The 144,179-nt window shown below is 48.4% G+C and overlaps 1 protein-coding gene across 1 annotated transcript; it reads left to right on the top strand.

The window, feature by feature from the left end:
* Window positions 1-48,597: 48,597 nt before the first annotated feature.
* LOC136784014 (uncharacterized) lies at window positions 48,598-122,356 on the top strand. The gene is made up of 4 exons (XM_066744468.1): window positions 48,598-53,705; window positions 121,733-121,791; window positions 121,833-121,956; window positions 122,305-122,356. Exons 1-4 carry the CDS (start codon window positions 48,598-48,600, stop codon window positions 122,354-122,356), a joined length of 5,343 nt encoding a protein of 1,780 aa, XP_066600565.1.
* The last annotated feature ends 21,823 nt before the right edge of the window (window positions 122,357-144,179 follow it).

Below are 144,179 nucleotides of genomic sequence, written 5' to 3'. Positions count from 1 at the left end.
CTCCCTGACCCCGTGTGAGTTACCCTCGTCCCATATAAGTACTCCCCGACTCCAAGTGTTGTACCCTCGTCCCATATAAGTACTCCCTGAGTCCGAGTGAGTTACCCTCGTCCCATATAAGTACTCCCCGCCTCCAAGTGTGTTACCCTCGTCCCATATAAGTACTCCCTGACCCCGTGTGAGTTACCCTCTTCCCATATAAGTACTCCCTGACCCCAAGTCAGTTACCCTCGTCCCATATAAGTAGTCCCTGACCCCAAGTCAGTTACCCTCGTCCCATATAAGTACTCACTGATCCCCAAGTGAGATACAATAGTCCCATATAAGTACTCCCTGACCCTCAAGTGAGTTACCCTTGTCCCATATAAGTACTCCCTGACCCCGCGTGAATTACCCTAGTCCCAAATAAGTACTCCCTAACCCTAAGTGAGTTACCCTCGTCCCATATAAGTACTCACTGATCCCCAAGTGAGTTACCCTAGTCCCATATAAGTACTCCCTGACACCAAGTGTGTTACCCTCGTCCCATATAAATACTCCCTGAGTCCGAGTGAGTTACCCAAGTCCCATATAAGTACTCACTGATCCCCAAGTGAGTTACCCTCGTCCCATATAAGTACTCCCTGACCCCCAAGTGAGTTACCCTAGTCCCATATAAGTACTCCCTGACACCAAGTGTGTTACCCTCGTCCCATATATGTACTCCCTGACCCCGTGTGAGTTACCCTCGTCCCATATAAGTACACACTGATCCCCAAGTGAGTTACCCTCGTCTCATATAAGTACTGCCTTTCCCCAAGTGAGTTACCCTCGTCCCATATAAGTACTTCCTGACCCCGCGTGAATTACCCTAGTCCCAAATAAGTACTCCCTAACCCTAAGTGAGTTACCCTCGTCCCATATAAGTACTCACTGATACCAAGTGAGTTACCCTCGTCCCATATAAGTACTCACTGATCCCCAAGTGAGTTACCCTCGTCCCATATAAGTACTGCCTGTCCCCAAGTGAGTTACCCTCGTCCCATATAAGTACCCCCTGACCCCAAGTGTGTTACCCTCGTCCCATATAAATACTCCCTGAGTCCGAGTGAGTTACCCAAGTCCCATATAAGTACTCACTGATCCCCAAGTGAGTTACCCTCGTCCCATATAAGTACTCCCTGACCCCCAAGTGAGTTACCCTAGTCCCATATAAGTACTCCCTGACACCAAGTGTGTTACCCTCGTCCCATATATGTACTCCCTGACCCCGTGTGAGTTACCCTCGTCCCATATAAGTACACACTGATCCCCAACTGAGTTACCCTCGTCTCATATAAGTACTGCCTTTCCCCAAGTGAGTTACCCTCGTCCCATATAAGTACTTCCTGACCCCGCGTGAATTACCCTAGTCCCAAATAAGTACTCCCTAACCCTAAGTGAGTTACCCTCGTCCCATATAAGTACTCACTGATACCAAGTGAGTTACCCTCGTCCCATATAAGTACTCACTGATCCCCAAGTGAGTTACCCTCGTCCCATATAAGTACTGCCTGTCCCCAAGTGAGTTACCCTCGTCCCATATAAGTACCCCCTGACCCCAAGTGAGTTACCCTCGTCCCATAAAAGTACTCCCTGACCCCAAGTCAGTTACCCTCGTCCCATATAAGTAGTCCCTGACCCCAAGTCAGTTACCCTCGTCCCATATAAGTACTCACTGATCCCCAAGTGAGTTACACTAGTCCCATATATGTACTCCCTGACCCTCAAGTGAGTTACCCTTGTCCCATATAAGTACTCCCTGACCCCGCGTGAATTACCCTAGTCCTAAAAGAGTACTCCCTGACCCCGCGTGAATTACCCTAGTCCTAAAAGAGTACTCCCTAACCCTAAGTGAGTTACCCTAGTCCCATATAAGTACTCCCTGACACCAAGTGTGTTACCCTCGTCCCATATAAGTACTCCCTGAGTCCGAGTGAGTTACCCAAGTCCCATATAAGTACTCCCTGACCCCAAGTGAGTTACCCTCGTCCCATATAAGTACACACTGATCCCCAAGTGAGTTACCTTCGTCTCATATAAGTACTGCCTTTCCCCAAGTGAGTTACCCTCGTCCCATATAAGTACTTCATGACCCCCAAGTGAGTTACCCTTGTCCCATATAAGTACTCCCTGACCCCGTGTGAGTTACCCTCTTCCCATATAAGTACTCCCTGACCCCAAGTCAGTTACCCTCGTCCCATATAAGTAGTCCCTGACCCCAAGTCAGTTACCCTCGTCCCATATAAGTACTCACTGATCCCCAAGTGAGTTACACTAGTCCCATATAAGTACTCCCTGACCCTCAAGTGAGTTACCCTTGTCCCATATAAGTACTCCCTGACCCCGCGTGAATTACCCTAGTCCCAAATAAGTACTCCCTAACCCTAAGTGAGTTACCCTCGTCCCATATAAGTACTCACTGATCCCCAAGTGAGTTACCCTAGTCCCATATAAGTACTCCCTGACACCAAGTGTGTTACCCTCGTCCCATATAAATACTCCCTGAATCCGAGTGAGTTACCCAAGTCCCATATAAGTACTCACTGATCCCCAAGTGAGTTACCCTCGTCCCATATAAGTACTCCCTGACCCCCAAGTGAGTTACCCTAGTCCCATATAAGTACTCCCTGACACCAAGTGTGTTACCCTCGTCCCATATATGTACTCCCTGACCCCGTGTGAGTTACCCTCGTCCCATATAAGTACACACTGATCCCCAAGTGAGTTACCCTCGTCTCATATAAGTACTGCCTTTCCCCAAGTGAGTTACCCTCGTCCCATATAAGTACTTCCTGACCCCGCGTGAATTACCCTAGTCCCAAATAAGTACTCCCTAACCCTAAGTGAGTTACCCTCGTCCCATATAAGTACTCACTGATACCAAGTAAGTTACCCTCGTCCCATATAAGTACTCACTGATCCCCAAGTGAGTTACCCTCGTCCCATATAAGTACTGCCTGTCCCCAAGTGAGTTACCCTCGTCCCATATAAGTACCCCCTGACCCCAAGTGAGTTACCCTCGTCCCATAAAAGTACTCCCTGACCCCAAGTCAGTTACCCTCGTCCCATATAAGTAGTCCCTGACCCCAAGTCAGTTACCCTCGTCCCATATAAGTACTCACTGATCCCCAAGTGAGTTACACTAGTCCCATATAAGTACTCCCTGACCCCGCGTGAATTACCCTAGTCCCAAATAAGTACTCCCTAACCCTAAGTGAGTTACCCTCGTCCCATATAAGTACTCATTGATCCCCAAGTGAGTTACCCTAGTCCCATATAAGTACTCCCTGACACCAAGTGTGTTACCCTCGTCCCATATAAATACTCCCTGAGTCCGAGTGAGTTACCCAAGTCCCATATAAGTACTCACTGATCCCCAAGTGAGTTACCCTCGTCCCATATAAGTACTCCCTGACCCCCAAGTGAGTTACCCTAGTCCCATATAAGTACTCCCTGACACCAAGTGTGTTACCCTCGTCCCATATATGTACTCCCTGACCCCGTGTGAGTTACCCTCGTCCCATATAAGTACACACTGATCCCCAAGTGAGTTACCCTCGTCTCATATAAGTACTGCCTTTCCCCAAGTGAGTTACCCTCGTCCCATATAAGTACTTCCTGACCCCGCGTGAATTACCCTAGTCCCAAATAAGTACTCCCTAACCCTAAGTGAGTTACCCTCGTCCCATATAAGTACTCACTGATACCAAGTGAGTTACCCTCGTCCCATATAAGTACTCACTGATCCCCAAGTGAGTTACCCTCGTCCCATATAAGTACTGCCTGTCCCCAAGTGAGTTACCCTCGTCCCATATAAGTACCCCCTGACCCCAAGTGAGTTACCCTCGTCCCATATCAGTAGTCCCTGACCCCAAGTCAGTTACCCTCGTCCCATATAAGTACACACTGATCCCCAAGTGAGTTACCCTCGTCTCATATAAGTACTGCCTTTCCCCAAGTGAGTTACCCTCGTCCCATATAAGTACTTCCTGACCCCGCGTGAATTACCCTAGTCCCAAATAAGTACTCCCTAACCCTAAGTGAGTTACCCTCGTCCCATATAAGTACTCACTGATACCAAGTGAGTTACCCTCGTCCCATATAAGTACTCACTGATCCCCAAGTGAGTTACCCTCGTCCCATATAAGTACTGCCTGTCCCCAAGTGAGTTACCCTCGTCCCATATAAGTACCCCCTGACCCCAAGTGAGTTACCCTCGTCCCATAAAAGTACTCCCTGACCCCAAGTCAGTTACCCTCGTCCCATATAAGTACTCACTGATCCCCAAGTGAGTTACCCTCGTCCCATATAAGTACCCCCTGACCCCAAGTGAGTTACCCTCGTCCCATATAAGTACTCCCTGACCCAGTGTGAGTTACCCTCGTCTCATATAAGTACTCCCTGACCCCAAGTGAGTTACCCTCGTCCCATATAAGTACTTACTGATCCCCAAGTGAGTTACCCTCGTCCCATATAAGTACTCCCTGACCCCGTGTGAGTTACCCTCGTCCCATATAAGTACTCCCTGATCCCAAGTGAGTTACCCTCGTCCCATATAAGTACTCACTGATCCCCAAGTGAGTTACCCTTGTCCTATATAAGTACTCCCTGACCCTCAAGCGAGTTACCCTTGTCCCATATAAGTACTCCCTGACCCCGCGTGAATTACCCTAGTCCCAAATAAGTACTCCCTAACCCTAAGTGAGTTACCCTCGTCCCATATAAGTACTCACTGATCCCCAAGTGAGTTACCCTAGTACCATATAAGTACTCCCTGACACCAAGTGTGTAACCCTCGTCCCATATAAGTACTCCCTGAGTCCGAGTGATTTACCCAAGTCCCATATAAGTACTCCCTGACCCCAAGTCAGTTACCCTCGTCCCATATAAGTACTCCCTGACCCAGTGTGAGTTACCCTCGTCTCATATAAGTACTCCCTGACCCCAAGTGAGTTACCCTCGTCCCATATAAGTACTTACTGATCCCCAAGTGAGTTACCCTCGTCCCATATAAGTACTCCCTGACCCCGTGTGAGTTACCCTCTTCCCATATAAATACTCCCTGACACCAAGTGTGTAACCCTCGTCCTATATAAGTACTCCCTGACCCTCAAGTGAGTTACCCTTGTCCCATATAAGTACTCCCTGACCCCGCGTGAATTACCCTAGTCCCAAATAAGTACTCCCTAACCCTAAGTGAGTTACCCTCGTCCCATATAAGTACTCACTGATCCCCAAGTGAGTTACCCTAGTACCATATAAGTACTCCCTGACACCAAGTGTGTAACCCTCGTCCCATATAAGTACTCCCTGAGTCCGAGTGAGTTACCCAAGTCCCATATAAGTACTCACTGATCCCCAAGTGAGTTACCCTCATCCCATATAAGTACTCCCTGACCCCAAGTGTGTTACCCTCGTCCCATATAAGTACACACTGATCCCCAAGTGAGTTACCCTCGTCTCATATAAGTACTGCCTTTCCCCAAGTGAGTTACCCTCGTCCCATATAAGTACTTCCTGACCCCCAAGTGAGTTACCCTTGTCCCATATAAGTACTCCCTGACACCGCATGAATTACCTTAGACCCAAATATGTATTCCCTGACCCTAAGTGAGTTACCCTCGTCCCATATAAGTACTCATTGATCCCCAAGTGAGTTACCCTCGTCCCATATAAGTACTCCCTGACCCAGTGTGAGTTACCCTCGTCCCATATAAGTACTCCCTGACCCCAAGTGAGTTACCCTCGTCCCATATAAATACTCACTGATCCCCAAGTGAGTTACCTTCGTCCCATATAAGTACTCCCTGACCCCGTGTGAGTTACCCTCGTCCCATATAAGTACTCCCCGACTCCAAGTGTTGTACCCTCGTCCAATATAAGTACTCCCTGAGTCCGAGTGAGTTACTCTCGTCCCATATAAGTACTCCCCGCCTCCAAGTGTGTTACCCTCGTCCCATATAAGTACTCCCTGACCCCGTGTGAGTTACCCTCTTCCCATATAAGTACTCCCTGACCCCAAGTCAGTTACCCTCGTCCCATATAAGTAGTCCCTGACCCCAAGTCAGTTACCCTCGTCCCATATAAGTACTCACTGATCCCCAAGTGAGTTACACTAGTCCCATATAAGTACTCCCTGACCCTCAAGTGAGTTACCCTTGTCCCATATAAGTACTCCCTGACCCCGCGTGAATTACCCTAGTCCCAAATAAGTACTCCCTAACCCTAAGTGAGTTACCCTCGTCCCATATAAGTACTCACTGGTCCCCAAGTGAGTTACCCTAGTCCCATATAAGTACTCCCTGACACCAAGTGTGTTACCCTCGTCCCATATAAATACTCCCTGAGTCCGAGTGAGTTACCCAAGTCCCATATAAGTACTCACTGATCCCCAAGTGAGTTACCCTCGTCCCATATAAGTACTCCCTGACTCCCAAGTGAGTTACCCTAGTCCCATATAAGTACTTCCTGACCCCGCGTGAATTACCCTAGTCCCAAATAAGTACTCCCTAACCCTAAGTGAGTTACCCTCGTCCCATATAAGTACTCACTGATACCAAGTGAGTTACCCTCGTCCCATATAAGTACTCACTGATCCCCAAGTGAGTTACCCTCGTCCCATATAAGTACTGCCTGTCCCCAAGTGAGTTACCCTCGTCCCATATAAGTACCCCCTGACCCCAAGTGAGTTACCCTCGTCCCATAAAAGTACTCCCTGACCCCAAGTCAGTTACCCTCGTCCCATATAAGTAGTCCCTGACCCCAAGTCAGTTACCCTCGTCCCATATAAGTACTCACTGATCCCCAAGTGAGTTACACTAGTCCCATATATGTACTCCCTGACCCTCAAGTGAGTTACCCTTGTCCCATATAAGTACTCCCTGACCACGCGTGAATTACCCTAGTCCCAAATAAGTACTCCCTAACCCTAAGTGAGTTACCCTCGTCCCATATAAGTACACACTGATCCCCAAGTGAGTTACCCTCGTCTCATATAAGTACTGCCTTTCCCCAAGTGAGTTACCCTCGTCCCATATAAGTACTTCCTGACCCCCAAGTGAGTTACCCTTGTCCCATATAAGTACTCCCTGACACCGCATGAATTACCTTAGACCCAAATATGTATTCCCTGACCCTAAGTGAGTTACCCTCGTCCCATATAAGTGCTCACTGATCCCCAAGTGAGTTACCCTCGTCCCATATAAGTACTCCCTGACCCAGTGTGAGTTACCCTCGTCCCATATAAGTACTCCCTGACCCCAAGTGAGTTACCCTCGTCCCATATAATTACTCACTGATCCCCAAGTGAGTTACCTTCGTCCCATATAAGTACTCCCTGACCCCGTGTGAGTTACCCTCGTCCCATATAAGTACTCCCCGACTCCAAGTGTTGTACCCTCGTCCCATATAAGTACTCCCTGAGTCCGAGTGAGTTACCCTCGTCCCATATAAGTACTCCCCGCCTCCAAGTGTGTTACCCTCGTCCCATATAAGTACTCCCTGACCCCGTGTGAGTTACCCTCTTCCCATATAAGTACTCCCTGACCCCAAGTCAGTTACCCTCGTCCCATATAAGTAGTCCCTGACCCCAAGTCAGTTACCCTCGTCCCATATAAGTACTCACTGATCCCCAAGTGAGATACACTAGTCCCATATAAGTACTCCCTGACCCTCAAGTGAGTTACCCTTGTCCCATATAAGTACTCCCTGACCCCGCGTGAATTACCCTAGTCCCAAATAAGTACTCCCTAACCCTAAGTGAGTTACCCTCGTCCCATATAAGTACTCACTGATCCCCAAGTGAGTTACCCTAGTCCCATATAAGTACTCCCTGACACCAAGTGTGTTACCCTCGTCCCATATAAATACTCCCTGAGTCCGAGTGAGTTACCCAAGTCCCATATAAGTACTCACTGATCCCCAAGTGAGTTACCCTCGTCCCATATAAGTACTCCCTGACCCCCAAGTGAGTTACCCTAGTCCCATATAAGTACTCCCTGACACCAAGTGTGTTACCCTCGTCCCATATATGTACTCCCTGACCCCGTGTGAGTTACCCTCGTCCCATATAAGTACACACTGATCCCCAAGTGAGTTACCCTCGTCTCATATAAGTACTGCCTTTCCCCAAGTGAGTTACCCTCGTCCCATATAAGTACTTCCTGACCCCGCGTGAATTACCCTAGTCCCAAATAAGTACTCCCTAACCCTAAGTGAGTTACCCTCGTCCCATATAAGTACTCACTGATACCAAGTGAGTTACCCTCGTCCCATATAAGTACTCACTGATCCCCAAGTGAGTTACCCTCGTCCCATATAAGTACTGCCTGTCCCCAAGTGAGTTACCCTCGTCCCATATAAGTACCCCCTGACCCCAAGTGAGTTACCCTCGTCCCATATAAGTACTCACTGATCCCCAAGTGAGTTACCCTAGTCCCATATAAGTACTCCCTGACACCAAGTGTGTTAACCTCGTCCCATATAAATACTCCCTGAGTCCGAGTGAGTTACCCAAGTCCCATATAAGTACTCACTGATCCCCAAGTGAGTTACCCTCGTCCCATATAAGTACTCCCTGACCCCCAAGTGAGTTACCCTAGTCCCATATAAGTACTCCCTGACACCAAGTGTGTTACCCTCGTCCCATATATGTACTCCCTGACCCCGTGTGAGTTACCCTCGTCCCATATAAGTACACACTGATCCCCAAGTGAGTTACCCTCGTCTCATATAAGTACTGCCTTTCCCCAAGTGAGTTACCCTCGTCCCATATAAGTACTTCCTGACCCCGCGTGAATTACCCTAGTCCAAAATAAGTACTCCCTAACCCTAAGTGAGTTACCCTCGTCCCATATAAGTACTCACTGATACCAAGTGAGTTACCCTCGTCCCATATAAGTACTCACTGATCCCCAAGTGAGTTACCCTCGTCCCATATAAGTACTGCCTGTCCCCAAGTGAGTTACCCTCGTCCCATATAAGTACCCCCTGACCCCAAGTGAGTTACCCTCGTCCCATAAAAGTACTCCCTGACCCCAAGTCAGTTACCCTCGTCCCATATAAGTAGTCCCTGACCCCAAGTCAGTTACCCTCGTCCCATATAAGTACTCACTGATCCCCAAGTGAGTTACACTAGTCCCATATATGTACTCCCTGACCCTCAAGTGAGTTACCCTTGTCCCATATAAGTACTCCCTGACCCCGCGTGAATTACCCTAGTCCTAAAAGAGTACTCCCTAACCCTAAGTGAGTTACCCTAGTCCCATATAAGTACTCCCTGACACCAAGTGTGTTACCCTCGTCCCATATAAGTACTCCCTGAGTCCGAGTGAGTTACCCAAGTCCCATATAAGTACTCACTGATCCCCAAGTGAGTTACCCTCATCCCATATAAGTACTCCCTGACCCCAAGTGAGTTACCCTCGTCCCATATAAGTACACACTGATCCCTAAGTGAGTTACCCTCGTCTCATATAAGTACTGCCTTTCCCCAAGTGAGTTACCCTCGTCCCATATAAGTACTTCCTGACCCCCAAGTGAGTTACCCTTGTCCCATATAAGTACTCCCTGACACCGCATGAATTACCTTAGACCCAAATATGTATTCCCTGACCCTAAGTGAGTTACCCTCGTCCCATATAAGTGCTCACTGATCCCCAAGTGAGTTACCCTCGTCCCATATAAGTACTCCCTGACCCAGTGTGAGTTACCCTCGTCCCATATAAGTACTCCCTGACCCCAAGTGAGTTACCCTCGTCCCATATAAGTACTCACTGATCCCCAAGTGAGTTACCTTCGTCCCATATAAGTACTCCCTGACCCCGTGTGAGTTACCCTCGTCCCATATAAGTACTCCCCGACTCCAAGTGTTGTACCCTCGTCCCATATAAGTACTCCCTGAGTCCGAGTGAGTTACCCTCGTCCCATATAAGTACTCCCCGCCTCCAAGTGTGTTACCCTCGTCCCATATAAGTACTCCCTGACCCCGTGTGAGTTACCCTCTTCCCATATAAGTACTCCCTGACCCCAAGTCAGTTACCCTCGTCCCATATAAGTAGTCCCTGACCCCAAGTCAGTTACCCTCGTCCCATATAAGTACTCACTGATCCCCAAGTGAGATACAATAGTCCCATATAAGTACTCCCTGACCCTCAAGTGAGTTACCCTTGTCCCATATAAGTACTCCCTGACCCCGCGTGAATTACCCTAGTCCCAAATAAGTACTCCCTAACCCTAAGTGAGTTACCCTCGTCCCATATAAGTACTCACTGATCCCCAAGTGAGTTACCCTAGTCCCATATAAGTACTCCCTGACACCAAGTGTGTTACCCTCGTCCCATATAAATACTCCCTGAGTCCGAGTGAGTTACCCAAGTCCCATATAAGTACTCACTGATCCCCAAGTGAGTTACCCTCGTCCCATATAAGTACTCCCTGACCCCCAAGTGAGTTACCCTAGTCCCATATAAGTACTCCCTGACACCAAGTGTGTTACCCTCGTCCCATATATGTACTCCCTGACCCCGTGTGAGTTACCCTCGTCCCATATAAGTACACACTGATCCCCAAGTGAGTTACCCTCGTCTCATATAAGTACTGCCTTTCCCCAAGTGAGTTACCCTCGTCCCATATAAGTACTTCCTGACCCCGCGTGAATTACCCTAGTCCCAAATAAGTACTCCCTAACCCTAAGTGAGTTACCCTCGTCCCATATAAGTACTCACTGATACCAAGTGAGTTACCCTCGTCCCATATAAGTACTCACTGATCCCCAAGTGAGTTACCCTCGTCCCATATAAGTACTGCCTGTCCCCAAGTGAGTTACCCTCGTCCCATATAAGTACCCCCTGACCCCAAGTGTGTTACCCTCGTCCCATATAAATACTCCCTGAGTCCGAGTGAGTTACCCAAGTCCCATATAAGTACTCACTGATCCCCAAGTGAGTTACCCTCGTCCCATATAAGTACTCCCTGACCCCCAAGTGAGTTACCCTAGTCCCATATAAGTACTCCCTGACACCAAGTGTGTTACCCTCGTCCCATATATGTACTCCCTGACCCCGTGTGAGTTACCCTCGTCCCATATAAGTACACACTGATCCCCAACTGAGTTACCCTCGTCTCATATAAGTACTGCCTTTCCCCAAGTGAGTTACCCTCGTCCCATATAAGTACTTCCTGACCCCGCGTGAATTACCCTAGTCCCAAATAAGTACTCCCTAACCCTAAGTGAGTTACCCTCGTCCCATATAAGTACTCACTGATACCAAGTGAGTTACCCTCGTCCCATATAAGTACTCACTGATCCCCAAGTGAGTTACCCTCGTCCCATATAAGTACTGCCTGTCCCCAAGTGAGTTACCCTCGTCCCATATAAGTACCCCCTGACCCCAAGTGAGTTACCCTCGTCCCATAAAAGTACTCCCTGACCCCAAGTCAGTTACCCTCGTCCCATATAAGTAGTCCCTGACCCCAAGTCAGTTACCCTCGTCCCATATAAGTACTCACTGATCCCCAAGTGAGTTACACTAGTCCCATATATGTACTCCCTGACCCTCAAGTGAGTTACCCTTGTCCCATATAAGTACTCCCTGACCCCGCGTGAATTACCCTAGTCCTAAAAGAGTACTCCCTGACCCCGCGTGAATTACCCTAGTCCTAAAAGAGTACTCCCTAACCCTAAGTGAGTTACCCTAGTCCCATATAAGTACTCCCTGACACCAAGTGTGTTACCCTCGTCCCATATAAGTACTCCCTGAGTCCGAGTGAGTTACCCAAGTCCCATATAAGTACTCCCTGACCCCAAGTGAGTTACCCTCGTCCCATATAAGTACACACTGATCCCCAAGTGAGTTACCTTCGTCTCATATAAGTACTGCCTTTCCCCAAGTGAGTTACCCTCGTCCCATATAAGTACTTCATGACCCCCAAGTGAGTTACCCTTGTCCCATATAAGTACTCCCTGACCCCGTGTGAGTTACCCTCTTCCCATATAAGTACTCCCTGACCCCAAGTCAGTTACCCTCGTCCCATATAAGTAGTCCCTGACCCCAAGTCAGTTACCCTCGTCCCATATAAGTACTCACTGATCCCCAAGTGAGTTACACTAGTCCCATATAAGTACTCCCTGACCCTCAAGTGAGTTACCCTTGTCCCATATAAGTACTCCCTGACCCCGCGTGAATTACCCTAGTCCCAAATAAGTACTCCCTAACCCTAAGTGAGTTACCCTCGTCCCATATAAGTACTCACTGATCCCCAAGTGAGTTACCCTAGTCCCATATAAGTACTCCCTGACACCAAGTGTGTTACCCTCGTCCCATATAAATACTCCCTGAATCCGAGTGAGTTACCCAAGTCCCATATAAGTACTCACTGATCCCCAAGTGAGTTACCCTCGTCCCATATAAGTACTCCCTGACCCCCAAGTGAGTTACCCTAGTCCCATATAAGTACTCCCTGACACCAAGTGTGTTACCCTCGTCCCATATAAGTACCCCCTGACCCCAAGTGAGTTACCCTCGTCCCATAAAAGTACTCCCTGACCCCAAGTCAGTTACCCTCGTCCCATATAAGTACCCCCTGACCCCAAGTGAGTTACCCTCGTCTCATATAAGTACTGCCTTTCCCCAAGTGAGTTACCCTCGTCCCATATAAGTACTTCCTGACCCCGCGTGAATTACCCTAGTCCCAAATAAGTACTCCCTAACCCTAAGTGAGTTACCCTCGTCCCATATAAGTACTCACTGATACCAAGTAAGTTACCCTCGTCCCATATAAGTACTCACTGATCCCCAAGTGAGTTACCCTCGTCCCATATAAGTACTGCCTGTCCCCAAGTGAGTTACCCTCGTCCCATATAAGTACCCCCTGACCCCAAGTGAGTTACCCTCGTCCCATAAAAGTACTCCCTGACCCCAAGTCAGTTACCCTCGTCCCATATAAGTAGTCCCTGACCCCAAGTCAGTTACCCTCGTCCCATATAAGTACTCACTGATCCCCAAGTGAGTTACACTAGTCCCATATAAGTACTCCCTGACCCCGCGTGAATTACCCTAGTCCCAAATAAGTACTCCCTAACCCTAAGTGAGTTACCCTCGTCCCATATAAGTACTCATTGATCCCCAAGTGAGTTACCCTAGTCCCATATAAGTACTCCCTGACACCAAGTGTGTTACCCTCGTCCCATATAAATACTCCCTGAGTCCGAGTGAGTTACCCAAGTCCCATATAAGTACTCACTGATCCCCAAGTGAGTTACCCTCGTCCCATATAAGTACTCCCTGACCCCCAAGTGAGTTACCCTAGTCCCATATAAGTACTCCCTGACACCAAGTGTGTTACCCTCGTCCCATATATGTACTCCCTGACCCCGTGTGAGTTACCCTCGTCCCATATAAGTACACACTGATCCCCAAGTGAGTTACCCTCGTCTCATATAAGTACTGCCTTTCCCCAAGTGAGTTACCCTCGTCCCATATAAGTACTTCCTGACCCCGCGTGAATTACCCTAGTCCCAAATAAGTACTCCCTAACCCTAAGTGAGTTACCCTCGTCCCATATAAGTACTCACTGATACCAAGTGAGTTACCCTCGTCCCATATAAGTACTCACTGATCCCCAAGTGAGTTACCCTCGTCCCATATAAGTACTGCCTGTCCCCAAGTGAGTTACCCTCGTCCCATATAAGTACCCCCTGACCCCAAGTGAGTTACCCTCGTCCCATATCAGTAGTCCCTGACCCCAAGTCAGTTACCCTCGTCCCATATAAGTACACACTGATCCCCAAGTGAGTTACCCTCGTCTCATATAAGTACTGCCTTTCCCCAAGTGAGTTACCCTCGTCCCATATAAGTACTTCCTGACCCCGCGTGAATTACCCTAGTCCCAAATAAGTACTCCCTAACCCTAAGTGAGTTACCCTCGTCCCATATAAGTACTCACTGATACCAAGTGAGTTACCCTCGTCCCATATAAGTACTCACTGATCCCCAAGTGAGTTACCCTCGTCCCATATAAGTACTGCCTGTCCCCAAGTGAGTTACCCTCGTCCCATATAAGTACCCCCTGACCCCAAGTGAGTTACCCTCGTCCCATAAAAGTACTCCCTGACCCCAAGTCAGTTACCCTCGTCCCATATAAGTAGTCCCTGACCCCAAGTCAGTTACCCTCGTCCCATATAAGTACTCACTGATCCCCAAGTGAGTTACACTAGTCCCATATATGTACTCCCTGACCCTCAAGTGAGTTACCCTTGTCCCATATAAGTACTCCCTGACCCCACGTGAATTACCCTAGTCCCAAATAAGTACTCCCTAACCCCAAGTGAGTTACCCTAGTCCCATATAAGTACTCCCTGACACCAAGTGTGTTACCCTCGTCCCATATATGTACTCCCTGACCCCGTGTGAGTTACCCTCGTCCCATATAAGTACACACTGATCCCCAAGTGAGTTACCCTCGTCTCATATAAGTACTGCCTTTCCCCAAGTGAGTTACCCTCGTCCCATATAAGTACTTCCTGACCCCGCGTGAATTACCCTAGTCCCAAATAAGTACTCCCTAACCCTAAGTGAGTTACCCTCGTCCCATATAAGTACTCACTGATACCAAGTAAGTTACCCTCGTCCCATATAAGTACTCACTGATCCCCAAGTGAGTTACCCTCGTCCCATATAAGTACTGCCTGTCCCCAAGTGAGTTACCCTCGTCCCATATAAGTACCCCCTGACCCCAAGTGAGTTACCCTCGTCCCATAAAAGTACTCCCTGACCCCAAGTCAGTTACCCTCGTCCCATATAAGTAGTCCCTGACCCCAAGTCAGTTACCCTCGTCCCATATAAGTACTCACTGATCCCCAAGTGAGTTACACTAGTCCCATATATGTACTCCCTGACCCTCAAGTGAGTTACCCTTGTCCCATATAAGTACTCCCTGACCCCACGTGAATTACCCTAGTCCCAAATAAGTACTCCCTAACCCTAAGTGAGTTACCCTAGTCCCATATAAGTACTCCCTGACACCAAGTGTGTTACCCTCGTCCCATATAAGTACTCCCTGAGTCCGAGTGAGTTACCCAAGTCCCATATAAGTACTCACTGATCCCCAAGTGAGTTACCCTCGTCCCATATAAGTACTGCCTGTCCCCAAGTGAGTTACCCTCGTCCCATATAAGTACCCCCTGACCCCAAGTGAGTTACCCTCGTCCCATAAAAGTACTCCCTGTCCCCAAGTCAGTTACCCTCGTCCCATATAAGTAGTCCCTGACCCCAAGTCAGTTACCCTCGTCCCATATAAGTACTCACTGATCCCCAAGTGAGTTACACTAGTCCCATATATGTACTCCCTGACCCTCAAGTGAGTTACCCTTGTCCCATATAAGTACTCCCTGACCCCGCGTGAATTACCCTAGTCCCAAAAGAGTACTCCCTAACCCTAAGTGAGTTACCCTAGTCCCATATAAGTACTCCCTGACACCAAGTGTGTTACCCTCGTCCCATATAAGTACTCCCTGAGTCCGAGTGAGTTACCCAAGTCCCATATAAGTACTCACTGATCCCCAAGTGAGTTACCCTCGTCCCATATAAGTACTCCCTGACCCCAAGTGAGTTACCCTCGTCCCATATAAGTACACACTGATCCCCAAGTGAGTTACCTTCGTCTCATATAAGTACTGCCTTTCCCCAAGTGAGTTACCCTCGTCCCATATAAGTACTTCATGACCCCCAAGTGAGTTACCCTTGTCCCATATAAGTACTCCCTGACCCCGTGTGAGTTACCCTCTTCCCATATAAGTACTCCCTGACCCCAAGTCAGTTACCCTCGTCCCATATAAGTAGTCCCTGACCCCAAGTCAGTTACCCTCGTCCCATATAAGTACTCACTGATCCCCAAGTGAGTTACACTAGTCCCATATAAGTACTCCCTGACCCCGCGTGAATTACCCTAGTCCCAAATAAGTACTCCCTAACCCTAAGTGAGTTACCCTCGTCCCATATAAGTACTCATTGATCCCCAAGTGAGTTACCCTAGTCCCATATAAGTACTCCCTGACACCAAGTGTGTTACCCTCGTCCCATATAAATACTCCCTGAGTCCGAGTGAGTTACCCAAGTCCCATATAAGTACTCACTGATCCCCAAGTGAGTTACCCTCGTCCCATATAAGTACTCCCTGACCCCCAAGTGAGTTACCCTAGTCCCATATAAGTACTCCCTGACACCAAGTGTGTTACCCTCGTCCCATATATGTACTCCCTGACCCCGTGTGAGTTACCCTCGTCCCATATAAGTACACACTGATCCCCAAGTGAGTTACCCTCGTCTCATATAAGTACTGCCTTTCCCCAAGTGAGTTACCCTCGTCCCATATAAGTACTTCCTGACCCCGCGTGAATTACCCTCGTCCCATATAAGTACTCACTGATCCCCAAGTGAGTTACACTAGTCCCATATATGTACTCCCTGACCCTCAAGTGAGTTACCCTTGTCCCATATAAGTACTCCCTGACCCCACGTGAATTACCCTAGTCCCAAATAAGTACTCCCTAACCCTAAGTGAGTTACCCTAGTCCCATATAAGTACTCCCTGACACCAAGTGTGTTACCCTCGTCCCATATAAGTACTCCCTGAGTCCGAGTGAGTTACCCAAGTCCCATATAAGTACTCACTGATCCCCAAGTGAGTTACCCTCGTCCCATATAAGTACTGCCTGTCCCCAAGTGAGTTACCCTCGTCCCATATAAGTACCCCCTGACCCCAAGTGAGTTACCCTCGTCCCATAAAAGTACTCCCTGTCCCCAAGTCAGTTACCCTCGTCCCATATAAGTAGTCCCTGACCCCAAGTCAGTTACCCTCGTCCCATATAAGTACTCACTGATCCCCAAGTGAGTTACACTAGTCCCATATATGTACTCCCTGACCCTCAAGTGAGTTACCCTTGTCCCATATAAGTACTCCCTGACCCCGCGTGAATTACCCTAGTCCCAAAAGAGTACTCCCTAACCCTAAGTGAGTTACCCTAGTCCCATATAAGTACTCCCTGACACCAAGTGTGTTACCCTCGTCCCATATAAGTACTCCCTGAGTCCGAGTGAGTTACCCAAGTCCCATATAAGTACTCACTGATCCCCAAGTGAGTTACCCTCGTCCCATATAAGTACTCCCTGACCCCAAGTGAGTTACCCTCGTCCCATATAAGTACACACTGATCCCCAAGTGAGTTACCTTCGTCTCATATAAGTACTGCCTTTCCCCAAGTGAGTTACCCTCGTCCCATATAAGTACTTCATGACCCCCAAGTGAGTTACCCTTGTCCCATATAAGTACTCCCTGACCCCGTGTGAGTTACCCTCTTCCCATATAAGTACTCCCTGACCCCAAGTCAGTTACCCTCGTCCCATATAAGTAGTCCCTGACCCCAAGTCAGTTACCCTCGTCCCATATAAGTACTCACTGATCCCCAAGTGAGTTACACTAGTCCCATATAAGTACACCCTGACCCCGCGTGAATTACCCTAGTCCCAAATAAGTACTCCCTAACCCTAAGTGAGTTACCCTCGTCCCATATAAGTACTCATTGATCCCCAAGTGAGTTACCCTAGTCCCATATAAGTACTCCCTGACACCAAGTGTGTTACCCTCGTCCCATATAAATACTCCCTGAGTCCGAGTGAGTTACCCAAGTCCCATATAAGTACTCACTGATCCCCAAGTGAGTTACCCTCGTCCCATATAAGTACTCCCTGACCCCCAAGTGAGTTACCCTAGTCCCATATAAGTACTCCCTGACACCAAGTGTGTTACCCTCGTCCCATATATGTACTCCCTGACCCCGTGTGAGTTACCCTCGTCCCATATAAGTACACACTGATCCCCAAGTGAGTTACCCTCGTCTCATATAAGTACTGCCTTTCCCCAAGTGAGTTACCCTCGTCCCATATAAGTACTTCCTGACCCCGCGTGAATTACCCTAGTCCCAAATAAGTACTCCCTAACCCTAAGTGAGTTACCCTCGTCCCATATAAGTACTCACTGATACCAAGTAAGTTACCCTCGTCCCATATAAGTACTCACTGATCCCCAAGTGAGTTACCCTCGTCCCATATAAGTACTGCCTGTCCCCAAGTGAGTTACCCTCGTCCCATATAAGTACCCCCTGACCCCAAGTGAGTTACCCTCGTCCCATAAAAGTACTCCCTGACCCCAAGTCAGTTACCCTCGTCCCATATAAGTAGTCCCTGACCCCAAGTCAGTTACCCTCGTCCCATATAAGTACTCACTGATCCCCAAGTGAGTTACACTAGTCCCATATATGTACTCCCTGACCCTCAAGTGAGTTACCCTTGTCCCATATAAGTACTCCCTGACCCCACGTGAATTACCCTAGTCCCAAATAAGTACTCCCTAACCCTAAGTGAGTTACCCTAGTCCCATATAAGTACTCCCTGACACCAAGTGTGTTACCCTCGTCCCATATAAGTACTCCCTGAGTCCGAGTGAGTTACCCAAGTCCCATATAAGTACTCACTGATCCCCAAGTGAGTTACCCTCGTCCCATATAAGTACTGCCTGTCCCCAAGTGAGTTACCCTCGTCCCATATAAGTACCCCCTGACCCCAAGTGAGTTACCCTCGTCCCATAAAAGTACTCCCTGTCCCCAAGTCAGTTACCCTCGTCCCATATAAGTAGTCCCTGACCCCAAGTCAGTTACCCTCGTCCCATATAAGTACTCACTGATCCCCAAGTGAGTTACACTAGTCCCATATATGTACTCCCTGACCCTCAAGTGAGTTACCCTTGTCCCATATAAGTACTCCCTGACCCCGCGTGAATTACCCTAGTCCCAAAAGAGTACTCCCTAACCCTAAGTGAGTTACCCTAGTCCCATATAAGTACTCCCTGACACCAAGTGTGTTACCCTCGTCCCATATAAGTACTCCCTGAGTCCGAGTGAGTTACCCAAGTCCCATATAAGTACTCACTGATCCCCAAGTGAGTTACCCTCGTCCCATATAAGTACTCCCTGACCCCAAGTGAGTTACCCTCGTCCCATATAAGTACACACTGATCCCCAAGTGAGTTACCTTCGTCTCATATAAGTACTGCCTTTCCCCAAGTGAGTTACCCTCGTCCCATATAAGTACTTCATGACCCCCAAGTGAGTTACCCTTGTCCCATATAAGTACTCCCTGACCCCGTGTGAGTTACCCTCTTCCCATATAAGTACTCCCTGACCCCAAGTCAGTTACCCTCGTCCCATATAAGTAGTCCCTGACCCCAAGTCAGTTACCCTCGTCCCATATAAGTACTCACTGATCCCCAAGTGAGTTACACTAGTCCCATATAAGTACTCCCTGACCCCGCGTGAATTACCCTAGTCCCAAATAAGTACTCCCTAACCCTAAGTGAGTTACCCTCGTCCCATATAAGTACTCATTGATCCCCAAGTGAGTTACCCTAGTCCCATATAAGTACTCCCTGACACCAAGTGTGTTACCCTCGTCCCATATAAATACTCCCTGAGTCCGAGTGAGTTACCCAAGTCCCATATAAGTACTCACTGATCCCCAAGTGAGTTACCCTCGTCCCATATAAGTACTCCCTGACCCCCAAGTGAGTTACCCTAGTCCCATATAAGTACTCCCTGACACCAAGTGTGTTACCCTCGTCCCATATATGTACTCCCTGACCCCGTGTGAGTTACCCTCGTCCCATATAAGTACACACTGATCCCCAAGTGAGTTACCCTCGTCTCATATAAGTACTGCCTTTCCCCAAGTGAGTTACCCTCGTCCCATATAAGTACTTCCTGACCCCGCGTGAATTACCCTCGTCCCATATAAGTACTCACTGATCCCCAAGTGAGTTACACTAGTCCCATATATGTACTCCCTGACCCTCAAGTGAGTTACCCTTGTCCCATATAAGTACTCCCTGACCCCACGTGAATTACCCTAGTCCCAAATAAGTACTCCCTAACCCTAAGTGAGTTACCCTAGTCCCATATAAGTACTCCCTGACACCAAGTGTGTTACCCTCGTCCCATATAAGTACTCCCTGAGTCCGAGTGAGTTACCCAAGTCCCATATAAGTACTCACTGATCCCCAAGTGAGTTACCCTCGTCCCATATAAGTACTGCCTGTCCCCAAGTGAGTTACCCTCGTCCCATATAAGTACCCCCTGACCCCAAGTGAGTTACCCTCGTCCCATAAAAGTACTCCCTGTCCCCAAGTCAGTTACCCTCGTCCCATATAAGTAGTCCCTGACCCCAAGTCAGTTACCCTCGTCCCATATAAGTACTCACTGATCCCCAAGTGAGTTACACTAGTCCCATATATGTACTCCCTGACCCTCAAGTGAGTTACCCTTGTCCCATATAAGTACTCCCTGACCCCGCGTGAATTACCCTAGTCCCAAAAGAGTACTCCCTAACCCTAAGTGAGTTACCCTAGTCCCATATAAGTACTCCCTGACACCAAGTGTGTTACCCTCGTCCCATATAAGTACTCCCTGAGTCCGAGTGAGTTACCCAAGTCCCATATAAGTACTCACTGATCCCCAAGTGAGTTACCCTCGTCCCATATAAGTACTCCCTGACCCCAAGTGAGTTACCCTCGTCCCATATAAGTACACACTGATCCCCAAGTGAGTTACCTTCGTCTCATATAAGTACTGCCTTTCCCCAAGTGAGTTACCCTCGTCCCATATAAGTACTTCATGACCCCCAAGTGAGTTACCCTTGTCCCATATAAGTACTCCCTGACCCCGTGTGAGTTACCCTCTTCCCATATAAGTACTCCCTGACCCCAAGTCAGTTACCCTCGTCCCATATAAGTAGTCCCTGACCCCAAGTCAGTTACCCTCGTCCCATATAAGTACTCACTGATCCCCAAGTGAGTTACACTAGTCCCATATAAGTACACCCTGACCCCGCGTGAATTACCCTAGTCCCAAATAAGTACTCCCTAACCCTAAGTGAGTTACCCTCGTCCCATATAAGTACTCATTGATCCCCAAGTGAGTTACCCTAGTCCCATATAAGTACTCCCTGACACCAAGTGTGTTACCCTCGTCCCATATAAATACTCCCTGAGTCCGAGTGAGTTACCCAAGTCCCATATAAGTACTCACTGATCCCCAAGTGAGTTACCCTCGTCCCATATAAGTACTCCCTGACCCCCAAGTGAGTTACCCTAGTCCCATATAAGTACTCCCTGACACCAAGTGTGTTACCCTCGTCCCATATAAGTACTTCCTGACCCCGCGTGAATTACCCTAGTCCCAAATAAGTACTCCCTAACCCTAAGTGAGTTACCCTCGTCCCATATAAGTACTCACTGATACCAAGTGAGTTACCCTCGTCCCATATAAGTACTCACTGATCCCCAAGTGAGTTACCCTCGTCCCATATAAGTACTGCCTGTCCCCAAGTGAGTTACCCTCGTCCCATATAAGTACCCCCTGACCCCAAGTGAGTTACCCTCGTCCCATAAAAGTACTCCCTGACCCCAAGTCAGTTACCCTCGTCCCATATCAGTAGTCCCTGACCCCAAGTCAGTTACCCTCGTCCCATATAAGTACACACTGATCCCCAAGAGAGTTACCCTCGTCTCATATAAGTACTGCCTTTCCCCAAGTGAGTTACCCTCGTCCCAAATAAGTACTCCCTAACCCTAAGTGAGTTACCCTCGTCCCATATAAGTACTCACTGATACCAAGTGAGTTACCCTCGTCCCATATAAGTACTCACTGATACCAAGTGAGTTACCCTCGTCCCATATAAGTACTCACTGATCCCCAAGTGAGTTACCCTCGTCCCATATAAGTACTGCCTGTCCCCAAGTGAGTTACCCTCGTCCCATATAAGTACCCCCTGACCCCAAGTGAGTTACCCTCGTCCCATAAAAGTACTCCCTGACCCCAAGTCAGTTACCCTCGTCCCATATAAGTAGTCCCTGACCCCAAGTCAGTTACCCTCGTCCCATATAAGTACTCACTGATCCCCAAGTGAGTTACACTAGTCCCATATATGTACTCCCTGACCCTCAAGTGAGTTACCCTTGTCCCATATAAGTACTCCCTGACCCCGCGTGAATTACCCTAGTCCCAAATAAGTACTCCCTAACCCTAAGTGAGTTACCCTAGTCCCATATAAGTACTCCCTGACACCAAGTGTGTTACCCTCGTCCCATATAAGTACTCCCTGAGTCCGAGTGAGTTACCCAAGTCCCATATAAGTACTCACTGATCCCCAAGTGAGTTACCCTCGTCCCATATAAGTACTGCCTGTCCCCAAGTGAGTTACCCTCGTCCCATATAAGTACCCCCTGACCCCAAGTGAGTTACCCTCGTCCCATAAAAGTACTCCCTGACCCCAAGTCAGTTACCCTCGTCCCATATAAGTAGTCCCTGACCCCAAGTCAGTTACCCTCGTCCCATATAAGTACTCACTGATCCCCAAGTGAGTTACACTAGTCCCATATAAGTACTCCCTGACCCTCAAGTGAGTTACCCTTGTCCCATATAAGTACTCCCTGACCCCGCGTGAATTACCCTAGTCCCAAATAAGTACTCCCTAACCCCAAGTCAGTTACCCTCGTCCCATATAAGTACTCACTGATCCCCAAGTGAGTTACACTAGTCCCATATAAGTACTGCCTTTCCCCAAGTGAGTTACCCTCGTCCCATATAAGTACTTCCTGACCCCGCGTGAATTACCCTAGTCCCAAATAAGTACTCCCTAACCCTAAGTGAGTTACCCTCGTCCCATATAAGTACTCACTGATACCAAGTGAGTTACCCTCGTCCCATATAAGTACTCACTGATCCCCAAGTGAGTTACCCTCGTCCCATATAAGTACTGCCTGTCCCCAAGTGAGTTACCCTCGTCCCATATAAGTACCCCCTGACCCCAAGTGAGTTACCCTCGTCCCATAAAAGTACTCCCTGCCCCCAAGTCAGTTACCCTCGTCCCATATAAGTAGTCCCTGACCCCAAGTCAGTTACCCTCGTCCCATATAAGTACTCACTGATCCCCAAGTGAGTTACACTAGTCCCATATATGTACTCCCTGACCCTCAAGTGAGTTACCCTTGTCCCATATAAGTACTCCCTGACCCCGCGTGAATTACCCTAGTCCCAAATAAGTACTCCCTAACCCTAAGTGAGTTACCCTAGTCCCATATAAGTACTCCCTGACACCAAGTGTGTTACCCTCGTCCCATATAAGTACTCCCTGAGTCCGAGTGAGTTACCCAAGTCCCATATAAGTACTCACTGATCCCCAAGTGAGTTACCCTCGTCCCATATAAGTACTCCCTGACCCCAAGTGAGTTACCCTCGTCCCATATAAGTACACACTGATCCCCAAGTGAGTTACCTTCGTCTCATATAAGTACTGCCTTTCCCCAAATGAGTTACCCTCGTCCCATATAAGTACTTCATGACCCCCAAGTGAGTTACCCTTGTCCCATATAAGTACTCACTGACACCGCGTGAATTACCCTAGACCCAAATAAGTATTCGCTGACCCTAAGTGAGATTCCCTCGTCCCATATAAGTACTCCCTGAATCCGAGTGAGTTACCCAAATCTCATATAAGTACACACTGATCCCCAAGTGAGTTACCCTCGTCCCATATCAGTACTCCCTGATCCCAAGTGAGTTACCCTCGTCCCATATAAGTACCAACTGATCCCCAAGTGAGTTACCCTCGTCCTATATAAGTACCCCCTGACCCCAAGTGAGTTACCCTCGTCCCATAAAAGTACACCCCGACCCCATGTGAGTTACCCTTGTCCCATATAAGTACTCCCTGGCCCCGCGTGAATTACCCTAGTCCCAAATAAGTTCTCCCTAACCCTAAGTGAGTTACCCTCGTCCCATATAAGTACTCACTTATCCCCAAGTGAGTTACCCTAGTCCCATATAAGTACTCCCTGACACCAAGTGTGTTACCCTCGTCCCATATAAGTACTCCCTGAGTCCGAGTGAGTTACCCAAGTCCCATATAAGTACTCACTGATCCCCAAGTGAGTTACCCTCGTCCCATATAAGTACTCCCTGACCCCAAGTGAGTTACCCTCGTCCCATATAAGTACACACTGATCCCCAAGTGAGTTACCCTCGTCCCATATCAGTACTCCCTGATCCCAAGTGAGTTACCCTCGTCCCATATAAGTACTAACTGATCCCCAAGTGAGTTACCCTCGTCCCATATAAGTACACCCCGACCCCAAGTGAGTTACCCTTGTCCCATATAAGTACTCCCTGACCCCGCGTGAATTACCCTAGTCCCAAATAAGTACTCCCTAACCCTAAGTGAGTTACCCTCGTCCCATATAAGTACTCAATGATCCCCAAGTGAGTTACCCTAGTCCCATATAAGTACTCCCTGACACCAACTGTGTTACCCTCGTCCCATATAAGTACTCCCTGAGTCCGAGTGAGTTACCCAAGTCCCATATAAGTACTCACTGACCCCCAAGTGAGTTACCCTTGTCCCATATAAGTACTCCCTGACACCGCGTGAATTACCCTAGACCCAAATAAGTATTCCCTGACCCTAAGTGAGTTTCCCCCGTCCCATATAAGTACTCCCTGAATCCGAGTGAGTTACCCAAGTCCCATATAAGTACACACTGATCCCCAAGTGAGTTACCCTCGTCCCATATCAGTACTCCCTGATCCCAAGTGAGTTACCCTCGTCCCATATAAGTACTAACTGATCCCCAAGTGAGTTACCCTCGTCCCATATAAGTACTCCCCGACCCCAAGTGAGTTACCCTCGTCCCATATAAGTACTCACTGACCCCCAAGTGAGTTATCCTCGTCCCATTAGATTCCTCCCTAACCCCAAGTGAGTTACTCTCGTCCCATATAAGTACTCCCTGACCCCGTGTGAGTTACCCTCGTCCCATATAAGTACTCACTGATCCACAAGTGAGTTACCCTCGTCCCATATAAGTACTCACTGATCCCCAAGTGAGTTACCCTCGCCCCATATAAGTACTCCCTCACCCCCAAGTGAGTAACCCTTGGCCCAAATAAGTACTCCCTGACCCCGCGTGAATTACCCTAGTCCCAAATAAGTACTCCCTAACCCTAAGTGAGTTACCCTCGTCCCATATAAGTACTCACTGATACCAAGTGAGTTACCCTCGTCCCATATAAGTACTCACTGATCCCCAAGTGAGTTACCCTCGTCCCATATAAGTACTGCCTGTCCCCAAGTGAGTTACCCTCGTCCCATATAAGTACCCCCTGACCCCAAGTGAGTTACCCTCGTCCCATAAAAGTACACCCCGACCCCAAGTGAGTTACCCTCGTCCTATATAAGTACTCCCCGACCCCAAGTGAGTTACCCTCGTCCCATATAAATACTCTCTGACCCCAAGTAAGTTACCCTCGTCCCATATAAGTGCTCACTGATGCCCAAGTGAGTTACCATCGTCCCATATAAGTACTCCCTGAACCCGCGTGAATTACCCTAGTCCCAAATAAGTACTCTCTGACCCCAAGTAAGTTACCCTCGTCCCATATAAGTGCTCACTGATGCCCAAGTGAGTTACCATCGTCCCATATAAGTACTCCCTGAACCCGCGTGAATTACCCTAGTCCCAAATAAGTACTCCCTGACCCCAAGTGAGTTACCCTCGTCCCAAATAAGTACTCACTGATCCCCAAGTGAGTTACCTTCGTCCCATATAAATACTCCCTGACCCCCAAGTGAGGTACCCTCGTTCCATATAAGTACTCCCTGACCCCAAGTGAGTTACCCTCGTCCCATATAAGTACTCACTGACCCCCAAGTGAGTTACCCTCGTCCCATATAAGTACTCCCTGACCCCAATTGAGTTACACTCGTCCCATATAAGTACTCCCTGACCCCGTGTGAGAAACCCTCGTCCCAAATAAGTATTCACTGATCCCCAAGTGAGTTACCTTCGTCCCATATAAATACTCCCTGACCTCCAAGTGAGGTACCCTCGTTCCATATAAGTACTCCCTGACCCCGTGTGAGTTACCCTCGTCCCATATAAGTACTCACTGATCAACAAGTGAGTTACCCTCTTCCTTATAAGTACTCCCTGACCAAAAGTGAGTTACCCTAGTCCAATATAAATACTCCCTGACCCCAAGTGAGTTACCCTCGTCCCTTATAAGTACTCCCTGACCCCAAGTGAGTTACCCTCGTCCCTTATAAGTACTCCCTGACCCCCAAGTGAGTTACCCTCGTCCCATATAAGTACTCCCTGACCCCCATGTGAGTTACCCTCGTCCAATATAAATACTCCCTGACTCCAAGTGAGTTACCCTCGTCCTATATAAGTACCCCCTGACCCCAAGTGAGTTACCCTCGTCCCATAAAAGTACACCCCGACCCCAAGTGAGTTACCCTTGTCCCATATAAGTACTCACTGACCCCCAAGTGAGTTACCCTTGTCCCATATAAGTACTCCCTGACACCGCGTGAATTACCCTAGACCCAAATAAGTATTCCCTGACCCTAAGTGAGTTTCCCCCGTCCCATATAAGTACTCCCTGAATCCGAGTGAGTTACCCAAGTCCCATATAAGTACACACTGATCCCCAAGTGAGTTACCCTCGTCCCATATCAGTACTCCCTGATCCCAAGTGAGTTACCCTCGTCCCATATAAGTACTAACTGATCCCCAAGTGAGTTACCCTCGTCCCATATAAGTACTCCCCGACCCCAAGTGAGTTACCCTCGTCCCATATAAGTACTCACTGACCCCCAAGTGAGTTATCCTCGTCCCATTAGATTCCTCCCTAACCCCAAGTGAGTTACTCTCGTCCCATATAAGTACTCCCTGACCCCGTGTGAGTTACCCTCGTCCCATATAAGTACTCACTGATCCCCAAGTGAGTTACCCTCGCCCCATATAAGTACTCCCTCACCCCCAAGTGAGTAACCCTTGGCCCAAATAAGTACTCCCTGACCCCGCGTGAATTACCCTAGTCCCAAATAAGTACTCCCTAACCCTAAGTGAGTTACCCTCGTCCCATATAAGTACTCACTGATACCAAGTGAGTTACCCTCGTCCCATATAAGTACTCACTGATCCCCAAGTGAGTTACCCTCGTCCCATATAAGTACTACCTGTCCCCAAGTGAGTTACCCTCGTCCCATATAAGTACCCCCTGACCCCAAGTGAGTTACCCTCGTCCCATAAAAGTACACCCCGAACCCAAGTGAGTTACCCTCGTCCTATATAAGTACTCCCCGACCCCAAGTGAGTTACCCTCGTCCCATATAAATACTCTCTGACCCCAAGTAAGTTACCCTCGTCCCATATAAGTGCTCACTGATGCCCAAGTGAGTTACCATCGTCCCATATAAGTACTCCCTGAACCCGCGTGAATTACCCTAGTCCCAAATAAGTACTCTCTGACCCCAAGTAAGTTACCCTCGTCCCATATAAGTGCTCACTGATGCCCAAGTGAGTTACCATCGTCCCATATAAGTACTCCCTGAACCCGCGTGAATTACCCTAGTCCCAAATAAGTACTCCCTGACCCCAAGTGAGTTACCCTCGTCCCAAATAAGTACTCACTGATCCCCAAGTGAGTTACCTTCGTCCCATATAAATACTCCCTGACCCCCAAGTGAGGTACCCTCGTTCCATATAAGTACTCCCTGACCCCAAGTGAGTTACCCTCGTCCCATATAAGTACTCACTGATCCCCAAGTGAGTTACACTAGTCCCATATAAGTACTGCCTTTCCCCAAGTGAGTTACCCTCGTCCCATATAAGTACTTCCTGACCCCGCGTGAATTACCCTAGTCCCAAATAAGTACTCCCTAACCCTAAGTGAGTTACCCTCGTCCCATATAAGTACTCACTGATACCAAGTGAGTTACCCTCGTCCCATATAAGTACTGCCTGTCCCCAAGTGAGTTACCCTCGTCCCATATAAGTACCCCCTGACCCCAAGTGAGTTACCCTCGTCCCATAAAAGTACTCCCTGCCCCCAAGTCAGTTACCCTCGTCCCATATAAGTAGTCCCTGACCCCAAGTCAGTTACCCTCGTCCCATATAAGTACTCACTGATCCCCAAGTGAGTTACACTAGTCCCATATATGTACTCCCTGACCCTCAAGTGAGTTACCCTTGTCCCATATAAGTACTCCCTGACCCCGCGTGAATTACCCTAGTCCCAAATAAGTACTCCCTAACCCTAAGTGAGTTACCCTAGTCCCATATAAGTACTCCCTGACACCAAGTGTGTTACCCTCGTCCCATATAAGTACTCCCTGAGTCCGAGTGAGTTACCCAAGTCCCATATAAGTACTCACTGATCCCCAAGTGAGTTACCCTCGTCCCATATAAGTACTCCCTGACCCCAAGTGAGTTACCCTCGTCCCATATAAGTACACACTGATCCCCAAGTGAGTTACCTTCGTCTCATATAAGTACTGCCTTTCCCCAAATGAGTTACCCTCGTCCCATATAAGTACTTCATGACCCCCAAGTGAGTTACCCTTGTCCCATATAAGTACTCACTGACACCGCGTGAATTACCCTAGACCCAAATAAGTATTCGCTGACCCTAAGTGAGATTCCCTCGTCCCATATAAGTACTCCCTGAATCCGAGTGAGTTACCCAAATCTCATATAAGTACACACTGATCCCCAAGTGAGTTACCCTCGTCCCATATCAGTACTCCCTGATCCCAAGTGAGTTACCCTCGTCCCATATAAGTACCAACTGATCCCCAAGTGAGTTACCCTCGTCCTATATAAGTACCCCCTGACCCCAAGTGAGTTACCCTCGTCCCATAAAAGTACACCCCGACCCCATGTGAGTTACCCTTGTCCCATATAAGTACTCCCTGGCCCCGCGTGAATTACCCTTGTCCCAAATAAGTTCTCCCTAACCCTAAGTGAGTTACCCTCGTCCCATATAAGTACTCACTTATCCCCAAGTGAGTTACCCTAGTCCCATATAAGTACTCCCTGACACCAAGTGTGTTACCCTCGTCCCATATAAGTACTCCCTGAGTCCGAGTGAGTTACCCAAGTCCCATATAAGTACTCACTGATCCCCAAGTGAGTTACCCTCGTCCCATATAAGTACTCCCTGACCCCAAGTGAGTTACCCTCGTCCCATATAAGTACACACTGATCCCCAAGTGAGTTACCCTCGTCTCATATAAGTACTGCCTTTCCACAAGTGAGTTACCCTCGTCCCATATAAGTACTTCATGACCCACAAGTGAGTTACCCTTGTCCCATATAAGTACTCCCTGACACCGCGTGAATTACCCTAGACCCAAATAAGTATTCCCTGACCCTAAGTGAGATTCCCTCGTCCCATATAAGTACTCCCTGAATCCGAGTGAGTTACCCAAGTCCCATATAAGTACACACTGATCCCCAAGTGAGTTACCCTCGTCCCATATCAGTACTCCCTGATCCCAAGTGAGTTACCCTCGTCCCATATAAGTACTAACTGATCCCCAAGTGAGTTACCCTCGTCCCATATAAGTACACCCCGACCCCAAGTGAGTTACCCTTGTCCCATATAAGTACTCCCTGACCCCGCGTGAATTACCCTAGTCCCAAATAAGTACTCCCTAACCCTAAGTGAGTTACCCTCGTCCCATATAAGTACTCAATGATCCCCAAGTGAGTTACCCTAGTCCCATATAAGTACTCCCTGACACCAACTGTGTTACCCTCGTCCCATATAAGTACTCCCTGAGTCCGAGTGAGTTACCCAAGTCCCATATAAGTACTCACTGACCCCCAAGTGAGTTACCCTTGTCCCATATAAGTACTCCCTGACACCGCGTGAATTACCCTAGACCCAAATAAGTATTCCCTGACCCTAAGTGAGTTTCCCCCGTCCCATATAAGTACTCCCTGAATCCGAGTGAGTTACCCAAGTCCCATATAAGTACACACTGATCCCCAAGTGAGTTACCCTCGTCCCATATCAGTACTCCCTGATCCCAAGTGAGTTACCCTCGTCCCATATAAGTACTAACTGATCCCCAAGTGAGTTACCCTCGTCCCATATAAGTACTCCCCGACCCCAAGTGAGTTACCCTCGTCCCATATAAGTACTCACTGACCCCCAAGTGAGTTATCCTCGTCCCATTAGATTCCTCCCTAACCCCAAGTGAGTTACTCTCGTCCCATATAAGTACTCCCTGACCCCGTGTGAGTTACCCTCGTCCCATATAAGTACTCACTGATCCACAAGTGAGTTACCCTCGTCCCATATAAGTACTCACTGATCCCCAAGTGAGTTACCCTCGCCCCATATAAGTACTCCCTCACCCCCAAGTGAGTAACCCTTGGCCCAAATAAGTACTCCCTGACCCCGCGTGAATTACCCTAGTCCCAAATAAGTACTCCCTAACCCTAAGTGAGTTACCCTCGTCCCATATAAGTACTCACTGATACCAAGTGAGTTACCCTCGTCCCATATAAGTACTCACTGATCCCCAAGTGAGTTACCCTCGTCCCATATAAGTACTGCCTGTCCCCAAGTGAGTTACCCTCGTCCCATATAAGTACCCCCTGACCCCAAGTGAGTTACCCTCGTCCCATAAAAGTACACCCCGACCCCAAGTGAGTTACCCTCGTCCTATATAAGTACTCCCCGACCCCAAGTGAGTTACCCTCGTCCCATATAAATACTCTCTGACCCCAAGTAAGTTACCCTCGTCCCATATAAGTGCTCACTGATGCCCAAGTGAGTTACCATCGTCCCATATAAGTACTCCCTGAACCCGCGTGAATTACCCTAGTCCCAAATAAGTACTCTCTGACCCCAAGTAAGTTACCCTCGTCCCATATAAGTGCTCACTGATGCCCAAGTGAGTTACCATCGTCCCATATAAGTACTCCCTGAACCCGCGTGAATTACCCTAGTCCCAAATAAGTACTCCCTGACCCCAAGTGAGTTACCCTCGTCCCAAATAAGTACTCACTGATCCCCAAGTGAGTTACCTTCGTCCCATATAAATACTCCCTGACCCCCAAGTGAGGTACCCTCGTTCCATATAAGTACTCCCTGACCCCAAGTGAGTTACCCTCGTCCCATATAAGTACTCACTGACCCCCAAGTGAGTTACCCTCGTCCCATATAAGTACTCCCTGACCCCAATTGAGTTACACTCGTCCCATATAAGTACTCCCTGACCCCGTGTGAGAAACCCTCGTCCCAAATAAGTATTCACTGATCCCCAAGTGAGTTACCTTCGTCCCATATAAATACTCCCTGACCTCCAAGTGAGGTACCCTCGTTCCATATAAGTACTCCCTGACCCCGTGTGAGTTACCCTCGTCCCATATAAGTACTCACTGATCAACAAGTGAGTTACCCTCTTCCTTATAAGTACTCCCTGACCAAAAGTGAGTTACCCTAGTCCAATATAAATACTCCCTGACCCCAAGTGAGTTACCCTCGTCCCTTATAAGTACTCCCTGACCCCAAGTGAGTTACCCTCGTCCCTTATAAGTACTCCCTGACCCCCAAGTGAGTTACCCTCGTCCCATATAAGTACTCCCTGACCCCCATGTGAGTTACCCTCGTCCAATATAAATACTCCCTGACTCCAAGTGAGTTACCCTCGTCCTATATAAGTACCCCCTGACCCCAAGTGAGTTACCCTCGTCCCATAAAAGTACACCCCGACCCCAAGTGAGTTACCCTTGTCCCATATAAGTACTCACTGACCCCCAAGTGAGTTACCCTTGTCCCATATAAGTACTCCCTGACACCGCGTGAATTACCCTAGACCCAAATAAGTATTCCCTGACCCTAAGTGAGTTTCCCCCGTCCCATATAAGTACTCCCTGAATCCGAGTGAGTTACCCAAGTCCCATATAAGTACACACTGATCCCCAAGTGAGTTACCCTCGTCCCATATCAGTACTCCCTGATCCCAAGTGAGTTACCCTCGTCCCATATAAGTACTAACTGATCCCCAAGTGAGTTACCCTCGTCCCATATAAGTACTCCCCGACCCCAAGTGAGTTACCCTCGTCCCATATAAGTACTCACTGACCCCCAAGTGAGTTATCCTCGTCCCATTAGATTCCTCCCTAACCCCAAGTGAGTTACTCTCGTCCCATATAAGTACTCCCTGACCCCGTGTGAGTTACCCTCGTCCCATATAAGTACTCACTGATCCCCAAGTGAGTTACCCTCGCCCCATATAAGTACTCCCTCACCCCCAAGTGAGTAACCCTTGGCCCAAATAAGTACTCCCTGACCCCGCGTGAATTACCCTAGTCCCAAATAAGTACTCCCTAACCCTAAGTGAGTTACCCTCGTCCCATATAAGTACTCACTGATACCAAGTGAGTTACCCTCGTCCCATATAAGTACTCACTGATCCCCAAGTGAGTTACCCTCGTCCCATATAAGTACTACCTGTCCCCAAGTGAGTTACCCTCGTCCCATATAAGTACCCCCTGACCCCAAGTGAGTTACCCTCGTCCCATAAAAGTACACCCCGAACCCAAGTGAGTTACCCTCGTCCTATATAAGTACTCCCCGACCCCAAGTGAGTTACCCTCGTCCCATATAAATACTCTCTGACCCCAAGTAAGTTACCCTCGTCCCATATAAGTGCTCACTGATGCCCAAATGAGTTACCATCGTCCCATATAAGTACTCCCTGAACCCGCGTGAATTACCCTAGTCCCAAATAAGTACTCTCTGACCCCAAGTAAGTTACCCTCGTCCCATATAAGTGCTCACTGATGCCCAAGTGAGTTACCATCGTCCCATATAAGTACTCCCTGAACCCGCGTGAATTACCCTAGTCCCAAATAAGTACTCCCTGACCCCAAGTGAGTTACCCTCGTCCCATATAAGTACTCACTGATCCCCAAGTGAGTTACCCTCGTCCCATATAAGTACTACCTGTCCCCAAGTGAGTTACCCTCGTCCCATATAAGTACCCCCTGACCCCAAGTGAGTTACCCTCGTCCCATAAAAGTACACCCCGAACCCAAGTGAGTTACCCTCGTCCCATAAAAGTACACCCCGAACCCAAGTGAGTTACCCTCGTCCTATATAAGTACTCCCCGACCCCAAGTGAGTTACCTTCGTCCCATATAAATACTCCCTGACCCCCAAGTGAGGTACCCTCGTTCCATATAAGTACTCCCTGACCCCAAGTGAGTTACCCTCGTCCCATATAAGTACTCACTGACCCCCAAGTGAGTTACCCTCGCCCCATATAAGTACTCCCTGACCCCAATTGAGTTACACTCGTCCCATATAAGTACTCCCTGACCCTAAGTGAGTATCCCCCGTCCCATATAAGTACTCCCTGAATCCGAGTGAGTTACCCAAGTCCCATATAAGTACACACTGATCCCCAAGTGAGTTACCCTCGTCCCATATCAGTACTCCCTGATCCCAAGTGAGTTACCCTCGTCCCATATAAGTACTAACTGATCCCCAAGTGAGTTACCCTCGTCCCATATAAGTACTCCCCGACCCCAAGTGAGTTACCCTCGTCCCATATAAGTACTCACTGACCCCCAAGTGAGTTATCCTCGTCCCATTAGATTCCTCCCTAACCCCAAGTGAGTTACTCTCGTCCCATATAAGTACTCCCTGACCCCGTGTGAGTTACCCTCGTCCCATATAAGTACTCACTGATCCCCAAGTGAGTTACCCTCGCCCCATATAAGTACTCCCTCACCCCCAAGTGAGTAACCCTTGGCCCAAATAAGTACTCCCTGACCCCGCGTGAATTACCCTAGTCCCAAATAAGTACTCCCTAACCCTAAGTGAGTTACCCTCGTCCCATATAAGTACTCACTGATACCAAGTGAGTTACCCTCGTCCCATATAAGTACTCACTGATCCCCAAGTGAGTTACCCTCGTCCCATATAAGTACTCACTGATCAACAAGTGAGTTACCCTCTTCCTTATAAGTACTCCCTGACCAAAAGTGAGTTACCCTAGTCCAATATAAATACTCCCTGACCCCAAGTGAGTTACCCTCGTCCCTTATAAGTACTCCCTGACCCCAAGTGAGTTACCCTAGTCCAATATAAATACTCCCTGACCCCAAGTGAGTTACCCTCGTCCCTTATAAGTACTCCCTGACCCCAAGTGAGTTACCCTCGTCCCTTATAAGTACTCCCTGACCCCCAAGTGAGTTACCCTCGTCCCATATAAGTACTCACTGATCAACAAGTGAGTTACCCTCTTCCTTATAAGTACTCCCTGACCAAAAGTGAGTTACCCTAGTCCAATATAAATACTCCCTGACTCCAAGTGAGTTACCCTCGTCCTATATAAGTACCCCCTGACCCCAAGTGAGTTACCCTCGTCCCATAAAAGTACACCCCGACCCCAAGTGAGTTACCCTTGTCCCATATAAGTACTCACTGACCCCCAAGTGAGTTACCCTTGTCCCATATAAGTACTCCCTGACACCGCGTGAATTACCCTAGACCCAAATAAGTATTCCCTGACCCTAAGTGAGTTTCCCCCGTCCCATATAAGTACTCCCTGAATCCGAGTGAGTTACCCAAGTCCCATATAAGTACACACTGATCCCCAAGTGAGTTACCCTCGTCCCATATCAGTACTCCCTGATCCCAAGTGAGTTACCCTCGTCCCATATAAGTACTAACTGATCCCCAAGTGAGTTACCCTCGTCCCATATAAGTACTCCCCGACCCCAAGTGAGTTACCCTCGTCCCATATAAGTACTCACTGACCCCCAAGTGAGTTATCCTCGTCCCATTAGATTCCTCCCTAACCCCAAGTGAGTTACTCTCGTCCCATATAAGTACTCCCTGACCCCGTGTGAGTTACCCTCGTCCCATATAAGTACTCACTGATCCCCAAGTGAGTTACCCTCGCCCCATATAAGTACTCCCTCACCCCCAAGTGAGTAACCCTTGGCCCAAATAAGTACTCCCTGACCCCGCGTGAATTACCCTAGTCCCAAATAAGTACTCCCTAACCCTAAGTGAGTTACCCTCGTCCCATATAAGTACTCACTGATACCAAGTGAGTTACCCTCGTCCCATATAAGTACTCACTGATCCCCAAGTGAGTTACCCTCGTCCCATATAAGTACTACCTGTCCCCAAGTGAGTTACCCTCGTCCCATATAAGTACCCCCTGACCCCAAGTGAGTTACCCTCGTCCCATAAAAGTACACCCCGACCCCAAGTGAGTTACCCTCGTCCTATATAAGTACTCCCCGACCCCAAGTGAGTTACCCTCGTCCCATATAAATACTCTCTGACCCCAAGTAAGTTACCCTCGTCCCATATAAGTGCTCACTGATGCCCAAGTGAGTTACCATCGTCCCATATAAGTACTCCCTGAACCCGCGTGAATTACCCTAGTCCCAAATAAGTACTCTCTGACCCCAAGTAAGTTACCCTCGTCCCATATAAGTGCTCACTGATGCCCAAGTGAGTTACCATCGTCCCATATAAGTACTCCCTGAACCCGCGTGAATTACCCTAGTCCTAAATAAGTACTCCCTGACCCCAAGTGAGTTACCCTCGTCCCAAATAAGTACTCACTGATCCCCAAGTGAGTTACCTTCGTCCCATATAAATACTCCCTGACCCCCAAGTGAGGTACCCTCGTTCCATATAAGTACTCCCTGACCCCAAGTGAGTTACCCTCGTCCCATATAAGTACTCACTGACCCCCAAGTGAGTTACCCTCGTCCCATATAAGTACTCCCTGACCCCAATTGAGTTACACTCGTCCCATATAAGTACTCCCTGACCCCGTGTGAGTTACCCTCGTCCCTTATAAGTACTCCCTGACCCCCAAGTGAGTTACCCTCGTCCCATATAACTACTCCCTGACCCCCATGTGAGGTACCCTCGTTCCATATAAGTACTCCCTGACCCCGTGTGAGTTACCCTCGTCCCATATAAGTACTCACTGATCAACAAGTGAGTTACCCTCTTCCTTATAAGTACTCCCTGACCAAAAGTGAGTTACCCTAGTCCAATATAAATACTCCCTGACCCCTAGTGAGTTACCCTCGTCCCTTATAAGTACTCCCTGACCCCAAGTGAGTTACCCTCGTCCCTTATAAGTACTCCCTGACCCCCAAGTGAGTTACCCTCGTCCCATATAACTACTCCCTGACCCCCATGTGAGTTACCCTCGTCCAATATAAATACTCCCTGACTCCAAGTGAGTTACCCTCGTCCTATATAAGTACCCCCTGACCCCAAGTGAGTTACCCTCGTCCCATAAAAGTACACCCCGACCCCAAGTGAGTTACCCTTGTCCCATATAAGTACTCCCTGACCCCGCGTGAATTACCCTAGTCCCAAATAAGTTCTCCCTAACCCTAAGTGAGTTACCCTCGTCCCATATAAGTACTCACTGATCCCCAAGTGAGTTACCCTAGTCCCATATAAGTACTCACTGACCCCCAAGTGAGTTACCCTCGTCCCATATAAGTACTACCTGACCCCCAAGTGAGATATCCTTGTCCCATTAGAGTCCTCCCTAACCCCAAGTGAGTTACTCTCGTCCCATATAAGTACTCCCTGACCCCGTGTCAGTTACCCTCGTCCCATATAAGTACTCACTGATCCACAAGTGAGTTACCCTCTTCCTTATAAGTACTCCCTGACCCAAAGTGAGTTACCCTCGTCCCTTATAAGTACTCCCTGACCCCAAGTGAGTTACCCTCGTCCCATATAAGTACTCACTGATCCCCAAGTGAGTTACCCTCGCCCCATATAAGTACTCCCTGACCCCCAAGTGAGTTACCCTTGGCCCAAATAAGTACTCCCTGACCCCGCGTGAATTACCCTAGTCCCAAATAAGTATTCCCTAACCCTAAGTGAGTTACCCTAGTCCGAAATAAGTACTCCCTGACCCTAATTGAGATACCCTCGTCCCATATAAGTACTCACTGATCCCCAAGTGAGTTACACTAGTCCCATATAAGTACTCCCTGACACCAAGTGAGTTACCTCGTCCCATATAAGTACTCCCTGACCCCAAGTCAGATACCCTCTTCCCATATAAGTACTCCCTGATCCCGTGTGAGTTACCCTTGTCCCATATAAGGACTCCCTGACCCCAAGTGTGTTACCCTCGTCCCATATAAGTACTCACTGATCCCCAAGTGAGTTACCCTCGTCCTATATAAGTACTCCCTGACCCCGTGTGAGTTACCCTCGTCCCATATAAGTACTCCCCGACTCTAAGTGTGTTACCCTCGTCCCATATAAGTACTCCCTGAGTCCGAGTGAGTTACCCTCGTCCCATATAAGTACACACTGATCCCCAAGTGAGTTACCCTCGTCCCATATCAGTACTCCCTGACCCCAAGTGAGTTACCCTCGTCCCATATCAGTACTCCCTGACACCAAGTGAGTTACCCTCTTCCCATATAAGTACACACTGCTCCCCAAGTGAGTTACCCTCGTCCCATATTAGTACTCCCTGACACCAAGTGAGTTACCTCGTCCCATATAAGTACTCCCTGACCCCAAGTCAGTTACCCTCTTCCCATATAAGTACTCCCTGACCCCGTGTGAGTTACCCTTGTCCCATATAAGGACTCCCTGACCCCAAGTGTGTTACCCTCGTCCCATATAAATACTCCCTGAATCCGAGTGAGTTACCCAAGTCCCATATAAGTACCCATTGATCCCCAAGTGAGTTACCCTCGTCCCATATCAGTACTCCCTGATCCCAAGTGAGTTACCCTCGTCCCATATAAGTACTCACTGATCACCAAGTGAGTTACCCTCGTCCTATATAAGTACTCCCTGACCCTCAAGCGAGTTACCCTTGTCCCATATAAGTACTCCCTGACCCCGCGTGAATTACCCTAGTCCCAAATAAGTACTCCCTAACCCTAAGTGAGTTACCCTCGTCCCATATAAGTACTCACTGATCCCCAAGTGAGTTACCCTAGTACCATATAAGTACTCCCTGACACCAAGTGTGTAACCCTCGTCCCATATAAGTACTCCCTGAGTCCGAGTGATTTACCCAAGTCCCATATAAGTACTCCCTGACCCAGTGTGAGTTACCCTCGTCTCATATAAGTACTCCCTGATCCCCAATTGAGTTACCCTCGTCCTATATAAGTACTCCCTTACCCTCAAGTGAGTTACCCTTGTCCCATATAAGTACTCCCTGACCCCGCGTGAATTACCCTAGTCCCAAATAAGTACTCCCTAACCCTAAGTGAGTTACCCTCGTCCCATATAAGTACTCACTGATCCCCAAGTGAGTTACCCTAGTCCCATATAAGTACTCACTGACCCCCAAGTGAGTTACCCTCGTCCCATATAAGTACTCCCTGACCCCCAAGTGAGATATCCTTGTCCCATTAGAGTCCTCCCTAACCCCAAGTGAGTTACTCTCGTCCCATATAAGTACTCCCTGACCCCGTGTGAGTTACCCTCGTCCCATATAAGTACTCACTGATCCACAAGTGAGTTACCCTCTTCCTTATAAGTACTCCCTGACCCAAAGTGAGTTACCCTCGTCCCTTATAAGTACTCCCTGACCCCAAGTGAGTTACCCTCGTCCCATATAAGTACTCACTGATCCCCAAGTGAGTTACCCTCGCCCCATATAAGTACTCCCTGACCCCCAAGTGAGTTACCCTTGGCCCAAATAAGTACTCCCTGACCCCGCGTGAATTACCCTAGTCCCAAATAAGTATTCCCTAACCCTAAGTGAGTTACCCTAGTCCGAAATAAGTACTCCCTGACCCTAATTGAGATACCCTCGTCCCATATAAGTACTCACTGATCCCCAAGTGAGTTACACTAGTCCCATATAAGTACTCCCTGACACCAAGTGAGTTACCTCGTCCCATATAAGTACTCCCTGACCCCAAGTCAGATACCCTCTTCCCATATAAGTACTCCCTGATCCCGTGTGAGTTACCCTTGTCCCATATAAGGACTCCCTGACCCCAAGTGTGTTACCCTCGTCCCATATAAGTACTCACTGATCCCCAAGTGAGTTACCCTCGTCCTATATAAGTACTCCCTGACCCCGTGTGAGTTACCCTCGTCCCATATAAGTACTCCCCGACTCTAAGTGTGTTACCCTCGTCCCATATAAGTACTCCCTGAGTCCGAGTGAGTTACCCTCGTCCCATATAAGTACACACTGATCCCCAAGTGAGTTACCCTCGTCCCATATCAGTACTCCCTGACCCCAAGTGAGTTACCCTCGTCCCATATCAGTACTCCCTGACACCAAGTGAGTTACCCTCTTCCCATATAAGTACACACTGCTCCCCAAGTGAGTTATCCTCGTCCCATATTAGTACTCCCTGACACCAAGTGAGTTACCTCGTCCCATATAAGTACTCCCTGACCCCAAGTCAGTTACCCTCTTCCCATATAAGTACTCCCTGACCCCGTGTGAGTTACCCTTGTCCCATATAAGGACTCCCTGACCCCAAGTGTGTTACCCTCGTCCCATATAAATACTCCCTGAGTCCGAGTGAGTTACCCAAGTCCCATATAAGTACTCACTGATCCCCAAGTGAGTTACCCTCGTCCCATATAAGTACTCCCTGACCCCAAGTCAGTTACCCTCGTCCCATATAAGTACTCCCTGACCCCAAGTCAGTTACCCTCGTCCCATATAAGTACTCCCTGACCCAGTGTGAGTTACCCTCGTCTCATATAAGTACTCCCTGACCCCAAGTGAGTTACCCTCGTCCCATATAAGTACTTACTGATCCCCAAGTGAGTTACCCTCGTCCCATATAAGTACTCCCTGACCCCGTGTGAGTTACCCTCTTCCCATATAAATACTCCCTGGCCCCAAGTGAGTTACCCTCGTCCCATATAAGTACTCCCCGACTCCAAGTGTGTTACCCTCGTCCCATATAAGTACTCCCTGAATCCGAGTGAGTTACCCAAGTCCCATATAAGTACCCACTGATCCCCAAGTGAGTTACCCTCGTCCCATATCAGTACTCCCTGATCCCAAGTGAGTTACCCTCGTCCCATATAAGTACTCACTGATCACCAAGTGAGTTACCCTCGTCCTATATAAGTACTCCCTGACCCTCAAGCGAGTTACCCTTGTCCCATATAAGTACTCCCTGACCCCGCGTGAATTACCCTAGTCCCAAATAAGTACTCCCTAACCCTAAGTGAGTTACCCTCGTCCCATATAAGTACTCACTGATCCCCAAGTGAGTTACCCTAGTACCATATAAGTACTCCCTGACACCAAGTGTGTAACCCTCGTCCCATATAAGTACTCCCTGAGTCCGAGTGATTTACCCAAGTCCCATATAAGTACTCCCTGACCCCAAGTCAGTTACCCTCGTCCCATATAAGTACTCCCTGACCCAGTGTGAGTTACCCTCGTCTCATATAAGTACTCCCTGATCCCCAATTGAGTTACCCTCGTCCTATATAAGTACTCCCTTACCCTCAAGTGAGTTACCCTTGTCCCATATAAGTACTCCCTGACCCCGCGTGAATTACCCTAGTCCCAAATAAGTACTCCCTAACCCTAAGTGAGTTACCCTCGTCCCATATAAGTACTCACTGATCCCCAAGTGAGTTACCCTCATCCCATATAAGTACTCCCTGACCCCAAGTGTGTTACCATCGTCCCATATAAGTACACACTGATCCCCAAGTGAGTTACCCTCGTCTCATATAAGTACTGCCTTTCCCCAAGTGAGTTACCCTCGTCCCATATAAGTACTTCCTGACCCCTAAGTGAGTTACTCTTGTCCCATATAAGTACTCCCTGACACCGCATGAATTACCTTAGACCCAAATATGTATTCCCTGACCCTAAGTGAGTTACCCTCGTCCCATATAAGTACTCATTGATCCCCAAGTGAGTTACCCTCGTCCCATATAAGTACTCCCTGACCCAGTGTGAGTTACCCTCGTCCCATATAAGTACTCCCTGACCCCAAGTGAGTTACCCTCGTCCCATATAAGTACTCACTGATCCCCAAGTGAGTTACCTTCGTCCCATATAAGTACTCCCTGACCCCGTGTGAGTTACCCTCGTCCCATATAAGTACTCCCCGACTCCAAGTGTTGTACCCTCGTCCCATATAAGTACTCCCTGAGTCCGAGTGAGTTACTCTCGTCCCATATAAGTACTCCCCGCCTCCAAGTGTGTTACCCTCGTCCCATATAAGTACTCCCTGACCCCGTGTGAGTTACCCTCTTCCCATATAAGTACTCCCTGACCCCAAGTCAGTTACCCTCGTCCCATATAAGTACTCACTGATCCCCAAGTGAGTTACACTAGTCCCATATAAGTACTCCCTGACCCCGTGTGAGTTACCCTCGTCCCATATAAGTACTCCCTGACCCCAAGTCAGTTACCCTCGTCCCATATAAGTACTCCCTGACCCCAAGTCAGTTACCCTCGTCCCATATAAGTACTCCCTGACCCAGTGTGAGTTACCCTCGTCTCATATAAGTACTCCCTGACCCCAAGTGAGTTACCCTCGTCCCATATAAGTACTTACTGATCCCCAAGTGAGTTACCCTCGTCCTATATAAGTACTCCCTGACCCCGTGTGAGTTACCCTCTTCCCATATAAATACTCCCTGGCCCCAAGTGAGTTACCCTCGTCCCATATAAGTACTCCCCGACTCCAAGTGTGTTACCCTCGTCCCATATAAGTACTCCCTGATTCCGAGTGAGTTACCCAAGTCCCATATAAGTACCCACTGATCCCCAAGTGAGTTACCCTCGTCCCATATCAGTACTCCCTGATCCCAAGTGAGTTACCCTCGTCCCATATAAGTACTCACTGATCCCCAAGTGAGTTACCCTCGTCCTATATAAGTACTCCCTGACCCTCAAGCGAATTACCCTTGTCCCATATAAGTACTCCCTGACCCCGCGTGAATTACCCTAGTCCCAAATAAGTACTCCCTAACCCTAAGTGAGTTACCCTCGTCCCATATAAGTACTCACTGATCCCCAAGTGAGTTACCCTAGTACCATATAAGTACTCCCTGACACCAAGTGTGTAACCCTCGTCCCATATAAGTACTCCCTGAGTCCGAGTGATTTACCCAAGTCCCATATAAGTACTCCCTGACCCCAAGTCAGTTACCCTCGTCCCATATAAATACTCCCTGACCCAGTGTGAGTTACCCTCGTCTCATATAAGTACTCCCTGACCCCAAGTGAGTTACCCTCGTCCCATATAAGTACTTACTGATCCCCAAGTGAGTTACCCTCGTCCCATATAAGTACTCCCTGACCCCGTGTGAGTTACCCTCTTCCCATATAAATACTCCCTGGCCCCAAGTGTGTTACCCTCGTCCCATATAAGTACTCCCCGTCTCCAAGTGTGTTACCCTCGTCCCATATAAGTACTCCCTGAATCCGAGTGAGTTACCCAAGTTCCATATAAGTACACACTGATCCCCAAGTGAGTTACCCTCGTCCCATATCAGTACTCCCTGATCCCAAGTGAGTTACCCTCGTCCCATATAAGTACTCACTGATCCCCAATTGAGTTACCCTCGTCCTATATAAGTACTCCCTGACCCTCAAGTGAGTTACCCTTGTCCCATATAAGTACTCCCTGACCCCGCGTGAATTACCCTAGTCCCAAATAAGTACTCCCTAACCCTAAGTGAGTTACCCTCGTCCCATATAAGTACTCACTGATCCCCAAGTGAGTTACCCTCATCCCATATAAGTACTCCCTGACCCCAAGTGTGTTACCCTCGTCCCATATAAGTACACACTGATCCCCAAGTGAGTTACCCTCGTCTCATATAAGTACTGCCTTTCCCCAAGTGAGTTACCCTCGTCCCATATAAGTACTTCCTGACCCCCAAGTGAGTTACCCTTGTCCCATATAAGTACTCCCTGACACCGCATGAATTACCTTAGACCCAAATATGTATTCCCTGACCCTAAGTGAGTTACCCTCGTCCCATACAAGTGCTCACTGATCCCCAAGTGAGTTACCCTCGTCCCATATAAGTACTCCCTGACCCAGTGTGAGTTACCCTCGTCCCATATAAGTACTCCCTGACCCCAAGTGAGTTACCCTCGTCCCATATAAGTACTCACTGATCCCCAAGTGAGTTACCTTCGTCCCATATAAGTACTCCCTGACCCCGTGTGAGTTACCCTCGTCCCATATAAGTACTCCCCGCCTCCAAGTGTGTTACCCTCGTCCCATATAAGTACTCCCTGACCCCGTGTGAGTTACCCTCTTCCCATATAAGTACTCCCTGACCCCAAGTCAGTTACCCTCGTCCCATATAAGTAGTCCCTGACCCCAAGTCAGTTACCCTCGTCCCATATAAGTACTCACTGATACCCAAGTGAGTTACACTAGTCCCATATAAGTACTCCCTGACCCTCAAGTGAGTTACCCTTGTCCCATATAAGTACTCCCTGACCCCGCGTGAATTACCCTAGTCCCAAATAAGTACTCCCTAACCCTAAGTGAGTTACCCTCGTCCCATATAAGTACTCACTGATCCCCAAGTGAGTTACCCTAGTCCCATATAAGTACTCCCTGACACCAAGTGTGTTACCCTCGTCCCATATAAATACTCCCTGAGTCCGAGTGAGTTACCCAAGTCCCATATAAGTACTCACTGATCCCCAAGTGAGTTACCCTCGTCCCATATAAGTACTCCCTGACCCCCAAGTGAGTTACCCTAGTCCCATATAAGTACTCCCTGACACCAAGTGTGTTACCCTCGTCCCATATATGTACTCCCTGACCCCGTGTGAGTTACCCTCGTCCCATATAAGTACACACTGATCCCCAAGTGAGTTACCCTCGTCTCATATAAGTACTGCCTTTCCCCAAGTGAGTTACCCTCGTCCCATATAAGTACTTCCTGACCCCGCGTGAATTACCCTAGTCCCAAATAAGTACTCCCTAACCCTAAGTGAGTTACCCTCGTCCCATATAAGTACTCACTGATACCAAGTGAGTTACCCTCGTCCCATATAAGTACTCACTGATCCCCAAGTGAGTTACCCTCGTCCCATATAAGTACTGCCTGTCCCCAAGTGAGTTACCCTCGTCCCATATAAGTACCCCCTGACCCCAAGTGAGTTACCCTCGTCCCATAAAAGTACTCCCTGACCCCAAGTCAGTTACCCTCGTCCCATATAAGTAGTCCCTGACCCCAAGTCAGTTACCCTCGTCCCATATAAGTACTCACTGATCCCCAAGTGAGTTACACTAGTCCCATATATGTACTCCCTGACCCTCAAGTGAGTTACCCTTGTCCCATATAAGTACTCCCTGACCCCGCGTGAATTACCCTAGTCCCAAATAAGTACTCCCTAACCCTAAGTGAGTTACCCTCGTCCCATATAAGTACTCACTGATCCCCAAGTGAGTTACCCTAGTACCATATAAGTACTCCCTGACACCAAGTGTGTAACCCTCGTCCCATATAAGTACTCCCTGAGTCCGAGTGAGTTACCCAAGTCCCATATAAGTACTCACTGATCCCCAAATGAGTTACCCTCATCCCATATAAGTACTCCCTGACCCCAAGTGTGTTACCCTCGTCCCATATAAGTACACACTGATCCCCAAGTGAGTTACCCTCGTCTCATGTAAGTACTGCCTTTCCCCAAGTGAGTTACCCTCGTCCCATATAAGTACTTCCTGACCCCCAAGTGAGTTACCCTTGTCCCATATAAGTACTCCCTGACACCGCATGAATTACCTTAGACCCAAATATGTATTCCCTGACCCTAAGTGAGTTACCCTCGTCCCATATAAGTGCTCACTGATCCCCAAGTGAGTTACCCTCGTCCCATATAAGTACTCCCTGACCCAGTGTGAGTTACCCTCGTCCCATATAAGTACTCCCTGACCCCAAGTGAGTTACCCTCGTCCCATATAAGTACTCACTGATCCCCAAGTGAGTTACCTTCGTCCCATATAAGTACTCCCTGACCCCGTGTGAGTTACCCTCGTCCCATATAAGTACTCCCCGACTCCAAGTGTTGTACCCTCGTCCCATATAAGTACTCCCTGAGTCCGAGTGAGTTACCCTCGTCCCATATAAGTACTCCCCGCCTCCAAGTGTGTTACCCTCGTCCCATATAAGTACTCCCTGACCCCGTGTGAGTTACCCTCTTCCCATATAAGTACTACCTGACCCCAAGTCAGTTACCCTCGTCCCATATAAGTAGTCCCTGACCCCAAGTCAGTTACCCTCGTCCCATATAAGTACTCACTGATCCCCAAGTGAGTTACACTAGTCCCATATAAGTACTCCCTGACCCTCAAGTGAGTTACCCTTGTCCCATATAAGTACTCCCTGACCCCGCGTGAATTACCCTAGTCCCAAATAAGTACTCCCTAACCCTAAGTGAGTTACCCTCGTCCCATATAAGTACTCACTGATCCCCAAGTGAGTTACCCTAGTCCCATATAAGTACTCCCTGACACCAAGTGTGTTACCCTCGTCCCATATAAATACTCCCTGAGTCCGAGTGAGTTACCCAAGTCCCATATAAGTACTCACTGATCCCCAAGTGAGTTACCCTCGTCCCATATAAGTACTCCCTGACCCCCAAGTGAGTTACCCTAGTCCCATATAAGTACTCCCTGACACCAAGTGTGTTACCCTCGTCCCATATATGTACTCCCTGACCCCGTGTGAGTTACCCTCGTCCCATATAAGTACACACTGATCCCCAAGTGAGTTACCCTCGTCTCATATAAGTACTGCCTTTCCCCAAGTGAGTTACCCTCGTCCCATATAAGTACATCCTGACCCCGCGTGAATTACCCTAGTCCCAAATAAGTACTCCCTAACCCTAAGTGAGTTACCCTCGTCCCATATAAGTACTCACTGATACCAAGTGAGTTACCCTCGTCCCATATAAGTACTCACTGATCCCCAAGTGAGTTACCCTCGTCCCATATAAGTACTGCCTGTCCCCAAGTGAGTTACCCTCGTCCCATATAAGTACCCCCTGACCCCAAGTGAGTTACCCTCGTCCCATAAAAGTACTCCCTGACCCCAAGTCAGTTACCCTCGTCCCATATAAGTAGTCCCTGACCCCAAGTCAGTTACCCTCGTCCCATATAAGTACTCACTGATCCCCAAGTGAGTTACACTAGTCCCATATATGTACTCCCTGACCCTCAAGTGAGTTACCCTTGTCCCATATAAGTACTCCCTGACCCCGCGTGAATTACCCTAGTCCCAAATAAGTACTCCCTAACCCTAAGTGAGTTACCCTAGTCCCATATAAGTACTCCCTGACACCAAGTGTGTTACCCTCGTCCCATATAAGTACTCCCTGAGTCCGAGTGAGTTACCCAAGTCCCATATAAGTACTCACTGATCCCCAAGTGAGTTACCCTCGTCCCATATAAGTACTCCCTGACCCCAAGTGAGTTACCCTCGTCCCATATAAGTACACACTGATCCCCAAGTGAGTTACCCTCGTCCCATATAAGTACTTCATGACCCACAAGTGAGTTACCCTTGTCCCATATAAATACTCCCTGACACCGCGTGAATTACCCTAGACCCAAATAAGTATTCCCTGACCCTAAGTGAGATTCCCTCGTCCCATATAAGTACTCCCTGAATCCGAGTGAGTTACCCAAGTCCCATATAAGTACACACTGATCCCCAAGTGAGTTACCCTCGTCCCATATCAGTACTCCCTGATCCCAAGTGAGTTACCCTCGTCCCATATAAGTACTAACTGATCCCCAAGTGAGTTACCCTCGTCCCATATAAGTACACCCCGACCCCAAGTGAGTTACCCTTGTCCCATATAAGTACTCCCTGACCCCGCGTGAATTACCCTAGTCCCAAATAAGTACTCCCTAACCCTAAGTGAGTTACCCTCGTCCCATATAAGTACTCAATGATCCCCAAGTGAGTTACCCTAGTCCCATATAAGTACTCCCTGACACCAACTGTGTTACCCTCGTCCCATATAAGTACTGCCTGTCCCCAAGTGAGTTACCCTCGTCCCATATAAGTACCCCCTGACCCCAAGTGAGTTACCCTCGTCCCATAAAAGTACACCCCGACCCCAAGTGAGTTACCCTCGTCCCATATAAGTACTCCCCGACCCCAAGTGAGTTACCCTCGTCCCATATAAATACTCTCTGACCCCAAGTAAGTTACCCTCGTCCGATATAAGTGCTCACTGATGCCCAAGTGAGTTACCATCGTCCCATATAAGTACTCCCTGTACCCGCGTGAATTACCCTAGTCCCAAATAAGTACTCCCTGACCCCAAGTGAGTTACCCTCGTCCCAAATAAGTACTCACTGATCCCCAAGTGAGTTACCTTCGTCCCATATAAATACTCCCTGACCCCCAAGTGAGGTACCCTCGTTCCATATAAGTACTCCCTGACCCCAAGTGAGTTACCCTCGTCCTATATAAGTACTCACTGACCCCCAAGTGAGTTACTCTCGTCCCATATAAGTACTCCCTGACCCCAAGTGAGTTACACTCGTCCCATATAAGTACTCCCTGACCCCGTGTGAGTTACCCTCGTCCCATATAAGTACTCACTGATCGACAAGTGAGTTACCCTCTTCCTTATAAGTACTCCCTGACCAAAAGTGAGTTAACCTAGTCCAATATAAATACTCCCTGACCCCAAGTGAGTTACCCTCGTCCCTTATAAGTACTCCCTGACCCCAAGTGAGTTACCCTCGTCCCTTATAAGTACTCCCTGACCCCCAAGTGAGTTACCCTCGTCCCATATAAGTACTCCCTGACCCCCATGTGAGTTACCCTCGTCCAATATAAATACTCCCTGACCCCAAGTGAGTTACTCTCGTCCTATATAAGTACCCCCTGACCCCAAGTGAGTTACCCTCGTCCCATAAAAGTACACCCCGACCCCAAGTGAGTTACCCTTGTCCCATATAAGTACTCCCTGACCCCGCGTGAATTACCCTAGTCCCAAATAAGTTCTCCCTAACCTTAAGTGAGTTACCCTCGTCCCATATAAGTACTCACTGATCCCCAAGTGAGTTACCCTAGTCCCATATAAGTACTCACTGACCCCCAAGTGAGTTACCCTCGTCCCATATAAGTACTCCCTGACCCCCAAGTGAGATATCCTTGTCCCATTAGAGTCCTCCCTAACCTCAAGTGAGTTACTCTCGTCCCATATAAGTACTCCCTGACCCCGTGTGTTGCATGATAATCAAACGGTTGATAGCCAGAACACAGCACTATCATTTTGAATTGTATTGAGTTTACTAATCTGCGCAAACTTGTAAGGGGTCACATGCCCCCACCACATCAATACAAAGCTTGATGAGTGTAAGTCGTAGGTCGCTAGTCGAGTTCAGTTGAATAAAGCAAGTACAAGAAGAATCACAAAATTCTCTTAAGTGAAACCCAGCCCAAAGTCAAACACATTGGTCCTTCGAGCCGGATTGGGTTTCGTGTGGTCATTCAAAATCACGATTTGCAACAACTACTTCATAACCAGGGGCTCCACTGGCAAGCACAGGATTGGGAGAAAAGACCAAGCAGCGCAAACAATACCCAAACAAGATAAGTGGGCATCCTAATATAATCCTCTCCTTTCCTTATTACAAATGGAGCAATTTAACAAAAGACGTGGCACACTCAAGGCCAAAATAACAGTATTTAAGAATTTCATCGAAGGTATAATGGCGGCCCATCAGGACGTCAGTCAAAGGTTAAGTGAGGTAATCCGCGAAGAAATAGAATTAAGATTAGCCAGGGCTAAGGAAACATTAGACCAATTTGATCTTCTTCAGGAAGAAATAGACTCGGCCACCGGTGACCCCGCGATAGCGATACGGTCTCGCGAGGGATTCAAAGGTTATTATTTTCAAATAACGGGCCAAGCAAGGGCATTGCTAGCGAGAGGATTGCCACCTAGGCAAGACACAAATATCAGCAACAATGTTCCCTATACAATGAATATAGACGCGGCTTCTGGCACATCTTTGACAAGGACGCCTGGCATTAAGTTACCTACGATAGAATTGCCGAAATTCAATGGCGACCTTTCGGACTGGCTCGGTTTTAGAGATACGTATAAGTCACTAATACACGAAAATAAGTCCATCAGCGACATCCAAAAATTCCATTATTTACGGGCATCTTTGGGTCCTAACGCGGGTGAAGCAATAAAATCTCTCGAGCTTTCTGAACTAAATTACCATTGCGCCTGGAACACCTTGTGCAGCCGTTATAACTGCAAAGGCTTGTTAATACACAACCACATAAAGGCCATACTTTCGTCCAAGGCCATGAAAAGAGAATCCTCCGAAGAAATAAGACACGTATTAGACATATTAATGAAGCACTTACAAGCACTAAAATCACTAGGGGAAGCAATAGAACATTGGGACGCAATTCTAATCTATATTATGTCGGCAAAATTAGATACAACTACTGCTCGCAGTTGGGAACAAGAAAAGTCTCGCTTAGATAGTCCCAAACTCGTGAATTTTACGGAATTTTTAACAAATCGCGCGGAATTCTTACGCACATTAGAATTCTCAAACCGAATCGAACCATCAAACAGCGTGGAGAGACGCCAACACAAAACCAAAGCACTGTTGGCGACCGAAAGGCCCAAATCTTGCATACTTTGCAAACAGGCTCATTTTATCCAAAACTGTCCCTCTTTCCTGGAGCTCAACTCGCAATCGCGCGCGACGAAAATAAGGGAGCTTAGCGCCTGTTTGAATTGCTTAAGAAAGGGCCACGTAATGGCTGATTGCAAGGGAGGTATGTGCAAAAGATGTGGGCAGAAGCACAACACATTAATTCATTTTGATCATTCAAGTAATTCACCCTCAATCGCGTTATGTTCGAGTAACATGATCACACAAAATATTCTCGCTACTGCGATAGTCTCGGTACAGGGGCCTTCCGGTCGCACCAGTGTTGCTCGGCTGGTATTAGATTCGTGCTCGCAATCAAATTTTATTTCGGAACAATTGTGTAGAAGGCTTGAATTGAAACAAGTTCCTATAAACATTGCCGTTGAGACTTTGAACGGTGGATCTAACCTTATTATCAAAAACAAATGTAACCTTCGGCTGTCCGCTCGTCACAGCGCGTTCAAAACAGAGTTAACGTGCTTGATATGCCCAAAGATATTGGAACGCGTTCCCCACCATCCCATAAATTTAGATGACGTCAAAATACCCGCGCATTTGAAATTAGCAGATGCCTCTTTCAGCGTCCCTGCGCGAGTCGATATCTTGTTGGGCGCGGAGTGGTTCTGGAGAATACTTTGTGTCGGGCAAATATCACTCAACCAACAAGGTCTTGTGCTCCAAAAAACTAAATTAGGATGGATTGTAGGTGGCCCAAATTCGATAGCCCCCACAAGCTCGGTAAATTGTAACATGGTAAGCACCTCGCTTGAGGATAAGCTCGAAGCCTTTTGGTCCATAGAAAGTCCCTCCGTTCAAAGAGTGCTCTCCTTTGAGGAAAGGGAGTGCGAACGAATATTCGCTAGTACATTTACTCGTAACGAAGAGGGCAGATTCGTAGTCACAATTCCTCTGAAGATTGACCCCAGCAAATTGGGCGATTCGCGCGAATCAGCAGAACGTCGGCTCCTAAGCCTAGAAAGAAAATTTAACAGACAACCACGGTTAAAGGAAGCTTACATAAAATTCTTGAAGGAGTACGAAGAGCTTGGGCATATGTCACCGATAAGCGATGCCCGCCAGCAACCAAAATACTATATGCCACATCATTGTGTCTTTAAGTCCAATAAAATTCGTGTAGTTTTTGATGCATCCGCGGTCACCGAAACCGGCATTTCGTTGAATGATATTCAGATGATCGGGCCCACTATTCAAGATAGTCTTTTCGGTATTCTCGTCAGGTTCAGGAGGCACACGTACATTCTTTCCGCCGATGTAGAAAAAATGTACAGACAGGTACTAGTGACTCCCGAGCAGCGACTTCTGCAATGTATCCTATGGCGACCTAACCTGAACGAGCCCATCCGAACATATTGCTTGAATACTGTAACTTACGGCACAGCCTCAGCCTCTTTCCTGTCCGTAAGAGCATTATTCCAGCTAGGATATGACTGCGAAAGTGAGCTACCGATTATCTATAGGATCATTCGCAACGATTTCTATGTGGACGACCTCCTAACGGGAGCTGACACGATTGAGAGGGCGACTTTCATAGCTTCAAACATATCGCGTGTTCTGGCTGGGGGCTGCTTTCGCTTGCGAAAATGGATGACTAATGAGCCGTCCATCGTTGAATGTGCTGATGATCTCCGAGGCATAGAGAAAACGAAATTCTCATCCGCGGACAACTCTACTAAGACATTAGGCCTCAAGTGGAACTCCGGATCGGATACTTTGAGCTTCTCTGTAAATTCCCTAAACTCAAGAAACATTACCAAAAGACATATTCTGTCTGACGCCGCTCAAATTTTTGACCCGTTAGGGCTCTTAGGCCCTGTAACAATAGTGGCGAAGATATTCATACAAAAATTGTGGCAAGAAAGATTATCGTGGGATGAATCGCTCCCAAGCGATCTACATACTGAATGGGTTAATTATAAGGAGCAATTAAGATACTTAAACTCACTCGATATACCACGCCACGCGATTTGCAGAGGGCACACACGTTTTGAATTGCATGGATTTGCCGACGCTTCCAAGCATGCATACGGTGCTTGCATTTACGCTCGTTCCATCAATTCAGAAGGCATGGTCTGCGTTAACTTATTATGTTCCAAATCAAGGGTAGCACCAATAAAAACACAATCGATTCCGCGTCTTGAGTTATGTGCTGCGCTTTTGTTATCTGAATTGATGGCCACGGTCAAAGTCGCACTAGATACTGAGATTAACAACTTGGTTTACTGGTCAGATTCAATGATTGTATTAGCATGGATTAAACTACTGCCAAATACATTACCCGTTTTTGTGGCTAACAGAATAGCCCGGATACAAGAACTTACAGATGAGCAAAGTTGGCGTCATGTTCCGAGTGAGTGTAATTCCGCGGATGCGCTATCTCGTGGCATTCTCCCGCAAAATATTTTCAAATTGTCCATATGGTGGACAGGACCGTCCTTTTTGCGAGAAACCGAGCCAAACTGGCCTAAGAATATAACAGGGCCGGGAGTCACAGAGGAAGTTAGCCTCATGACTAAGTGCGTTCCGAATGAGAAGGTGTCAAATCCCATTGTGGACCATTTAATTAATCGTTTCTCCAGCTTAAAGAAAATTTGCAGAATACTCGCGTACGTCTATCGCTTTATAGCAAATTCCAAAAAATCCAAAGCACCCATTGTTACCGGGTTCATTTCTAGTGCTGAACTCGAATCGTCATTAATGTTTTTGGTCAAATGTGTGCAGAATGAATGTTTTGGAGTTGAAATTAAACTCTTAAGGGAGAACCAGTTAGACAAAGGAAGGTTGCTAAGGCTGTCGCCATTTATTGACAACAAGGGTATGTTACGTGTAGGAGGTAGGATCGCAAATTCGAATTATTGTAATGCTAAAAAATTTCCATACCTTCTAGCAAGCAAACATGAATTAACTAGACGTATAATGCGTGAGGAACATGTGAGGTTACTGCACGCGGGCCCTCAGTTGTTATTAGCCAACATTAGACAGAAATTTTGGCCGCTTGGTGGAAGGGGGCTTGCCCGTCGTGTGGTTAACGAGTGTACTAGGTGTTTTCGGGTAAAACCCAAGGCTTCTCAGTTTAAAATGGGAAATCTGCCCGCTTCTCGATTAAAACCGAGCCATCCTTTTGATTCGGTTGGGGTTGACTACGCGGGTCCATTTTTAATAAAAAACAAGAAGGGGAGAGGTTGCAAATTGGAGAAATGTTATGTAGCTCTTTTCATATGCTTTTCTACAAAGGCGGTGCACATCGAACTTGTCTCAGATTTGTCAAAAGATGCGTTTATCGCTGCCTTAAGACGCTTTGTTAGTCGGCGTGGAAAACCGACAAATCTTTACTCCGATAATGGTACTTCATTTGTCGGCGCGTACAACGAATTGGTCAATTTAGGTCATTTCTTAAGGGAAAAGGGTGAGTCACTTGGTGAGTCTGCTTCTTCCCTTGAAATTAATTGGAAATTCATACCAGCATATTCTCCGCACATGGGTGGTTTGTGGGAAGCGGGAATAAAATCGGTGAAACATCACCTAAAAAGAGTCGTGTTAAATGCTCACCTAACCTTTGAAGAATTGTACACTCTTTTGACCCAGATAGAGGCTTTGCTCAATTCCCGACCATTGTCACCATTATCTTCCGATCCCACTGACTACACCCCTCTCACTCCAGCCCACTTCTTAATTGGAAGGCCGTATACCACAGTAGCGGATCCTTCATTGGCGCATTTATCAGATTCTCGGTTGTCAAATTGGCAACGCATCCAGTCATTGCAACAACATTACTGGAAAAGATGGAGTAAGGAGTATGTCTCGGAGCTGCAGATAAGGACTAAATGGACGAAGCCATTCCCAAATTTGGAGATTGGGTCTCTTGTATTGCTAAAGGAGGACAACTTGCCACCCGCAAAATGGAAATTAGGCAGGGTGGTGCAAACGCATCCTGGATCCGATGACACCACGCGAGTGGCCACAATCAAGACTGCTACTGGAATACTTACTAGATCCATAGCCAAATTATGTCCTTTACCCAAGGACGATGTTGACCGTAGCTCAAAGTAAATGCTACTTTCTTTATCTTATGTCATTACGTGGGGGACTGTCCTGCGGTGCCAATCGTATATGTATACTATTGTTAACAATCATATGTAATATTCATGGTGAGCATTCTCCCCATGGCGGGGGGGGATGTTGCATGATAATCAAACGGTTGATAGCCAGAACACAGCACTATCATTTTGAATTGTATTGAGTTTACTAATCTGCGCAAACTTGTAAGGGGTCACATGCCCCCACCACATCAATACAAAGCTTGATGAGTGTAAGTCGTAGGTCGCTAGTCGAGTTCAGTTGAATAAAGCAAGTACAAGAAGAATCACAAAATTCTCTTAAGTGAAACCCAGCCCAAAGTCAAACACACCGTGTGAGTTACCCTCGTCCCATATAAGTACTCACTGATCCACAAGTGAGTTACCCTCTTCCTTATAAGTACTCCCTGACCCAAAGTGAGTTACCCTAGTCCCATATAAGTACTCCCTGACCCCCAAGTGAGTTACCCTCGTCCAATATAAATACTCCCTGACCCCAAGTGAGTTACCCTCGTCCCTTATAAGTACTCCCTGACCCCAAGTGAGTTACCCTCGTCCCTTATAAGTAATCCCTGACCCCAAGTGAGTTACCCTCGTCCCATATAAGTACTCACTGATCCCCAAGTGAGTAACCCTCGCCCCATATAAGTACTCCCTGACCCCCAAGTGAGTTACCCTTGGCCCAAATAAGTACTCCCTGACCCCGCGTGAATTACCCTAGTCCCAAATAAGTACTCCCTAACCCTAAGTGAGTTACCCTAGTCCGAAATAAGTACTCCCTGACCCTAATTGAGATACCCTCGTCCCATATAAGTACTCACTGATCCCAAGTGAGTTACACTAGTCCCATATAAGTACTCCCTGACACCAAGTGAGTTACCTCGTCCCATATAAGTACTCCCTGACCCCAAGTCAGTTACCCTCTTCCCATATAAGTACTCCCTGACCCCGTGTCAGTTACCCTTGTCCCATATAAGGACTCCCTGACCCCAAGTGAGTTACCCTCGTCCCATATAAGTACTCACTGATCCCCAAGTGAGTTACCCTCGTCCTATATAAGTACTCCCTGACCCCGTGTGAGTTACCCTCGTCCCACATAACTACTCCCCGACTCTAAGTGTGTTACCCTCGTCCCATATAAGTACTCCCTGAGTCCGAGTGAGTTACCCTCGTCCCATATAAGTACACACTGATCCCCAAGTGAGTTACCCTCGTCCCATATCAGTACTCCCTGACCCCAAGTGAGTTACCCTCGTCCCATATCAGTACTCCCTGACCCCAAGTGAGTTACCCTCGTCCCATATAAGTACTCACTGATCCCCAAGTGAGTTACCCTCTTCCCATATAAGTACTCCCTGACGCTCAAGTGAGTTACCCTTGTCCCATATAAGTACTCTCTGACCCCGCGTGAATTACCCTAGTCCCAAATAAGTACTCCCTAACCCTAAGTGAGTTACCCTCGTCCCATATAAGTACTCACTGATCCCCAAGTGAGTTACCCTAGTCCCATATAAGTACTCCCTGTCACCAAGTGTGTTACCCTCGTCCCATATAAATACTCCCTGAGTCCGAGTGAGTTACCCAAGTCCCATATAAGTACTCACTGATCCCCAAGTGAGTTACCCTCGTCCCATATAAGTACTCCCTGACCCCAAGTGAGTTATCCTCGTCCCATATAAGTACACACTGATCCCCAAGTGAGTTACCCTCGTCTCATATAAGTACTGCCTTTCCCCAAGTGAGTTACCCTCGTCCCATATAAGTACTTCCTGACCCCCAAGTGAGTTACCCTTGTCCCATATAAGTACTCCCTGACCCCGTGTGAGTTACCCTCGTCCCATATAAGTACTCCCTGACCCCAAGTCAGTTACCCTCGTCCCATATAAGTACTCCCTGACCCCAAGTCAGTTACCCTCGTCCCATATAAGTACTCCCTGACCCAGTGTGAGTTACCCTCGTCTCATATAAGTACTCCCTGACCCCAAGTGAGTTACCCTCGTCCCATATAAGTACTTACTGATCCCCAAGTGAGTTACCCTCGTCCCATATAAGTACTCCCTGACCCCGTGTGAGTTACCCTCTTCCCATATAAATACTCCCTGGCCCCAAGTGAGTTACCCTCGTCCCATATAAGTACTCCCCGACTCCAAGTGTGTTACCCTCGTCCCATATAAGTACTCCCTGAATCCGAGTGAGTTACCCAAGTCCCATATAAGTACCCACTGATCCCCAAGTGAGTTACCCTCGTCCCATATCAGTACTCCCTGATCCCAAGTGAGTTACCCTCGTCCCATATAAGTACTCACTGATCCCCAAGTGAGTTACCCTCGTCCTATATAAGTACTCCCTGACCCTCAAGCGAGTTACCCTTGTCCCATATAAGTACTCCCTGACCCCGCGTGAATTACCCTAGTCCCAAATAAGTACTCCCTAACCCTAAGTGAGTTACCCTCGTCCCAAATAAGTACTCACTGATCCCCAAGTGAGTTACCCTAGTACCATATAAGTACTCCCTGACACCAAGTGTGTAACCCTCGTCCCATATAAGTACTCCCTGAGTCCGAGTGATTTACCCAAGTCCCATATAAGTACTCCCTGACCCCAAGTCAGTTACCCTCGTCCCATATAAGTACTCCCTGACCCAGTGTGAGTTACCCTCGTCTCATATAAGTACTCCCTGACCCCAAGTGAGTTACCCTCGTCCCATATAAGTACTTACTGATCCCCAAGTGAGTTACCCTCGTCCCATATAAGTACTCCCTGACCCCGTGTGAGTTACCCTCTTCCCATATAAATACTCCCTGGCCCCAAGTGTGTTACCCTCGTCCCATATAAGTACTCTCCGTCTCCAAGTGTGTTACCCTCGTCCCATATAAGTACTCCCTGAATCCGAGTGAGTTACCCAAGTCCCATATAAGTACACACTGATCCCCAAGTGAGTTACCCTCGTCCCATATCAGTACTCCCTGATCCCAAGTGAGTTACCCTCGTCCCATATAAGTACTCACTGATCCCCAATTGAGTTACCCTCGTCCTATATAAGTACTCCCTGACCCTCAAGTGAGTTACCCTTGTCCCATATAAGTACTCCCTGACCCCGCGTGAATTACCCTAGTCCCAAATAAGTACTCCCTAACCCTAAGTGAGTTACCCTCGTCCCATATAAGTACTCACTGATCCCCAAGTGAGTTACCCTAGTACCATATAAGTACTCCCTGACACCAAGTGTGTAACCCTCGTCCCATATAAGTACTCCCTGAGTCCGAGTGAGTTACCCAAGTCCCATATAAGTACTCACTGATCCCCAAGTGAGTTACCCTCATCCCATATAAGTACTCCCTGACCCCAAGTGTGTTACCCTCGTCCCATATAAGTACACACTGATCCCCAAGTGAGTTACCCTCGTCTCATATAAGTACTGCCTTTCCCCAAGTGAGTTACCCTCGTCCCAAATAAGTACTTCCTGACCCCCAAGTGAGTTACCCTTGTCCCATATAAGTACTCCCTGACACCGCATGAATTACCTTAGACCCAAATATGTATTCCCTGACCCTAAGTGAGTTACCCTCGTCCCATATAAGTACTCACTGATCCCCAAGTGAGTTACCCTCGTCCCATATAAGTACTCCCTGACCCAGTGTGAGTTACCCTCGTCCCATATAAGTACTCCCTGACCCCAAGTGAGTTACCCTCGTCCCATATAAGTACTCACTGATCCCCAAGTGAGTTACCTTCGTCCCATATAAGTACTCCCTGACCCCGTGTGAGTTACCCTCGTCCCATATAAGTACTCCCTGAGTCCGAGTGAGTTACCCTCGTCCCATATAAGTACTCCCCGCCTCCAAGTGTGTTACCCTCGTCCCATATAAGTACTCCCTGACCCCAAGTCAGTTACCCTCGTCCCATATAAGTAGTCCCTGACCCCAAGTCAGTTACCCTCGTCCCATATAAGTACTCACTGATCCCCAAGTGAGTTACACTAGTCCCATATAAGTACTCCCTGACCCTCAAGTGAGTTACCCTTGTCCCATATAAGTACTCCCTGACCCCGCGTGAATTACCCTAGTCCCAAATAAGTACTCCCTAACCCTAAGTGAGTTACCCTTGTCCCATATAAGTACTCACTGATCCCCAAGTGAGTTACCCTAGTCCCATATAAGTACTCCCTGACACCAAGTGTGTTACCCTCGTCCCATATAAATACTCCCTGAGTCCGAGTGAGTTACCCAAGTCCCATATAAGTACTCACTGATCCCCAAGTGAGTTACCCTCGTCCCATATAAGTACTCCCTGACCCCCAAGTGAGTTACCCTAGTCCCATATAAGTACTCCCTGACACCGCGTGAATTACCCTTGTCCGAAATAAGTACTCCCTGACCCCAAGTGAATTACCCTCGTCCCATATAAGTACTCACTGATCCCCATATGAGTTACCCTCATCCCATATAAGTACTCCCCGACCCCAAGTGAGTTACCCTCGTCCCATATAAGTACTCTCTGACCCCAAGTAAGTTACCCTCGTCCCATATAAGTACTCACTGATCCCCATGTGAGTTACCCTCGTCCCATATAAGTACTCCCTGACCCCGTGTGAGTTACCCTCGTCCATTATAAGTACTCCCTGACCCCCAAGTAAGTTACCCTCGTCCCATATAAGTACTCACTGATCCCCAATTGAGTTACCCTCGTCCTATATAAGTACTCCCTGACCCTCAAGTGAGTTACCCTTGTCCCATATAAGTACTCCCTGACCCCGCGTGAATTACCCTAGTCCCAAATAAGTACTCCCTAACCCTAAGTGAGTTACCCTCGTCCCATATAAGTACTCACTGTTCCCCAAGTGAGTTACCCTCGTCCCATATCAGTACTCCCTGACCCCAAGTGAGTTACCCTCGTCCCATATCAGTACTCCCTGACCCCAAGTGAGTTACCCTCGTCCCATATAAGTACTCACTGATCCCCAAGTGAGTTACCCTCTTCCCATATAAGTACTCCCTGACGCTCAAGTGAGTTACCCTTGTCCCATATAAGTACTCTCTGACCCCGCGTGAATTACCCTAGTCCCAAATAAGTACTCCCTAACCCTAAGTGAGTTACCCTCGTCCCATATAAGTACTCACTGATCCCCAAGTGAGTTACCCTAGTCCCATATAAGTACTCCCTGTCACCAAGTGTGTTACCCTCGTCCCATATAAATACTCCCTGAGTCCGAGTGAGTTACCCAAGTCCCATATAAGTACTCACTGATCCCCAAGTGAGTTACCCTCGTCCCATATAAGTACTCCCTGACCCCAAGTGAGTTATCCTCGTCCCATATAAGTACACACTGATCCCCAAGTGAGTTACCCTCGTCTCATATAAGTACTGCCTTTCCCCAAGTGAGTTACCCTCGTCCCATATAAGTACTTCCTGACCCCCAAGTGAGTTACCCTTGTCCCATATAAGTACTCCCTGACCCCGTGTGAGTTACCCTCGTCCCATATAAGTACTCCCTGACCCCAAGTCAGTTACCCTCGTCCCATATAAGTACTCCCTGCCCCAAGTCAGTTACCCTCGTCCCATATAAGTACTCCCTGACCCAGTGTGAGTTACCCTCGTCTCATATAAGTACTCCCTGACCCCAAGTGAGTTACCCTCGTCCCATATAAGTACTTACTGATCCCCAAGTGAGTTACCCTCGTCCCATATAAGTACTCCCTGACCCCGTGTGAGTTACCCTCTTCCCATATAAATACTCCCTGGCCCCAAGTGAGTTACCCTCGTCCCATATATGTACTCCCCGACTCCAAGTGTGTTACCCTCGTCCCATATAAGTACTCCCTGAATCCGAGTGAGTTACCCAAGTCCCATATAAGTACACACTGATCCCCAAGTGAGTTACCCTCGTCCCATATCAGTACTCCCTGATCCCAAGTGAGTTACCCTCGTCCCATATAAGTACTCACTGATCCCCAATTGAGTTACCCTCGTCCTATATAAGTACTCCCTGACCCTCAAGTGAGTTACCCTTGTCCCATATAAGTACTCCCTGACCCCGCGTGAATTACCCTAGTCCCAAATAAGTACTCCCTAACCCTAAGTGAGTTACCCTCGTCCCATATAAGTACTCACTGATCCCCAAGTGAGTTACCCTAGTACCATATAAGTACTCCCTGACACCAAGTGTGTAACCCTCGTCCCATATAAGTACTCCCTGAGTCCGAGTGAGTTACCCAAGTCCCATATAAGTACTCACTGATCCCCAAGTGAGTTACCCTCATCCCATATAAGTACTCCCTGACCCCAAGTGTGTTACCCTCGTCCCATATAAGTACACACTGATCCCCAAGTGAGTTACCCTCGTCTCATATAAGTACTGCCTTTCCCCAAGTGAGTTACCCTCGTCCCAAATAAGTACTTCCTGACCCCCAAGTGAGTTACCCTTGTCCCATATAAGTACTCCCTGACACCGCATGAATTACCTTAGACCCAAATATGTATTCCCTGACCCTAAGTGAGTTACCCTCGTCCCATATAAGTACTCACTGATCCCCAAGTGAGTTACCCTCGTCCCATATAAGTACTCCCTGACCCAGTGTGAGTTACCCTCGTCCCATATAAGTACTCCCTGACCCCAAGTGAGTTACCCTCGTCCCATATAAGTACTCACTGATCCCCAAGTGAGTTACCTTCGTCCCATATAAGTACTCCCTGACCCCGTGTGAGTTACCCTCGTCCCATATAAGTACTCCCTGAGTCCGAGTGAGTTACCCTCGTCCCATATAAGTACTCCCCGCCTCCAAGTGTGTTACCCTCGTCCCATATAAGTACTCCCTGACCCCAAGTCAGTTACCCTCGTCCCATATAAGTAGTCCCTGACCCCAAGTCAGTTACCCTCGTCCCATATAAGTACTCACTGATCCCCAAGTGAGTTACACTAGTCCCATATAAGTACTCCCTGACCCTCAAGTGAGTTACCCTTGTCCCATATAAGTACTCCCTGACCCCGCGTGAATTACCCTAGTCCCAAATAAGTACTCCCTAACCCTAAGTGAGTTACCCTTGTCCCATATAAGTACTCACTGATCCCCAAGTGAGTTACCCTAGTCCCATATAAGTACTCCCTGACACCAAGTGTGTTACCCTCGTCCCATATAAATACTCCCTGAGTCCGAGTGAGTTACCCAAGTCCCATATAAGTACTCACTGATCCCCAAGTGAGTTACCCTCGTCCCATATAAGTACTCCCTGACCCCCAAGTGAGTTACCCTAGTCCCATATAAGTACTCCCTGACACCGCGTGAATTACCCTTGTCCGAAATAAGTACTCCCTGACCCCAAGTGAATTACCCTCGTCCCATATAAGTACTCACTGATCCCCATATGAGTTACCCTCATCCCATATAAGTACTCCCCGACCCCAAGTGAGTTACCCTCGTCCCATATAAGTACTCTCTGACCCCAAGTAAGTTACCCTCGTCCCATATAAGTACTCACTGATCCCCATGTGAGTTACCCTCGTCCCATATAAGTACTCCCTGACCCCGTGTGAGTTACCCTCGTCCATTATAAGTACTCCCTGACCCCCAAGTAAGTTACCCTCGTCCCATATAAGTACTCACTGATCCCCAATTGAGTTACCCTCGTCCTATATAAGTACTCCCTGACCCTCAAGTGAGTTACCCTTGTCCCATATAAGTACTCCCTGACCCCGCGTGAATTACCCTAGTCCCAAATAAGTACTCCCTAACCCTAAGTGAGTTACCCTCGTCCCATATAAGTACTCACTGTTCCCCAAGTGAGTTACCCTCGTCCCATATCAGTACTCCCTGACCCCAAGTGAGTTACCCTCGTCCCATATCAGTACTCCCTGACCCCAAGTGAGTTACCCTCGTCCCATATAAGTACTCACTGATCCCCAAGTGAGTTACCCTCTTCCCATATAAGTACTCCCTGACGCTCAAGTGAGTTACCCTTGTCCCATATAAGTACTCTCTGACCCCGCGTGAATTACCCTAGTCCCAAATAAGTACTCCCTAACCCTAAGTGAGTTACCCTCGTCCCATATAAGTACTCACTGATCCCCAAGTGAGTTACCCTAGTCCCATATAAGTACTCCCTGTCACCAAGTGTGTTACCCTCGTCCCATATAAATACTCCCTGAGTCCGAGTGAGTTACCCAAGTCCCATATAAGTACTCACTGATCCCCAAGTGAGTTACCCTCGTCCCATATAAGTACTCCCTGACCCCAAGTGAGTTATCCTCGTCCCATATAAGTACACACTGATCCCCAAGTGAGTTACCCTCGTCTCATATAAGTACTGCCTTTCCCCAAGTGAGTTACCCTCGTCCCATATAAGTACTTCCTGACCCCCAAGTGAGTTACCCTTGTCCCATATAAGTACTCCCTGACCCCGTGTGAGTTACCCTCGTCCCATATAAGTACTCCCTGACCCCAAGTCAGTTACCCTCGTCCCATATAAGTACTCCCTGCCCCAAGTCAGTTACCCTCGTCCCATATAAGTACTCCCTGACCCAGTGTGAGTTACCCTCGTCTCATATAAGTACTCCCTGACCCCAAGTGAGTTACCCTCGTCCCATATAAGTACTTACTGATCCCCAAGTGAGTTACCCTCGTCCCATATAAGTACTCCCTGACCCCGTGTGAGTTACCCTCTTCCCATATAAATACTCCCTGGCCCCAAGTGAGTTACCCTCGTCCCATATAAGTACTCCCCGACTCCAAGTGTGTTACCCTCGTCCCATATAAGTACTCCCTGAATCCGAGTGAGTTACCCTCGTCCCATATAAGTACCCACTGATCCCCAAGTGAGTTACCCTCGTCCCATATAAGTACTCACTGATCCCCAAGTGAGTTACCCTAGTCCCATATAAGTACTCCCTGTCACCAAGTGTGTTACCCTCGTCCCATATAAATACTCCCTGAGTCCGAGTGAGTTACCCAAGTCCCATATAAGTACTCACTGATCCCCAAGTGAGTTACCCTCGTCCCATATAAGTACTCCCTGACCCCAAGTGAGTTATCCTCGTCCCATATAAGTACACACTGATCCCCAAGTGAGTTACCCTCGTCTCATATAAGTACTGCCTTTCCCCAAGTGATTTACCCTTGTCCCATATAAATACTTCCTGACCCCCAAGTGAGTTACCCTTGTCCCATATAAGTACTCCCTGACCCCGTGTGAGTTACCCTCGTCCCATATAAGTACTCCCTGACCCCAAGTCAGTTACCCTCGTCCCATATAAGTACTCCCTGACCCCAAGTCAGTTACCCTCGTCCCATAGAAGTACTCCCTGACCCAGTGTGAGTTACCCTCGTCTCATATAAGTACTCCCTGACCCCAAGTGAGTTACCCTCGTCCCATATAAGTACTTACTGATCCCCAAGTGAGTTACCCTCGTCCCATATAAGTACTCCCTGACCCCGTGTGAGTTACCCTCTTCCCATATAAATACTCCCTGGCCCCAAGTGAGTTACCCTCGTCCCATATAAGTACTCCCCGACTCCAAGTGTGTTACCCTCGTCCCATATAAGTACTCCCTGAATCCGAGTGAGTTACCCAAGTCCCATATAAGTACCCACTGATCCCCAAGTGAGTTACCCTCGTCCCATATCAGTACTCCCTGATCCCAAGTGAGTTACCCTTGTCCCATATAAGTACTCACTGATCCCCAAGTGAGTTACCCTCGTCCTATATAAGTACTCCCTGACCCTCAAGCGAGTTACCCTTGTCCCATATAAGTACTCCCTGACCCCGCGTGAATTACCCTAGTCCCAAATAAGTACTCCCTAACCCTAAGTGAGTTACCCTCGTCCCATATAAGTACTCACTGATCCCCAAGTGAGTTACCCTAGTACCATATAAGTACTCCCTGACACCAAGTGTGTAACCCTCGTCCCATATAAGTACTCCTTGAGTCAGAGTGATTTACCCAAGTCCCATATAAGTACTCCCTGACCCCAAGTCAGTTACCCTCGTCCCATATAAGTACTCCCTGACCCAGTGTGAGTTACCCTCGTCTCATATAAGTACTCCCTGACCCCAAGTGAGTTACCCTCGTCCCATATAAGTACTTACTGATCCCCAAGTGAGTTACCCTCGTCCCATATAAGTACTCCCTGACCCCGTGTGAGTTACCATCTTCCCATATAAATACTCCCTGGCCCTAAGTGTGTTACCCTCGTCCCATATAAGTACTCCCTGACACCAAGTGTGTAACCCTCGTCCCATATAAGTACTCCCTGAGTCCGAGTGATTTACCCAAGTCCCATATAAGTACTCCCTGACCCCAAGTCAGTTACCCTCGTCCCATATAAGTACTCCCTGACCCAGTGTGAGTTACCCTCGTCTCATATAAGTACTCCCTGACCCCAAGTGAGTTACCCTCGTCCCATATAAGTACTTACTGATCCCCAAGTGAGTTACCCTCGTCCCATATAAGTACTCCCTGACCCCGTGTGAGTTACCATCTTCCCATATAAATACTCCCTGGCCCTAAGTGTGTTACCCTCGTCCCATATAAGTACTCCCTGACACCAAGTGTGTAACCCTCGTCCCATATAAGTACTCCCTGAGTCCGAGTGATTTACCCAAGTCCCATATAAGTACTCCCTGACCCCAAGTCAGTTACCCTCGTCCCATATAAGTACTCCCTGACCCAGTGTGAGTTACCCTCGTCTCATATAAGTACTCCCTGACCCCAAGTGAGTTACCCTCGTCCCATATAAGTACTTACTGATCCCCAAGTGAGTTACCCTCGTCCCATATAAGTACTCCCTGACCCCGTGTGAGTTACCCTCGTCCCATATAAGTACTCACTGATCCCCAAGTGAGTTACCCTAGTACCATATAAGTACTCCCTGACACCAAGTGTGTAACCCTCGTCCCATATAAGTACTCCCTGAGTCCGAGTGAATTACCCTAGTCCCAAATAAGTACTCCCTAACCCTAAGTGAGTTACCCTCGTCCCATATAAGTACTCACTGATCCCCAAGTGAGTTACCCTAGTACCATATAAGTACTCCCTGACACCAAGTGTGTAACCTCGTCCCATATAAGTACTCCCTGAGTCCGAGTGAGTTACCCAAGTCCCATATAAGTACTCACTGATCCCCAAGTGAGTTACCCTCATCCCATATAAGTACTCCCTGACCCCAAGTGTGTTACCCTCGTCCCATATAAGTACACACTGATCCCCAAGTGAGTTACCCTCGTCTCATATAAGTACTGCCTTTCCCCAAGTGAGTTACCCTCGTCCCAAATAAGTACTCCCTGACCCCAAGTGAGTTACCCTCGTCCTATATAAGTACTCACTGATCCCCAAGTGAGTTACCTTCGTCCCATATAAGTACTCCCTGACCCCGTGTGAGTTACCCTCGTCCCATATAAGTACTCCCTGAGTCCGAGTGAGTTACCCTCGTCCCATATAAGTACTCCCCGCCTCCAAGTGTGTTACCCTCGTCCCATATAAGTACTCCCTGACCCCAAGTCAGTTACCCTCGTCCCATATAAGTAGTCCCTGACCCCAAGTCAGTTACCCTCGTCCCATATAAGTACTCACTGATCCCCAAGTGAGTTACACTAGTCCCATATAAGTACTCCCTGACCCTCAAGTGAGTTACCCTTGTCCCATATAAGTACTCCCTGACCCCGCGTGAATTACCCTAGTCCCAAATAAGTACTCCCTAACCCTAAGTGAGTTACCCTCGTCCCATATAAGTACTCACTGATCCCCAAGTGAGTTACCCTAGTCCCATATAAGTACTCCCTGACACCAAGTGTGTTACCCTCGTCCCATATAAATACTCCCTGAGTCCGAGTGAGTTACCCAAGTCCCATATAAGTACTCACTGATCCCCAAGTGAGTTACCCTCGTCCCATATAAGTACTCCCTGACCCCCAAGTGAGTTACCCTAGTCCCATATAAGTACTCCCTGACACCAAGTGTGTTACCCTCGTCCCATATAAGTACTCCCTGACCCCGTGTGAGTTACCCTCGTCCCATATAAGTACTCACTGATCCCCATATGAGTTACCCTCATCCCATATAAGTACTCCCCGACCCCAAGTGAGTTACCCTCGTCCCATATAAGTACTCTCTGACCCCAAGTAAGTTACCCTCGTCCCATATAAGTACTCACTGATCCCCATGTGAGTTACCCTCGTCTCATATAAGTACTGCCTTTTCCCAAGTGAGTTACCCTCGTCCCATATAAGTACTTCCTGACCCCCAAGTGAGTTATCCTTGTCCCATATAAGTACTGTCTGACACCGCGTGAATTACCCTTGTCCGAAATAAGTACTCCCTGACCCCAAGTGAATTACCCTCGTCCCATATAAGTACTCACTGATCCCCATATGAGTTACCCTCATCCCATATAAGTACTCCCCGACCCCAAGTGAGTTACCCTCGTCCCATATAAGTACTCTCTGACCCCAAGTAAGTTACCCTCGTCCCATATAAGTACTCACTGATCCCCATGTGAGTTACCCTCGTCCCATATAAGTACTACCTGACCCCGTGTGAGTTACCCTCGTCCATTATAAGTACTCCCTGACCCCCAAGTAAGTTACCCTCGTCCCATATAAGTACTCACTGATCCCCAATTGAGTTACCCTCGTCCTATATAAGTACTCCCTGACCCTCAAGTGAGTTACCCTTGTCCCATATAAGTACTCCCTGACCCCGCGTGAATTACCCTAGTCCCAAATAAGTACTCCCTAACCCTAAGTGAGTTACCCTCGTCCCATATAAGTACTCACTGTTCCCCAAGTGAGTTACCCTCGTCCCATATCAGTACTCCCTGACCCCAAGTGAGTTACCCTCGTCCCATATCAGTACTCCCTGACCCCAAGTGAGTTACCCTCGTCCCATATAAGTACTCACTGATCCCCAAGTGAGTTACTCTCTTCCCATATAAGTACTCCCTGACGCTCAAGTGAGTTACCCTTGTCCCATATAAGTACTCTCTGACCCCGCTTGAATTACCCTAGTCCCAAATAAGTACTCCCTAACCCTAAGTGAGTTACCCTCGTCCCATATAAGTACTCACTGATCCCCAAGTGAGTTACCCTAGTCCCATATAAGTACTCCCTGTCACCAAGTGTGTTACCCTCGTCCCATATAAATACTCCCTGAGTCCGAGTGAGTTACCCAAGTCCCATATAAGTACTCACTGATCCCCAAGTGAGTTACCCTCGTCCCATATAAGTACTCCCTGACCCCAAGTGAGTTATCCTCGTCCCATATAAGTACACACTGATCCCCAAGTGAGTTACCCTCGTCTCATATAAGTACTGCCTTTCCCCAAGTGAGTTACCCTCGTCCCATATAAGTACTTCCTGACCCCCAAGTGAGTTACCCTTGTCCCATATAAGTACTCCCTGACCCCGTGTGAGTTACCCTCGTCCCATATAAGTACTCCCTGGCCCCAAGTCAGTTACCCTCGTCCCATATAAGTACTCCCTGACCCCAAGTCAGTTACCCTCGTCCCATATAAGTACTCCCTGACCCAGTGTGAGTTACCCTCGTCTCATATAAGTACTCCCTGACCCCAAGTGAGTTACCCTCGTCCCATATAAGTACTTACTGATCCCCAAGTGAGTTACCCTCGTCCCATATAAGTACTCCCTGACCCCGTGTGAGTTACCATCTTCCCATATAAATACTCCCTGGCCCTAAGTGTGTTACCCTCGTCCCATATAAGTACTCCCCGTCTCCAAGTGTGTTACCCTCGTCCCATATAAGTACTCCCTGAATCCGAGTGAGTTACCCAAGTCCCATATAAGTACACACTGATCCCCAAGTGAGTTACCCTCGTCCCATATCAGTACTCCCTGATCCCAAGTGAGTTACCCTCGTCCCATATAAGTACTCACTGATCCCCAATTGAGTTACCCTCGTCCTATATAAGTACTCCCTGACCCTCAAGTGAGTTACCCTTGTCCCATATAAGTACTCCCTGACCCCGCGTGAATTACCCTAGTCCCAAATAAGTACTCCCTAACCCTAAGTGAGTTACCCTCGTCCCATATAAGTACTCACTGTTCCCCAAGTGAGTTACCCTCGTCCCATATCAGTACTCCCTGACCCCAAGTGAGTTACCCTCGTCCCATATCAGTACTCCCTGACCCCAAGTGAGTTACCCTCGTCCCATATAAGTACTCACTGATCCCCAAGTGAGTTACCCTCTTCCCATATAAGTACTCCCTGACGCTCAAGTGAGTTACCCTTGTCCCATATAAGTACTCTCTGACCCCGCGTGAATTACCCTAGTCCCAAATAAGTACTCCCTAACCCTAAGTGAGTTACCCTCGTCCCATATAAGTACTCACTGATCCCCAAGTGAGTTACCCTAGTCCCATATAAGTACTCCCTGTCACCAAGTGTGTTACCCTCGTCCCATATAAATACTCCCTGAGTCCGAGTGAGTTACCCAAGTCCCATATAAGTACTCACTGATCCCCAAGTGAGTTACCCTCGTCCCATATAAGTACTCCCTGACCCCAAGTGAGTTATCCTCGTCCCATATAAGTACACACTGATCCCCAAGTGAGTTACCCTCGTCTCATATAAGTACTGCCTTTCCCCAAGTGATTTACCCTCGTCCCATATAAATACTTCCTGACCCCCAAGTGAGTTACCCTTGTCCCATATAAGTACTCCCTGACCCCGTGTGAGTTACCCTCGTCCCATATAAGTACTCCCTGACCCCAAGTCAGTTACCCTCGTCCCATATAAGTACTCCCTGACCCCAAGTCAGTTACCCTCGTCCCATAGAAGTACTCCCTGACCCAGTGTGAGTTACCCTCGTCTCATATAAGTACTCCCTGACCCCAAGTGAGTTACCCTCTTCCCATATAAGTACTCCCTGACGCTCAAGTGAGTTACCCTTGTCCCATATAAGTACTCTCTGACCCCGCGTGAATTACCCTAGTCCCAAATAAGTACTCCCTAACCCTAAGTGAGTTACCCTCGTCCCATATAAGTACTCACTGATCCCCAAGTGAGTTACCCTAGTCCCATATAAGTACTCCCTGTCACCAAGTGTGTTACCCTCGTCCCATATAAATACTCCCTGAGTCCGAGTGAGTTACCCAAGTCCCATATAAGTACTCACTGATCCCCAAGTGAGTTACCCTCGTCCCATATAAGTACTCCCTGACCCCAAGTGAGTTATCCTCGTCCCATATAAGTACACACTGATCCCCAAGTGAGTTACCCTCGTCTCATATAAGTACTGCCTTTCCCCAAGTGATTTACCCTCGTCCCATATAAATACTTCCTGACCCCCAAGTGAGTTACCCTTGTCCCATATAAGTACTCCCTGACCCCGTGTGAGTTACCCTCCTCCCATATAAGTACTCCCTGACCCCAAGTCAGTTACCCTCGTCCCATATAAGTACTCCCTGACCCCAAGTCAGTTACCCTCGTCCCATAGAAGTACTCCCTGACCCAGTGTGAGTTACCCTCGTCTCATATAAGTACTCCCTGACCCCAAGTGAGTTACCCTCGTCCCATATAAGTACTTACTGATCCCCAAGTGAGTTACCCTCGTCCCATATAAGTACTCCCTGACCCCGTGTGAGTTACCCTCTTCCCATATAAATACTCCCTGGCCCCAAGTGAGTTACCCTCGTCCCATATAAGTACTCCCCGACTCCAAGTGTGTTACCCTCGTCCCATATAAGTACTCCCTGAATCCGAGTGAGTTACCCAAGTCCCATATAAGTACCCACTGATCCCCAAGTGAGTTACCCTCGTCCCATATCAGTACTCCCTGATCCCAAGTGAGTTACCCTCGTCCCATATAAGTACTCACTGATCCCCAAGTGAGTTACCCTCGTCCTATATAAGTACTCCCTGACCCTCAAGCGAGTTACCCTTGTCCCATATAAGTACTCCCTGACCCCGCGTGAATTACCCTAGTCCCAAATAAGTACTCCCTAACCCTAAGTGAGTTACCCTCGTCCCAAATAAGTACTCACTGATCCCCAAGTGAGTTACCCTAGTACCATATAAGTACTCCCTGACACCAAGTGTGTAACCCTCGTCCCATATAAGTACTCCCTGAGTCCGAGTGATTTACCCAAGTCCCATATAAGTACTCCCTGACCCCAAGTCAGTTACCCTCGTCCCATATAAGTACTCCCTGACCCAGTGTGAGTTACCCTCGTCTCATATAAGTACTCCCTGACCCCAAGTGAGTTACCCTCGTCCCATATAAGTACTTACTGATCCCCAAGTGAGTTACCCTCGTCCCATATAAGTACTCCCTCACCCCGTGTGAGTTACCCTCTTCCCATATAAATACTCCCTGGCCCCAAGTGTGTTACCCTCGTCCCATATAAGTACTCCCCGTCTCCAAGTGTGTTACCCTCGTCCCATATAAGTACTCCCTGAATCCGAGTGAGTTACCCAAGTCCCATATAAGTACACACTGATCCCCAAGTGAGTTACCCTCGTCCCATATAAGTACTCCCTGACCCCGTGTGAGTTACCCTCTTCCCATATAAATACTCCCTGGCCCCAAGTGTGTTACCCTCGTCCCATATAAGTACTCCCCGTCTCCAAGTGTGTTACCCTCGTCCTATATAAGTACTCCCTGACCCTCAAGTGAGTTACCCTTGTCCCATATAAGTACTCCCTGACCCCGCGTGAATTACCCTAGTCCCAAATAAGTACTCCCTAACCCTAAGTGAGTTACCCTCGTCCCATATAAGTACTCACTGATCCCCAAGTGAGTTACCCTAGTACCATATAAGTACTCCCTGACACCAAGTGTGTAACCCTCGTCCCATATAAGTACTCCCTGAGTCCGAGTGAGTTACCCAAGTCCCATATAAGTACTCACTGATCCCCAAGTGAGTTACCCTCATCCCATATAAGTACTCCCTGACCCCAAGTGTGTTACTCTCGTCCCATATAAGTACACACTGATCCCCAAGTGAGTTACCCTCGTCTCATATAAGTACTGCCTTTCCCCAAGTGAGTTACCCTCGTCCCAAATAAGTACTTCCTGACCCCCAAGTGAGTTACCCTTGTCCCATATAAGTACTCCCTGACCCAGTGTGAGTTACCCTGGTCCCATATAAGTACTTCCTGACCCCCAAGTGAGTTACCCTCAACCCATATAAGTATTCACTGGTCCCCAAGTGAGTTACCCTCGTCCCATATAAGTACTCCCTGACCCCGAGTGAATTACCCTAGTCCTAAATAAGTACTCCCTGACCCTAAGTGAGATACCCTCGTCCCATATAAGTACTCACTGATCCCCAAGTGAGTTACACTATTCCCATATAAGTATTCCCTGACACCAAGTGAGTTACCTCGTCCCATATAAGTACTCCCTGACCCCAAGTCAGTTACCCTCGTTCCATATAAGTACTCCCTGACCCCGTGTGAGTTACCCTCGTCCCATATAAGTACTCCCTGACCCCAAGTCAGTTACCCTCGTCCCATATAAGTACTCCCTGACCCCAAGTCAGTTACCCTCGTCCCATATCAGTACTCCCTGACCCAGTGTCAGTTACCCTCGTCCCATATAAGTACTCCCTGACCCCAAGTGATTTACCCTCGTCCCATATAAGTACTCACTGATCCCCAAGTGAGTTACCCTCGTCGCATATAAATACTCCCTGACCCCAAGTGAGTTACCCTCGTCCCATATAAGTACTCACTGATCCCCAAGTGAGTTACCCTCGTCCCATATAAGTACTGCCTGTCCCCAAGTGAGTTACCCTCGTCCCATATAAGTGCTCCCTGACCCCCAAGTGAGTTACCCTCGTCCCATATAAGTATTCACTGGTCCCCAAGTGAGTTACCCTCGTCCCATATAAGTACTCCCTGTCCCCGTGTGAATTACCCAAGTCCGAAATAAGTACTCCCTGACCCTAATTGAGATACCCTCGTCCCATATAAGTACTCACTGATCCCCAAGTGAGTTACACTAGTCCCATATAAGTACTCCCTGACACCAAGTGAGTTACCTCGTCCCATATAAGTACTCCCTGACCCCGCGTGAATTACCCTAGTCCCAAATAAGTACTCCCTAACCCTAAGTGAGTTACCCTCGTCCCATATAAGTACTCACTGATCCCCAAGTGAGTTACCCTAGTCCCATATAAGTACTCCCTGACACCAAGTGTGTTACCCTCGTCCCAAATAAATACTCCCTGAGTCCGAGTGAGTTACCCAAGTCCCATATAAGTACTCACTGATCCCCAAGTGAGTTACCCTCGTCCCATATAAGTACTCCCTGACCCCCAAGTGAGTTACCCTAGTCCCATATAAGTACTCCCTGACACCAAGTGTGTTACCCTCGTCCCATATAAGTACTCCCTGACCCCGTGTGAGTTACCCTCGTCCCATATAAGTACTCACTGATCCCCATATGAGTTACCCTCATCCCATATAAGTACTCCCCGACCCCAAGTGAGTTACCCTCGTCCCATATAAGTACTCCCTGACCCCAAGTGAGTTACCCTCGTCCCATATAAGTACTCACTGATCCCCAAGTGAGTTACCTTCGTCCCATATAAGTACTCCCTGACCCCCTGTGAGTTACCCTCGTCCCATATAAGTACTCCCCGCCTCCAAGTGTTGTACCCTCGTCCCATATAAGTACTCCCTGAGTCCGAGTGAGTTACCCTCGTCCCATATAAGTACTCCCCGCCTCCAAGTGTGTTACCCTCGTCCCATATAAGTACTCCCTGACCCCGTGTGAGTTACCCTCTTCCCATATAAGTACTCTCTGACCCCAAGTCAGTTACCCTCGTCCCATATAAGTAGTCCCTGACCCCAAGTCAGTTACCCTCGTCCCATATAAGTACTCACTGATCCCCAAGTGAGTTAAACTAGTCCCATATAAGTACTCCCTGACCCTCAAGTGAGTTACCCTTGTCCCATATAAGTACTCCCTGACCCCGCGTGAATTACCCTAGTCCCAAATAAGTACTCCCTAACCCTAAGTGAGTTACCCTCGTCCCATATAAGTACTCACTGATCCCCAAGTGAGTTACCCTAGTCCCATATAAGTACTCCCTGACACCAAGTGTGTTACCCTCGTCCCATATAAATACTCCCTGAGTCCGAGTGAGTTACCCAAGTCCCATATAAGTACTCACTGATCCCCAAGTGAGTTACCCTAGTCCCATATAAGTACTCCCTGACACCAAGTGTGTTACCCTCGTCCCATATAAATACTCCCTGAGTCCGAGTGAGTTACCCAAGTCCCATATAAGTACTCCCTGACCCCGTGTGAGTTACCCTCGTCCCATATAAGTACACACTGATCCCCAAGTGAGTTACCCTCGTCTCATATATGTACTGCATTTCCCCAAGTGAGTTACCCTCGTCCCATATAAGTACTTCCTGACCCCCAAGTGAGTTATCCTTGTCCCATATAAGTACTGTCTGACACCGCGTGAATTACCCTTGTCCCAAATAAGTACTCCCTGACCCCAAGTGAATTACCCTCGTCCCATATAAGTACTCACTGATCCCCATATGAGTTACCCTCATCCCATATAAGTACTCCCCGACCCCAAGTGAGTTACCCTCGTCCCATATAAGTACTCTCTGACCCCAAGTGAGTTACCCTCGTCCCATATAAGTACTCACTGATCCCCATGTGAGTTACCCTCGTCCCATATAAGTACTCCCTGACCCCGTGTGAGTTACCCTCGTCCATTATAAGTACTCCCTGACCCCCAAGTGAGTTACCCTCAACCCATATAAGTATTCACTGGTCCCCAAGTGAGTTACCCTCGTCCCATATAAGTACTCCCTGACCCCGTGTGAATTACCCTAGTCCTAAATAAGTACTCCCTGACCCTAAGTGAGATACCCTCGTCCCATATAAGTACTCACTGATCCCCAAGTGAGTTACACTAGTCCCATATAAGTACTCACTGATCCCCAAGTGAGTTACACTAGTCCCATATAAGTACTCCCTGACACCAAGTGAGTTACCTCGTCCCATATAAGTACTCCCTGACCCCAAGTCAGTTACCCTCTTCCCATATAAGTACTCCCTGACCCCGTGTGAGTTACCCTCGTCCCATATAAGTACTCCCTGACCCCTAGTCAGTTACCCTCGTCCCATATAAGTACTCCCTGACCCCAAGTCAGTTACCCTCGTCCCATATCAGTACTCCCTGACCCAGTGTCAGTTACCCTCGTCCCATATAAGTACTCCCTGACCCCAAGTGATTTACCCTCGTCCCATATAAGTACTCACTGATCCCCAAGTGAGTTACCCTCGTCCCATATAAATACTCCCTGACCCCAAGTGAGTTACCCTCGTCCCATATAAGTACTCACTGATCCCCAAGTGAGTTACCCTCGTCCCATATAAGTACTGCCTGTCCCCAAGTGAGTTACCCTCGTCCCATATAAGTGCTCCCTGACCCCCAAGTGAGTTACCCTCGTCCCATATAAGTACACACTGATCCCCAAGTGAGTTACCCTCGTCTCATATATGTACTGCCTTTCCCCAAGTGAGTTACCCTCGTCCCATATAAGTACTTCCTGACCCCCAAGTGAGTTATCCTTGTCCCATATAAGTACTGTCTGACACCGCGTGAATTACCCTTGTCCCAAATAAGTACTCCCTGACCCCAAGTGAATTACCCTCGTCCCATATAAGTACTCACTGATCCCCATATGAGTTACCCTCATCCCATATAAGTACTCCCCGACCCCAAGTGAGTTACCCTCGTCCCATATAAGTACTCTCTGACCCCAAGTGAGTTACCCTCGTCCCATATAAGTACTCACTGATCCCCATGTGAGTTACCCTCGTCCCATATAAGTACTCCCTGACCCCGTGTGAGTTACCCTCGTCCATTATAAGTACTCCCTGACCCCCAAGTGAGTTACCCTCAACCCATATAAGTATTCACTGGTCCCCAAGTGAGTTACCCTCGTCCCATATAAGTACTCCCTGACCCCGTGTGAATTACCCTAGTCCTAAATAAGTACTCCCTGACCCTAAGTGAGATACCCTCGTCCCATATAAGTACTCACTGATCCCCAAGTGAGTTACACTAGTCCCATATAAGTACTCACTGATCCCCAAGTGAGTTACACTAGTCCCATATAAGTACTCCCTGACACCAAGTGAGTTACCTCGTCCCATATAAGTACTCCCTGACCCCAAGTCAGTTACCCTCTTCCCATATAAGTACTCCCTGACCCCGTGTGAGTTACCCTCGTCCCATATAAGTACTCCCTGACCCCTAGTCAGTTACCCTCGTCCCATATAAGTACTCCCTGACCCCAAGTCAGTTACCCTCGTCCCATATCAGTACTCCCTGACCCAGTGTCAGTTACCCTCGTCCCATATAAGTACTCCCTGACCCCAAGTGATTTACCCTCGTCCCATATAAGTACTTCCTGACCCCCAAGTGAGTTACCCTTGTCCCATATAAGTACTCCCTGACCCCGTGTGAGTTACCCTCGTCCCATATAAGTACTCCCTGGCCCCAAGTCAGTTACCCTCGTCCCATATTAGTACTCCCTGACCCCAAGTCAGTTACCCTCGTCCCATATAAGTACTCCCTGACCCAGTGTGAGTTACCCTCGTCTCATATAAGTACTCCCTGACCCCAAGTGAGTTACCCTCGTCCCATATAAGTACTTACTGATCCCCAAGTGAGTTACCCTCGTCCCATATAAGTACTCCCTGACCCCGTGTGAGTTACCATCTTCCCATATAAATACTCCCTGGCCCTAAGTGTGTTACCCTCGTCCCATATAAGTACTCCCCGTCTCCAAGTGTGTTACCCTCGTCCCATATAAGTACTCCCTGAATCCGAGTGAGTTACCCAAGTCCCATATAAGTACACACTGATCCCCAAGTGAGTTACCCTCGTCCCATATCAGTACTCCCTGATCCCAAGTGAGTTACCCTCGTCCCATATAAGTACTCACTGATCCCCAATTGAGTTACCCTCGTCCTATATAAGTACTCCCTGACCCTCAAGTGAGTTACCCTTGTCCCATATAAGTACTCCCTGACCCCGCGTGAATTACCCTAGTCCCAAATAAGTACTCCCTAACCCTAAGTGAGTTACCCTCGTCCCATATAAGTACTCACTGTTCCCCAAGTGAGTTACCCTCGTCCCATATCAGTACTCCCTGACCCCAAGTGAGTTACCCTCGTCCCATATCAGTACTCCCTGACCCCAAGTGAGTTACCCTCGTCCCATATAAGTACTCACTGATCCCCAAGTGAGTTACCCTCTTCCCATATAAGTACTCCCTGACGCTCAAGTGAGTTACCCTTGTCCCATATAAGTACTCTCTGACCCCGCGTGAATTACCCTAGTCCCAAATAAGTACTCCCTAACCCTAAGTGAGTTACCCTCGTCCCATATAAGTACTCACTGATCCCCAAGTGAGTTACCCTAGTCCCATATGAGTACTCCCTGTCACCAAGTGTGTTACCCTCGTCCCATATAAATACTCCCTGAGTCCGAGTGAGTTACCCAAGTCCCATATAAGTACTCACTGATCCCCAAGTGAGTTACCCTCGTCCCATATAAGTACTCCCTGACCCCAAGTGAGTTATCCTCGTCCCATATAAGTACACACTGATCCCCAAGTGAGTTACCCTCGTCTCATATAAGTACTGCCTTTCCCCAAGTGATTTACCCTCGTCCCATATAAATACTTCCTGACCCCCAAGTGAGTTACCCTTGTCCCATATAAGTACTCCCTGACCCCGTGTGAGTTACCCTCGTCCCATATAAGTACTCCCTGACCCCAAGTCAGTTACCCTCGTCCCATATAAGTACTCCCTGACCCCAAGTCAGTTACCCTCGTCCCATAGAAGTACTCCCTGACCCAGTGTGAGTTACCCTCGTCTCATATAAGTACTCCCTGACCCCAAGTGAGTTACCCTCTTCCCATATAAGTACTCCCTGACGCTCAAGTGAGTTACCCTTGTCCCATATAAGTACTCTCTGACCCCGCGTGAATTACCCTAGTCCCAAATAAGTACTCCCTAACCCTAAGTGAGTTACCCTCGTCCCATATAAGTACTCACTGATCCCCAAGTGAGTTACCCTAGTCCCATATAAGTACTCCCTGTCACCAAGTGTGTTACCCTCGTCCCATATAAATACTCCCTGAGTCCGAGTGAGTTACCCAAGTCCCATATAAGTACTCACTGATCCCCAAGTGAGTTACCCTCGTCCCATATAAGTACTCCCTGACCCCAAGTGAGTTATCCTCGTCCCATATAAGTACACACTGATCCCCAAGTGAGTTACCCTCGTCTCATATAAGTACTGCCTTTCCCCAAGTGATTTACCCTCGTCCCATATAAATACTTCCTGACCCCCAAGTGAGTTACCCTTGTCCCATATAAGTACTCCCTGACCCCGTGTGAGTTACCCTCCTCCCATATAAGTACTCCCTGACCCCAAGTCAGTTACCCTCGTCCCATATAAGTACTCCCTGACCCCAAGTCAGTTACCCTCGTCCCATAGAAGTACTCCCTGACCCAGTGTGAGTTACCCTCGTCTCATATAAGTACTCCCTGACCCCAAGTGAGTTACCCTCGTCCCATATAAGTACTTACTGATCCCCAAGTGAGTTACCCTCGTCCCATATAAGTACTCCCTGACCCCGTGTGAGTTACCCTCTTCCCATATAAATACTCCCTGGCCCCAAGTGAGTTACCCTCGTCCCATATAAGTACTCCCCGACTCCAAGTGTGTTACCCTCGTCCCATATAAGTACTCCCTGAATCCGAGTGAGTTACCCAAGTCCCATATAAGTACCCACTGATCCCCAAGTGAGTTACCCTCGTCCCATATCAGTACTCCCTGATCCCAAGTGAGTTACCCTCGTCCCATATAAGTACTCACTGATCCCCAAGTGAGTTACCCTCGTCCTATATAAGTACTCCCTGACCCTCAAGCGAGTTACCCTTGTCCCATATAAGTACTCCCTGACCCCGCGTGAATTACCCTAGTCCCAAATAAGTACTCCCTAACCCTAAGTGAGTTACCCTCGTCCCAAATAAGTACTCACTGATCCCCAAGTGAGTTACCCTAGTACCATATAAGTACTCCCTGACACCAAGTGTGTAACCCTCGTCCCATATAAGTACTCCCTGAGTCCGAGTGATTTACCCAAGTCCCATATAAGTACTCCCTGACCCCAAGTCAGTTACCCTCGTCCCATATAAGTACTCCCTGACCCAGTGTGAGTTACCCTCGTCTCATATAAGTACTCCCTGACCCCAAGTGAGTTACCCTCGTCCCATATAAGTACTTACTGATCCCCAAGTGAGTTACCCTCGTCCCATATAAGTACTCCCTGACCCCGTGTGAGTTACCCTCTTCCCATATAAATACTCCCTGGCCCCAAGTGTGTTACCCTCGTCCCATATAAGTACTCCCCGTCTCCAAGTGTGTTACCCTCGTCCCATATAAGTACTCCCTGAATCCGAGTGAGTTACCCAAGTCCCATATAAGTACACACTGATCCCCAAGTGAGTTACCCTCGTCCCATATAAGTACTCCCTGACCCCGTGTGAGTTACCCTCTTCCCATATAAATACTCCCTGGCCCCAAGTGTGTTACCCTCGTCCCATATAAGTACTCCCCGTCTCCAAGTGTGTTACCCTCGTCCTATATAAGTACTCCCTGACCCTCAAGTGAGTTACCCTTGTCCCATATAAGTACTCCCTGACCCCGCGTGAATTACCCTAGTCCCAAATAAGTACTCCCTAACCCTAAGTGAGTTACCCTCGTCCCATATAAGTACTCACTGATCCCCAAGTGAGTTACCCTAGTACCATATAAGTACTCCCTGACACCAAGTGTGTAACCCTCGTCCCATATAAGTACTTCCTGAGTCCGAGTGAGTTACCCAAGTCCCATATAAGTACTCACTGATCCCCAAGTGAGTTACCCTCATCCCATATAAGTACTCCCTGACCCCAAGTGTGTTACTCTCGTCCCATATAAGTACACACTGATCCCCAAGTGAGTTACCCTCGTCTCATATAAGTACTGCCTTTCCCCAAGTGAGTTACCCTCGTCCCAAATAAGTACTTCCTGACCCCCAAGTGAGTTACCCTTGTCCCATATAAGTACTCCCTGACACCGCATGAATTACCTTAGACCCAAATATGTATTCCCTGACCCTAAGTGATTTACCCTCGTCCCATATAAGTACTCACTGATCCCCAAGTGAGTTACCCTCGTCCCATATAAGTACTCCCTGACCCAGTGTGAGTTACCCTGGTCCCATATAAGTACTTCCTGACCCCCAAGTGAGTTACCCTCAACCCATATAAGTATTCACTGGTCCCCAAGTGAGTTACCCTCGTCCCATATAAGTACTCCCTGACCCCGAGTGAATTACCCTAGTCCTAAATAAGTACTCCCTGACCCTAAGTGAGATACCCTCGTCCCATATAAGTACTCACTGATCCCCAAGTGAGTTACACTATTCCCATATAAGTATTCCCTGACACCAAGTGAGTTACCTCGTCCCATATAAGTACTCCCTGACCCCAAGTCAGTTACCCTCGTTCCATATAAGTACTCCCTGACACCGTGTGAGTTACCCTCGTCCCATATAAGTACTCCCTGACCCCAAGTCAGTTACCCTCGTCCCATATAAGTACTCCCTGACCCCAAGTCAGTTACCCTCGTCCCATATCAGTACTCCCTGACCCAGTGTCAGTTACCCTCGTCCCATATAAGTACTCCCTGACCCCAAGTGATTTACCCTCGTCCCATATAAGTACTCACTGATCCCCAAGTGAGTTACCCTCGTCGCATATAAATACTCCCTGACCCCAAGTGAGTTACCCTCGTCCCATATAAGTACTCACTGATCCCCAATTGAGTTACCCTCGTCCTATATAAGTACTCCCTGACCCTCAAGTGAGTTACCCTTGTCCCATATAAGTACTCCCTGACCCCGCGTGAATTACCCTAGTCCCAAATAAGTACTCCCTAACCCTAAGTGAGTTACCCTCGTCCCATATAAGTACTCACTGTTCCCCAAGTGAGTTACCCTCGTCCCATATCAGTACTCCCTGACCCCAAGTGAGTTACCCTCGTCCCATATCAGTACTCCCTGACCCCAAGTGAGTTACCCTCGTCCCATATAAGTACTCACTGATCCCCAAGTGAGTTACACTATTCCCATATAAGTATTCCCTGACACCAAGTGAGTTACCTCGTCCCATATAAGTACTCCCTGACCCCAAGTCAGTTACCCTCGTTCCATATAAGTACTCCCTGACCCCGTGTGAGTTACCCTCGTCCCATATAAGTACTCCCTGACCCCAAGTCAGTTACCCTCGTCCCATATAAGTACTCCCTGACCCCAAGTCAGTTACCCTCGTCCCATATCAGTACTCCCTGACCCAGTGTCAGTTACCCTCGTCCCATATAAGTACTCACTGATCCCCATGTGAGTTACCCTCGTCCCATATAAGTACTACCTGACCCCGTGTGAGTTACCCTCGTCCATTATAAGTACTCCCTGACCCCCAAGTAAGTTACCCTCGTCCCATATAAGTACTCACTGATCCCCAATTGAGTTACCCTCGTCCTATATAAGTACTCCCTGACCCTCAAGTGAGTTACCCTTGTCCCATATAAGTACTCCCTGACCCCGCGTGAATTACCCTAGTCCCAAATAAGTACTCCCTAACCCTAAGTGAGTTACCCTCGTCCCATATAAGTACTCACTGTTCCCCAAGTGAGTTACCCTCGTCCCATATCAGTACTCCCTGACCCCAAGTGAGTTACCCTCGTCCCATATCAGTACTCCCTGACCCCAAGTGAGTTACCCTCGTCCCATATAAGTACTCACTGATCCCCAAGTGAGTTACCCTCTTCCCATATAAGTACTCCCTGACGCTCAAGTGAGTTACCCTTGTCCCATATAAGTACTCTCTGACCCCGCTTGAATTACCCTAGTCCCAAATAAGTACTCCCTAACCCTAAGTGAGTTACCCTCGTCCCATATAAGTACTCACTGATCCCCAAGTGAGTTACCCTAGTCCCATATAAGTACTCCCTGTCACCAAGTGTGTTACCCTCGTCCCATATAAATACTCCCTGAGTCCGAGTGAGTTACCCAAGTCCCATATAAGTACTCACTGATCCCCAAGTGAGTTACCCTCGTCCCATATAAGTACTCCCTGACCCCAAGTGAGTTATCCTCGTCCCATATAAGTACACACTGATCCCCAAGTGAGTTACCCTCGTCTCATATAAGTACTGCCTTTCCCCAAGTGAGTTACCCTCGTCCCATATAAGTACTTCCTGACCCCCAAGTGAGTTACCCTTGTCCCATATAAGTACTCCCTGACCCCGTGTGAGTTACCCTCGTCCCATATAAGTACTCCCTGGCCCCAAGTCAGTTACCCTCGTCCCATATAAGTACTCCCTGACCCCAAGTCAGTTACCCTCGTCCCATATAAGTACTCCCTGACCCAGTGTGAGTTACCCTCGTCTCATATAAGTACTCCCTGACCCCAAGTGAGTTACCCTCGTCCCATATAAGTACTTACTGATCCCCAAGTGAGTTACCCTCGTCCCATATAAGTACTCCCTGACCCCGTGTGAGTTACCATCTTCCCATATAAATACTCCCTGGCCCTAAGTGTGTTACCCTCGTCCCATATAAGTACTCCCCGTCTCCAAGTGTGTTACCCTCGTCCCATATAAGTACTCCCTGAATCCGAGTGAGTTACCCAAGTCCCATATAAGTACACACTGATCCCCAAGTGAGTTACCCTCGTCCCATATCAGTACTCCCTGATCCCAAGTGAGTTACCCTCGTCCCATATAAGTACTCACTGATCCCCAATTGAGTTACCCTCGTCCTATATAAGTACTCCCTGACCCTCAAGTGAGTTACCCTTGTCCCATATAAGTACTCCCTGACCCCGCGTGAATTACCCTAGTCCCAAATAAGTACTCCCTAACCCTAAGTGAGTTACCCTCGTCCCATATAAGTACTCACTGTTCCCCAAGTGAGTTACCCTCGTCCCATATCAGTACTCCCTGACCCCAAGTGAGTTACCCTCGTCCCATATCAGTACTCCCTGACCCCAAGTGAGTTACCCTCGTCCCATATAAGTACTCACTGATCCCCAAGTGAGTTACCCTCTTCCCATATAAGTACTCCCTGACGCTCAAGTGAGTTACCCTTGTCCCATATAAGTACTCTCTGACCCCGCGTGAATTACCCTAGTCCCAAATAAGTACTCCCTAACCCTAAGTGAGTTACCCTCGTCCCATATAAGTACTCACTGATCCCCAAGTGAGTTACCCTAGTCCCATATAAGTACTCCCTGTCACCAAGTGTGTTACCCTCGTCCCATATAAATACTCCCTGAGTCCGAGTGAGTTACCCAAGTCCCATATAAGTACTCACTGATCCCCAAGTGAGTTACCCTCGTCCCATATAAGTACTCCCTGACCCCAAGTGAGTTATCCTCGTCCCATATAAGTACACACTGATCCCCAAGTGAGTTACCCTCGTCTCATATAAGTACTGCCTTTCCCCAAGTGATTTACCCTCGTCCCATATAAATACTTCCTGACCCCCAAGTGAGTTACCCTTGTCCCATATAAGTACTCCCTGACCCCGTGTGAGTTACCCTCGTCCCATATAAGTACTCCCTGACCCCAAGTCAGTTACCCTCGTCCCATATAAGTACTCCCTGACCCCAAGTCAGTTACCCTCGTCCCATAGAAGTACTCCCTGACCCAGTGTGAGTTACCCTCGTCTCATATAAGTACTCCCTGACCCCAAGTGAGTTACCCTCTTCCCATATAAGTACTCCCTGACGCTCAAGTGAGTTACCCTTGTCCCATATAAGTACTCTCTGACCCCGCGTGAATTACCCTAGTCCCAAATAAGTACTCCCTAACCCTAAGTGAGTTACCCTCGTCCCATATAAGTACTCACTGATCCCCAAGTGAGTTACCCTAGTCCCATATAAGTACTCCCTGTCACCAAGTGTGTTACCCTCGTCCCATATAAATACTCCCTGAGTCCGAGTGAGTTACCCAAGTCCCATATAAGTACTCACTGATCCCCAAGTGAGTTACCCTCGTCCCATATAAGTACTCCCTGACCCCAAGTGAGTTATCCTCGTCCCATATAAGTACACACTGATCCCCAAGTGAGTTACCCTCGTCTCATATAAGTACTGCCTTTCCCCAAGTGATTTACCCTCGTCCCATATAAATACTTCCTGACCCCCAAGTGAGTTACCCTTGTCCCATATAAGTACTCCCTGACCCCGTGTGAGTTACCCTCCTCCCATATAAGTACTCCCTGACCCCAAGTCAGTTACCCTCGTCCCATATAAGTACTCCCTGACCCCAAGTCAGTTACCCTCGTCCCATAGAAGTACTCCCTGACCCAGTGTGAGTTACCCTCGTCTCATATAAGTACTCCCTGACCCCAAGTGAGTTACCCTCGTCCCATATAAGTACTTACTGATCCCCAAGTGAGTTACCCTCGTCCCATATAAGTACTCCCTGACCCCGTGTGAGTTACCCTCTTCCCATATAAATACTCCCTGGCCCCAAGTGAGTTACCCTCGTCCCATATAAGTACTCCCCGACTCCAAGTGTGTTACCCTCGTCCCATATAAGTACTCCCTGAATCCGAGTGAGTTACCCAAGTCCCATATAAGTACCCACTGATCCCCAAGTGAGTTACCCTCGTCCCATATCAGTACTCCCTGATCCCAAGTGAGTTACCCTCGTCCCATATAAGTACTCACTGATCCCCAAGTGAGTTACCCTCGTCCTATATAAGTACTCCCTGACCCTCAAGCGAGTTACCCTTGTCCCATATAAGTACTCCCTGACCCCGCGTGAATTACCCTAGTCCCAAATAAGTACTCCCTAACCCTAAGTGAGTTACCCTCGTCCCAAATAAGTACTCACTGATCCCCAAGTGAGTTACCCTAGTACCATATAAGTACTCCCTGACACCAAGTGTGTAACCCTCGTCCCATATAAGTACTCCCTGAGTCCGAGTGATTTACCCAAGTCCCATATAAGTACTCCCTGACCCCAAGTCAGTTACCCTCGTCCCATATAAGTACTCCCTGACCCAGTGTGAGTTACCCTCGTCTCATATAAGTACTCCCTGACCCCAAGTGAGTTACCCTCGTCCCATATAAGTACTTACTGATCCCCAAGTGAGTTACCCTCGTCCCATATAAGTACTCCCTCACCCCGTGTGAGTTACCCTCTTCCCATATAAATACTCCCTGGCCCCAAGTGTGTTACCCTCGTCCCATATAAGTACTCCCCGTCTCCAAGTGTGTTACCCTCGTCCCATATAAGTACTCCCTGAATCCGAGTGAGTTACCCAAGTCCCATATAAGTACACACTGATCCCCAAGTGAGTTACCCTCGTCCCATATAAGTACTCCCTGACCCCGTGTGAGTTACCCTCTTCCCATATAAATACTCCCTGGCCCCAAGTGTGTTACCCTCGTCCCATATAAGTACTCCCCGTCTCCAAGTGTGTTACCCTCGTCCTATATAAGTACTCCCTGACCCTCAAGTGAGTTACCCTTGTCCCATATAAGTACTCCCTGACCCCGCGTGAATTACCCTAGTCCCAAATAAGTACTCCCTAACCCTAAGTGAGTTACCCTCGTCCCATATAAGTACTCACTGATCCCCAAGTGAGTTACCCTAGTACCATATAAGTACTCCCTGACACCAAGTGTGTAACCCTCGTCCCATATAAGTACTCCCTGAGTCCGAGTGAGTTACCCAAGTCCCATATAAGTACTCACTGATCCCCAAGTGAGTTACCCTCATCCCATATAAGTACTCCCTGACCCCAAGTGTGTTACTCTCGTCCCATATAAGTACACACTGATCCCCAAGTGAGTTACCCTCGTCTCATATAAGTACTGCCTTTCCCCAAGTGAGTTACCCTCGTCCCAAATAAGTACTTCCTGACCCCCAAGTGAGTTACCCTTGTCCCATATAAGTACTCCCTGACCCAGTGTGAGTTACCCTGGTCCCATATAAGTACTTCCTGACCCCCAAGTGAGTTACCCTCAACCCATATAAGTATTCACTGGTCCCCAAGTGAGTTACCCTCGTCCCATATAAGTACTCCCTGACCCCGAGTGAATTACCCTAGTCCTAAATAAGTACTCCCTGACCCTAAGTGAGATACCCTCGTCCCATATAAGTACTCACTGATCCCCAAGTGAGTTACACTATTCCCATATAAGTATTCCCTGACACCAAGTGAGTTACCTCGTCCCATATAAGTACTCCCTGACCCCAAGTCAGTTACCCTCGTTCCATATAAGTACTCCCTGACCCCGTGTGAGTTACCCTCGTCCCATATAAGTACTCCCTGACCCCAAGTCAGTTACCCTCGTCCCATATAAGTACTCCCTGACCCCAAGTCAGTTACCCTCGTCCCATATCAGTACTCCCTGACCCAGTGTCAGTTACCCTCGTCCCATATAAGTACTCCCTGACCCCAAGTGATTTACCCTCGTCCCATATAAGTACTCACTGATCCCCAAGTGAGTTACCCTCGTCGCATATAAATACTCCCTGACCCCAAGTGAGTTACCCTCGTCCCATATAAGTACTCACTGATCCCCAAGTGAGTTACCCTCGTCCCATATAAGTACTGCCTGTCCCCAAGTGAGTTACCCTCGTCCCATATAAGTGCTCCCTGACCCCCAAGTGAGTTACCCTCGTCCCATATAAGTATTCACTGGTCCCCAAGTGAGTTACCCTCGTCCCATATAAGTACTCCCTGTCCCCGTGTGAATTACCCAAGTCCGAAATAAGTACTCCCTGACCCTAATTGAGATACCCTCGTCCCATATAAGTACTCACTGATCCCCAAGTGAGTTACACTAGTCCCATATAAGTACTCCCTGACACCAAGTGAGTTACCTCGTCCCATATAAGTACTCCCTGACCCCGCGTGAATTACCCTAGTCCCAAATAAGTACTCCCTAACCCTAAGTGAGTTACCCTCGTCCCATATAAGTACTCACTGATCCCCAAGTGAGTTACCCTAGTCCCATATAAGTACTCCCTGACACCAAGTGTGTTACCCTCGTCCCAAATAAATACTCCCTGAGTCCGAGTGAGTTACCCAAGTCCCATATAAGTACTCACTGATCCCCAAGTGAGTTACCCTCGTCCCATATAAGTACTCCCTGACCCCCAAGTGAGTTACCCTAGTCCCATATAAGTACTCCCTGACACCAAGTGTGTTACCCTCGTCCCATATAAGTACTCCCTGACCCCGTGTGAGTTACCCTCGTCCCATATAAGTACTCACTGATCCCCATATGAGTTACCCTCATCCCATATAAGTACTCCCCGACCCCAAGTGAGTTACCCTCGTCCCATATAAGTACTCCCTGACCCCAAGTGAGTTACCCTCGTCCCATATAAGTACTCACTGATCCCCAAGTGAGTTACCTTCGTCCCATATAAGTACTCCCTGACCCCCTGTGAGTTACCCTCGTCCCATATAAGTACTCCCCGCCTCCAAGTGTTGTACCCTCGTCCCATATAAGTACTCCCTGAGTCCGAGTGAGTTACCCTCGTCCCATATAAGTACTCCCTGACCCCGCGTGAATTACCCTAGTCCCAAATAAGTACTCCCTAACCCTAAGTGAGTTACCCTCGTCCCATATAAGTACTCACTGATCCCCAAGTGAGTTACCCTAGTCCCATATAAGTACTCCCTGACACCAAGTGTGTTACCCTCGTCCCAAATAAATACTCCCTGAGTCCGAGTGAGTTACCCAAGTCCCATATAAGTACTCACTGATCCCCAAGTGAGTTACCCTCGTCCCATATAAGTACTCCCTGACCCCCAAGTGAGTTACCCTAGTCCCATATAAGTACTCCCTGACACCAAGTGTGTTACCCTCGTCCCATATAAGTACTCCCTGACCCCGTGTGAGTTACCCTCGTCCCATATAAGTACTCACTGATCCCCATATGAGTTACCCTCATCCCATATAAGTACTCCCCGACCCCAAGTGAGTTACCCTCGTCCCATATAAGTACTCCCTGACCCCAAGTGAGTTACCCTCGTCCCATATAAGTACTCACTGATCCCCAAGTGAGTTACCTTCGTCCCATATAAGTACTCCCTGACCCCCTGTGAGTTACCCTCGTCCCATATAAGTACTCCCCGCCTCCAAGTGTTGTACCCTCGTCCCATATAAGTACTCCCTGAGTCCGAGTGAGTTACCCTCGTCCCATATAAGTACTCCCCGCCTCCAAGTGTGTTACCCTCGTCCCATATAAGTACTCCCTGACCCCGTGTGAGTTACCCTCTTCCCATATAAGTACTCTCTGACCCCAAGTCAGTTACCCTCGTCCCATATAAGTAGTCCCTGACCCCAAGTCAGTTACCCTCGTCCCATATAAGTACTCACTGATCCCCAAGTGAGTTAAACTAGTCCCATATAAGTACTCCCTGACCCTCAAGTGAGTTACCCTTGTCCCATATAAGTACTCCCTGACCCCGCGTGAATTACCCTAGTCCCAAATAAGTACTCCCTAACCCTAAGTGAGTTACCCTCGTCCCATATAAGTACTCACTGATCCCCAAGTGAGTTACCCTAGTCCCATATAAGTACTCCCTGACACCAAGTGTGTTACCCTCGTCCCATATAAATACTCCCTGAGTCCGAGTGAGTTACCCAAGTCCCATATAAGTACTCACTGATCCCCAAGTGAGTTACCCTAGTCCCATATAAGTACTCCCTGACACCAAGTGTGTTACCCTCGTCCCATATAAATACTCCCTGAGTCCGAGTGAGTTACCCAAGTCCCATATAAGTACTCCCTGACCCCGTGTGAGTTACCCTCGTCCCATATAAGTACACACTGATCCCCAAGTGAGTTACCCTCGTCTCATATATGTACTGCCTTTCCCCAAGTGAGTTACCCTCGTCCCATATAAGTACTTCCTGACCCCCAAGTGAGTTATCCTTGTCCCATATAAGTACTGTCTGACACCGCGTGAATTACCCTTGTCCCAAATAAGTACTCCCTGACCCCAAGTGAATTACCCTCGTCCCATATAAGTACTCACTGATCCCCATATGAGTTACCCTCATCCCATATAAGTACTCCCCGACCCCAAGTGAGTTACCCTCGTCCCATATAAGTACTCTCTGACCCCAAGTGAGTTACCCTCGTCCCATATAAGTACTCACTGATCCCCATGTGAGTTACCCTCGTCCCATATAAGTACTCCCTGACCCCGTGTGAGTTACCCTCGTCCATTATAAGTACTCCCTGACCCCCAAGTGAGTTACCCTCAACCCATATAAGTATTCACTGGTCCCCAAGTGAGTTACCCTCGTCCCATATAAGTACTCCCTGACCCCGTGTGAATTACCCTAGTCCTAAATAAGTACTCCCTGACCCTAAGTGAGATACCCTCGTCCCATATAAGTACTCACTGATCCCCAAGTGAGTTACACTAGTCCCATATAAGTACTCACTGATCCCCAAGTGAGTTACACTAGTCCCATATAAGTACTCCCTGACACCAAGTGAGTTACCTCGTCCCATATAAGTACTCCCTGACCCCAAGTCAGTTACCCTCTTCCCATATAAGTACTCCCTGACCCCGTGTGAGTTACCCTCGTCCCATATAAGTACTCCCTGACCCCTAGTCAGTTACCCTCGTCCCATATAAGTACTCCCTGACCCCAAGTCAGTTACCCTCGTCCCATATCAGTACTCCCTGACCCAGTGTCAGTTACCCTCGTCCCATATAAGTACTCCCTGACCCCAAGTGATTTACCCTCGTCCCATATAAGTACTCACTGATCCCCAAGTGAGTTACCCTCGTCCCATATAAATACTCCCTGACCCCAAGTGAGTTACCCTCGTCCCATATAAGTACTCACTGATCCCCAAGTGAGTTACCCTCGTCCCATATAAGTACTGCCTGTCCCCAAGTGAGTTACCCTCGTCCCATATAAGTGCTCCCTGACCCCCAAGTGAGTTACCCTCGTCCCATATAAGTACACACTGATCCCCAAGTGAGTTACCCTCGTCTCATATATGTACTGCCTTTCCCCAAGTGAGTTACCCTCGTCCCATATAAGTACTTCCTGACCCCCAAGTGAGTTATCCTTGTCCCATATAAGTACTGTCTGACACCGCGTGAATTACCCTTGTCCCAAATAAGTACTCCCTGACCCCAAGTGAATTACCCTCGTCCCATATAAGTACTCACTGATCCCCATATGAGTTACCCTCATCCCATATAAGTACTCCCCGACCCCAAGTGAGTTACCCTCGTCCCATATAAGTACTCTCTGACCCCAAGTGAGTTACCCTCGTCCCATATAAGTACTCACTGATCCCCATGTGAGTTACCCTCGTCCCATATAAGTACTCCCTGACCCCGTGTGAGTTACCCTCGTCCATTATAAGTACTCCCTGACCCCCAAGTGAGTTACCCTCAACCCATATAAGTATTCACTGGTCCCCAAGTGAGTTACCCTCGTCCCATATAAGTACTCCCTGACCCCGTGTGAATTACCCTAGTCCTAAATAAGTACTCCCTGACCCTAAGTGAGATACCCTCGTCCCATATAAGTACTCACTGATCCCCAAGTGAGTTACACTAGTCCCATATAAGTACTCACTGATCCCCAAGTGAGTTACACTAGTCCCATATAAGTACTCCCTGACACCAAGTGAGTTACCTCGTCCCATATAAGTACTCCCTGACCCCAAGTCAGTTACCCTCTTCCCATATAAGTACTCCCTGACCCCGTGTGAGTTACCCTCGTCCCATATAAGTACTCCCTGACCCCTAGTCAGTTACCCTCGTCCCATATAAGTACTCCCTGACCCCAAGTCAGTTACCCTCGTCCCATATCAGTACTCCCTGACCCAGTGTCAGTTACCCTCGTCCCATATAAGTACTCCCTGACCCCAAGTGATTTACCCTCGTCCCATATAAGTACTTCCTGACCCCCAAGTGAGTTACCCTTGTCCCATATAAGTACTCCCTGACCCCGTGTGAGTTACCCTCGTCCCATATAAGTACTCCCTGGCCCCAAGTCAGTTACCCTCGTCCCATATTAGTACTCCCTGACCCCAAGTCAGTTACCCTCGTCCCATATAAGTACTCCCTGACCCAGTGTGAGTTACCCTCGTCTCATATAAGTACTCCCTGACCCCAAGTGAGTTACCCTCGTCCCATATAAGTACTTACTGATCCCCAAGTGAGTTACCCTCGTCCCATATAAGTACTCCCTGACCCCGTGTGAGTTACCATCTTCCCATATAAATACTCCCTGGCCCTAAGTGTGTTACCCTCGTCCCATATAAGTACTCCCCGTCTCCAAGTGTGTTACCCTCGTCCCATATAAGTACTCCCTGAATCCGAGTGAGTTACCCAAGTCCCATATAAGTACACACTGATCCCCAAGTGAGTTACCCTCGTCCCATATAAGTACTCACTGATCCCCAATTGAGTTACCCTCGTCCTATATAAGTACTCCCTGACCCTCAAGTGAGTTACCCTTGTCCCATATAAGTACTCCCTGACCCCGCGTGAATTACCCTAGTCCCAAATAAGTACTCCCTAACCCTAAGTGAGTTACCCTCGTCCCATATAAGTACTCACTGTTCCCCAAGTGAGTTACCCTCGTCCCATATCAGTACTCCCTGACCCCAAGTGAGTTACCCTCGTCCCATATCAGTACTCCCTGACCCCAAGTGAGTTACCCTCGTCCCATATAAGTACTCACTGATCCCCAAGTGAGTTACCCTCTTCCCATATAAGTACTCCCTGACGCTCAAGTGAGTTACCCTTGTCCCATATAAGTACTCTCTGACCCCGCGTGAATTACCCTAGTCCCAAATAAGTACTCCCTAACCCTAAGTGAGTTACCCTCGTCCCATATAAGTACTCACTGATCCCCAAGTGAGTTACCCTAGTCCCATATGAGTACTCCCTGTCACCAAGTGTGTTACCCTCGTCCCATATAAATACTCCCTGAGTCCGAGTGAGTTACCCAAGTCCCATATAAGTACTCACTGATCCCCAAGTGAGTTACCCTCGTCCCATATAAGTACTCCCTGACCCCAAGTGAGTTATCCTCGTCCCATATAAGTACACACTGATCCCCAAGTGAGTTACCCTCGTCTCATATAAGTACTGCCTTTCCCCAAGTGATTTACCCTCGTCCCATATAAATACTTCCTGACCCCCAAGTGAGTTACCCTTGTCCCATATAAGTACTCCCTGACCCCGTGTGAGTTACCCTCGTCCCATATAAGTACTCCCTGACCCCAAGTCAGTTACCCTCGTCCCATATAAGTACTCCCTGACCCCAAGTCAGTTACCCTCGTCCCATAGAAGTACTCCCTGACCCAGTGTGAGTTACCCTCGTCTCATATAAGTACTCCCTGACCCCAAGTGAGTTACCCTCTTCCCATATAAGTACTCCCTGACGCTCAAGTGAGTTACCCTTGTCCCATATAAGTACTCTCTGACCCCGCGTGAATTACCCTAGTCCCAAATAAGTACTCCCTAACCCTAAGTGAGTTACCCTCGTCCCATATAAGTACTCACTGATCCCCAAGTGAGTTACCCTAGTCCCATATAAGTACTCCCTGTCACCAAGTGTGTTACCCTCGTCCCATATAAATACTCCCTGAGTCCGAGTGAGTTACCCAAGTCCCATATAAGTACTCACTGATCCCCAAGTGAGTTACCCTCGTCCCATATAAGTACTCCCTGACCCCAAGTGAGTTATCCTCGTCCCATATAAGTACACACTGATCCCCAAGTGAGTTACCCTCGTCTCATATAAGTACTGCCTTTCCCCAAGTGATTTACCCTCGTCCCATATAAATACTTCCTGACCCCCAAGTGAGTTACCCTTGTCCCATATAAGTACTCCCTGACCCCGTGTGAGTTACCCTCCTCCCATATAAGTACTCCCTGACCCCAAGTCAGTTACCCTCGTCCCATATAAGTACTCCCTGACCCCAAGTCAGTTACCCTCGTCCCATAGAAGTACTCCCTGACCCAGTGTGAGTTACCCTCGTCTCATATAAGTACTCCCTGACCCCAAGTGAGTTACCCTCGTCCCATATAAGTACTTACTGATCCCCAAGTGAGTTACCCTCGTCCCATATAAGTACTCCCTGACCCCGTGTGAGTTACCCTCTTCCCATATAAATACTCCCTGGCCCCAAGTGAGTTACCCTCGTCCCATATAAGTACTCCCCGACTCCAAGTGTGTTACCCTCGTCCCATATAAGTACTCCCTGAATCCGAGTGAGTTACCCAAGTCCCATATAAGTACCCACTGATCCCCAAGTGAGTTACCCTCGTCCCATATCAGTACTCCCTGATCCCAAGTGAGTTACCCTCGTCCCATATAAGTACTCACTGATCCCCAAGTGAGTTACCCTCGTCCTATATAAGTACTCCCTGACCCTCAAGCGAGTTACCCTTGTCCCATATAAGTACTCCCTGACCCCGCGTGAATTACCCTAGTCCCAAATAAGTACTCCCTAACCCTAAGTGAGTTACCCTCGTCCCAAATAAGTACTCACTGATCCCCAAGTGAGTTACCCTAGTACCATATAAGTACTCCCTGACACCAAGTGTGTAACCCTCGTCCCATATAAGTACTCCCTGAGTCCGAGTGATTTACCCAAGTCCCATATAAGTACTCCCTGACCCCAAGTCAGTTACCCTCGTCCCATATAAGTACTCCCTGACCCAGTGTGAGTTACCCTCGTCTCATATAAGTACTCCCTGACCCCAAGTGAGTTACCCTCGTCCCATATAAGTACTTACTGATCCCCAAGTGAGTTACCCTCGTCCCATATAAGTACTCCCTGACCCCGTGTGAGTTACCCTCTTCCCATATAAATACTCCCTGGCCCCAAGTGTGTTACCCTCGTCCCATATAAGTACTCCCCGTCTCCAAGTGTGTTACCCTCGTCCCATATAAGTACTCCCTGAATCCGAGTGAGTTACCCAAGTCCCATATAAGTACACACTGATCCCCAAGTGAGTTACCCTCGTCCCATATAAGTACTCCCTGACCCCGTGTGAGTTACCCTCTTCCCATATAAATACTCCCTGGCCCCAAGTGTGTTACCCTCGTCCCATATAAGTACTCCCCGTCTCCAAGTGTGTTACCCTCGTCCTATATAAGTACTCCCTGACCCTCAAGTGAGTTACCCTTGTCCCATATAAGTACTCCCTGACCCCGCGTGAATTACCCTAGTCCCAAATAAGTACTCCCTAACCCTAAGTGAGTTACCCTCGTCCCATATAAGTACTCACTGATCCCCAAGTGAGTTACCCTAGTACCATATAAGTACTCCCTGACACCAAGTGTGTAACCCTCGTCCCATATAAGTACTTCCTGAGTCCGAGTGAGTTACCCAAGTCCCATATAAGTACTCACTGATCCCCAAGTGAGTTACCCTCATCCCATATAAGTACTCCCTGACCCCAAGTGTGTTACTCTCGTCCCATATAAGTACACACTGATCCCCAAGTGAGTTACCCTCGTCTCATATAAGTACTGCCTTTCCCCAAGTGAGTTACCCTCGTCCCAAATAAGTACTTCCTGACCCCCAAGTGAGTTACCCTTGTCCCATATAAGTACTCCCTGACACCGCATGAATTACCTTAGACCCAAATATGTATTCCCTGACCCTAAGTGATTTACCCTCGTCCCATATAAGTACTCACTGATCCCCAAGTGAGTTACCCTCGTCCCATATAAGTACTCCCTGACCCAGTGTGAGTTACCCTGGTCCCATATAAGTACTTCCTGACCCCCAAGTGAGTTACCCTCAACCCATATAAGTATTCACTGGTCCCCAAGTGAGTTACCCTCGTCCCATATAAGTACTCCCTGACCCCGAGTGAATTACCCTAGTCCTAAATAAGTACTCCCTGACCCTAAGTGAGATACCCTCGTCCCATATAAGTACTCACTGATCCCCAAGTGAGTTACACTATTCCCATATAAGTATTCCCTGACACCAAGTGAGTTACCTCGTCCCATATAAGTACTCCCTGACCCCAAGTCAGTTACCCTCGTTCCATATAAGTACTCCCTGACCCCGTGTGAGTTACCCTCGTCCCATATAAGTACTCCCTGACCCCAAGTCAGTTACCCTCGTCCCATATAAGTACTCCCTGACCCCAAGTCAGTTACCCTCGTCCCATATCAGTACTCCCTGACCCAGTGTCAGTTACCCTCGTCCCATATAAGTACTCCCTGACCCCAAGTGATTTACCCTCGTCCCATATAAGTACTCACTGATCCCCAAGTGAGTTACCCTCGTCGCATATAAATACTCCCTGACCCCAAGTGAGTTACCCTCGTCCCATATAAGTACTCACTGATCCCCAAGTGAGTTACCCTCGTCCCATATAAGTACTGCCTGTCCCCAAGTGAGTTACCCTCGTCCCATATAAGTGCTCCCTGACCCCCAAGTGAGTTACCCTCGTCCCATATAAGTATTCACTGGTCCCCAAGTGAGTTACCCTCGTCCCATATAAGTACTCCCTGTCCCCGTGTGAATTACCCAAGTCCGAAATAAGTACTCCCTGACCCTAATTGAGATACCCTCGTCCCATATAAGTACTCACTGATCCCCAAGTGAGTTACACTAGTCCCATATAAGTACTCCCTGACACCAAGTGAGTTACCTCGTCCCATATAAGTACTCCCTGACCCCGCGTGAATTACCCTAGTCCCAAATAAGTACTCCCTAACCCTAAGTGAGTTACCCTCGTCCCATATAAGTACTCACTGATCCCCAAGTGAGTTACCCTAGTCCCATATAAGTACTCCCTGACACCAAGTGTGTTACCCTCGTCCCAAATAAATACTCCCTGAGTCCGAGTGAGTTACCCAAGTCCCATATAAGTACTCACTGATCCCCAAGTGAGTTACCCTCGTCCCATATAAGTACTCCCTGACCCCCAAGTGAGTTACCCTAGTCCCATATAAGTACTCCCTGACACCAAGTGTGTTACCCTCGTCCCATATAAGTACTCCCTGACCCCGTGTGAGTTACCCTCGTCCCATATAAGTACTCACTGATCCCCATATGAGTTACCCTCATCCCATATAAGTACTCCCCGACCCCAAGTGAGTTACCCTCGTCCCATATAAGTACTCCCTGACCCCAAGTGAGTTACCCTCGTCCCATATAAGTACTCACTGATCCCCAAGTGAGTTACCTTCGTCCCATATAAGTACTCCCTGACCCCCCGTGAGTTACCCTCGTCCCATATAAGTACTCCCCGCCTCCAAGTGTTGTACCCTCGTCCCATATAAGTACTCCCTGAGTCCGAGTGAGTTACCCTCGTCCCATATAAGTACTCCCCGCCTCCAAGTGTGTTACCCTCGTCCCATATAAGTACTCCCTGACCCCGTGTGAGTTACCCTCTTCCCATATAAGTACTCTCTGACCCCAAGTCAGTTACCCTCGTCCCATATAAGTAGTCCCTGACCCCAAGTCAGTTACCCTCGTCCCATATAAGTACTCACTGATCCCCAAGTGAGTTAAACTAGTCCCATATAAGTACTCCCTGACCCTCAAGTGAGTTACCCTTGTCCCATATAAGTACTCCCTGACCCCGCGTGAATTACCCTAGTCCCAAATAAGTACTCCCTAACCCTAAGTGAGTTACCCTCGTCCCATATAAGTACTCACTGATCCCCAAGTGAGTTACCCTAGTCCCATATAAGTACTCCCTGACACCAAGTGTGTTACCCTCGTCCCATATAAATACTCCCTGAGTCCGAGTGAGTTACCCAAGTCCCATATAAGTACTCACTGATCCCCAAGTGAGTTACCCTAGTCCCATATAAGTACTCCCTGACACCAAGTGTGTTACCCTCGTCCCATATAAATACTCCCTGAGTCCGAGTGAGTTACCCAAGTCCCATATAAGTACTCCCTGACCCCGTGTGAGTTACCCTCGTCCCATATAAGTACACACTGATCCCCAAGTGAGTTACCCTCGTCTCATATATGTACTGCCTTTCCCCAAGTGAGTTACCCTCGTCCCATATAAGTACTTCCTGACCCCCAAGTGAGTTATCCTTGTCCCATATAAGTACTGTCTGACACCGCGTGAATTACCCTTGTCCCAAATAAGTACTCCCTGACCCCAAGTGAATTACCCTCGTCCCATATAAGTACTCACTGATCCCCATATGAGTTACCCTCATCCCATATAAGTACTCCCCGACCCCAAGTGAGTTACCCTCGTCCCATATAAGTACTCTCTGACCCCAAGTGAGTTACCCTCGTCCCATATAAGTACTCACTGATCCCCATGTGAGTTACCCTCGTCCCATATAAGTACTCCCTGACCCCGTGTGAGTTACCCTCGTCCATTATAAGTACTCCCTGACCCCCAAGTGAGTTACCCTCAACCCATATAAGTATTCACTGGTCCCCAAGTGAGTTACCCTCGTCCCATATAAGTACTCCCTGACCCCGTGTGAATTACCCTAGTCCTAAATAAGTACTCCCTGACCCTAAGTGAGATACCCTCGTCCCATATAAGTACTCACTGATCCCCAAGTGAGTTACACTAGTCCCATATAAGTACTCACTGATCCCCAAGTGAGTTACACTAGTCCCATATAAGTACTCCCTGACACCAAGTGAGTTACCTCGTCCCATATAAGTACTCCCTGACCCCAAGTCAGTTACCCTCTTCCCATATAAGTACTCCCTGACCCCGTGTGAGTTACCCTCGTCCCATATAAGTACTCCCTGACCCCTAGTCAGTTACCCTCGTCCCATATAAGTACTCCCTGACCCCAAGTCAGTTACCCTCGTCCCATATCAGTACTCCCTGACCCAGTGTCAGTTACCCTCGTCCCATATAAGTACTCCCTGACCCCAAGTGATTTACCCTCGTCCCATATAAGTACTCACTGATCCCCAAGTGAGTTACCCTCGTCCCATATAAATACTCCCTGACCCCAAGTGAGTTACCCTCGTCCCATATAAGTACTCACTGATCCCCAAGTGAGTTACCCTCGTCCCATATAAGTACTGCCTGTCCCCAAGTGAGTTACCCTCGTCCCATATAAGTGCTCCCTGACCCCCAAGTGAGTTACCCTCGTCCCATATAAGTACACACTGATCCCCAAGTGAGTTACCCTCGTCTCATATATGTACTGCCTTTCCCCAAGTGAGTTACCCTCGTCCCATATAAGTACTTCCTGACCCCCAAGTGAGTTATCCTTGTCCCATATAAGTACTGTCTGACACCGCGTGAATTACCCTTGTCCCAAATAAGTACTCCCTGACCCCAAGTGAATTACCCTCGTCCCATATAAGTACTCACTGATCCCCATATGAGTTACCCTCATCCCATATAAGTACTCCCCGACCCCAAGTGAGTTACCCTCGTCCCATATAAGTACTCTCTGACCCCAAGTGAGTTACCCTCGTCCCATATAAGTACTCACTGATCCCCATGTGAGTTACCCTCGTCCCATATAAGTACTCCCTGACCCCGTGTGAGTTACCCTCGTCCATTATAAGTACTCCCTGACCCCCAAGTGAGTTACCCTCAACCCATATAAGTATTCACTGGTCCCCAAGTGAGTTACCCTCGTCCCATATAAGTACTCCCTGACCCCGTGTGAATTACCCTAGTCCTAAATAAGTACTCCCTGACCCTAAGTGAGATACCCTCGTCCCATATAAGTACTCACTGATCCCCAAGTGAGTTACACTAGTCCCATATAAGTACTCACTGATCCCCAAGTGAGTTACACTAGTCCCATATAAGTACTCCCTGACACCAAGTGAGTTACCTCGTCCCATATAAGTACTCCCTGACCCCAAGTCAGTTACCCTCTTCCCATATAAGTACTCCCTGACCCCGTGTGAGTTACCCTCGTCCCATATAAGTACTCCCTGACCCCTAGTCAGTTACCCTCGTCCCATATAAGTACTCCCTGACCCCAAGTCAGTTACCCTCGTCCCATATCAGTACTCCCTGACCCAGTGTCAGTTACCCTCGTCCCATATAAGTACTCCCTGACCCCAAGTGATTTACCCTCGTCCCATATAAGTACTCACTGATCCCCAAGTGAGTTACCCTCGTCCCATATAAATACTCCCTGACCCCAAGTGAGTTACCCTCGTCCCATATAAGTACTCACTGATCCCCAAGTGAGTTACCCTCGTCCCATATAAGTACTGCCTGTCCCCAAGTGAGTTACCCTCGTCCCATATAAGTGCTCCCTGACCCCCAAGTGAGTTACCCTCGTCCCATATAAGTATTCACTGGTCCCCAAGTGAGTTACCCACGTCCCATATAAGTACTCCCTGTCCCCGTGTGAATAACCCAAGTCCGAAATAAGTACTCCCTGACCCTAATTGAGATACCCTCGTCCCATATAAGTACTCACTGATCCCCAAGTGAGTTACACTAGTCCCATATAAGTACTCCCTGACACCAAGTGAGTTACCTCGTCCCATATAAGTACTCCCTGACCCCAAGTCAGTTACCCTCTTCCCATATAAGTACTCCCTGACCCCGTGTGAGTTACCCTCGTCCCATATAAGTACTCCCTGACCCCAAGTCAGTTACCCTCGTCCCATATAAGTACTCCCTGACCCAGTGTGAGTTACCCTCGTCTCATATAAGTACTCCCTGACCCCAAGTGAGTTACCCTCGTCCCATATAAGTACTTACTGATCCCCAAGTGCGTTACCCTCGTCCCATATAAGTACTCCCTGACCCCGTGTGAGTTACCATCTTCCCATATAAATACTCCCTGGCCCTAAGTGTGTTACCCTCGTCCCATATAAGTACTCCCCGTCTCCAAGTGTGTTACCCTCGTCCCATATAAGTACTCCCTGAATCCGAGTGAGTTACCCAAGTCCCATATAAGTACACACTGATCCCCAAGTGAGTTACCCTCGTCCCATATCAGTACTCCCTGATCCCAAGTGAGTTACCCTCGTCCCATATAAGTACTCACTGATCCCCAATTGAGTTACCCTCGTCCTATATAAGTACTCCCTGACCCTCAAGTGAGTTACCCTTGTCCCATATAAGTACTCCCTGACCCCGCGTGAATTACCCTAGTCCCAAATAAGTACTCCCTAACCCTAAGTGAGTTACCCTCGTCCCATATAAGTACTCACTGATCCCCAAGTGAGTTACCCTAGTACCATATAAGTACTCCCTGACACCAAGTGTGTAACCCTCGTCCCATATAAGAACTCCCTGAGTCCGAGTGAGTTACCCAAGTCCCATATAAGTACTCACTGAACCCCAAGTGAGTTACCCTCATCCCATATAAGTACTCCCTGACCCCAAGTGTGTTACCCTCGTCCCATATAAGTACACACTGATCCCCAAGTGAGTTACCCTCGTCTCATATAAGTACTGCCTTTCCCCAAGTGAGTTACCCTCGTCCCATATAAGTACTTCCTGACCCCCAAGTGAGTTACCCTTGTCCCATATAAGTACTCCCTGACACCGCATGAATTACCTTAGACCCAAATATGTATTCCCTGACCCTAAGTGAGTTACCCTCGTCCCATATAAGTACTCACTGATCCCCAAGTGAGTTACCCTCGTCCCATATAAGTACTCCCTGACCCAGTGTGAGTTACCCTCGTCCCATATAAGTACTCCCTGACCCCAAGTGAGTTACCCTCGTCCCATATAAGTACTCACTGATCCCCAAGTGAGTTACCTTCGTCCCATATAAGTACTCCCTGACCCCGTGTGAGTTACCCTCGTCCCATATAAGTACTCCCCGACTCCAAGTGTTGTACCCTCGTCCCATATAAGTACTCCCTGAGTCCGAGTGAGTTACCCTCGTCCCATATAAGTACTCCCCGCCTCCAAGTGTGTTACCCTCGTCCCATATAAGTACTCCCTGACCCCGTGTGAGTTACCCTCTTCCCATATAAGTACTCTCTGACCCCAAGTCAGTTACCCTCGTCCCATATAAGTAGTCCCTGACCCCAAGTCAGTTACCCTCGTCCCATATAAGTACTCACTGATCCCCAAGTGAGTTAAACTAGTCCCATATAAGTACTCCCTGACCCTCAAGTGAGTTACCCTTGTCCCATATAAGTACTCCCTGACCCCGCGTGAATTACCCTAGTCCCAAATAAGTACTCCCTAACCCTAAGTGAGTTACCCTCGTCCCATATAAGTACTCACTGATCCCCAAGTGAGTTACCCTCGTCCCATATAAGTACTCCCTGACCCAGTGTGAGTTACCCTCGTCCCATATAAGTACTCCCTGACCCCAAGTGAGTTACCCTCGTCCCATATAAGTACTCACTGATCCCCAAGTGAGTTACCTTCGTCCCATATAAGTACTCCCTGACCCCGTGTGAGTTACCCTCGTCCCATATAAGTACTCCCCGACTCCAAGTGTTGTACCCTCGTCCCATATAAGTACTCCCTGAGTCCGAGTGAGTTACCCTCGTCCCATATAAGTACTCCCCGCCTCCAAGTGTGTTACCCTCGTCCCATATAAGTACTCCCTGACCCCGTGTGAGTTACCCTCTTCCCATATAAGTACTCTCTGACCCCAAGTCAGTTACCCTCGTCCCATATAAGTAGTCCCTGACCCCAAGTCAGTTACCCTCGTCCCATATAAGTACTCACTGATCCCCAAGTGAGTTAAACTAGTCCCATATAAGTACTCCCTGACCCTCAAGTGAGTTACCCTTGTCCCATATAAGTACTCCCTGACCCCGCGTGAATTACCCTAGTCCCAAATAAGTACTCCCTAACCCTAAGTGAGTTACCCTCGTCCCATATAAGTACTCACTGATCCCCAAGTGAGTTACCCTAGTCCCATATAAGTACTCCCTGACACCAAGTGTGTTACCCTCGTCCCATATAAATACTCCCTGAGTCCGAGTGAGTTACCCAAGTCCCATATAAGTACTCACTGATCCCCAAGTGAGTTACCCTCGTCCCATATAAGTACTCCCTGACCCCCAAGTGAGTTACCCTAGTCCCATATAAGTACTCCCTGACACCAAGTGTGTTACCCTCGTCCCATATAAGTACTCCCTGACCCCGTGTGAGTTACCCTCGTCCCATATAAGTACACACTGATCCCCAAGTGAGTTACCCTCGTCTCATATATGTACTGCCTTTCCCCAAGTGAGTTACCCTCGTCCCATATAAGTACTTCCTGACCCCCAAGTGAGTTATCCTTGTCCCATATAAGTACTGTCTGACACCGCGTGAATTACCCTTGTCCCAAATAAGTACTCCCTGACCCCAAGTGAATTACCCTCGTCCCATATAAGTACTCACTGATCCCCATATGAGTTACCCTCATCCCATATAAGTACTCCCCGACCCCAAGTGAGTTACCCTCGTCCCATATAAGTACTCTCTGACCCCAAGTAAGTTACCCTCGTCCCATATAAGTACTCACTGATCCCCATGTGAGTTACCCTCGTCCCATATAAGTACTCCCTGACCCAGTGTCAGTTACCCTCGACCCATATAAGTACTCCCTGACCCCAAGTGATTTACCCTCGTCCCATATAAGTATTCACTGGTCCCCAAGTGAGTTACCCACGTCCCATATAAGTACTCCCTGTCCCCGTGTGAATTACCCAAGTCCGAAATAAGTACTCCCTGACCCTAATTGAGATACCCTCGTCCCATATAAGTACTCACTGATCCCCAAGTGAGTTACACTAGTCCCATATAAGTACTCCCTGACACCAAGTGAGTTACCTCGTCCCATATAAGTACTCCCTGACCCCAAGTCAGTTACCCTCTTCCCATATAAGTACTCCCTGACCCCGTGTGAGTTACCCTCGTCCCATATAAGTACTCACTGATCCCCAAGTGTGTTACCCTCGTCCTATATAAGTACTCCCTGACCCCGTGTGAGTTACCCTCGTCCCATATAAGTACTCCCCGACTCTAAGTGTGTTACCCTCGTCCCATATAAGTACTCCCTGAGTCCGAGTGAGTTACCCTCGTCCCATATAAGTACACAGTGATCCGCAAGTGAGTTACCCTCGTCCCATATCAGTACTCCCTGACCCCAAGTGAGTTACCCTCGTCCCATATAAGTACTCACTGATCCCCAAGTTAGTTACCCTCTTCCCATATAAGTACTCCCTGACGCTCAAGTGAGTTACCCTTGTCCCATATAAGTACTCCCTGACCCCGCGTGAATTACCCTATTCCCAAATAAGTACTCCCTAACCCTAAGTGAGTTACCCTCGTCCCATATAAGTACTCACTGATCCCCAAGTGAGTTACCCTAGTCCCATATAAGTACTCCCTGACACCAAGTGTGTTACCCTCGTCCCATATAAATACTCCCTGAGTCCGAGTGAGTTACCCAAGTCCCATATAAGTACTCACTGATCCCCAAGTGAGTTACCCTCGTCCCATATAAGTACTACCTGACCCCAAGTGAGTTATCCTCGTCCCATATAAGTACACACTGATCCCCAAGTGAGTTACCCTCGTCTCATATAAGTACTGCCTTTCCCCAAGTGAGTTACCCTCGTCCCATATAAGTACTTCCTGACCCCCAAGTGAGTTACCCTTGTCCCATATAAGTACTCCCTGACCCCGTGTGAGTTACCCTCGTCCCATATAAGTACTCTCTGACCCCAAGTCAGTTACCCTCGTCCCATATAAGTACTCCCTGACCCCAAGTCAGTTACCCTCGTCCCATATAAGTACTCCCTGACCCAGTGTGATTTACCCTCGTCTCATATAAGTACTCCCTGACCCCAAGTGAGTTACCCTCGTCCCATATAAGTAATTACTGATCCCCAAGTGAGTTACCCTCGTCCCATATAAGTACTCCCTGACCCCGTGTGAGTTACCCTCTTCCCATATAAATACTCCCTGGCCCCAAGTGTGTTACCCTCGTCCCATATAAGTACTCCCCGTCTCCAAGTGTGTTACCCTCGTCCCATATAAGTACTCCCTGAATCCGAGTGAGTTACCCAAGTCCCATATAAGTACACACTGATCCCCAAGTGAGTTACCCTCGTCCCATATCAGTACTCCCTGATCCCAAGTGAGTTACCCTCGTCCCATATAAGTACTCACTGATCCCCAAGTGAGTTACCCTCGTCCTATATAAGTACTCCCTGACACTCAAGTGAGTTACCCTTGTCCCATATAAGTACTCCCTGACCCCGCGTGAATTACCCTAGTCCCAAATAAGTACTCCCTAACCCTAAGTGAGTTACCCTCGTCCCATATAAGTACTCACTGATCTCCAAGTGAGTTACCCTAGTACCATATAAGTACTCCCTGACACCAAGTGTGTAACCCTCGTCCCATATAAGTACTCCCTGAGTCCGAGTGAGTTACCCAAGTCCCATATAAGTACTCACTGATCCCCAAGTGAGTTACCCTCATCCCATATAAGTACTCCCTGACCCCAAGTGTGTTACCCTCGTCCCATATAAGTACACACTGATCCCCAAGTGAGTTACCCTCGTCTCATATAAGTACTGCCTTTCCCCAAGTGAGTTACCCTCGTCCCATATAAGTACTTCCTGACCCCCAAGTGAGTTACCCTTGTCCCATAGAAGTACTCCCTGACACCGCATGAATTACCTTAGACCCAAATATGTATTCCCTGACCCTAAGTGAGTTACCCTCGTCCCTAATAAGTACTCACTGATCCCCAAGTGAGTTACCCTCGTCCCATATAAGTACTCCCTGACCCCAAGTGAGTTACCCTCGTCCCATATAAGTACTCACTGATCCCCAAGTGAGTTACCATCGTCCCATATAAGTACTGCCTGTCCCCAAGTGAGTTACCCTCGTCCCATATAAGTACTCCCTGACCCCCAAGTGAGTTACCCTCGTCCCATATAAGTATTCACTGGTCCCCAAGTGAGTTACCCTCGTCCCATATAAGTACTCCCTGTCCCCGTGTGAATTACCCTAGTCCGAAATAAGTACTCCCTGACCCTAATTGAGATACCCTCGTCCCATATAAGTACTCACTGATCCCCAAGTGAGTTACACTAGTCCCATATAAGTTCTCCCTGACCCCAAGTGAGTTACCCTCGTTCCATATAAGTACTCCCTGACCCCAAGTCAGTTACCCTCGTCCCATATAAGTACTCCCTGACCCAGTGTGAGTTACCCTCGTCCCATATAAGTACTCCCTGACCCCAAGTGAGTTACCCTCGTCCCATATAAGTACTCACTGATCCCCAAGTGAGTTACCTTCGTCCCATATAAGTACTCCCTGACCCCGTGTGAGTTACCCTCGTCCCATATAAGTACTCCCCGACTCCAAGTGTGTAACCCTCGTCCCATATAAGTACTCCCTGAGTCCGAGTGAGTTACCCAAGTCCCATATAAGTACTCACTGATCCCCAAGTGAGTTACCCTCATCCCATATAAGTACTCCCTGACCCCAAGTGTGTTACCCTCGTCCCATATAAGTACACACTGATCCCCAAGTGAGTTACCCTCGTCTCATATAAGTACTGCCTTTCCCCAAGTGAGTTACCCTCGTCCCATATAGGTACTTCCTGACCCCCAAGTGAGTTACCCTTGTCCCATATAAGTACTCCCTGACACCGCATGAATTACCTTAGACCCAAATATGTATTCCCTGACCCTAAGTGAGTTACCCTCGTCCCATATAAGTACTCACTGATCCCCAAGTGAGTTACCCTCGTCCCATATAAGTACTCCCTGACCCAGTGTGAGTTACCCTCGTCCCATATAAGTACTCCCTGACCCCAAGTGAGTTACCCTCGTCCCATATAAGTACTCACTGATCCCCAAGTGAGTTACCCTCGTCCCATATAAGTACTCCCCGCTTCCAAGTGTGTTACCCTCGTCCCATATAAGTACTCCCTGACCCCGTGTGAGTTACCCTCTTCCCATATAAGTACTCCCTGACCCCAAGTCAGTTACCCTCGTCCCATATAAGTAGTCCCTGACCCCAAGTCAGTTACCCTCGTCCCTTATAAGTACTCACTGATCCCCAAGTGAGTTACACTAGTCCCATATAAGTACTCCCTGACCCTCAAGTGAGTTACCCTCATCCCATATAAGTACTCCCTGACCCCAAGTGTGTTACCCTCGTCCCATATAAGAACACACTGATCCCCAAGTGAGTTACCCTCGTCTCATATAAGTACTGCCTTTCCCCAAGTGAGTTACCCTCGTCCCATATAAGTACTTCCTGACCCCCAAGTGAGTTACCCTTGTCCCATATAAGTACTCCCTGACACCGCATGAATTACCTTAGACCCAAATATGTATTCCCTGACCCTAAGTGAGTTACCCTCTTCCCAAATAAGTACTCCCTAACCCTAAGTGAGTTACCCTCGTCACATATAAGTACTCACTGATCCCCAAGTGAGTTACCCTAGTCCCATATAAGTACTCCCTGACACCAAGTGTGTTACCCTCGTTCAATATAAATACTCCCTGGGTCCGAGTGAGTTACCCAAGTCCCATATAAGTACTCACTGATCCCCAAGTGAGTTACCCTCGTCCCATATAAGTACTCCCTGACCCCCAAGTGAGTTACCCTAGTCCCATATAAGTACTCCCTGACACCAAGTGTGTTACCCTCGTCCCATATAAGTACTCCCTGACCCCGTGTGAGTTACCCTCGTCCCATATAAGTACACACTGATCCCCAAGTGAGTTACCCTCGTCTCATATAAGTACTGCCTTTCCCCAAGTGAGTTACCCTCGTCCCATATAAGTACTTCCTGACCCCCAAGTGAGTTATCCTTGTCCCATATAAGTACTGTCTGACACCGCGTGAATTACCCTTGTCCCAAATAAGTACTCCCTGACCCCAAGTGAATTACCCTCGTCCCATATAAGTACTCACTGATCCCCAAGTAAGTTACCCTCGTCCCATATAAGTACTCACTGATCCCCATGTGAGTTACCCTCGTCCCATATAAGTACTCCCTGACCCCGTGTGAGTTACCCTCGTCCATTATAAGTACTCCCTGACCCCCAAGTGAGTTACCCTCAACCCATATAAGTATTCACTGGTCCCCAAGTGAGTTACCCTCGTCCCATATAAGTACTCCCAGACCCCCAAGTGAGTTACCCTAGTCCCATATAAGTACTCCCTGACACCAAGTGTGTTACCCTCGTCCCATATAAGTACTCCCTGACCCAGTGTGAGTTACCCTCTTCCCATATAAGTACTCTCTGACCCCAAGTCAGTTACCCTCGTCCCATATAAGTAGTCCCTGACCCCAAGTCAGTTACCCTCGTCCCATATAAGTACTCACTGATCCCCAAGTGAGTTAAACTAGTCCCATATAAGTACTCCCTGACCCTCAAGTGAGTTACCCTTGTCCCATATAAGTACTCCCTGACCCCGCGTGAATTACCCTAGTCCCAAATAAGTACTCCCTAACCCTAAGTGAGTTACCCTCGTCCCATATAAGTACTCACTGATCCCCAAGTGAGTTACCCTAGTCCCATATAAGTACTCCCTGACACCAAGTGTGTTACCCTCGTCCCATATAAATACTCCCTGAGTCCGAGTGAGTTACCCAAGTCCCATATAAGTACTCACTGATCCCCAAGTGAGTTACCCTCGTCCCATATAAGTACTCCCTGACCCCCAAGTGAGTTACCCTAGTCCCATATAAGTACTCCCTGACACCAAGTGTGTTACCCTCGTCCCATATAAGTACTCCCTGACCCCGTGTGAGTTACCCTCGTCCCATATAAGTACACACTGATCCCCAAGTGAGTTACCCTCGTCTCATATATGTACTGCCTTTCCCCAAGTGAGTTACCCTCGTCCCATATAAGTACTTCCTGACCCCCAAGTGAGTTATCCTTGTCCCATATAAGTACTGTCTGACACCGCGTGAATTACCCTTGTCCCAAATAAGTACTCCCTGACCCCAAGTGAATTACCCTCGTCCCATATAAGTACTCACTGATCCCCATATGAGTTACCCTCATCCCATATAAGTACTCCCCGACCCCAAGTGAGTTACCCTCGTCCCATATAAGTACTCTCTGACCCCAAGTAAGTTACCCTCGTCCCATATAAGTACTCACTGATCCCCATGTGAGTTACCCTCGTCCCATATAAGTACTCCCTGACCCAGTGTCAGTTACCCTCGACCCATATAAGTACTCCCTGACCCCAAGTGATTTACCCTCGTCCCATATAAGTATTCACTGGTCCCCAAGTGAGTTACCCACGTCCCATATAAGTACTCCCTGTCCCCGTGTGAATTACCCAAGTCCGAAATAAGTACTCCCTGACCCTAATTGAGATACCCTCGTCCCATATAAGTACTCACTGATCCCCAAGTGAGTTACACTAGTCCCATATAAGTACTCCCTGACACCAAGTGAGTTACCTCGTCCCATATAAGTACTCCCTGACCCCAAGTCAGTTACCCTCTTCCCATATAAGTACTCCCTGACCCCGTGTGAGTTACCCTCGTCCCATATAAGTACTCACTGATCCCCAAGTGTGTTACCCTCGTCCTATATAAGTACTCCCTGACCCCGTGTGAGTTACCCTCGTCCCATATAAGTACTCCCCGACTCTAAGTGTGTTACCCTCGTCCCATATAAGTACTCCCTGAGTCCGAGTGAGTTACCCTCGTCCCATATAAGTACACAGTGATCCGCAAGTGAGTTACCCTCGTCCCATATCAGTACTCCCTGACCCCAAGTGAGTTACCCTCGTCCCATATAAGTACTCACTGATCCCCAAGTGAGTTACCCTCTTCCCATATAAGTACTCCCTGACGCTCAAGTGAGTTACCCTTGTCCCATATAAGTACTCCCTGACCCCGCGTGAATTACCCTATTCCCAAATAAGTACTCCCTAACCCTAAGTGAGTTACCCTCGTCCCATATAAGTACTCACTGATCCCCAAGTGAGTTACCCTAGTCCCATATAAGTACTCCCTGACACCAAGTGTGTTACCCTCGTCCCATATAAATACTCCCTGAGTCCGAGTGAGTTACCCAAGTCCCATATAAGTACTCACTGATCCCCAAGTGAGTTACCCTCGTCCCATATAAGTACTACCTGACCCCAAGTGAGTTATCCTCGTCCCATATAAGTACACACTGATCCCCAAGTGAGTTACCCTCGTCTCATATAAGTACTGCCTTTCCCCAAGTGAGTTACCCTCGTCCCATATAAGTACTTCCTGACCCCCAAGTGAGTTACCCTTGTCCCATATAAGTACTCCCTGACCCCGTGTGAGTTACCCTCGTCCCATATAAGTACTCTCTGACCCCAAGTCAGTTACCCTCGTCCCATATAAGTACTCCCTGACCCCAAGTCAGTTACCCTCGTCCCATATAAGTACTCCCTGACCCAGTGTGATTTACCCTCGTCTCATATAAGTACTCCCTGACCCCAAGTGAGTTACCCTCGTCCCATATAAGTAATTACTGATCCCCAAGTGAGTTACCCTCGTCCCATATAAGTACTCCCTGACCCCGTGTGAGTTACCCTCTTCCCATATAAATACTCCCTGGCCCCAAGTGTGTTACCCTCGTCCCATATAAGTACTCCCCGTCTCCAAGTGTGTTACCCTCGTCCCATATAAGTACTCCCTGAATCCGAGTGAGTTACCCAAGTCCCATATAAGTACACACTGATCCCCAAGTGAGTTACCCTCGTCCCATATCAGTACTCCCTGATCCCAAGTGAGTTACCCTCGTCCCATATAAGTACTCACTGATCCCCAAGTGAGTTACCCTCGTCCTATATAAGTACTCCCTGACACTCAAGTGAGTTACCCTTGTCCCATATAAGTACTCCCTGACCCCGCGTGAATTACCCTAGTCCCAAATAAGTACTCCCTAACCCTAAGTGAGTTACCCTCGTCCCATATAAGTACTCACTGATCTCCAAGTGAGTTACCCTAGTACCATATAAGTACTCCCTGACACCAAGTGTGTAACCCTCGTCCCATATAAGTACTCCCTGAGTCCGAGTGAGTTACCCAAGTCCCATATAAGTACTCACTGATCCCCAAGTGAGTTACCCTCATCCCATATAAGTACTCCCTGACCCCAAGTGTGTTACCCTCGTCCCATATAAGTACACACTGATCCCCAAGTGAGTTACCCTCGTCTCATATAAGTACTGCCTTTCCCCAAGTGAGTTACCCTCGTCCCATATAAGTACTTCCTGACCCCCAAGTGAGTTACCCTTGTCCCATAGAAGTACTCCCTGACACCGCATGAATTACCTTAGACCCAAATATGTATTCCCTGACCCTAAGTGAGTTACCCTCGTCCCTAATAAGTACTCACTGATCCCCAAGTGAGTTATCCTCGTCCCATATAAGTACTCCCTGACCCCAAGTGAGTTACCCTCGTCCCATATAAGTACTCACTGATCCCCAAGTGAGTTACCATCGTCCCATATAAGTACTGCCTGTCCCCAAGTGAGTTACCCTCGTCCCATATAAGTACTCCCTGACCCCCAAGTGAGTTACCCTCGTCCCATATAAGTATTCACTGGTCCCCAAGTGAGTTACCCTCGTCCCATATAAGTACTCCCTGTCCCCGTGTGAATTACCCTAGTCCGAAATAAGTACTCCCTGACCCTAATTGAGATACCCTCGTCCCATATAAGTACTCACTGATCCCCAAGTGAGTTACACTAGTCCCATATAAGTTCTCCCTGACCCCAAGTGAGTTACCCTCGTTCCATATAAGTACTCCCTGACCCCAAGTCAGTTACCCTCGTCCCATATAAGTACTCCCTGACCCAGTGTGAGTTACCCTCGTCCCATATAAGTACTCCCTGACCCCAAGTGAGTTACCCTCGTCCCATATAAGTACTCACTGATCCCCAAGTGAGTTACCTTCGTCCCATATAAGTACTCCCTGACCCCGTGTGAGTTACCCTCGTCCCATATAAGTACTCCCCGACTCCATGTGTGTAACCCTCGTCCCATATAAGTACTCCCTGAGTCCGAGTGAGTTACCCAAGTCCCATATAAGTACTCACTGATCCCCAAGTGAGTTACCCTCATCCCATATAAGTACTCCCTGACCCCAAGTGTGTTACCCTCGTCCCATATAAGTACACACTGATCCCCAAGTGAGTTACCCTCGTCTCATATAAGTACTGCCTTTCCCCAAGTGAGTTACCCTCGTCCCATATAGGTACTTCCTGACCCCCAAGTGAGTTACCCTTGTCCCATATAAGTACTCCCTGACACCGCATGAATTACCTTAGACCCAAATATGTATTCCCTGACCCTAAGTGAGTTACCCTCGTCCCATATAAGTACTCACTGATCCCCAAGTGAGTTACCCTCGTCCCATATAAGTACTCCCTGACCCAGTGTGAGTTACCCTCGTCCCATATAAGTACTCCCTGACCCCAAGTGAGTTACCCTCGTCCCATATAAGTACTCACTGATCCCCAAGTGAGTTACCTTCGTCCCATATAAGTACTCCCTGACCCCGTGTGAGTTACCCTCGTCCCATATAAGTACTCCCCGACTCCAAGTGTTGTACCCTCGTCCCATATAAGTCCGAGTGAGTTACCCTCGTCCCATATAAGTACTCCCCGCTTCCAAGTGTGTTACCCTCGTCCCATATAAGTACTCCCTGACCCCGTGTGAGTTACCCTCTTCCCATATAAGTACTCCCTGACCCCAAGTCAGTTACCCTCGTCCCATATAAGTAGTCCCTGACCCCAAGTCAGTTACCCTCGTCCCTTATAAGTACTCACTGATCCCCAAGTGAGTTACACTAGTCCCATATAAGTACTCCCTGACCCAGTGTCAGTTACCCTCGTCCCATATAAGTACTCCCTGACCCCAAGTGATTTACCCTCGTCCCATATAAGTACTCACTGATCCCCAAGTGAGTTACCCTCGTCCCATATAAATACTCCCTGACCCCAAGTGAGTTACCCTCGTCCCATATAAGTACTCACTGATCCCCAAGTGAGTTACCCTCGTCCCATATAAGTACTGCCTGTCCCCAAGTGAGTTACCCTCGTCCCATATAAGTGCTCCCTGACCCCCAAGAGAGTTACCCTCGTCCCATATAAGTATTCACTGGTCCCCAAGTGAGTTACCCTCGTCCCATATAAGTACTCCCTGTCCCCGTGTGAATTACCCAAGTCCGAAATAAGTACTCCCTGACCCTAATTGAGATACCCTCGTCCCATATAAGTACTCACTGATCCCCAAGTGAGTTACACTAGTCCCATATAAGTACTCCCTGACACCAAGTGAGTTACCTCGTCCCATATAAGTACTCCCTGACCCCAAGTCAGTTACCCTCTTCCCATATAAGTACTCCCTGACCCCGTGTGAGTTACCCTCGTCCCATATAAGTACTCACTGATCCCCAAGTGAGTTACCCTCGTCCTATATAAGTACTCCCTGACCCCGTGTGAGTTACCCTCGTCCCATATAAGTACTCCCCGACTCTAAGTGTGTTACCCTCGTCCCATATAAGTACTCCCTGAGTCCGAGTTAGTTACCCTCGTCCCATATAAGTACACAGTGATCCGCAAGTGAGTTACCCTCGTCCCATATCAGTACTCCCTGACCCCAAGTGAGTTACCCTCGTCCCATATCAGTACTCCCTGACCCCAAGTGAGTTACCCTCGTCCCATATAAGTACTCACTGATCCCCAAGTGAGTTACCCTCTTCCCATATAAGTACTCCCTGACGCTCAAGTGAGTTACCCTTGTCCCATATAAGTACTCCCTGACCCCGCGTGAATTACCCTAGTCCCAAATAAGTACTCCCTAACCCTAAGTGAGTTACCCTCGTCCCATATAAGTACTCCCTGACCCTCAAGTGAGTTACCCTCATCCCATATAAGTACTCCCTGACCCCAAGTGTGTTACCCTCGTCCCATATAAGTACACACTGATCCCCAAGTGAGTTACCCTCGTCTCATATAAGTACTGCCTTTCCCCAAGTGAGTTACCCTCGTCCCATATAAGTACTTCCTGACCCCCAAGTGAGTTACCCTTGTCCCATATAAGTACTCCCTGACACCGCATGAATTACCTTAGACCCAAATATGTATTCCCTGACCCTAAGTGAGTTACCCTCTTCCCAAATAAGTACTCCCTAACCCTAAGTGAGTTACCCTCGTCCCATATAAGTACTCACTGATCCCCAAGTGAGTTACCCTAGTCCCATATAAGTACTCCCTGACACCAAGTGTGTTACCCTCGTCCAATATAAATACTCCCTGAGTCCGAGTGAGTTACCCAAGTCCCATATAAGTACTCACTGATCCCCAAGTGAGTTACCCTCGTCCCATATAAGTACTCCCTGACCCCCAAGTGAGTTACCCTAGTCCCATATAAGTACTCCCTGACACCAAGTGTGTTACCCTCGTCCCATATAAGTACTCCCTGACCCCGTGTGAGTTACCCTCGTCCCATATAAGTACACACTGATCCCCAAGTGAGTTACCCTCGTCCCATATAAGTACTCTCTGACCCCAAGTAAGTTACCCTCGTCCCATATAAGTACTCACTGATCCCCATGTGAGTTACCCTCGTCCCATATAAGTACTCCCTGACCCCGTGTGAGTTACCCTCGTCCATTATAAGTACTGCCTTTCCCCAAGTGAGTTACCCTCGTCCCATATAAGTACTTCCTGACCCCCAAGTGAGTTATCCTTGTCCCATATAAGTACTGTCTGACACCGCGTGAATTACCCTTGTCCCAAATAAGTACTCCCTGACCCCAAGTGAATTACCCTCGTCCCATATAAGTACTCACTGAACCCCATATGAGTTACCCTCATCCCATATAAGTACTCCCCGACCCCAAGTGAGTTACCCTCGTCCCATATAAGTACTCTCTGACCCCAAGTAAGTTACCCTCGTCCCATATAAGTACTCACTGATCCCCATGTGAGTTACCCTCGTCCCATATAAGTACTCCCTGACCCCGTGTGAGTTACCCTCGTCCATTATAAGTACTCCCTGACCCCCAAGTGAGTTACCCTCAACCCATATAAGTATTCACTGGTCCCCAAGTGAGTTACCCTCGTCCCATATAAGTACTCCCTGACCCCGTGTGAATTACCCTAGTCCTAAATAAGTACTCCCTGACCCTAAGTGAGATACCCTCGTCCCATATAAGTACTCACTGATCTCCAAGTGAGTTACACTAGTCCCATATATGTATTCCCTGACCCCAAGTCAGTTACCCTCGTTCCATATAAGTAATCCCTGACCCCGTGTGAGTTACCCTCGTCCCATATAAGTACTCCCTGACCCCAAGTCAGTTACCCCCGTCCCATATCAGTACTCCCTGACCCAGTGTCAGTTACCCTCGTCCCATATAAGTACTCCCTGACCCCAAGTGATTTACCCTCGTCCCATATAAGTACTCACTGATCCCCAAGTGAGTTACCCTCGTCCCATATAAATACTCCCTGACCCCAAGTGAGTTACCCTCGTCCCATATAAGTACTCACTGATCCCCAAGTGAGTTACCCTCGTCCCATATAAGTACTGCCTGTCCCCAAGTGAGTTACCCTCGTCCCATATAAGTGCTCCCTGACCCCCAAGTGAGTTACCCTCGTCCCACATAAGTATTCACTGGTCCCCAAGTGAGTTACCCTCGTCCCATATAAGTACTCCCTGTCCCCGTGTGAATTACCCAAGTCCGAAATAAGTACTCCCTGACCCTAATTGAGATACCCTCGTCCCATATAAGTACTCACTGATCCCCAAGTGAGTTACACTAGTCCCATATAAGTACTCCCTGACACCAAGTGAGTTACCTCGTCCCATATAAGTACTCCCTGACCCCAAGTCAGTTACCCTCTTCCCATATAAGTTCTCCCTGACCCCGTGTGAGTTACCCTCGTCCCATATAAGTACTCACTGATCCCCAAGTGAGTTACCCTCGTCCTATATAAGTACTCCCTGACCCCGTGTGAGTTACCCTCGTCCCATATAAGTACTCCCCGACTCTAAGTGTGTTACCCTCGTCCCATATAAGTACTCCCTGAGTCCGAGTTAGTTACCCTCGTCCCATATAAGTACACAGTGATCCGCAAGTGAGTTACCCTCGTCCCATATCAGTACTCCCTGACCCCAAGTGAGTTACCCTCGTCCCATATCAGTACTCCCTGACCCCAAGTGAGTTACCCTCGTCCCATATAAGTACTCACTGATCCCCAAGTGAGTTACCCTCTTCCCATATAAGTACTCCCTGACGCTCAAGTGAGTTACCCTTGTCCCATATAAGTACTCCCTGACCCCGCGTGAATTACCCTAGTCCCAAATAAGTACTCCCTAACCCTAAGTGAGTTACCCTCGTCCCATATAAGTACTCACTGATCCCCAAGTGAGTTACCCTAGTCCCATATAAGTACTCCCTGACACCAAGTGTGTTACCCTCGTCCCATATAAATACTCCCTGAGTCCGAGTGAGTTACCCAAGACCCATATAAGTACTCACTGATCCCCAAGTGAGTTACCCTCGTCCCATATAAGTACTCCCTGACCCCAAGTGAGTTATCCTCGTCCCATATAAGTACACACTGATCCCCAAGTGAGTTACCCTCGTCTCATATAAGTACTGCCTTTCCCCAAGTGAGTTACCCTCGTCCCATATAAGTACTTCCTGACCCCCAAGTGAGTTACCCTTGTCCCATATAAGTACTCCCTGACCCCGTGTGAGTTACCCTCATCCCATATAAGTACTCTCTGACCCCAAGTCAGTTACCCTCGTCCCATATAAGTACTCCCTGACCCCAAGTCAGTTACCCTCGTCCCATATAAGTACTCCCTGACCCAGTGTGAGTTACCCTCGTCTCATATAAGTACTCCCTGACCCCAAGTGAGTTACCCTCGTCCCATATAAGTACTTACTGATCCCCAAGTGAGTTACCCTCATCCCATATAAGTACTCCCTGACCCCGTGTGAGTTACCCTCTTCCCATATAAATACTCCCTGGCCCCAAGTGAGTTACCCTCGTCCCATATAAGTACTCCCCGACTCCAAGTGTGTTACCCTCGTCCCATATAAGTACTCCCTGAATCCGAGTGAGTTACCCAAGTCCCATATAAGTATACACTGATCCCCAAGTGAGTTACCCTCGTCCCATATCAGTACTCCCTGATCCCAAGTGAGTTACCCTCGTCCCATATAAGTACTCACTGATCCCCAAGTGAGTTACCCTCGTCCTATATAAGTACTCCCTGACCCTCAAGCGAGTTACCCTTGTCCCATATAAGTACTCCCTGACCTCGCGTGAATTACCCTAGTCCCAAATAAGTACTCCCTAACCCTAAGTGAGTTACCCTCGTCCCATATAAGTACTCACTGATCCCCAAGTGAGTTACCCTAGTACCATGTAAGTACTCCCTGACACCAAGTGTGTAACCCTCGTCCCATATAAGTACTCCCTGAGTCCGAGTGAGTTACCCAAGTCCCATATAAGTACTCCCTGACCCCGTGTGAGTTACCCTCGTCCCATATAAGTACTCCCTGACCCCAAGTCAGTTACCCTCGTCCCATATAAGTACTCCCTGACCCAGTGTGAGTTACCCTCGTCTCATATAAGTACTCCCTGACCCCAAGTGAGTTACCCTCGTCCCATATAAGTACTCCCCGTCTCCAAGTGTGTTACCCTCGTCCCATATAAGTACTCCCTGAATCCGAGTGAGTTACCCAAGTCCCATATAAGTACACACTGATCCCCAAGTGAGTTACCCTCGTCCCATATCAGTACTCCCTGATCCCAAGTGAGTTACCCTCGTCCCATATAAGTACTCACTGATCCCCAAGTGAGTTACCCTCGTCTCATATAAGTACTGCCTTTCCCCAAGTGAGTTACCCTCGTCCCATATAAGTACTTCCTGACCCCCAAGTGAGTTACCCTTGTCCCATATAAGTACTCCCTGACCCCGTGTGAGTTACCCTCATCCCATATAAGTACTCTCTGACCCCAAGTCAGTTACCCTCGTCCCATATAAGTACTCCCTGACCCCAAGTCAGTTACCCTCGTCCCATATGAGTACTCCCTGACCCAGTGTGAGTTACCCTCGTCTCATATAAGTACTCCCTGACCCCAAGTGAGTTACCCTCGTCCCATATAAGTACTCCCCGTCTCCAAGTGTGTTACCCTCGTCCCATATAAGTACTCCCTGAATCCGAGTGAGTTATCCAAGTCCCATATAAGTACACACTGATCCCCAAGTGAGTTACCCTCGTCCCATATCAGTACTCCCTGATCCCAAGTGAGTTACCCTCGTCCCATATAAGTACTCACTGATCCCCAAGTGAGTTACCCTCGTCCTATATAAGTACTCCCTGACCCTCAAGTGAGTTACCCTTGTCCCATATAAGTACTCCCTGACCCCGCGTGAATTACCCTAGTCCCAAATAAGTACTCCCTAACCCTAAGTGAGTTACCCTCGTCCCATATAAGTACTCACTGATCCCCAAGTGAGTTACCCTAGTCCCATATAAGTACTCCCTGACACCAAGTGTGTTACCCTCGTCCCATATAAATACTCCCTGAGTCCGAGTGAGTTACCCAAGACCCATATAAGTACTCACTGATCCCCAAGTGAGTTACCCTCGTCCCATATAAGTACTCCCTGACCCCAAGTGAGTTATCCTCGTCCCATATAAGTACACACTGATCCCCAAGTGAGTTACCCTCGTCTCATATAAGTACTGCCTTTCCCCAAGTGAGTTACCCTCGTCCCATATAAGTACTTCCTGACCCCCAAGTGAGTTACCCTTGTCCCATATAAGTACTCCCTGACCCCGTGTGAGTTACCCTCATCCCATATAAGTACTCTCTGACCCCAAGTCAGTTACCCTCGTCCCATATAAGTAATCCCTGACCCCAAGTCAGTTACCCTCGTCCCATATAAGTACTCCCTGACCCAGTGTGAGTTACCCTCGTCTCATATAAGTACTCCCTGACCCCAAGTCAGTTACCCTCGTCCCATATAAGTACTTACTGATCCCCAAGTGAGTTACCCTCGTCCCATATAAGTACTCCCTGACCCCGTGTGAGTTACCCTCTTCCCATATAAATACTCCCTGGCCCCAAGTGAGTTACCCTCGTCCCATATAAGTACTCCCCGACTCCAAGTGTGTTACCCTCGTCCCATATAAGTACTCCCTGAATCCGAGTGAGTTACCCAAGTCCCATATAAGTATACACTGATCCCCAAGTGAGTTACCCTCGTCCCATATCAGTACTCCCTGATCCCAAGTGAGTTACCCTCGTCCCATATAAGTACTCACTGATCCCCAAGTGAGTTACCCTCGTCCTATATAAGTACTCCCTGACCCTCAAGCGAGTTACCCTTGTCCCATATAAGTACTCCCTGACCTCGCGTGAATTACCCTAGTCCCAAATAAGTACTCCCTAACCCTAAGTGAGTTACCCTCGTCCCATATAAGTACTCACTGATCCCCAAGTGAGTTACCCTAGTACCATGTAAGTACTCCCTGACACCAAGTGTGTAACCCTCGTCCCATATAAGTACTCCCTGAGTCCGAGTGAGTTACCCAAGTCCCATATAAGTACTCCCTGACCCCGTGTGAGTTACCCTCGTCCCATATAAGTACTCCCTGACCCCAAGTCAGTTACCCTCGTCCCATATAATTACTCCCTGACCCAGTGTGAGTTACCCTCGTCTCATATAAGTACTCCCTGACCCCAAGTGAGTTACCCTCGTCCCATATAAGTACTCCCCGTCTCCAAGTGTGTTACCCTCGTACCATATAAGTACTCCCTGAATCCGAGTGAGTTACCCAAGTCCCATATAAGTACACACTGATCCCCAAGTGAGTTACCCTCGTCCCATATCAGTACTCCCTGATCCCAAGTGAGTTACCCTCGTCCCATATAAGTACTCACTGATCCCCAAGTGAGTTACCCTCGTCCTATATAAGTACTCCCTGACCCTCAAGTGAGTTACCCTTGTCCCATATAACTACTCCCTGACCCCGCGTGAATTACCCTAGTCCCAAATAAGTACTCCCTAACCCTAAGTGAGTTACCCTCGTCCCATATAAGTACTCACTGATCCCCAAGTGAGTTACCCTAGTACCATATAAGTACTCCCTGACACCAAGTGTGTAACCCTCGTCCCATATAAGTACTCACTGATCCCCAAGTGAGTTACCCTCATCCCATATAAGTACTCCCTGACCCCAAGTGTGTTACCCTCGTCCCATATAAGTACACACTGATCCCCAAGTGAGTTACCCTCGTCTCATATAAGTACTGCCTTTCCCCAAGTGAGTTACCCTCGTCCCATATAAGTACTTCCTGACCCCCAAGTGAGTTACCCTTGTCCCATAGAAGTACTCACTGACACCGCATGAATTACCTTAGACCCAAATATGTATTCCCTGACCCTAAGTGAGTTACCCTCGTCCCATATAAGTACTCACTGATCCCCAAGTGAGTTACCCTCGTCCCATATAAGTACTCCCTGACCCCAAGTGAGTTATCCTCGTCCCATATAAGTACACACTGATCCCCAAGTGAGTTACCCTCGTCTCATATAAGTACTGCCTTTCCCCAAGTGTGTTACCCTCGTCCCATATAAGTACTTCCTGACCCCCAAGTGAGTTACCCTTGTCCCATATAAGTACTCCCTGACCCCGTGTGAGTTACCCTCATCCCATATAAGTACTCTCTGACCCCAAGTCAGTTACCCTCGTCCCATATAAGTAATCCCTGACCCCAAGTCAGTTACCCTCGTCCCATATAAGTACTCCCTGACCCAGTGTGAGTTACCCTCGTCTCATATAAGTACTCCCTGACCCCAAGTCAGTTACCCTCGTCCCATATAAGTACTTACTGATCCCCAAGTGAGTTACCCTCGTCCCATATAAGTACTCCCTGACCCCGTGTGAGTTACCCTCTTCCCATATAAATACTCCCTGGCCCCAAGTGAGTTACCCTCGTCCCATATAAGTACTCCCCGACTCCAAGTGTGTTACCCTCGTCCCATATAAGTACTCCCTGAATCCGAGTGAGTTACCCAAGTCCCATATAAGTATACACTGATCACCAAGTGAGTTACCCTCGTCCCATATCAGTACTCCCTGATCCCAAGTGAGTTACCCTCGTCCCATATAAGTACTCACTGATCCCCAAGTGAGTTACCCTCGTCCTATATAAGTACTCCCTGACCCTCAAGCGAGTTACCCTTGTCCCATATAAGTACTCCCTGACCTCGCGTGAATTACCCTAGTCCCAAATAAGTACTCCCTAACCCTAAGTGAGTTACCCTCGTCCCATATAAGTACTCACTGATCCCCAAGTGAGTTACCCTAGTACCATGTAAGTACTCCCTGACACCAAGTGTGTAACCCTCGTCCCATATAAGTACTCCCTGAGTCCGAGTGAGTTACCCAAGTCCCATATAAGTACTCCCTGACCCCGTGTGAGTTACCCTCGTCCCATATAAGTACTCCCTGACCCCAAGTCAGTTACCCTCGTCCCATATAATTACTCCCTGACCCAGTGTGAGTTACCCTCGTCTCATATAAGTACTCCCTGACCCCAAGTGAGTTACCCTCGTCCCATATAAGTACTCCCCGTCTCCAAGTGTGTTACCCTCGTACCATATAAGTACTCCCTGAATCCGAGTGAGTTACCCAAGTCCCATATAAGTACACACTGATCCCCAAGTGAGTTACCCTCGTCCCATATCAGTACTCCCTGATTCCAAGTGAGTTACCCTCGTCCCATATAAGTACTCACTGATCCCCAAGTGAGTTACCCTCGTCCTATATAAGTACTCCCTGACCCTCAAGTGAGTTACCCTTGTCCCATATAAGTACTCCCTGACCCCGCGTGAATTACCCTATTCCCAAATAAGTACTCCCTAACCCTAAGTGAGTTACCCTCGTCCCATATAAGTACTCACTGATCCCCAAGTGAGTTACCCTAGTACCATATAAGTACTCCCTGACACCAAGTGTGTAACCCTCGTCCCATATAAGTACTCACTGATCCCCAAGTGAGTTACCCTCATCCCATATAAGTACTCCCTGACCCCAAGTGTGTTACCCTCGTCCCATATAAGTACACACTGATCCCCAAGTGAGTTACCCTCGTCTCATATAAGTACTGCCTTTCCCCAAGTGAGTTACCCTCGTCCCATATAAGTACTTCCTGACCCCCAAGTGAGTTACCCTTGTCCCATAGAAGTACTCCCTGACACCGCATGAATTACCTTAGACCCAAATATGTATTCCCTGACCCTAAGTGAGTTACCCTCGTCCCATATAAGTACTCACTGATCCCCAAGTGAGTTACCCTCGTCCCATATAAGTACTCCCTGACCCCAAGTGAGTTACCCTCGTCCCATATAAGTACTCACTGATCCCCAAGTGAGTTACCATCGTCCCATATAAGTACTGCCTGTCCCCAAGTGAGTTACCCTCGTCCCATATAAGTACTCCCTGACCCCCAAGTGGGTTACCCTCGTCCCATATAAGTATTCACTGGTCCCCAAGTGAGTTACCCTCGTCCCATATAAGTACTCCCTGTCCCCGTGTGAATTACCCTAGTCCGAAATAAGTACTCCCTGACCCTAATTGAGATACCCTCGTCCCATATAAGTACTCACTGATCCCCAAGTGAGTTACACTAGTCCCATATAAGTACTCCCTGACCCCAAGTGAGTTACCCTCGTCCCATATAAGTACTCCCTGACCCCAAGCCAGTTACCCTCGTCCCATATAAGTACTCCCTGACCCAGTGTGAGTTACCCTCGTCCCATATAAGTACTCCCTGACCCCAAGTGAGTTACCCTCGTCCCATATAAGTACTCACTGATCCCCAAGTGAGTTACCTTCGTCCCATATAAGTACTCCCTGACCCCGTGTGAGTTACCCTCGTCCCATATAAGTACTCCCCGACTCCAAGTGTTGTACCCTCGTCCCATATAAGTACTCCCTGAGTCCGAGTGAGTTACCCTCGTCCCATATAAGTACTCCCCGCCTCCAAGTGTGTTACCCTCGTCCAATATAAATACTCCCTGAGTCCGAGTGAGTTACCCAAGTCCCATATAAGTACTCACTGATCCCCAAGTGAGTTACCCTCGTCCCATATAAGTACTCCCTGACCCCAAGTCAGTTACCCTCGTCCCATATAAGTACTCCCTGACCCAGTGTGAGTTACCCTCGTCCCATATAAGTACTCCCTGACCCCAAGTGAGTTACCCTCGTCCCATATAAGTACTCACTGATCCCCAAGTGAGTTACCCTCGTTCCATATAAGTACTCCCTGACCCCGTGTGAGTTACCCTCGTCCCATATAAGTACTCCCCGACTCCAAGTGTGTTACCCTCGTCCCATATAAGTACTCCCTGACCCCCAAGTGAGTTACCCTCGTCCTATATAAGTACTCCCTGACCCTCAAGTGAGTTACCCTTGTCCCATATAAGTACTCCCTGACCCCGCGTGAATTACCCTAGTCCCAAATAAGTACTCCCTAACCCTAAGTGAGTTACCCTCGTCCCATATAAGTACTCACTGATCCCCAAGTGAGTTACCCTTGTAACTCTATGCCCGCGTGGTGGAGAAAAAGGAATCTATTCTTAACAAAAATAACGTAGTTATTAGTCTGTTGGCGGTCCACAATCTGGCACGCGCCCTCGCTTTATTCTTGAAAATTCAGTTTGGTTCCAGTACAAATATCTACAGAATTTTTATTCGCCTCTCCACCCGACCCGCCTAAGGGGGGGAACAACAGGCTAGGTCTTTTCCTCCGAGTAGTTACTTATATGTTAGTTTCCCTATCACGCCGAATTACGTCTGGGCCTGGGAACTCTATCATTGTTTAGGAGCAAAAATTTCTATTCACGAACACGTGATATACTGTGGGCGCCAGGTCCCCTTTTTTTTTTAGTCTCGGGACCGCTCCTCTCTTTTATAGGCTCAGACCAAAAATTCGTCGACCCGGTGTCGCTACTGGCCTCAGGGTCGCCCGAGTTGGCAAAATTGGCTGCTCTAATGCCGTTACTTGCGTTAATTAGGCTACAAATTAGCCACAGGAGTCTCGCCTCTTGTTTTAGATTTGGCCGATTCGATACTACTTACTACGACTCCCCCGACCGGTTACACATGGTCGGGTAGAGTATGTGCTCGCGGTAATAACCTGTTGGTTTCCTACCTTAGGCTTTTCCGCTACGATTCCCTTTTTCCTGCCTCGCTTTTGTTCGGCCGAACGCAAGAGAATAAAACTTCTGGGCCCAGAATTTGTCACCTCGTGACCTTCCTTCCTCACTAGAGGCTTTCCTTACGCTCGGATCTCCTATTACTCTTTTTCTTTTCTGACACTTCCTTGCAAGCACACAATTCGGCCGCTTTCTCGCGCTAGGGTTTTCTACGCAATGAATCTCTCCTGCCTTCGCTTCTCGGGATCGGCCCTTGGCGGCGCCACCAGGCTATAGGCGACACTCAGCCTCACTACTCTAGAGCGCGGAACTTAAATCTCTGTACGTGCAGGTTCACCTCGAACCTGCCACGTTACAACTCCTCCTCCCTTAGACCTTACTAGGATCTCGTTTCAAGAATGGGATGGGATGAAGGATACCAGACACGTAATAAAGAAAAATACAAATTTACTTCAAATAGGCTTTACAATAACTGCCTTTTAAACACTTAAAGGTAACCAAACAAAAAAAGTAAAAAAAACAAAATTATTAGAATGTATCTTCTTTAATGGGCCGTCCACCGGGCGACTCCCCAATTGGAACCGGGATACCCAAGCATCAAAACTCCCAAAAAAAAAACTTTCTCCCCTTCCTGGGGCATCCTCCTCACCGGACCACTCTTCGGAGGTCTCGCAACAAACAAAAAAAAACTGGTTCTCTGGGTGACAACCCTACATCTCCCAAGGCTCCTCGCCTCAATGCCTCCTCGCAAAAAAAAAAAGAAATCTTTTTCATCTTAACGGCCATGTAGGGCCCACCATTCGGCACGTCGTGCCTCACAGTTTCTGCCTCCAGGGCGACGGCCCGTGACTCCTCCTGGCATAGGGAGATTAGCAGTCCAGGCCAGGCTCGCCGGTCTCTGCGGCGGAGGAAGCCGCATCTGTCCCCAAAATTTTGGACCACATCGAGGACAAGTCGCCCGATTTTCGTAGGCCCACCCGCATCCTTTGCAGAAGGGTCTGTTCGGGACGGCACGACATCGTTGATACGTGTGTCCTCGGTACCCGCAGGCCCAACACTCGCTATATGGGCGAGGCCCCCTCATCCATGCCCTCTCCTTTTGAGCCAGATTCTCAGGCTCAGGCGGCGGTGCAGGCTCCTCTATGGAATCGTTCCCGCCTACTTCTGCCTCTGGCTGCTGCCAGAAGTCACCCGGGCGGACCAGGAGTTCTCCCCTTACTGGGCTGAGACTATCGCGACGCCGCACGGGGCCCAAGGCTGCGATTTGGGGTATCTCCTCCACCACGTTATTTTCTGGTGCCGGTTCCAGCTCGCCGGCTGCTTCCTCTATTCCGGGATCCGCTCTGGGGGGTATATATATGCACCGCCCTTCCCGGTAATGGCCCCTTGTTCGCTGCATTCTTCTCTTTAGTTTTACTTGTCAATTTAAGCTGTAAACAAAAACAAAAAAAAACAATGGTAGGCGAATCATTATTAAGCCTCTAGCGGTTCTTTCGCGGCCTCAAGCGTGTCCTCCAGGCTAACGGAGCCTTCCCGTCCTGGTTGTTACTCCCGTCCCCTGTATCGCCTGCCACCGGATCTTTAAGGCGAACCTTTTCCCCTGAAATAGTCTGGCCGGAAGGGCAGGGAGTGGTAAAGGGGGTAGCGGATCGGACATTTGGAGTTTCAATCTTCCCCGGGAAGGATTCGCTGCTGATCGTGGCGCGGAAAGGCTTGAGGTCCGAAATATGAGCCTTAGAGACAATACGCCCGCTGGCGTCGCTTATTTCATATACCGTCGCAGACAACGCTTTCCTAATAGTAAACGGTCCTACATAAGTAGGCGCAAGTTTCGCAGTAAAGCTGTCGGTGGCGGATGACAGGGCGTGATTACGCTTCCACACCAAGTCATCTGGCTTAAATAGCAGGCTTCTTCGCCCTTTATTATAGTACTTGGCCTGTCGGGCACTCGCTCGCTCGATATGAACCTTAACGAGGTCATGCAAAAGTCGCAATCGGGACATTCGGTCTGCCCAAGCAGCTGGATCAGTCTTCTTCACCGACACAGGCTCTTCTATCTGCCTCCGTAGGTTGTTCCCTTCTTCGGGCTGTCGTCCAAAGTTGAGGTAAGCTGGTGACTCCCTTGTCGCTTCATGGACTGCACTGTTGATAGCGAACCGGAACTCGTGGAGGTGTAGATCCCAGGCCCGATGATTTTGTCCAATGTAAGCGGATATCATGCTTTTGATTACTCGATTAACCCGTTCCACCGGGTTAGCCTGCGGGTGGTAGGGAGGCGTGGTGTAATGCCGAATCCCTTGGTCCTTAAGAAAACTATCCAAATACTTGTTGCTGAATTCGGTGCCATTATCTGTGAGCAGTATCTCTGGTGCTCCCCATCTATAAACTACCAACTCCTCGAAGGCCTGCGTGATCGTAAGTCCTGTGGCACGACGTAGAGGCTTAAGTTCTACCCATCGGCTAAAGTTATCCAAGAAAACTACAATGTACTTGTATCCATTTTTGCTCGGCGGCAATGGTCCCATCACGTCTGCTGCAACGACTGACCAGGGCTTTTCTACTATCCGCCCATCCATTAGTCCTGCGGGTGCTTCCTGACTAGGTTTGATCTGTTGACACACTTGACAACTTCGGACGAAAGATGAAACTGTTCGATGCATTCCAGGCCAATAATACCGGGCTAACAGACGCTTGTAAGTCTTACTTACGCCTAAATGCCCCGAGGTAGGCTCGAGGTGTGCCTCCTCCATTGCCTTGGTTTGCAGGTCGTTAGATAGTACCAGTTTCCAGGCGTTGTAGTCCGAGCCTAACATGTCATGAGTCGGGTCAGGCCGGTGAACGTACAGTCTGCCTTTTTCTGTTTTCCAATCTGGATATGCCCTCGGATGTCGTGTCACATTCTGTATCCTGCGCCGATACCAATCGTCTGTGGAGTCTCGTATAGCTGCCATTGCGTCTGCAAGAGGCTTCTCTGCCTTGACTGCCGATTCCATGGCTCTCGACAGTGCATCAGGCACGTGGTGTAAAGCTCCTTTCCTATGTACTATCGTATAATCACAGGCTTGCAGTGACAGAGCCCACCGCGCTAGACGGCCAGTTGGATCCTTGAGGTTATTCAACCACCTAAGGCTACTGTGATCTGTAACCACGGTAAAAGGGTAGCCTTCTACGTAGGGGCGAAGCTTCTTGATGGCCCACACGACAGCAAGGCATTCCTTTTCTGTGGTAGCATATTTCCTCTCGGCTGATGTCAATATTCGGTTTATGTAAACAATCGGGTGTTCCTGACCTTCAATCTCCTGTACTAGAACCGCACCGATGGCATAATCACTGGCATCCGTCTGGATGACAAAAGGTTTGGTAAAGTCCGGCCTGGCTAATACTGGAGCAGAACAGAGAGCTTCTTTTAACCTGACGAAGGCCTCCTCTTGTGCTCTTTCCCAGTGCCATTTTACATTTTTCTTCAATAACTCTACCAACGGAAGCTTGTAGCTGGCCAGGCCTGAGAGAAATTTGGCATACCAGCCAATCATTCCCAAAAACCTTCTTAGCTGCTTCAAGTTTTGTGGTGGTGGATACTCCAGTATAGGCTTCAGCTTCTCTGGGTCCGGTGACAGGCCTTCCTTATTCACTACGTAACCTAGGAAAGTAACTTCTGATCGGCATAGCTTGCTCTTTTCCCAATTAATCTCGAGGTTCGCCCGCTCAATTATGGCTACTACTCGTTTGAGCCACTGCATATGCTCTTCGAAAGTTGTCGTGACGATTATCAAGTCGTCCAGATAGGCGAAGACGTTAGGCTCCAATTCAGGCCCAATCAAACGATCCATCAGCCTCTGGAACGTTGCAGGCGCGTTGGTAAGCCCATACGGCATTCTCTTGAACTGGAATAGTCCTTTTCCCGGTACGATGAAGGCTGTAATCTCTCTGCTGTTCTTTTCTAGCGCCACTTGGAAATACGCCTGACTGAGATCAATTGTAGAGATATATTTGGCGGATCTTAATTTATCTAGTATAGCCTCCATATGAGGCAAGGGATAGGCGTCTTTACGAGTGACCTCGTTGACAGCTCGATAGTCAATGCAGAATCTGTGCTTGCCGTTAGGCTTCGGTACAATAACTGGGCAGCTGGCCCATGCACTTTCTGACTTTTCAATGATCCCTGCTGCTAGCATTTTATCCACCTCTGCGTGTGCTATCTCAAAAATCTTTGGTGAAATCCTCCGAGCTCGTTGTCTTATCGGGGTGCTACCTTGCACGTCTATATAATGTTCAACTAAACTCGTGATCCCAGGCGTATCCGATACAGGCTTGAAATGCTCGGCCTCCCAGGCCTTTACTGTAGACTGCTGCCAATCGGTTAAACTTTCCAAGGCAGCGCAGGCATGATTCTTAGGTCCCTTCGTATTCTTGGCCTCTTCCCCCGCAAACGGGTACCACTGGCCTTGTCTAGCTCGCCAAAGTGATTTAGCCAAATCCATTTCCAGCTCGAAGGTTCTAATGAAATCCATGCCTAGTATACACTCATAGTCCAGTTTGGGGGCGACTCTCATCCGTAGCGTCCTCTTGAAGTTATCCACATCCAACTCCAAAGCAACGTCACCTACGGTTTGGCTTTGGCTGCCATCACCGAGTCGTATTCCTCCCGCTGCTGATCTATCGATTTCCTCTTCTATCAGGGGCACAACCTGCTGTCCCAGATATGATCGAACGGTCCCCGTATCCAGCAAGGCTCTAATTCCCCGGCCTAGTAAGAATATCCATAAGAACGGTCGACTGTCCTGGTCTTCCTCGTCCTTTCTCACTGACCTGTTCACTGTAGAAACTTTGGCTAAGACTGAGATATCTTCATCTGACGGCTGAGTCGACCCCTGGTATACCGCGTAGGGGAGACTTCGTCCATTACCCATTTGCCAAGTTCCGGTGACAGCGTCCACTGAAATCTGGAATTTTCTAAGGAAATCCATCCCTAGAATGACTTCTAAGGCCAAATCTGGAGCTATCAAGGTACTCAGCTCCTTTTCTGTGTTACCTATAGTCCAACTCATAGGTAATTCGCGAGCTATTGGAATAGGCCTTCCATTCGCCATTTGAACGTCAGCTTTTACTGGATCTCGACGGTCAGGTGCAAGCCTCAATGCTAGCGCTCCTCCTACAATCGTCTTCACTGATCCAGTGTCTATTAGCCCATAGACATTTCTTCCATCCAATTTTACTCCAATACAGGCTCGCTGGTCTCCCCTGTCTGGAATTCGCCTTCCAGTACTGGGAGGAGTTACTTTAGCCACCACGGCTATAGGCTTCACCATACCTCTTGACTCCTGGACTTCGCTCTTAGCTGGTAGGGTCTCGTTGTTTTCTTCAGAGGCGGCGATGACCCGGTTCACTCGCCTCTTGCCTTGTTTTCCGACTGCTGCTCGACTGGGTTTGGGCAGACTTGGCTGACTTCTCGCGTCAGATTAGGCTTTTTCCCCTGCAAGACATAAGGGCATTCGGCCTTCCAGTGACCCAGTCTCCGACACCTATGGCAAGGAAGCGTTTCCTTATCCCGCCTGATTTTAGCAGCCCTTTCCTCAGCGGTTAGAGTATTCCACGCAGGTCCCCGGTGTTGAGGGGTTCCTGTCTGGGTGGAGTAGTCCTTGGACGCCTCTTCCCGCTGACTTAAGCTGGTTGGTGAGGTAGGACGCTCTGGGCTGGATGACGGTTTTGCCTTGGCCTTAGGCATCCTCTTTTTTCCAGCCTTGTTGTCCTTCGTTGTCGCTTTTCCTTTAGTTGATTCATTTTCCATGGCCGCGCACTTCTCCGCAATGCGTTTTCCTCCGACGTACATGGCAGAGGGAACCGGCAACACTGCAGTGGTAGCTTGACCTTTGCGCTGTTTTTCTTCCTGCCGAATTCCTTCCAATTCTTCTCCGAGTCTCCGAAGTTTCCTGTACGACGAGAAAGTACTTCTTAGGAACCTCTGCCTGTACCAAGGCTTCAGGTTCATATACACAATGTCCAACTGCCTTTTCTCTGAGAGAGGGGGATCCATATAAGAGAATATAGTTTGCATATTCTCAAGGAATTCGACCATGGTTTCCTGGTCCCCCTGGAGGCGATCTTTGGCCTGCTGTTTGACCTTCCTCCTGGCATTTTTGGTCTTGAAGCGGCTTTTGAACTCCTTCTCGAAGTCTTTCCACTTCTTGCAATGTTGTCCTATGAGATGATGCCATTTCTCCGCCTCCCCGGTCAATACTACGGACAGTGCACTCATTATGGTCCTTCGGCCCAGGCCTGAGCCTTTTCGGCATCGTTCTAGCCGCGCTAGGAAGGAGTCAGCACTCTCCTGTTTCTCATTACTAAAGGAGATGCGCCATTTGTTTAGGACATCTACTGCTTTGGTTCCTATAATTTTGGGAGGCTTCCTCTTTCTCCTTCTTTGGTGAGCTGACCTTCTACTACCCCGACTTTCATCAGAGTCTTCAGAACTGGATGAAGGCGAATGTCGATCGTCTGGGTCAGATCCGTCATTTGACTCATCGGAGGAGCTATCTTCTTCACTGCTGCTGCTGCTTGAACTATCGCTGTCTTCACTCAGGCGTTTCCGATGTCCTTTCGGCCTTTCATGCTTCTTCTTACTTCCTTTAGTGTTCTGCCGACGTTCGGTTGTACCCTCCTTCTTCTTCTTCCTGCGTCTCTTCTCACTAGCCTCGTAGGATAGTCGAGTGAATAATTCCAAGGCTTTCCTCGCGGCCTCCCTCTGATCCGTATCGTAGTTTTCATCAGGCTGTTCCTGCCTGTGAGTGGAGGTGAGTATTGCCTGGGATCTGGTGGTAGTAGTTGCTGAAGATGAAGTCGGCAGAGCCCGTACGTCGCTATGTTCCGCGGTCACCAAAGGCCTTGTTATTGGCGATGGTAATTTGGTGGAAATAGGTACTGGAAGTCGCCAGAATTCCTCCGTTGTTCTTCCTGTACTCGGTGATTGCTCCACTGCTGAGGCGATCGGACGGCCTAAAGAGGTTGTAGGATGGGTACTGGTCATTGTTGTCGTAGCCAGAGTGATAATGGAAGTAGTCACAATAGTGGGCACTATTACTGTAATAGGTGGGCCAGATACCCCTGCGCCATCACTCAAGACTCCTTCATCTTGTGATGTTGGGTTATCACTCCCTGTCACGGCAGTGGGTGAGGCTTCATCTCGCCTACTATCCCACCTGGCTGCTCCCGCTCCTTCCTGCTGTATCATCCTGTATATCTTATAACGGTCTTGCAGCACTGGCAGTGTAGAATCTGTGTTTAGGCCTTCACCTTCCATCTTCCTTTTCAACTCCACCGGCGATAGTTTTGCTATTTGGGCACTTAAAGATTCCCAGGAGGTTTTCCGCTCCAACCGGGATTGGGCTCTCTCGTCGCGGCCTTTGGACTTATTATCCTTGCCCATGGTTTCTAGATCTCCTCCGACCTCTGAGTGGGATGATCGGCGACTCATTTTGCACTCCCTCGGTGTGATGACGCGATGCTCCCTCGATGAATCTTGTTTATCTTAGTAGAAGGGTTCACAATGGAAAGTTGACCAGTTTGGCCTTATTTTTATTTACAACTTAAACTTCTTAATCATAGACTTATATTAAATAATAAAAAAAACTATTTACACGCCCTTTTCAGGCTCGCCTCTCGTCATCTGCCTGGGCTTATTCGCCGCTGCAGGATAAAGCTTGTCCTCGGTGATGAGAGAAGTTCAGGGCAATATAGCATGTATAGAAAATAAAGAAAGCTCTTCTTAGCTATCGTTTTTCTCAATGTCTCGACCCCTCTGGTACTACCACGATGAGGCGACTATTCGCGAGATAACTATTCAGGCTAACCGAATTGCCTTAAATTTTCTATTAATCCTTGCGCCACAGGCTGCACTGAAGGGATAATGCGGGGCAGCCCGCGAGATCTTCCTCTCTCATCACCAGGAAAAATAAACATCTATCTATCTTACAGATAGAAAAAAAAAACAACAAGCTTAATTACTTCAGTTAATTAGGCTTCGCCTAATTATTCCGCAATATATGCCGTTCCTTAGGCTATTTATTTCCTAATATCGCATTAATATTATTTTATTACTATAAGCGGTATATAGCCATGTCCGAATAAATACGGCGGTAGAAGGACGGGTACTATTTCTCTATACGGTCTTATGTTTTTGACCCAGTCAGTAGCATGCTCAATAATACAAATTCCAAGTAATACTGTACTTAGAATTTGTTATTGTCTCCGGGCGGTGGCCGACTCTCCGCCGCGCCGCCTGAAAAAAACGTAAACACCGCGTCGCGGTTACCCAGGCCTGGTCGATGTACGCCTCGCGCCCACCGACTCCCGCTCGTTGAAAAATAAATCAGTGACGGACTATTTTCCACTCACTAATTCATTTCAACAATTACCTGTAAGAAAAGCAATTAATGCGCCGAAGGCTGCACTAAGGGGTGTCGCGGGGAAAATTTTTCAGGAGCCTTCTATCACCGTAATTATTTGTCTTATCTTTTTCGGCTTTACCCGAAACTTTTCGCTCGCCGCTTATCCTATTAATCTATTCGAAATCGGCCAAATTTCTTACTGCAGCCAATTCCCCTTTACCAACGATCGCCCCACGTTGGGCGCCATTTGTAACTCTATGCCCGCGTGGTGGAGAAAAAGGAATCTATTCTTAACAAAAATAACGTAGTTATTAGTCTGTTGGCGGTCCACAATCTGGCACGCGCCCTCGCTTTATTCTTGAAAATTCAGTTTGGTTCCAGTACAAATATCTACAGAATTTTTATTCGCCTCTCCACCCGACCCGCCTAAGGGGGGGAACAACAGGCTAGGTCTTTTCCTCCGAGTAGTTACTTATATGTTAGTTTCCCTATCACGCCGAATTACGTCTGGGCCTGGGAACTCTATCATTGTTTAGGAGCAAAAATTTCTATTCACGAACACGTGATATACTGTGGGCGCCAGGTCCCCTTTTTTTTTTAGTCTCGGGACCGCTCCTCTCTTTTATAGGCTCAGACCAAAAATTCGTCGACCCGGTGTCGCTACTGGCCTCAGGGTCGCCCGAGTTGGCAAAATTGGCTGCTCTAATGCCGTTACTTGCGTTAATTAGGCTACAAAGTAGCCACAGGAGTCTCGCCTCTTGTTTTAGATTTGGCCGATTCGATACTACTTACTACGACTCCCCCGACCGGTTACACATGGTCGGGTAGAGTATGTGCTCGCGGTAATAACCTGTTGGTTTCCTACCTTAGGCTTTTCCGCTACGATTCCCTTTTTCCTGCCTCGCTTTTGTTCGGCCGAACGCAAGAGAATAAAACTTCTGGGCCCAGAATTTGTCACCTCGTGACCTTCCTTCCTCACTAGAGGCTTTCCTTACGCTCGGATCTCCTATTACTCTTTTTCTTTTCTGACACTTCCTTGCAAGCACACAATTCGGCCGCTTTCTCGCGCTAGGGTTTTCTACGCAATGAATCTCTCCTGCCTTCGCTTCTCGGGATCGGCCCTTGGCGGCGCCACCAGGCTATAGGCGACACTCAGCCTCACTACTCTAGAGCGCGGAACTTAAATCTCTGTACGTGCAGGTTCACCTCGAACCTGCCACGTTACACCCTAGTACCATATAAGTACTCCCTGACACCAAGTGTGTAACCCTCGTCCCATATAAGTACTCCCTGAGTCCGAGTGAGTTACCCAAGTCCCATATAAGTACTCACTGATCCCCAAGTGAGTTACCCTCATCCCATATAAGTACTCCCTGACCCCAAGTGTGTTACCCTCGTCCCATATAAGTACACACTGATCCCCAAGTGAGTTACCCTCGTCTCATATAAGTACTGCCTTTCCCAAAGTGAGTTACCCTCGTCCCATATAAGTAATTCCTGACCCCCAAGTGAGTTACCCTTGTCCCATAGAAGTACTCCCTGACACCGCATGAATTACCTTAGACCCAAATATGTATTCCCTGACCCTAAGTGAGTTACCCTCGTCCCATATAAGTACTCACTGATCCCCAAGTGAGTTACCCTCGTCCCATATAAGTACTCACTGATCCCCAAGTGAGTTACACTAGTCCCATATAAGTACTCCCTGACCCCAAGTGAGTTACCCTCGTCCCATATAAGTACTCCCTGACCCCAAGTCAGTTACCCTCGTCCCATATAAGTACTCCCTGACCCAGTGTGAGTTACCCTCGTCCCATATAAGTACTCCGTGACCCCAAGTGAGTTACCCTCGTCCCATATAAGTACTCACTGATCCCCAAGTGAGTTACCTTCGTCCCATATAAGTACTCCCTGACCCCGTGTGAGTTACCCTCGTCCCATATAAGTACTCCCCGACTCCAAGTGTTGTACCCTCGTCCCATATAAGTACTCCCTGAGTCCGAGTGAGTTACCCTCGTCCCATATAAGTACTCCCCGCCTCCAAGTGTGTTACCCTCGTCCAATATAAGTACTCCCTGAGTCCGAGTGAGTTACCCAAGTCCCATATAAGTACTCACTGATCCCCAAGTGAGTTACCCTCGTCCCATATAAGTACTCCCTGACCCCAAGTCAGTTACCCTCGTCCCATATAAGTACTCCCTGACCCAGTGTGAGTTACCCTCGTCCCATATAAGTACTCCCTGACCCCAAGTGAGTTACCCTCGTCCCATATAAGTACTCACTGATCCCCAAGTGAGTTACCCTCGTTCCATATAAGTACTCCCTGACCCCGTGTGAGTTACCCTCGTCCCATATAAGTACTCCCCGACTCCAAGTGTGTTACCCTCGTCCCATATAAGTACTCCCTGACCCCCAAGTGAGTTACCCTCGTCCTATATAAGTACTCCCTGACCCCAAGTGAGTTACCCTCGTCCCATATAAGTACTCACTGATTCCCTAGTGAGTTACCCTCGTCCCATATAAGTACTCCCCGACCCCAAGTGTGTTACCCTCGTTCCATATAAGTACTCCCTGACCCCGTGTGAGTTACCCTCGTCCCATATAAGTACTCCCTGACCCCAAGTCAGTTACCCTCGTCCCATATAAGTACTCCCTGACCCCAAGTCAGTTACCCTCGTCCCATATCAGTACTCCCTGACCCAGTGTCAGTTACCCTCGTCCCATATAAGTACTCCCTGACCCCAAGTGATTTACCCTCGTCCCATATAAGTACTCACTGATCCCCAAGTGAGTTACCCTCGTCCCATATAAATACTCCCTGACCCCAAGTGAGTTACCCTCGTCCCATATAAGTACTCACTGATCCCCAAGTGAGTTACCCTCGTCCCATATAAGTACTGCCTGTCCCCAAGTGAGTTACCCTCGTCCCATATAAGTGCTCCCTGACCCCCAAATGAGTTACCCTCGTCCCATATAAGTATTCACTGGTCCCCAAGTGAGTTACCCTCGTCCCATATAAGTACTCCCTGTCCCCACGTGAATTACCCAAGTTCGAAATAAGTACTCCCTGACCCTAATTGAGATACCCTCGTCCCATATAAGTACTCACTGATCCCCAAGTGAGTTACACTAGTCCCATATAAGTACTCCCTGACACCAAGTGAGTTACCTCGTCCCATATAAGTACTCCCTGACCCCAAGTCAGTTACCCTCTTCCCATATAAGTACTCCCTGACCCCGTGTGAGTTACCCTCGTCCCATATAAGTACTCACTGATCCCCAAGTGAGTTACCCTCGTCCTATATAAGTACTCCCTGACCCCGTGTGAGTTACCCTCGTCCCATATAAGTACTCCCCGACTCTAAGTGTGTTACCCTCGTCCCATATAAGTACTCCCTGAGTCCGAGTGAGTTACCCTCGTCCCATATAAGTACACAGTGATCCGCAAGTGAGTTACCCTCGTCCCATATCAGTACTCCCTGACCCCAAGTGAGTTACCCTCGTCCCATATCAGTACTCTCTGACCCCGTGTGAGTTACCCTCGTCCCATATAAGTACTCCCCGACTCTAAGTGTGTTACCCTCGTCCCATATAAGTACTCCCTGAGTCCGAGTGAGTTACCCTCGTCCCATATAAGTACACACTGATCCCCAAGTGAGTTACCCTCGTCCCATATCAGTACTCCCTGATCCCAAGTGAGTTACCCTCGTCCCATATAAGTACTCACTGATCCCCAAGTGAGTTACCCTCGTCCTATATAAGTACTCCCTGACCCTCAAGCGAGTTACCCTTGTCCCATATAAGTACTCCCTGACCCCGCGTGAATTACCCTAGTCCCAAATAAGTACTCCCTAACCCTAAGTGAGTTACCCTCGTCCCATATAAGTACTCACTGATCCCCAAGTGAGTTACCCTAGTACCATGTAAGTACTCCCTGACACCAAGTGTGTAACCCTCGTCCCATATAAGTACTCCCTGAGTCCGAGTGAGTTACCCAAGTCCCATATAAGTACTCCCTGACCCCGTGTGAGTTACCCTCGTCCCATATAAGTACTCCCTGACCCCAAGTCAGTTACCCTCGTCCCATATAAGTACTTCCTGACCCAGTGTGAGTTACCCTCGTCTCATATAAGTACTCCCTGACCCCAAGTGAGTTACCCTCGTCCCATATAAGTACTTACTGATCCCCAAGTGAGTTACCCTCGTCCCATATAAGTACTCCCTGACCCCGTGTGAGTTACCCTCTTCCCATATAAATACTCCCTGGCCCCAAGTGTGTTACCCTCGTCCCATATAAGTACTCCCCGTCTCCAAGTGTGTTACCCTCGTCCCATATAAGTACTCCCTGAATCCGAGTGAGTTACCCAAGTCCCATATAAGTACACACTGATCCCCAAGTGAGTTACCCTCGTCCCATATCAGTACTCCCTGATCCCAAGTGAGTTACCCTCGTCCCATATAAGTACTCACTGATCCCCAAGTGAGTTACCCTCGTCCTATATAAGTACTCCCTGACCCTCAAGTGAGTTACCCTTGTCCCATATAAGTACTCCCTGACCCCGCGTGAATTACCCTAGTACCAAATAAGTACTCCCTAACCCTAAGTGAGTTACCCTCGTCCCATATAAGTACTCACTGATCCCCAAGTGAGTTACCCTAGTACCATATAAGTACTCCCTGACACCAAGTGTGTAACCCTCGTCCCATATAAGTACTCCCTGAGTCCGAGTGAGTTACCCAAGTCCCATATAAGTACTCACTGATCCCCAAGTGAGTTACCCTCATCCCATATAAGTACTCCCTGACCCCAAGTGTGTTACCCTCGTCCCATATAAGTACACACTGATCCCCAAGTGAGTTACCCTCGTCTCATATAAGTACTGCCTTTCCCAAAGTGAGTTACCCTCGTCCCATATAAGTACTTCCTGACCCCCAAGTGAGTTACCCTTGTCCCATAGAAGTACTCCCTGACACCGCATGAATTACCTTAGACCCAAATATGTATTCCCTGACCCTAAGTGAGTTACCCTCGTCCCATATAAGTACTCACTGATCCCCAAGTGAGTTACCCTCGTCCCATATAAGTACTCCCTGACCCCAAGTGAGTTACCCTCGTCCCATATAAGTACTCACTGATCCCCAAGTGAGTTACCATCGTCCCATATAAGTACTGCCTGTCCCCAAGTGAGTTACCCTCGTCCCATATAAGTACTCCCTGACCCCCAAGTGAGTTACCCTCGTCCCATATAAGTATTCACTGGTCCCCAAGTGAGTTACCCTCGTCCCATATAAGTACTCCCTGTCCCCGTGTGAATTACCCTAGTCCGAAATAAGTACTCCCTGACCCTAATTGAGATACCCTCGTCCCATATAAGTACTCACTGATCCCCAAGTGAGTTACACTAGTCCCATATAAGTACTCCCTGACCCCAAGTGAGTTACCCTCGTCCCATATAAGTACTCCCTGACCCCAAGTCAGTTACCCTCGTCCCATATAAGTACTCCCTGACCCAGTGTGAGTTACCCTCGTCCCATATAAGTACTCCCTGACCCCAAGTGAGTTACCCTCGTCCCATATAAGTACTCACTGATCCCCAAGTGAGTTACCTTCGTCCCATATAAGTACTCCCTGACCCCGTGTGAGTTACCCTTGTCCCATATAAGTACTCCCCAACTCCAAGTGTTGTACCCTCGTCCCATATAAGTACTCCCTGAGTCCGAGTGAGTTACCCTCGTCCCATATAAGTACTCCCCGCCTCCAAGTGTGTTACCCTCGTCCAATATAAGTACTCCCTGAGTCCGAGTGAGTTACCCAAGTCCCATATAAGTACTCACTGATCCCCAAGTGAGTTACCCTCGTCCCATATAAGTACTCCCTGACCCCAAGTCAGTTACCCTCGTCCCATATAAGTACTCCCTGACCCAGTGTGAGTTACCCTCGTCCCATATAAGTACTCCCTGACCCCAAGTGAGTTACCCTCGTCCCATATAAGTACTCACTGATCCCCAAGTGAGTTACCCTCGTCCCATATAAGTACTCCCTGACCCCGTGTGAGTTACCCTCGTCCCATATAAGTACTCCCCGACTCCAAGTGTGTTACCCTCGTCCCATATAAGTACTCCCTGACCCCCAAGTGAGTTACCCTCGTCCCATATAAGTACTCCCTGACCCCAAGTGAGTTACCCTCGTCCCATATAAGTACTCACTGATTCCCTAGTGAGTTACCCTCGTCCCATATAAGTACTCCCCGACCCCAAGTGTGTTACCCTCGTCCCATATAAGTACTCACTGATCCCCAAGTGAGTTACCCTCGTCCCATATAAATACTCCCCGACTCCAAGTGTGTTACCCTCGTCCCATATAAGTACTCCCTGACCCCCAAGTGAGTTACCCTCGTCCTATATAAGTACTCCCTGACCCCAAGTGAGTTACCCTCGTCCCATATAAGTACTCACTGATTCCCTAGTGAGTTACCCTCGTCCCATATAAGTACTCCCCGACCCCAAGTGTGTTACCCTCGTTCCATATAAGTACTCCCTGACCCCGTGTGAGTTACCCTCGTCCCATATAAGTACTCCCTGACCCCAAGTCAGTTACCCTCGTCCCATATAAGTACTCCCTGACCCCAAGTCAGTTACCCTCGTCCCATATCAGTACTCCCTGACCCAGTGTCAGTTACCCTCGTCCCATATAAGTACTCCCTGACCCCAAGTGATTTACCCTCGTCCCATATAAGTACTCACTGATCCCCAAGTGAGTTACCCTCGTCCCATATAAATACTCCCTGACCCCAAGTGAGTTACCCTCGTCCCATATAAGTACTCACTGATCCCCAAGTGAGTTACCCTCGTCCCATATAAGTACTGCCTGTCCCCAAGTGAGTTACCCTCGTCCCATATAAGTGCTCCCTGGTCCCCAAGTGAGTTACCCTCGTCCCATATAAGTACTCCCTGTCCCCACGTGAATTACCCAAGTTCGAAATAAGTACTCCCTGACCCTAATTGAGATACCCTCGTCCCATATAAGTACTCACTGATCCCCAAGTGAGTTACACTAGTCCCATATAAGTACTCCCTGACACCAAGTGAGTTACCTCGTCCCATATAAGTACTCCCTGACCCCAATTCAGTTACCCTCTTCCCATATAAGTACTCCCTGACCCCGTGTGAGTTACCCTCGTCCCATATAAGTACTCACTGATCCCCAAGTGAGTTACCCTCGTCCTATATAAGTACTCCCTGACCCCGTGTGAGTTACCCTCGTCCCATATAAGTACTCCCCGACTCTAAGTGTGTTACCCTCGTCCCATATAAGTACTCCCTGAGTCCGAGTGAGTTACCCTCGTCCCATATAAGTACACAGTGATCCGCAAGTGAGTTACCCTCGTCCCATATCAGTACTCCCTGACCCCAAGTGAGTTACCCTCGTCCCATATCAGTACTCTCTGACCCCGTGTGAGTTACCCTCGTCCCATATAAGTACTCCCCGACTCTAAGTGTGTTACCCTCGTCCCATATAAGTACTCCCTGAGTCCGAGTGAGTTACCCTCGTCCCATATAAGTACACACTAATCCCCAAGTGAGTTACCCTCGTCCCATATCAGTACTCCCTGATCCCAAGTGAGTTACCCTCGTCCCATATAAGTACTCACTGATCCCCAAGTGAGTTACCCTAGTACCATATAAGTACTCCCTGACACCAAGTGTGTAACCCTCGTCCCATATAAGTACTCCCTGAGTCCGAGTGAGTTACCCAAGTCCCATATAAGTACTCACTGATCCCCAAGTGAGTTACCCTCATCCCATATAAGTACTCCCTGACCCCAAGTGTGTTACCCTCGTCCCATATAAGTACACACTGATCCCCAAGTGAGTTACCCTCGTCTCATATAAGTACTGCCTTTCCCAAAGTGAGTTACCCTCGTCCCATATAAGTACTTCCTGACCCCGTGTGAGTTACCCTCGTCCCATATAAGTACTCCCTGACCCCAAGTCAGTTACCCTCGTCCCATATAAGTACTTCCTGACCCAGTGTGAGTTACCCTCGTCTCATATAAGTAATCCCTGACCCCAAGTGAGTTACCCTCGTCCCATATAAGTACTTACTGATCCCCAAGTGAGTTACCCTCGTCCCATATAAGTACTCCCTGACCCCGTGTGAGTTACCCTCTTCCCATATAAATACTCCCTGGCCCCAAGTGTGTTACCCTCGTCCCATATAAGTACTCCCCGTCTCCAAGTGTGTTACCCTCGTCCCATATAAGTACTCCCTGAATCCGAGTGAGTTACCCAAGTCCCATATAAGTACACACTGATCCCCAAGTGAGTTACCCTCGTCCCATATCAGTACTCCCTGATCCCAAGTGAGTTACCCTCGTCCCATATAAGTACTCACTGATCCCCAAGTGAGTTACCCTCGTCCTATATAAGTACTCCCTGACCCTCAAGTGAGTTACCCTTGTCCCATATAAGTACTCCCTGACCCCGCGTGAATTACCCTAGTACCAAATAAGTACTCCCTAACCCTAAGTGAGTTACCCTCGTCCCATATAAGTACTCACTGATCCCCAAGTGAGTTACCCAAGTCCCATATAAGTACTCACTGATCCCCAAGTGAGTTACCCTCATCCCATATAAGTACTCCCTGACCCCAAGTGTGTTACCCTCGTCCCATATAAGTACACACTGATCCCCAAGTGAGTTACCCTCGTCTCATATAAGTACTGCCTTTCCCAAAGTGAGTTACCCTCGTCCCATATAAGTACTTCCTGACCCCCAAGTGAGTTACCCTTGTCCCATAGAAGTACTCCCTGACACCGCATGAATTACCTTAGACCCAAATATGTATTCCCTGACCCTAAGTGAGTTACCCTCGTCCCATATAAGTACTCACTGATCCCCAAGTGAGTTACCCTCGTCCCATATAAGTACTCCCTGACCCCAAGTGAGTTACCCTCGTCCCATATAAGTACTCACTGATCCCCAAGTGAGTTACCATCGTCCCATATAAGTACTGCCTGTCCCCAAGTGAGTTACCCTCGTCCCATATAAGTACTCCCTGACCCCCAAGTGAGTTACCCTCGTCCCATATAAGTATTCACTGGTCCCCAAGTGAGTTACCCTCGTCCCATATAAGTACTCCCTGTCCCCGTGTGAATTACCCTAGTCCGAAATAAGTACTCCCTGACCCTAATTGAGATACCCTCGTCCCATATAAGTACTCACTGATCCCCAAGTGAGTTACACTAGTCCCATATAAGTACTCCCTGACCCCAAGTGAGTTACCCTCGTCCCATATAAGTACTCCCTGACCCCAAGTCAGTTACCCTCGTCCCATATAAGTACTCCCTGACCCAGTGTGAGTTACCCTCGTCCCATATAAGTACTCCCTGACCCCAAGTGAGTTACCCTCGTCCCATATAAGTACTCACTGATCCCCAAGTGAGTTACCTTCGTCCCATATAAGTACTCCCTGACCCCGTGTGAGTTACCCTTGTCCCATATAAGTACTCCCCAACTCCAAGTGTTGTACCCTCGTCCCATATAAGTACTCCCTGAGTCCGAGTGAGTTACCCTCGTCCCATATAAGTACTCCCCGCCTCCAAGTGTGTTACCCTCGTCCAATATAAGTACTCCCTGAGTCCGAGTGAGTTACCCAAGTCCCATATAAGTACTCACTGATCCCCAAGTGAGTTACCCTCGTCCCATATAAGTACTCCCTGACCCCAAGTCAGTTACCCTCGTCCCATATAAGTACTCCCTGACACAGTGTGAGTTACCCTCGTCCCATATAAGTACTCCCTGACCCCAAGTGAGTTACCCTCGTCCCATATAAGTACTCACTGATCCCCAAGTGAGTTACCCTCGTCCCATATAAGTACTCCCTGACCCCGTGTGAGTTACCCTCGTCCCATATAAGTACTCCCCGACTCCAAGTGTGTTACCCTCGTCCCATATAAGTACTCCCTGACCCCCAAGTGAGTTACCCTCGTCCCATATAAGTACTCCCTGATTCCCTAGTGAGTTACCCTCGTCCCATATAAGTACTCCCCGACCCCAAGTGTGTTACCCTCGTCCCATATAAGTACTCACTGATCCCCAAGTGAGTTACCCTCGTCCCATATAAATACTCCCTGACCCCGCGTGAGTTACCCTCGTCCCATATAAGTACTCCCTGACACCAAGTGAGTTACCTCGTCCCATATAAGTACTCTCTGACCCCAAGTCAGTTACCCTCTTCCCATATAAGTACTCCCTGACCCCGTGTGAGATACCCTTGTCCCATATAAGTACTCCCTGACCCCAAGTGAGTTACCCTCGTCCCATATAAGTACTCCCTGACCCCAAGTGAGTTACCCTCGTCCCATATAAGTACTCACTGATCACCAAGTGAGTTACCCTCGTCCCATATAAGTACTCCCTGACCCCAAGTCAGTTACCCTCGTCCCCTATAAGTACTCCCTGACCCAGTGTCAGTTACCCTCGTCCCATATAAGTACTCCCTGACCCCAAGTGATTTACCCTCGTCCCATATAAGTACTCACTGATTCCCAAGTGAGTTACCCTCGTCCCATATAAGTACTCCCCGACCCCGTGTGAGTTACCCTCGTCCCATATAAGTACTCCCTGACCCCAAGTCAGTTACCCTCGTCCCATATAAGAACTCCCTGACCCAGTGTGAGTTACCCTCGTCCCATATAAGTACTCCCTGACCCCAAGTGAGTTACCCTCGTCCCATATAAGTACTCACTGATCCCCAAGTGAGTTACCTTCGTCCCATATAAGTACTCCCTGACCCCAAGTCAGTTACCCTCGTCCCATATAAGTACTCCCTGACCCACTGTGAGTTACCCTCGTCCCATATAAGTACTCCCTGACCCCAAGTGAGTTACCCTCGTCCCATATAAGTACTCACTGATCCCCAAGTGAGTTACCCTCGTCCCATATAAGTACTCCCTGACCCCGTGTGAGTTACCCTCGTCCCATATAAGTACTCCCCGACTCCAAGTGTGTTACCCTCGTCCCATATAAGTACTCCCTGACCCCCAAGTGAGTTACCCTCGTCCCATATAAGTACTCCCTGACCCCAAGTGAGTTACCCTCGTCCCATATAAGTACTCACTGATTCCCTAGTGAGTTACCCTCGTCCCATATAAGTACTCCCCGACCCCAAGTGTGTTACCCTCGTCCCATATAAGTACTCACTGATCCCCAAGTGAGTTACCCTCGTCCCATATAAATACTCCCTGACCCCGCGTGAGTTACCCTCGTCCCATATAAGTACTCCCTGACACCAAGTGAGTTACCTCGTCCCATAGAAGTACTCCCTGACCCCAAGTCAGTTACCCTCGTCCCATAAAAGTACTCCCTGACCCCCAACTGAGTTACCCTCGTCCCATATAAGTATCCACTGGTCCCCAAGTGAGTTACACTAGTCCCATTTAAGTACTCCCTGACACCAAGTGAGTTACCTCGTCCCATATAAGTACTACCTGACCCCAAGTCAGTTACCCTCTTCCCATATAAGTACTCCCTGACCCCGTGTGAGATACCCTTGTCCCATATAAGTACTCCCTGACCCCAAGTGAGTTACCCTCGTCCCATATAAGTACTCCCTGACCCCAAGTGAGTTACCCTCGTCCCATATAAGTACTCACTGATCACCAAGTGAGTTACCCTCGTCCCATATAAGTACTCCCTGACCCCAAGTCAGTTACCCTCGTCCCCTATAAGTACTCCCTGACCCAGTGTCAGTTACCCTCGTCCCATATAAGTACTCCCTGACCCCAAGTGATTTACCCTCGTCCCATATAAGTACTCACTGATTCCCAAGTGAGTTACCCTCGTCCCATATAAGTACTCCCCGACCCCGTGTGAGTTACCCTCGTCCCATATAAGTACTCCCTGACCCCAAGTCAGTTACCCTCATCCCATATAAGTACTCCCTGACCCCAAGTCAGTTACCCTCGTCCCATATAAGTACTCCCTGACCCAGTGTGAGTTACCCTCGTCCCATATAAGTACTCCCTGACCCCAAGTGAGTTACCCTCGTCCCATATAAGTACTCCCCGACTCCAAGTGTGTTACCCTCGTCCCATATAAGTACTCCCTGAATCCGAGTGAGTTACCCAAGTCCCATATAAGTACTCACTGATCCCCAAGTGAGTTACCCTCGTCCCATATAAGTACTCCCTGACCCCAAGTCAGTTACCCTCGTCCCATATAAGTACTCCCTGACCCAGTGTGAGTTACCCTCGTCCCATATAAGTACTCCCTGACCCCAAGTGAGTTACCCTCGTCCCATATAAGTACTCACTGATCCCCAAGTGAGTTACCCTCGTCCCATATAAGTACTCCCTGACCCCGTGTGAGTTACCCTCGTCCCATATAAGTACTCCCCGACTCCAAGTGTGTTACCCTCGTCCCATATAAGTACTCCCTGACCCCCAAGTGAGTTACCCTCGTCCCATATAAGTACTCCCTGACCCCAAGTGAGTTACCCTCGTCCCATATAAGTACTCACTGATTCCCTAGTGAGTTACACTCGTCCCATATAAGTACTCCCCGACCCCAAGTGTGTTACCCTCGTCCCATATAAGTACTCACTGATCCCCAAGTGAGTTACCCTCGTCCCATATAAATACTCCCCGACTCCAAGTGTGTTACCCTCGTCCCATATAAGTACTCCCTGACCCCCAAGTGAGTTACCCTCGTCCTATATAAGTACTCCCTGACCCCAAGTGAGTTACCCTCGTCCCATATAAGTACTCACTGATTCCCTAGTGAGTTACCCTCGTCCCATATAAGTACTCCCCGACCCCAAGTGTGTTACCCTCGTTCCATATAAGTACTCCCTGACCCCGTGTGAGTTACCCTCGTCCCATATAAGTACTCCCTGACCCCAAGTCAGTTACCCTCGTCCCATATAAGTACTCCCTGACCCCAAGTCAGTTACCCTCGTCCCATATCAGTACTCCCTGACCCAGTGTCAGTTACCCTCGTCCCATATAAGTACTCCCTGACCCCAAGTGATTTACCCTCGTCCCATATAAGTACTCACTGATCCCCAAGTGAGTTACCCTCGTCCCATATAAATACTCCCTGACCCCAAGTGAGTTACCCTCGTCCCATATAAGTACTCACTGATCCCCAAGTGAGTTACCCTCGTCCCATATAAGTACTGCCTGTCCCCAAGTGAGTTACCCTCGTCCCATATAAGTGCTCCCTGACCCCCAAATGAGTTACCCTCGTCCCATATAAGTATTCACTGGTCCCCAAGTGAGTTACCCTCGTCCCATATAAGTACTCCCTGTCCCCACGTGAATTACCCAAGTTCGAAATAAGTACTCCCTGACCCTAATTGAGATACCCTCGTCCCATATAAGTACTCACTGATCCCCAAGTGAGTTACACTAGTCCCATATAAGTACTCCCTGACACCAAGTGAGTTACCTCGTCCCATATAAGTACTCCCTGACCCCAAGTCAGTTACCCTCTTCCCATATAAGTACTCCCTGACCCCGTGTGAGTTACCCTCGTCCCATATAAGTACTCACTGATCCCCAAGTGAGATACCCTCGTCCTATATAAGTACTCCCTGACCCCGTGTGAGTTACCCTCGTCCCATATAAGTACTCCCCGACTCTAAGTGTGTTACCCTCGTCCCATATAAGTACTCCCTGAGTCCGAGTGAGTTACCCTCGTCCCATATAAGTACACAGTGATCCGCAAGTGAGTTACCCTCGTCCCATATCAGTACTCCCTGACCCCAAGTGAGTTACCCTCGTCCCATATCAGTACTCTCTGACCCCGTGTGAGTTAC

The sequence above is a fragment of the Prorops nasuta genome, unplaced genomic scaffold, assembly GCF_024137725.1.
Source record: "Prorops nasuta isolate Cenicafe-Biocafe unplaced genomic scaffold, Cenicafe_Pnas_1.2 PNAS00042, whole genome shotgun sequence".
NCBI lineage: Eukaryota > Metazoa > Arthropoda > Insecta > Hymenoptera > Bethylidae > Prorops > Prorops nasuta.
The sequence above is the reverse complement of the archived record's forward strand: the minus strand, read 5'-3'. Positions and strand labels throughout refer to the sequence as shown.

Excerpts from the sequence above, each read along its gene's own strand:
- LOC136784014 (XM_066744468.1), top strand. The coding sequence starts at position 48,598 with ATGGAGCAATTTAACAAAAGACGTGGCACACTCAAGGCCAAAATAACA. Across the intron at positions 53,706-121,732 it reads GATGTTGACCGTAGCTCAAA|GCTCAGACCAAAAATTCGTC; the intron begins GTAAATGCTACT and ends TCTCTTTTATAG. Across the intron at positions 121,792-121,832 it reads CCTCAGGGTCGCCCGAGTTG|GCTACAAATTAGCCACAGGA; the intron begins GCAAAATTGGCT and ends TGCGTTAATTAG.